The sequence below is a fragment of the Gouania willdenowi genome, chromosome 6 (genome assembly GCF_900634775.1).
Source record: "Gouania willdenowi chromosome 6, fGouWil2.1, whole genome shotgun sequence".
Taxonomy (NCBI): domain Eukaryota; kingdom Metazoa; phylum Chordata; class Actinopteri; order Blenniiformes; family Gobiesocidae; genus Gouania; species Gouania willdenowi.
The window spans coordinates 52259182-52403360 of record NC_041049.1 but is presented as its reverse complement, the minus strand read 5'-3'; the positions used below and the strand labels follow the sequence as shown (position 1 = coordinate 52403360).

General features: G+C 38.1%; 4 protein-coding genes across 5 annotated transcripts; 2 read left to right on the top strand and 2 right to left on the bottom strand.

Moving 5' to 3' along the window:
- Positions 1-7199: 7199 nt before the first annotated feature.
- mlycd (malonyl-CoA decarboxylase) lies at positions 7200-24390 on the bottom strand. Its single transcript, XM_028449993.1, has 5 exons — positions 23782-24390; positions 16050-16162; positions 14301-14457; positions 13971-14123; positions 7200-9259 (listed from the first exon to the last, which is right to left on the bottom strand). The coding sequence occupies exons 1-5, from the start codon at positions 24316-24318 to the stop codon at positions 8714-8716; spliced, it is 1506 nt and encodes a 501-aa protein (XP_028305794.1). The 5' UTR covers positions 24319-24390; the 3' UTR covers positions 7200-8713.
- Positions 24391-27031: 2641 nt separating this feature from the next.
- LOC114465459 (DNA topoisomerase I, mitochondrial) lies at positions 27032-50589 on the top strand. Its single transcript, XM_028450477.1, has 20 exons — positions 27032-27166; positions 27398-27519; positions 31326-31380; positions 31937-31977; positions 32926-33027; positions 33217-33301; positions 33425-33552; positions 33652-33767; positions 35310-35431; positions 36907-37029; positions 37115-37302; positions 37574-37718; positions 41014-41157; positions 41528-41713; positions 44595-44663; positions 48527-48641; positions 48845-48972; positions 49077-49177; positions 49814-49963; positions 50288-50589. The coding sequence occupies exons 2-20, from the start codon at positions 27401-27403 to the stop codon at positions 50388-50390; spliced, it is 2220 nt and encodes a 739-aa protein (XP_028306278.1). The 5' UTR covers positions 27032-27166; positions 27398-27400; the 3' UTR covers positions 50391-50589.
- Positions 50590-50593: 4 nt separating this feature from the next.
- On the bottom strand, positions 50594-54447 carry hsbp1b (heat shock factor binding protein 1b). Its single transcript, XM_028450479.1, has 4 exons — positions 54285-54447; positions 51724-51790; positions 51310-51436; positions 50594-51218 (listed from the first exon to the last, which is right to left on the bottom strand). The coding sequence occupies exons 1-3, from the start codon at positions 54327-54329 to the stop codon at positions 51315-51317; spliced, it is 234 nt and encodes a 77-aa protein (XP_028306280.1). The 5' UTR covers positions 54330-54447; the 3' UTR covers positions 50594-51218; positions 51310-51314.
- Positions 54448-54527: 80 nt separating this feature from the next.
- On the top strand, positions 54528-119728 carry LOC114465381 (PQ-loop repeat-containing protein 1). Of its 2 annotated transcripts, none has more exons than XM_028450365.1 (5): positions 54528-54851; positions 60875-61097; positions 62535-62668; positions 100497-100713; positions 118933-119728. In XM_028450365.1, exons 2-5 carry the CDS (start codon positions 60889-60891, stop codon positions 119105-119107), a joined length of 735 nt encoding a protein of 244 aa, XP_028306166.1. In that variant the 5' UTR covers positions 54528-54851; positions 60875-60888; the 3' UTR covers positions 119108-119728. The 2 variants fall into 2 exon arrangements, with proteins under 2 accessions (XP_028306166.1, XP_028306165.1); XM_028450364.1 differs by having other exon boundaries at positions 60851-61097.
- The last annotated feature ends 24451 nt before the right edge of the window (positions 119729-144179 follow it).

The following is a 144179-nucleotide window of genomic DNA, read 5'->3' as shown; positions in this document are numbered from 1 at the left end:
TCCAGAATACATCAGTGACATGTTAGTCAGGTATGAACCCAGCAGGTCTCTCAGATCTATGGACACAGGTCAGATAGTGGAGCCCAGAGCTCACAGTAAACATGGTGATGCTGCTTTTAGTTGTTATGCTGCAAAGAAGTGGAACAAACTGCCAGCAAAGCTGAAGTCAGCATCTAATGTGAACATTTTTAAATCAAAGTTAAAGGCACTTTTTTTCTCTACTGCGTATGATTGAGAGAGAGATTTTTGGTCATGTTGTTGATGTAATGTGTTTGTTGATGATTTTAATTGATTTTACTGACGATTTTAAATGTTCTTATTGATTTTAAACAAATTGAATGTTTTATCATGTAAAGCACATTGAGTTGCCTTGTGTATGAAATGCGCTACACAAATAAATTTGCCTTGCCTTGCCTTTTTTTCCGCTGGGTGAAAAAAAAAGAGTAATGCTAAAATATCCTTCATTCAGTTCCTGCCCAAGAGGGATAAGTATAGAAACTGGGAACATTAGTGACATTTATGTCCCATTTTCCAATCTTAAAATATACAACTTTACATTTTAGTTGAAATTTTAACATTTAAAACTAAACAAAAGTTTTACAAAAATAATGAATTTATACTCATTGAGCGACTTATTAGGATATATACGTGAATAAGCAAAACTAGGAGACAGAGAAAATCTGTTGATAATAAAGTTCTTTATCGGGTTGTATTCATAAGCTGTTTAAACTTTTATGTAGTGCACTCAGGCACAGTTTGTGTGATTTAGATTGATGGATAAACTTGGAGAGTCTTCGATGACATCATTGTGTGAGTAACCTCTAGTCCTCGAAAGATCGAAGCAATCAAAGAAAATAAACTAGAGGGCCGTGTGATCGATATTATATTGATAGAAAAAACATAAGAGTATATTTTGGTCTTGTGTGAGAATGCACAGAGAACCATTGTGCGGTAAACGACCTATCGCGGCCATCACCCAGGGGGGACGCCACCTGTTTATCTCTATTTCATTCAATAACCCAACCTGATACAAGTTGTCAGGTCAACTAATATTGACTAATTGGTAGGAATAGGAAAAGCAGAAAAGGCTATCAGCAAGCCAAATGAGTTTTAATTACAGCTCCTAACCAGATCTAGCAGATCTGTCAATCTCAAACACTTCGACTGGGACGATACTGGGGAGGGGAGAACAACCTCACAGACCCAAAGGGAGGACAGGAGGGGGGAAAATAATGATGTGCACAATAAAGAAAGACTGTGAAACTGGGAGAATCAGAAGGAATAAAGAAGTTTGGCCAAACAAAACAATAAAGAGGTGGAAAGAGCACAGATGTTGCATGGTGAAACGTTGCTGCCCTCTATGGGTTACATCTCAAAGCATGGACAGGTTTAAAAGGTAGTGTGTGCAAGGAAGTGGATATTGTGTGTGTGCATGTGTGTGTGTGTTTGTGTCCTGATTGCTCACAAAACCGTGAAGCCCTTTGAAGACAGACCAAGGGATTGGATGGACTGGGAGTGCAGGGTGGGGTTACCATGGGGTGGAGAAGGAAGAGAATAGTGATGATGTGAGGTGAGAGGCATGAAGGAGGGCCAGGGACAGCAAGCAGAAAGAATGGATTAACTCACTTGAACAAATCCTTCCATCACACATTCTCGCACACACACACACACACACACACACAAGAGTCAGTGGCCTGCAGGTGAAGCCTGCACGGTATCAAGTGAGAATCTCACTTTTTCCTCACATCAACGCTTATACCTGCGAATGCTGCAGTGAATAGACCACACAATGACATTTAGAGCATGTGTGCAAAAAAAAAAAACTCCATCACAGGATGGAGCCCCGATCCAAAAAGTAGGTTTCATTGATTTCCTTCAAATGTCAAGAGTGGGTGTTAGAACAACAAGGCACACCCTGTGAAATTTCATTGAGCAGCATTTTATTTTTGAACTCAGCTAAATCCCTACATTTAAGAGAAGTAAAGGTCTTTTCAAAACAAACACAAATATGGTCTGATTTACACTTAAATGCATGATCAATACTTCTTGTTTTTATCAATATGGCTTTGTTTTCAGGGCTTTCATACTCACGTTTCCTCAAACATGTATTCAACCTTCATTGGACTTCAAAAATGACTATAGGAATTAATAATTGAATGGAATCAAAACCTCAGTAAATCAGATCCTGGGTACTTAGACATGGGCGAGAGCAGGAGTCTGCAACCTGCGGCTCTGGAGCCTCATGTGGCTCTCTGACTCTTTTGCAATGGCTCCTCGTAGCTTTAAAAAAAAATTAAAACAATGAATTGTCATTTCTTACAGAGGGTGTCGATGATTTATGACATTAACTTCAAATAAAATTATGATAAAACAATTTGTTTACCTAAAAATAAATCACATTGAGCAATAACTCTGCCACCTTCCTACTTTAACTCCTGCAGCATCTACAGACCATCAACTTTCCTGCATCTGTGGCTAACCTTAAGTTTTAAATCCCTTGTAAGATAACTAAACTAACAAAAAGATGATTCTGGAAGAAAATAGAGATTGTATTTGTGTGGGGAAAGATTCATTTAATTGCCAACATGAGGCCTTAGCATGCATGCTTGATATGTTGCAAGAAATTAGCAATTAGCATGACTTGTCCGACATGATCAGTGTTATCAACCTCAAGTTATTTTTTGTAGCCCTTCCATCCATTAACTCATAAGATTATACAATAATATTTTAACTGTATGACATTTTATACACTGTATTGTCTTCATTGAGATTGTATTTTTTTCGGCTCCGGGAGGACTTTAATCCAGACGAGATTAGGCAAAATGGCTCCTTTGAGAGTAATCTGAACACTTTTTGCTCAACCAGCAAATTAAAGCTGCCAGAGACAACAAAGTTTTTTTTTATTTATTTATTTATTGTTTTATCAGATAAAAACATTGTAGTGTAGTAGTGTAGTGTAGGCCTCATAGATCAATAAATCAAAGATCATTTGTTTTGTAAGAATCAAGTAATAACACTTCTCTACATCCACATCCCACAATGCAATGCGCGAAACTCTTCCCACAAGATCAAAACAAACTTTCAAGCAACATTTTTAACATTTTAACATTTTACACCTTTTTTTTCTCTTGATCAAATTATCTTTGATGTATTGATCTATGAAGCCTACACTGTCTAAATCTGATTAAAAAAAGCATTCATCTCCAGCAGCTTTAAAAGATACGCAAGTTACACTTTTTCCAGAATACGTGCACTGATATTTTCTTTAACATGCATCCTTAGTTTTGTACTGTTAATGTCGATGACTCAGTTTATCAGTTGGCCATTACTTTTTCAGTCTCACTTGACACATATTACGTTTTTCTCTGTCCCTTTTTACCCACTTCATGACCAAATATTTGTCACATTACATTTTTTATTGGTTTACATTTCTAATTTTGTAAAATAGTGACTCCTGATGAAGTTGAATCTTATATTGTCTGGATTATAATTTGTTTGGTTAGTAAGAGAGGAGCTTAGTCATGCTTTTGTTTGAATATTTGTGATGGAGAAATAAATGTGGGATAGTAAAGGTAAGACGTTTTCTCTTGCGGCGTTATATTGAGATATCCAAATGTGAAAAGATTGTGGTATCGCACAAGGGGGTGAGGAGAGGGGGTATGTGGTGTCATACCTTTCCATCCCTCCAACATCTGTCCAATTGTCCAAAGCTCACTTGTCTTTTCAATAGCAGAAGACATGCCAGAAATTGTAGACTTTTTTGAAAAATATCTTAAATCTGGGCTGTGTTGACTGTTCTTGTTATGCAAAGATAGAAATACTCATTTGAAGAACGTTGTGATGACATAATTTGGTTTTAAATTAAACCGGCATGAAATGTCGGTTTATGCACTTTAAGTAGGAAAAATAGGCCCTACTTATGTTATTGATTATTTAACTTGTTTTATTTCCCTGTTGACTTGAAAATACTTGACCAAGTTGTGTTAAAGTGCACGATGCATGCTATCATTCTCTCCTTTAAGTGAGTGCAGGTGCAGACAAAAAGCTTTCAAGTAAATGACCTTATCAGAATAATGAATTAAATTGTAAAAATTGCACAGCTACCACTTACTGGCTTCTCTAGTCAATGTGCGCTGTAAAAAAAATGGATTAGTTTCATTTGTAAGGCAATTTCTTTCAAACGCAAGACATGAAATTAAATGTGCCATTGCCACGCACTCATACACTTACTGTGTGTGGGGGGGGGGAAAAACCCAGAAGAAACGTGTGATTTGGTGGATTAGTTTTAGATGAGGCGTGAGATTGTACTGCAGACAGTGAGTAATCAATTGTAATTAGGTCTGCTTTTTTTCTGGAAGTATTGGCGCTCAGACGTGTCAAGCAATGAACCAGGACAATATTGAACTTGGCTGTGAATTCTTTATCAACATGTACAGAGAACTGAAAAAAGGACAAAGCTCTGATCTGATTAGATAAAGATGAAGACCAATGAAACCACACGGCGCAAACGTGCAAATTATCTGTGAACAGAATCCTTGCTGCTACATTTTTCAAACAAAAGTCAAACAAAAGCCTTTTGATCATAAATCTTTAACACTATCAACGGCTGCCTTTGAGGTTATAATAATTTAATGTTCACTCTACAATCTGATATCCTTTCAACCCTGGACATTTTCTTTTAAATGCATTTCAGATCCAGCATGATTTACAAGACCAAGCTTGTATTATAGTAATTTGTCAAGAGTTGAGATTAAAATGGGCATCATACATATAAAAGTTACAATTTTTTCTTATCTATCCTGTCTCATTCGTGTCTTTATCTTTACACTGCTTTTAATCCACCTTTGGTCACAGTGGTGGTATTGATTGGATCCATTTCTTCGAGCTCATCCCTGTCCTGGTTGGTCATGCCTGCACTGTCATAGAGAGGCATCCATTAAACAAAGGAAATATATCAGTAATACTGCTAATATGTGTCCATATGTACATTTTCATAACAATTATGGAGAAAGTGCAAACCTCCATTAAGCTCCAAATCTCCTATTATGTCAGATATTAGCAGTTATCTTGATCAGTGATCCTGTTCATGGTACCATGATTAGGATCACTTTAAAGGCTTGGAGACATACAGTAGGTCCAATATGGGCACCTCCATTTTTTTTTTTTTAGAAAACCGTGATGAAATGCTCATTCCAGATCTGATCTGGATGAAACTCGATGCAGTACTCAAGAAACCAACCAACATGACTGGGTCAAATATCACAAAGGTCGGACAATTACGAACCAATATATGACCTATTTAAAGGTGCATTCACACTGACAGATCCTAGCAGATAAAACACTCTAATATTAGTTTGCTCTGATAGTCCTCCTACTTTGGGTGGTGTGAACATGCCAACAAAGTCTAGAGCGGATCAAACGGGCAAATTGTAGTGTGGTTGTCAAAGCCTAGAACGATTCGGAGTACCGTGAATACAACCACTCTGAGCGGATCAAGCACAGGAGGTATCGGACATGACATAGAGCGCACAAGCAGGCGACGGCGCAGAACAGGGCTTTAAAACCACCAAAAGCACAGTTTTTGCTCCATTGTTGAATGTTGTGAAAGAACAAACAAGAAGGCAGAAGTTTCTGCACACTCTTAGGCGCTCGCTTTGACCCATTGTTGAGAACCTCTTCTTCTGGTTTCTGTTTTTCTGCCTCGAGAAGTCTCTACTCTAGTACTGTCCCCCTCAAGCAGTTAGCTCATGCAACTGCACCAGAGGCTGTTTGGAGCAGATCAGAACCAGCACTTTGAATGGAAAACCAGGCCAAAAATAAGCTAATAAAATTATCACCTGACCTTCGCCCATTCGGACTAAATCCGAGACTAAACCGGTCTGAAAGCATCCTAAATTTCACCAATGATGAGAAAAGAGATTTTCCTTATTTTAAAACAGATCCAGAATCAGTATATTGATCTGGATCCCCTCCAAAATGTAATGGAATCTTCCATTTCGTAAACAAACAAATGAAAGCACTCGTTCAACGCAGACTTTTGAAAACGCCCAATTTTGCATGTGTCATAAGCTGCAGATGGACTTTTGATGGAGGTTAATGTTGGAACTCTATCTCAAACCAGATTTGACAGCCATTAATCCACAAACGACAGTAGAATTGACTTTCAAAGATGGCGGACATTCAACATGGTTTTTTGCTCTCTAACCTGGATCAGAATCCAGATCTTAACCAAACTGTATCTCGTGATAGACTTTAGTGAAATGAAGATATCCTGGCGATATCTACAAACTTCAACCTTCTGCCAAATCCACACTTTGGATCGGATCCGTACGAAACTCGACATTTTGATAGAGGTCACAACCCGACATCAATCCACCAAATTTGAATGAAATTAACACTTATTTAAACCGTATAGGAATTTTTGAATATCGTAAAAGGGCTTTCCAATGTTAAATTTAAAAAAAACGCTGAGTCAGCCATCGCGATCGAATTTGGATCATGTTTGGTCAGATGTTGCATGTCATAGCCTTACAACATCCTGCAAAATTGAACAAATCGATGAAGAGCAAACGGGAATAGGGAATTTTACAATTTTTGATATTTTTTGTGACCTTGATCTTGAAGCTACGTCCTTTAAATGGTCTCATCTGTGCCCTAAAATCAATTCACAGATAAACCGTATTCGAAAGTAATAAATACGGGTAACAATAGCTGTGAAAAGCTTTACCTGAAGATACATGTCGAGCTCTGACCTACTCATCCATTCCAAATCTTCCTGTCAGTACATCCAGGCCGACCCAATGAGTAAAATGTCAGCGCTTCACTGCTCAATGTAGGAGCAATTTGTCTTTCAGTTCAAGGGGAAACACCCGACTACTTAAAAATGTATACGACAAGCAGTTTATAATTAACAGCTTGGAAACTTTTGACCCAAATTGATTTATGATCAAGTACATCAATCATTGCCAGAGAAAGGAGGCACAACCCAAGCCCTTTTCCACCGAGAGCAGGGATAAAATGCATCATATTTGTTGCCACGGAGACCCTGCATTTGTCCATCCGCCTCCGTTGAGAGATTGCTTGATAGTGCTGCGTTCCACACACACACACACAAGCTCGAGAGCTACTCCTGTCAGTGATATCTCAAGAGACACTCACACCGTCTCTCAAGGGCATTCTAAAAAAAAAAAAAACTCTTCTCATTTTTATGCTGCTTTATTCTCCTCCTTGTTCTTCTACAACTGAACACCATCAATCTAACCATTTGCTTTAACTTTATTTCTCACTCCATTAGTTTCTAGGACACATAGCGGCTCAAAGAGAGGAAAAAGGGCAGAGATACAGATACAGGGTGAGGAGAAAAAAAAAGAGAAAGTCTGCCTCCTTGGAGAGATAAAAAGTAATTTCACAGTCAACTTGCTGTGATATATTGTTTCACAACAACAGGATTTGAGCAGATATGAGCCCTGTTTGGCATGTGCACTGAGCAGTTAGAGCATCAGCACTGGCTCTTTGAAAAAAATGATCATCATGTAGAATGAAGCAAAGGATATTTCATACATGTAGCCATCATATATATATAGCCAAACCATAAAAGAACTGAATAGCAGGGCAATAATTACAGTACTGGGCAGTAACTGGAAAATGGAAATAATGGTAACTGTGAAACATGTAGACGAAAAATGTAATTAGTGAGGATGTCAATTAGCAATAGTCCACATTTAGTCAGATTCTACCAACCAGAAGACCCCAGCGTTTATTGTAGCATTTTTGTAAGTTTAACGATTGTAATTGGCAAAAAATAAACCAAAAATTACCCATTCCAACCTATTGGAACAGTGACATTATACTGATTCCGAGGGGTATACTGACTGTAAGGCATTATATTATTTTTCAGTTTGAGAGTTCATACTGTGAATTTCTTCTTTTTTTTCCCTTCTCTTTTTTATACAAGACAATGACAAAGACAACAGTGTAAGACGCCAAAAAGACACTCAAAACAATATACTAAAAATAAATAACTACATTGGAATAATAATAAAATTTAATTAAATTAAAAAAGAAATCATTGACGACAGAAAGAAAAAAAAAAAGCAGATAAAGATAAATAAATTAATTTAGGAGGGAATTCTGACTTTGAGGCGTTATAACCCCAAATTAGTTTTAATTTGGGATTATTTAATACAAGAGGATGTTTCTTTGCCTTCACGTGATTGATGGTGAAGAGAAATAAGCAAAATAGCTGCAGCTCAAACAAAAGGAAAATAATGCCTTCATCTAATTCTACTCCATTGCTCGCATTCTTCATCCAATAACAAAATGCCAAGCATCTCTTATTCAAGTGGTAGCACACGCTCATTACTCTTGCCTCATCATTACACACACTGTTATCCAAGAACATGCCATGGCATTGATAGATGCCTTGTGCTTCATTAGCTGCAGTCTGTCCTGGGAATCACTTACACAATATCAATCAGCTCTGGCCAGAAAATTAATGAGGCAAATAGCAGATGGGATTTGTGACGTCATGTGAGAACTGATCTAAATCCAGTCAGAATAATTCATTTTGGCAATGCATTAGAAACTAAAGCTTTTTTAATAAACAAAAATTAATTATTCAGAAAAAACAGACCAAAGAAGACTCCTAATTAAGTGCAAACCAAACAGTAGACGGTGAGATGAGTTTGGGTATGAATGAATAGTTGTCATTTCTTCACAATTTGCTGTTCCTCTGAAACTGGGACACGTATCCCAGGACTTGCTCTGATGCTTTGATGACCTTGTTCTGAAGATAAAGAGCACTGTTTATAGAAGTCTCATTCAGAAAATAGCGATAGTTCACCATGATGCCGCAGGAGTTAGCGAACCCCCGCGGGCTGGTGTCGGCCTGCCAGTTCAACCTCCACATGGTTGCACCGTTTTGTAAGTGGAAGTTAGCCACAGGGTTTAGAGCGTAGCCCCTCCTCTTCTCCCCATACAGGTACCAGGCACAAAGACGCATTAGAACTGGTTCTAAGACGTTGGGCAGCTTCTCTGAGTGCATCCACTCACTGGTGCTGATCAGCTTGCGGAGGGAATCCATGGCCTGCATTCCTGGGCTAGAGTCTGTAGCCTGTTCCACTTCCTTCCACTCCTGCTCTGAGAGCAGGTCAGAGCCCCGACCTTCTTTTCTGTACTGGCTGAGGAGACCCTGGAGCCAGGACGAAAAGCCAGGAATCGGTGACAGGCTGGAAAACTGAGCCATGTGAGGGAACTCACTCTGGAGGAGAAAAGGAGAGAAAATGTTTAGTTCTGTCCTATGAATGCACTGGGGCTTTAAACAGTTTGATATCATAAACTAAGACAGATATTGAACTGTTCAAGATATGTATCTTTATTAGAGCTACAGTAGTTGTAAACATGGATTAGGCTACCTTTGAGTTATGTCATATAACTGGCAAATATAAACACGATAGAGTGAGAACAAAAGTTCATTATGATCTTATTAGCGTCTTATTAGCGTAGTTTGCAGAATTATGTGAAAAGTAGGGGTGTCCTGATCCGATATTGATATCGAATATTGGTCCGATATCAGCCAGAAAACAAATTTTCGGATTTTAACAGACAGCATCTAAAATTTCCCATGTATATTTTTATCATATTTATTCAATTGTAAAATACTGTAGATATTATGTTAAAGGTTAAAATTCATGTAACCAATTGGTTAATAATAAATGGGTCAATTTTCTCACACCTGTTGCTGACTATTGTTCTCTGTTTGAGTAACATCACTTGATCAAGTCTTTTCTAACATTTCACACTACAAAATAAGTAATAAAAGTATGTATGATTCATGCTGGCATCGCATCGGATTGATATCGGTATCAGCCAATACCTAAGGCTGCAATATGGGTATCGTATCCGAAGTGGAAAAAGTTGTATTGGGACATCCCTAGTGAAAAGTACTTTAAGAGTAACTAAACCCGGAAACCACTTTTTTCTTCTCAATACAAATGTATTTGGTTATGAAGTATTTCAATTTGGCATATTTTGTTGTAAAATGTCAGTGTTACTGCCCTCTATGGGTTGAAACCCGACTATTACATCAGATTTTTGCTATTGGCTGAGAACAAGATCAAGTGACAATGTGGGACCATCTTACACCACAAACAAGCACTGTTAGCCACACCCCTTTTTATAAAAACTAGCACCTGTGGGCTCTATGATCTGTGGTGAGTATGTTAGATTGAGAGAATAGTGAATAGAGATGTATATTGAGTAATGAGTAGCTAGCTAACATAGCATAGATTGTTCATTTGAGATTTTATAATACAGACTGGGCGTGTCTTAACTGCTCCAGGAGCCCCGCCCATAATCAAGGCATTTTTTTTAAATTCCCTCCTAGTGGCAGGTCAGGAGAAAGCAGGGGTTTAGTTACTATTTAAAGGACGTGGACTAAATTATATGCAAAGATAGACCTTGGGCCATGGAAAATTCCATTAAATTTTGGAGGTGGTCTGGATAATTTAACTGGCATTTTGAGGTAACTAGGGAAAACACTGCATAATAATATTCTACGCTTCATCCTCGGTTCATCTCTGTGCGTGGAAAGCAAGTAATTTTCTGAGTGGAGTTTGCGTGCGCTGCTGTTTGTGCTGATTACTCATGGGCAATATATCGAAATTCAAGCTATATCGAGATTTCTATTTTAGCAATATAGAAAATTTGAATATTGCCGTAATTATATGTTTTTAATTTTATAGGTCATTTTGAATTAAAATGCTGGTTTAATGAGTCGCTGCTTTCACTACAGCATGAAAAGCTCAGTTAGATGTATTTCTGAGTGCGTCCTAACCCAGACCTTACCCTGAACATCCACACTACATAACTCACTCACATGTGCTGTCAAAAGTGCACAATGTGTGCCAAAAGTGGCGCACATTGTGCAGCTGTTTGTTAATTAATGTACTTGTGTGGCATTTTGCATCAGCAAATTTAACCCTGGTCAAAATTTATTGAGTTAAAAATATTGACATGTATATCGCATATCGCCATTTTGAGAAACAAATATCTAGATATGAGTTTTGGTTCATATCGCCCAGTGTTTATTTTGTTTTTGGACTCCGGCTCTTCCCACAGTCTTAAAGACGTATGTCATTAGAATCTCTAGAGAGCCTATAGGAGTTAATGGGTTTGAATATGTTTGTGTTGGATTTATGATAGATCCAGCCTCTGGTACACAATATACCGTGAGTGGTATAGAAGTTGAGTGAGAAATTAAAGAGTAAAATTTACCGTTTACCGTCAAACAAACTACTTTGTTGTGCTGAACTCGTGCGGCAGCATCTGCCTTTAGTTCCTGACAGAAACGGGGATAAAATTTCACGCCATTGCTTTTCAAACTTCCCCCAGTGAGGAAGATTAACTCCGAACCACAGCAATCATTCTGACCTCCTCTAGAGTTTCTTACAGCTGTATCTTTTCTCGCCATCAACAGGACACAGCCACACATAAACTAGCTCCCCATCACCAAGAGTTTCATTCCACTCCTTCACCCGTCGCCCTTGCGCCTAACCCTGTCCAATCCATCCACTTCTGCTTCAGTGTTGATAAGTGTTGGATTAATAAGAAAGTCAAGCATAGAAAGGCAGCTGGTGAAAGCGAAAGTGTCAGACAATCCCTGCAGGGACTTACTGTTGTCTGTTTTACTTGCTCTTTGACACTTTTCCCCACTCTTTCACTCTATTTTATTCTCACTTCTTACTTGGAAATAACATGACACTGCCCTCCTTGCTCCAACCACCTCCTTCAATAACAAACTGGAACAGGTTTTTGCACAAAGAATTAAAGAAAAGAAGAATAAAATAAAAAATAAAACATTGCAGTGAAAAAAATAAAGGAACGCAGCTAGAACTTTGTGTGGGTCCAGATCTACAAAGATAAGCATGTAGTCCTTTCTTCCCTTTAAATCACAGCTGTGACCTTTTCTATTGCACACTATCATCTATCCATCATCAGCGCTGCCTCGCTGTGGCACTGCTATCCCTCTCCTTTCCTTTATATAAGGTAAAGCCCTGTCAAATCCAGGGTCTCTGAGGAACATGAGTCTGGCTCAGTGTGCCATCCAAGGTACAGCAATACATTGACTCTCGGTCAAGGGTGTGACTCCGGGGGTTATTTTTACTAGATAACACAACAAAAACTAATGCAGTTACACATTTTTAATAAAGGGAAAGGCAGGGTCCAATGAAAGGATTTTTGTCACAATTTACGAAATACAAACAGTGCTATCCAAACTGGCTATCTGTCCTGTTTTATTTATTTCATTGTGCTTTTTTCAATCACATGGTACCATTCTATAGCAAACTACAATGATGATGCAACCTTATGTTGGTCAGTAAATACAGTAAATAACTGCCTTGAAATAGGCCTCTGTCGCTTTAAGAAGCTCCTACCCGTTCCGACATACACCTTCAGCTCGTTGTCTGTGGCGTCATCACAACACTACTGTACCTCCTCCTCACGCATTGAAAATATCGATCTTTGGTGCATTTTAATTTGACTATTGGAAAGGAGCTACACAGCTAAATACGTAATTTTGAAGCTACATTTTGCAATTCAGTAATACATAATGAAACTATGTTGCAATGAAATCATAAATATAACATAAAATGCACAATCTTTTTTATCATAAAGGGCAACAGCTAAAAGTTTGATTCATAATTACATTAATAGTTACATTTTGGAGCTGGATGTTTGGCTAAGGACAGTTATGTTACATTATGAAGCTAGATAAACAAATTCAATGTATATTCCACAATATTTGGAGAATCGCAATTTTCCCATGCTTTTTTCTGTAATGACTGTAGTCATTTTAAATGTAAAATTGTTCCAAAAAGTCAATTTTCCTGCAATTATTTAACACAATTTCCCCACATTAAAAATTGGTCACAAAATTAATGAAATTTGAAAGAGCAAACCCTGCAGGGACTGATATGCCATTTATTGCTTGGATATTGTTGGCGTCTTACACACTTTATGTATGATTTATACATTGTGTAAAGTACAAACTTGGGTACATTAATCAATGTTTTTTTTTTTTATTTATTTCTATTCGCGTACCCCCTATGACAATTTGCATACCCCTGGGGATACCCGTACCCCACTTTGGGAACCTAGGCTGTAGATAAGGAGCTGTGTCCCATCTGTTGGATGGAGATATTTTTTATTTTATTTTTGAAGTTCACTTTCATTAACAGTGGGAAATAAAGACAACTACATCAGCTAATTTCTACTTTACAGAATATTTCTACAATCATCGTTATGAAAACGTACTTTTTGAAAATGGCTTTTTTTTTCCTGTTCATTTAAAACTTGCAGGTTTTCATTTCTTAGTGACTAAAAAGAATAAAATTAGAGCTGCAGTCCATTAGCCACATTCTAATATCTTGTATTATTTAAAGAAAAGAAGAAAAAAAAAACTTCCACATTGCGACTTTTTTTTTTGTTTGTTTCATTGTAGACATATCATTTTTACAAACAGCAGTTAGACTAATGGTGTGGTTATGATCTATTCTAAATTCTACATAATTGCCCATTAGATATAAAAAAACATTTTCTTGTGTATTGAGCTTTGATGTCGTTTGTGTACAAAATGTTGGTGAACAGATCATAATGAGGATGCAGGCAGGATTTAACACAAACATTATGAGAGTGGGCGGTAGACTAGTGAAGGACAAACATTGCAGGAGTGGGTGGTAATAGTCAGAAAACCACTTGGAATTAGTTTGAGAAAATAGTTCTGCTTAGGGCACAAGACTGAAGTAACCAGTGAAAACCTTTACCACAAAGAAGAGTGAAGAAATCGTGTTTTCAAATACAACTTCAGTATTAGTTTGTTTCAACCTACCTGTAGTTTCACATTTAAAGCAACTGACAATCGTTTTGGGGTCACCTGTGCTTAGAACCACCTTCATATCCTGCGTACCCACCTGCAGTTCTCGTACCACCCTCTTAATGAGGTAGTTACCCAGCTCCACGCCCTGAAGGCCAGCCTGAGTTGAAGAGATGGAGTAAAAGATGGCTGAATTGATCTTGTTTACGTCTTCCTCTGATTCAAGGGTGGCGAACTCACGAACAATGCTCTGGAGAAAAAGAAAATAACATGAAAATATAAGGATCTTTAAAATAATCATTTTTTTGTACAATTAGGGAGGAAGTTAAGCAAAACAATGAAAAAACTCATCCAATCAAATTATGTTGTGCAACTATATTTTAGGCACGTTAAACAAAAACAGCAATCTGGAGTTTGTGTTTCTAACCTGGATGTTATCAGCGATGTCTTCAGTCAAGGCCACATGAAGCACAACTAAGGGTTCTCCTGGCATGGCGGCGTGGGTGAAGGCATAACAGCGGCGATACGGCCCAACTCTGCGCTTCAGGTCAGTCCAGTTCCTTATAGGATGCACTGCTTCGTACCTAGCACAGGTATGCTACTTTTTATCTTGTTCAAACCAAGTGCATTTCTGAATACCTCTATTGCTTTCGGGCAAAGGTGGGCAACCTTTATCACAGCGGGGATAATCATATTATCAATATTAATGCCATGTTTGATCATCAAAAAGGAGAAAACAAAGGTTTGTGTGTATTTTGTTGTCGGTTGTTGTGTTTCAAAATGTGTTTCATTTTGTCCATTTTTGTTGTAATTTTGTATGTTTTTCTTTCATTTTGCATGTTTTGGTTGATGTTTTGTATATTTTTGGCATCCTTATGTGAATTTTTGTTTTTTGTGTATTTGTTGCTTATAGGTTTATTAATTCAGTGTATATAATCAGTGTGTTTATAATTATTGTCCTTTTGCATATATTTTTTTGTAATTTTATGTTTTTGAGTAATTTTGTGTATTTTTGCTGTTGTTTTTGTGTATGTTGTTGTCATTTTGTATTTTTTTTCTGTCGTTTTGTGCATTCACTTTTGGAAACACAAGGTGATGACAAATACACAGAAAAATATACACAAAAATAACAGAAAATGTACAAAATTACAACAAAAATACACAAAAGACAACTAAAATAGACAAACAAATGGCAACAATGCACAACTGGCGGCCCGGGGATCACGTGCAGCCCAAGGTAAACGCACAAAAATTACTTAAAAATTACATTAAATGAGTACAAAAACATACAAAATTTAAAAACATTAGTCAAAACGACAAACAAGATACACAAAAAAATAAAAAACACTTCAAAATATAAACTGACTAGAGCACTCGGAGAGCACAGACCTCCGCCAAGTACAGCACGAGTACCGGGCGGGACATTCACACAATGCACTTCCCTACCACTACTACATTACCCATAAGCCACCACGCTTAAAGGAGCAGGCTCAGGCACAGGTTCTGTTTTCCTATTTTTTTTTGTATTTTCTCATTTTTGGTAATCTAGAACGTCAAATCATCCAAATCCGTTCATAACCTTCAAGTTATCTTGCCAACAGACAGACAGACAGACAGACAGACAAACGCAGGGTAAAACATTACCTTCCGCTCTGTGCTTCGCACTTGGCGGAGGTAATAAATATACAAAACAACAAAAATATACAAAATTACTCTAAAAACTTAGAACAAAATACACAAAATTATTTATAACACAATGACAACATATACACACAAAATGAAAGAGAAATATACAAAATGATAACAAAAACACACACGATGACAACAAAAATGCACAAAATCACAAGAAAAACACACAAAACTACAACAAACACGCAAAACCCTTAGTTCCTTCCTGTATTAATGCTATGATTGATCATTATTCTAAATGCTGACATGAATGTTGTCGATAGTCTGGCTCTCAGATCAGAAAATCACAATTTTGTGGCCCCACGGTGATAAAAGTTGTTCATCTCTGTTCTAAAACCTTTGTAAACCTCTAATTTCTTCTTGAACATCTTTTGTAATCATTTTCCTGTGTTTACTTTACCCAGACTTGCCAACAACTGGTCAGAAGAGGCTTGGTGAGGTTTTTTTTTTACTGTGCATTAAACAGCAACATTATGAATGATCTTACTGACTGATCTTCTGCAGTATCTCACAGGGAGACTGCCAGGTGATCCTCTCAAGCCGCAGGAGACCGACAGAGAACCATTCAGACAGTAAGCTCTTCAACGTAGCATTCAGGTCCTGTGGGAGAAAAAGACATTTATTAAACAGTAACTTTCATCATGATGATGATCAAAGATTTATGAAAACCCTGGCCCTGAGTAAAACTTATCAGGTGCACGAAGGACACAAACACTATTGTTATCATAACTGCTACTGTTATTCATTTATTCTACTTTTGTGCTTTGCTTGACCCTGAATGGAAGCATGTGAGTGACTGATCGTATTTGGAGAATGGGAATTGTTGTGCTATGAAAATAGTAATAAAACAGGAATAAAAAATTCAGTGAAATGAAAAGCATCGCTCAAGGTACGTAACCACGAGAAAGAATCAACAATAGAAAACATCAATATTTTGTTTTATGACCTCTTGACACCTGTCTTTTGGGAAGTTTCTCTACTAGATTTTATTAAATGGCAAGAAAGTCAGTTACATTTATTTGTAGGCAAAAAAAAATAACAACTATATACCCACATTTCAGTCTGTGTCTCTCCTGTACGTCTCTTATATCGGCCTGAATGTTTTCATTTATTAATGGCATTTTGTTGACGCGGCGGCTCTAAAAGGAGAACCTCAATAAACAACCTTCCATTTCAAAGCAGACCTGTCCTCCAGTACAGCTCAGACTTCATTTAAAGCCAAATCTCTCACAAATAAACAAACAAGAGTAAACTTGCGCTTATGCCGAGGCACACAAATACAGCACATATTGGCTGTTCCGTTTGATGACTCCTCTCCAGGCTCCCTTTATTGCCAGCTTGTCAATCACAATACCTCCTGTAAACAAGCGTGTCTGATCTCCTCTAAAACTATCAATGCTAACTAAAGTATTTCTTAGCATGCAAACATTTATATTCTTCTCAACAATTAAATTTTCAGCATTCTATGTTACCGTTTCACTAATTCAGACAAACGTTCTCTGGGAAATTTACTTTGATCTCCTGACATGTTTCGACTGTCTACTGATCGCTTTGATGTTTCCTTGACTTCCATCGGTTTTTCAGACCCGCTTGTTCCTATTTTTCAGGGTCGCGGGCGTCTGTCTGTCTCTGGCTCATGCTGGGCACAAGGCGGAGGTACACCCTGGACAGGGCGCCAGTCCACGTTGTTTCCCTTACTTCTATGTAATAATTCCAGCAAATTAAAGAATTTAATTCCAAAAAAGTTATGGAATTTGCTCGATATATATATATATACTTTGTTGCAATAATTAAACAAAATATCAAAAATATCATTTTCACAGACAACTGTCATCAAAAGTACAATGCATTTTTTTTTTTACAAAACAGAACAGAACAAACAAGAAACCAACGAACAAAAAAAAAAAAAAAAGGGGGGAGCAATAAAATTTTAATCATGTTTTCCAAGTTATCTCTATTGTTTTATTTTATTTATTCTAAAGTTTGCTCAACTCTTCTCAACCAAAGATTTATTTTGGGTGAATTTTGTTGTTTTCATGTCCTTATCACCTGCTCCATGGCTGTAACACACTAAACATTAAAGAGTGGGATATCCGCCTTGTTTATTATTAATGATTAGTTTATTCCCAAAAGGTTTTCTAATTTCAGGTTTTGATTAAGTTGAAAAATATTTGTCAGTACCTTCTCAAGCTCTTTCCAGAATTTGCTCAGAGTAGGTCATGTAAGAAGCATATTTATATTATATGGAATTATTACGTGGAAGTCAAAGCGATCAGCAGACGCCTCTGAAGAAGACTGGCAGTAGACAGTCGAAACATGTCAGGAGATCAAAATAAATTTCTCTGAATAAATGAAACCTTGTCCTTAACATATTATTCAAAAAGAAGTTGAAGGATCTACTTTCAGCATTCTGTTTGAGAATTTTATTCATAATTTATTTTCTTTAGTAAAAAGCAAATCAGAATTAACAGAGAAATAAAAAAAAGTTGAGTGAAACTTAAGTTGCTATGGTTAAAAAAAACCTTTTGTGTGGTCGATAATCCTATCCAATCACTTCTGACGATAACTCAATATGAACAACAGCACGAGGTTAAAGCAGCTGCTGCCTTTGGTAACCAACTCTCACTCACATAAAAGGAGGTCAAAGTAAAACGTAAGTTCCTTTGACCGAGCGGAAAATAAAAGCCTTTAGAAATGAAGAAATCCAAGCGTTAGAAAGTTTAAATCGTCAAAGAGATGGAGTGGCAGGAAGAGGTTGTAAAAAAGCAAAATCCTGCAATCCATTAGAAAGAAAATGAAACAACACTTTTTGACACAAGAGCAGTATTGCTGCAGTGAGTGAGGCACTGATGCTTAAAGCTGATACAGCCTCTGCCACAATGACCCTCTCTACCTTGAGCTGGATTTATTTTGTGATTAAACAGACGGATTGAGGCTGCAGTCCCTGGACAGTCTCAGTCTATCTACACAAGGCTGAAAGACCACTGATAACTCAAGTGTTCATGGGTCACAGGCACAGGATGCCGATACCTTTCCCCCAGTCGGCTGCGTGACACCAGTCAACCCAGCAGCCAGGAGGTAAAAATAGTCACACGGATACGAAAGCCATGACTGAAATACAAGGTCACACTTAAGGTGGCATCTTTCATCTGATCTGGAGGAAACAGGACCGTAAATTATACAACAAAAAGATGTTGAAATAATTAATTAAACATTAAGTAAAGCTGCTACTCACAATCATTTTTGAAATCTGATAAATAATAATAATGGCTTGGATTTATGTAGTGTTTTTTTTAAAGCGCGTACAGAAATCATTATTCATTCACATCAGTCATACCGGTGGTGGTAAGCTACAATGTAACCACGACCGACAGAAGCGTGGCTGCCATTTCTCGCCGACAGCCCCGTTCTCCTGACCACCGCAAACATTCATGCACAATTCATACCCATTCATATGAGGCAATGTGGGTAAAGTGCCTTGCCCAAGGACACAACGACAATGACTCGGATAGAGTACGATTCAAATCCTAGTACTTCCTTTGCCCGACGACAACATTTTGCTCAGAATAACACTTAAAAAACATATACAGAGCATAATGATGGAATGAATGAGTGATGAACACATTTTAAAGAATCTCATTTTGTAAATAAATGGAAAAAAAAAGATGTATTCCTATAGTTTTTATCATTTCTGGTCCTCTGCCGCTTGGTAATAATGATTATAATCATCATTATTGTGATTATTAGGGATGTAACGATTCACTCAACTCCCGATACGATTCTCTCACAATTTTATTTGACAAAATAAGACCGTAGACTAATGATGACTAAAACTTTTTTTTTTCCTTCGAAATAGAAATAAAAATACTGTACTATTTTCATTTATCTTTCATTGTCAAAAGAATCCCTTGATAAACTATGCAAAACAATGCAATTTAATTAAAAATAAATCCTGAATGAAATAAATAAAGAAATAGTACAAATAAAGAAGAAGCCTATTCATTTAAATTCTGGCTCGACAGTAAACGATGCAAAACTGCATAATGGTTCCTTTTCTTTTTAAAAGTGCAACTGAAAATGTATTTTGTGAATTAACAACTGGACTTTAAAACAAATCCCATATCAAAAAAATAATATAAATAAACAAACTATGGCTTTCATTCTCTCTCTCTCTTGTTTCTCCCTTTCCTCTGTGTGCTCCTCTTACTTTGGATTTCACATGTTCTTTCTTTCTTTCTCACCTGTTCCATTATGTCTTGGGGAAGCCAAAATGCTTCCACACTTCTGATTTAAAACACGGTGGTGCGTCCTGAATTTCAATTTATAAATAGATAGTGCCCTCTGCTGTTCAAAAAATATATAAATAAATTAAAATTAAAATTAAAAAATAAAACTAAATAAAAAAAGTATTTAATTAATTTTTCCATCCCTAATGATTATCATTTTTAACTAAAATTAAACAATTGAAAACCCTTTATTTTTAATGCTTTCATTGGTTTCCACACACTCACTCTCACTCTCTCTCAAGTACCCCCTGTAGTGCCATCAAGTACTGCCATTTGAGAAACACTGGTCTACTATATAATAAAAGGATGATTAGGATGATGACCGTTCCCACTGAAGTATACTTCCACGTTTCCCAAGATGCATTTCAAACCTAGAATGACCAAAACTTGATGCACACTGAGGCTAAATATCTCTGTTGATTCACCACCTTTGATTCTTAAAAAAAAATTAAGTGAGAAAGTGACCAAGTAAAATATCAACATGTGCTCATTTTATCATTTGATCCATAAAACTTGCAGAAAACACATTTCATTCCAATGTTTCTAAGATTTTCGGAGACCCGCCATTATGCTACTTACAAAACTTCTGGTTCACTTCAAAATAAGAGCCCTATTCACAAATTGTTAAAAAAAAATAATGGACGATAAGAAGAGATGCTTTTGTTTTGAAAAGAGGATGTTTGATTTTTCAGCTTGAAGCCGACCCCAGGACCATTTTACATTCTGCTCGCAATGCATCATGGTGCGGTTGAGTATGACTAGTGTGCCCACCATGCATACTTAGGAAATGTCCTGATAATGTATATATTTTTCGCATACTATCGTTCCATACTATCTAATGTGAACGCACTACATACTAATTATGATGTCAAATTTAGTATGAGTAGTATGTCAGTATGGCATTTCGAACACAGCCATAGTGTTTGCTTCACTGACCATGACAAAATCAAACATCATTTGCTCAAAAAAAAGATGAAAAAGGTTAAAATTGCCGCTTGAAAGTTTGTTTTCATTCCCCCGTAAACCATACGTTTGTTGACATTTTAGTGCATTGCATTGTGGGATGTGGACTCAGGGAGAGATGCAGAGAAGTGTTTCAACGCCTTCAAGTTCCCTAACAAGCAGTGTAGGATTAACCAATGAATACTTGGGGATGCATTGATGTCTTTACATGGAACAGCTTATGATGATCATCTCCCAAAAGCTTGTCTGGCCTTCTCTGCAGGGATGGCACTTTAACACAAACACTAAAAGCTTTAGAAGTATTTACCAAGGCCCGTTTCACATTTTCAGCTCAATCGATTTCAGCAACAACAACAAGCAGAGCATGCTGACCAGTACGAGGAGGACCAAAGTGGTCACATAAGTGTAGAAGCCGGTATTTTGTATTCATCGTGGACCTTTTGAAACTGTAAAAGCTTTCAGTGGGCTCGGGTTACTGGGATTAAACATATCTGCACTGACTCCCAGCAGGTTAAAAAACACAGAGATAGAGGAAATGAGAAGCCCTCTGCTGTTAGTGCTAGCAGGTCACCAAAAAAGCCTATTAGGCAGTAGCAGCCAACTCTGGAAAACACTAAACTGTAAGATCAAAAGGAGACAAATACTTTCAGCACTTTTCCACAACAAACAAAAACATCAAAATGAGCAATATTTATCTGGTTTGCTATGCTGCCATCATCTCAACAGGCGGGAGAGAAAAGGCTCATAATGGACTGTCATAACAGAACTTTAAATTGTTGTTGATTTGTGCAATTTAGTGAAACAAGCAGGCTATCAACAGTTTTTTTCCAAGAAATCGGAAAATATGGTGCAACACATCTACAGCCTTATGCTGCGTTCACAACTGATGCCTCATGAAATGTTTGTGTGTCCAAATTACATAGAAAGTCAATGGATAGACGCGGCCCAGAGACGAAATCTTTCCTGTGCGGCGGTGCGGTCCGATCCGAGCGTTGGTCGTGCGAGCGCGCTCCTGATGTTTTGTCATATTTGCAAGAGTTGAAAACATTGAACTCCAGCGACTGTTTTGCAATGACGCGCAGGCACAAAAGTCAATCAGAGTCCTCGTTGACGATGAAGTCAACGAGAAAATTGTTCTTTACTGCCAAAAAACTCTACATAGAAGAAGAAGAAACCATTCATATAGCGTTGGACTAGATTTATGTAGCGCTTTATCCCTACACTTAAGTGGTCCCAAAGCGCTTTACATATCAGCTCATTCACCCTCACACACCAATGGGACAGAGCTGCCATGCAAGGCGCTAGTCGACCACTGGGAGCAATTTAGGGTTCAGTGTCTTGCCCAAGGACACTTCGACACGAAGACAGGTATAGACTGGGATTGAATCCCCCAATCTCTTGATCAGAAGACGACTCCTCGACCCATGGTCGCCTTCATTGTAGCCGTTTGTGACCGACCCGAGCTGTACGATACGGCTCTTCCTTTTCAAAGAAAGGTAAAGAGCAGCGAATTTCCTGGAGTCCCCCCACCTCCTCCATAGTTGAGTGTGAAAACAACTGGTTGCTGCCTTTTTGGGAGTCTGGTGGGCGGTGCTTTGCTTCAAACGCACATATGAAGCAAATTGGGGACATTTTTTGATCCTGCAAAACGTTTTGTGCGGCAGACGCATCCGGTGCTGTAGAAGACGCATTCGGTGTGAACGCAGCATTAGTGGATACAAATGTGCTTTAAATCAGGCCATTTTATCAGTGGTCCTTTGTGTAATGGCCACCCAGCTGACACTGCAGGCTATTTTATCCTTTCCTAAGACAAAAACTAATATAGTAACTAACTGGAGACAATTAAACAACAATAATTCAACTATAAATTAAAAGAAAAGATGATTAAACCTGCAGAAAAAGATTTGGTTGAAGTCTCTCATTGTGGCTCATCTTAATGCAAGCCCTGCTGTGTACTGTACACTATACTATAGAAACTATAGTGATGGGCAAATTTTATCACAAAAATGGGATTGTCTGATCCAAAGGCCACATTATCAAGTCGTCATGTCAGCATTTAGAAGAACTTACAAGTGTGCGTTATATGTCATTCATATTATCTTGGAGAGCACCTTACTTTCATTGTATATGTTGAACATTAATTGCCTTTTTCGAGTAATTTTGACTATATATTTTAAATGTCTTTTGTTTAATTTTTTTGTCATTATGTGTATATTTCTGTAATTACCTAAATATCTTCATTGTTTGCCTGTCAGCAGGATTACCTCAAAAGTACTTAATGGATTTTATCCAAAATTTAACCAAAGATTCCATTACATTTTGCAGGGAATCTGAATCAATATACTCATTCTGGATTAGTTTCAAAAATCAAAAAATCCCTATCTCTCCTCATTAGCAACATTTTAATTCATATCTTTGTTTGTAATCGACTGATGTTCATTAAATTTGACTCAGTTTTCTGACACGTGATTGGTTTACAGTCAATACTCACTGTTGCTATGGGAAGGAAAACATTTCTCAAAGAGTTGATGTAATTTGAAGATATTTAAAGATCTGTAAAAGAAAGATATTTTTTTCTAAGTACAGTGGAAGTCAAAAGTCTAACTGAGATGTTTAAAGAAAAGAAAAAAAAGGTATAACAAAAACAAACAAAACACACGGGAACTCTGAGGTTAAAGTGGTGTATCATTGTAGCTTTTTGTTCGAGCTAGTGGAAATATGCTTCTGACGTCAAGACGTGTAACTATTTATATTTATATTAGTAAGTAAAGGAATCTAGAGCAAAGGTCCTCAGTGTTGTAGACGTAATGAAATGTGATCCACTAAGTGTTAAAAGAGCAGCAGAGGGTGCTGTGTAGTGTTGTGTTCTGTAATGTTCCATGCAATCCTGCAAAAAAAAAAGCGAACATTCTTACTTTTGAGTGACGCGGGCACCCGTAGACAATGTGAATAGCTAGTTTCTTGTTTTACCTTTATATCGGGGCTATCGCTAGCTTTGGATGAGATTATTTCAAAGACGTCGGCTCGGAGATCCACCAGAAACTTCACACCGCCTTCCACTCTGCTTATGTGGCTCAGTAGCTGTTTGTATCGGGGTGTCAAAGTGTACCGTAGTCGGTCCTCTGCTTGTAAAACAGTAGCAAGGTCCCTGAGCTGTGTGTCCAGGAGCTTTACAGAGAGCTCAGAGACACTTTTATGGTCCACCCCGTAGTCTTGAGACAGCTTAGTCAGGAAATACAGTTTGTCCTCTTTGTCCAGAGTTTTGTAAAAGTGCATGAACTCCACACTGTTGGATTCAGGTGGAGGAGGGTGTTTGTCTCTGGTTTCGTATGAGGGCACAGGTGCGACGACCCGGGACAGTATCTCCTCCATGCCCGTGACCGGGGTTGAGTACCCGCGAACAAAGCCGACGCCCGGAGCTTTCAGGGCGGCTTTGAGGACCGTTGGGTGTCGCCAGCCGCGCCTCAAACTGATCCGGAAAGCCCAGATTACAGGGTGGGATATCATAGCCGATAAAGTCTCGGTTTACTGTTTGGAAGTGAACATAGAGCGGATGAGGGAATCATTTCCGGGTTTCTTAAAGGGACAGTACACGTACACTTTCCAGGGCAATGAAATCTACTGTGAGATTCTCAACTGGTGGGGCAAGGCCCAAAAGTGAGCCGTGGACCAGTTTTTGTGAGCTGAGAGCATGTATAAAAACAACTTTTTTTTTTTTTTTTTAATACATAATGTTTTGTTTTTTTTAATCTGAAGTATCAAACATGCATTACATTTTGATTTTAATTTTAAAGTACAATGAACTTATATATAAGTACAATAATGTATTAATGTTTCAATTTGATTATTACTAGTGCAGTGCCAGTAGGAAGCATGTCTAGCTATAGAAAAGTGGGAGGTTAAGTAGTTTTTTTATGAATGGTTTACATGGGAGCTTTAATTCCTCTTTAATTCAGAATAAAAGTTAAATCCTCTTTAAACTGACCTTGTAAACACTCAATTCTTAATGCAAATTTAATTCTGAATTACACGCACAATTTATTATTATTTTTATTGCACGCACACACATGAACAGTAATGATCTTGTTTTATTTTTTCATCTTGAAGTAGCAAACATGCATGCATTCATTCTTAATTTAATTTTAAAGTACAATAAACTTATTTAACAGATAAGTAGAAGAATGTATTCAAGTTTTAATTTGATTATCATTTCATTGTTTAACTTTTTCAGGGGACAATTTTGTCATTTTTTATATTGCTGTGATGCACGTTTTTGGCTTCAAATAAAAAATGGGGAAAAAAAGATTTTTGAAAGTTACATCTTTATTATATCACGTTCAAATGCACCATCTTTTAAAGCAAGGCAAGGCAAGTTTATTTGTATAGTGCATTTCATACAAAAGACAATTCAATGTGCTTTACATGATTAAAAAGTGCAACTAATATTTAACAGTTTAAAAATCAATAAGAACATTAAAATCAGCGACAACAGTATGATTACAAATCTCCCTCTCAATCATACACAGTAGAGAAAAGAGTGCCTTTAACTTAGATTTAAAAATGTTCACATTGGATGCTGACTTCAGCTCTGCTGGCAGTTTGTTCCACTACTTTGCAGCATAACAACTAAAAGCAGCAGCACCATGTGTAATTAAATCATTTTAGAATTTAAACATTTTCTTTGATTCAGGTTCAGGTGGGTATTGAAGCCAGACTAGTTTGGAGTAAATGTCCTACAGGACTCACTCAGGACCTCCATCTGTGAGGTATTGATCTTTCCTCTCCCTAGTCTTTTGGCAGATTTCTAATGTTGTCACTAAGCATTCTTATAAAACTATAGACAATGAGCAGCTTTGTGAGCCCATTTTCTCTCTGAAAGCACCAACAATGGACACGTGCAGCAATACAGACCACAATGAATGTGGCTTTAATGAGTTAATCAATGCAACTTGAACTTCTCAACTAGGTCACATGATGCTAGATTTCACATCAGCATCACGAGGTAGAACACAACCCGAATAGGTCACTAGTCTATTACAGGCAGTAACGCACTTACATTTATATGGTGATATTTAAGATGTAGATTAACCACAGACTCTGCAAGGAAAGGAGATTCATACTTGCTAGCTCAAGCTGAACATGTGAATTTCACTCTAAAAGGACTGGAACTTTCAGGTGGGAGGCGAAAGTACTTCATCTGGCAACCCCAATGAAGAATAGGTTTCTCTTCTACAACAACTCACTGCCATTGTCTGCTTGAGCTTAGCTGATCTATGTCTGGGTGGATGAGTTTTGGAAAAGAGGAATGCAAATCAGAAACACGGGTATTAGATTTATCATTGGGTTTCACCAATAAAAAAAGACTATAGAAATAAAAATGAAAGCATATATATATATATATATTTATAAAAAAAAATTCTATAGTCTCCCATCACTTTTGGTGTCCTTTTCTCTACCCATTTCCTAAAATTACATAAAACACATAAACCAAAAATCAAATAACACTATATAGTGGCGAATTATACGAGGAAGCACACGTGGGAGACCACCAGTGAAAGCATAGATACCACTGGTCATCTGATAAGCTAGCGCTACCAAAAGCTACCAATTAAAACTTTAGTGTCTGTAGGTTTATTTACTGCTTTTTTTTTTTTTTTTTTGCTTCTCTACCATGTTGTTTTTTTTATTATTTCATATTAAAGTGGAGTTTTTTTTTTGTTGTTTTTTAAAAAAATGAAAATACTTTTTTGAATGAAGCAACTTTTTTTGATCGAATAATAAAGACACAAATGTACTCCCATACACCATCCTTTTGGGGAAAAAAATGTATCCTTCAAAATTACACGCAGATATTTTTATTTTATTTGTTTGTATGATTATTATTATTATTATTATTATTATTATTATTATTATTATTATTGTGACGTCTCCTTGATCCTCTGTACCCAGCTATGTGCCATTGCCCTTATTTTAACTCGTGTGTCTGTGTGTGGTGGGCGGGGTTTGTACGGGTGGGTGTATTTTTAACTATGTAAAATCACTTTGAGCTGCAACTATTTGTATGAAAAGCGCTTATTTTAAAATAAATATTGATTGATTGATGCATTATTATTAATATTATTGTTAATAAAAAAAAAGTGAATGAATCAACCAATCAAAAGCGCTATTAAATTCCTCAACCAATCAACGTCACACATATTTTCGTCTCGTAATGAAACCGGCTGACATTTGATTCAGCCAATCAGAGATCAGCACCGGGACACGGCAAAAACCACGCGGTTAACGTCCGAAGGAGATTATTTCAAAGTCAATGTTTTGCTGAAATTCCTCCCAGTATCTGCCAAGAGTGGAAGCGGTAAGAAGGCTTCACGTATTTTATATATATTTTTTTACAATCATTGAATTTAGCAGTAAATAAACCTACGGACACTAAAGTTGTCATTGGCAGCTTTTGCTAGCGCTAGCTTATCAGATGACCGGTGGTATCTATGCTTTCACAGGTGGTCTCCCACGTGTGCTTCCTCGTGTAATTCGCCACTATATAGTGTTATTTGATTTTTGATTTATGTGTTTTATGTAATTTTAGGGAATGGGTCGAGAAAAGGACACCAAAAGTGATGGGAGAGCCAAGCAGAAGGACTCTAAGTTGAAGAGACTGAGTGACAATGAAAGCTTATCTGCTGGAGCAGGAGACTTCATCACCAACAGGTAGATGGATGCGTGTGGGCGGAAAAATGAGTTTGACCATGTTATTATTAATTAAAATGTGATTTTGACTCGTGAATGTGTGGAGTATGACTCAAATTTACTTTATAAGCAGACAAACCAAATAAACAACCCATAACATTACGTTTAATGCGTGACGTAAGCTGGCAGCCACTAAATGAAGTGACATGTATTATTTAGCTTTCTGTGTTTTCATACTTCAGCGAGGTTAGATTTGGGATTATCACCATGTACCCAGCCATGCATATGTGATCCAGTGCAATTTATCATCAGCTTTAGTAATGGATGCAAGTGGAGAGATGACTTTATCACAGGCAGGAGAGCAGGTGTGTGGGTTTGATAGCCATCCACAAAATTAATATATTTTGCTCTAAGCGTTGCCTCCTGCAATGAGGTTGTTTTTGTCAGCCCAAGTCAGGTGTTCAGAAGTTGAGTTTTTTGAAGATTAGGCATTTTTTGGTTATTAATTCCTGTTCAGTTGTGTAGCTGTGATTTCCTAATCATGCAGAAGAAGAAAAAACCCAAAAGTTTGATTCCTTAAGGATATTTTAAAGGAAGTGTCTCCTAGTATGTAATACGTATCTATATACTGGCAGTCTGTAATGTGTCTGTTATCACCGTGTCAGGATCCCACTTTTAACATATATATTTTCCTTTTTACTGCTGCAGTCAATGTGAGCGCGCACTCAGTGACGGACTCATTATGCCTGGCTCCGTTCACGGACCGCGCGCACTCCCAAGGAGCACATTGGTGTTTATACTCTGCGCATTCACCGTTGCATTACCCACAGCCAAGTTGTGTGAGCGCGCACCGTCTCCTCACCCGCAGCGCGGAGCGAGAGAGAGGTGCACTCTGTGGGACGTGACAGAGCGCTCAGCTGCTCCTGTCAAAATAAGGTCACCCATTCGCACTCGCACGGATGTGACCAGATGAAATTTTCACTCGCGCACACTGAAAATATACTTGCATATGCTACCATTTTGGCCATATTCTCAAGCCCTAAAAAGGGTTTGGTTTGGGGCTAAAATAATAGGGTTAGCGCTGAAATAAAAAGGTTAGCGGGATAGCTAACAATAAATATGAGCTAAAATAAAACTGACAGAACTTTAAGTCACGTGGTGCACCTATCACGTGACCTAAACTGGCCAATGAGGGGCGCTGCTTATGTATAGACTGCCGATCTATTGACACGTATTACGTACCGATAGCCACTGCCTGTTTTAAAATACAGCCGTTTGGATTTATGACCATATGTTGTGATCTTAAACCATTCAAAACCCTGAATATTATGAATCAAGTTCTTTGCTGTATTGATAAAACTAATAGGCTGTTTTTTTCACTTTGCATGCTTTCAAAAATATGAAAAATATTCTCCATCCAGTTGAACCTAAGGCGATACACTTTGTTCTGTATGTGGGTTAAATGTGGATGAGCGCACCTATAAGTGTCTTTCTGTGTGTTGCAATGCATTTCACAGCAGTAGTGTTAATCTTTTCCCTGTTGTATTATTGAGTGTGAATATAATATAAAAATGATTTTGTTAGCCAGGTATCTAAACATTTTTCTGCATAATGCTTCCAGTAAACTTGACCAGAGCCTCATAGTTTGTCCATGTCAGAAATAATAAATATGTTGAGAAACTTGTCTGTTTCTGGAAGCGTATCTATTGGTGGGCTGTTTACACCTGATTATACACCTTGTGGCATTGAATCAAAAACACTTAACTGTGATCAAATGTTTGCCAGGAAAAATAGATGCAACTTTAAAATGTATCAATGATGGACAAATGTGGCTGCTGCTTCTTTAAGCATTTTACTTTTCAGGGTTCCAACTAAGGGTGTTTTGATCTGATGATATGATATCAGTCATATCAGCAAAAAAGAGGTTCTGATCAAAGCACTTAAATGATAATTGAGTTTTATTTGATTTATTGAGGTTATTTTTCATGTCTTTTGATGTATTCTTATATTTATTTAATTAAATTATAGAATATTCTTGTTAAGATTAAAATATATGTAACCCATTGGTTAGTAATAAATAAGTCAGTTTTTCTCATACCTACTGTTGCTGATTATTTTGTATTTATTGGTTAATTTAACAGGGACAGTGTACATTAACATAGAAAATGTACTAGGTTTAGCCAGAAGGCTATTTTTCATTTGTAGTCTCTGGACATAATGTTTAAATGTCACCCTAAAATAATACGAATTACAGGAAATATACAATAACATATACACTGAACAGTAAATCTTTTATGACATTCCATTCCAAAAAATAAGCAAAAGTATTTATGATTTGTGCTGATATCGTATTGTATCGATATTGGTATTAGGCAATACACAAGGCTGCAAGATCAGTTTTGTATTGGAAATGAAAAAGTTACATAGAGACACTCAGACTTCCAACAGAGGGCGATCTTCCTCTAATCTGGTCTGTGTGTGTTTTCCTTTCTCACATCAGTAGCCTGGATGTCCTTCCCTCACTGCATCAATGAACCTCCTCACTGGACTTCCTTTTCTCCTCTTGCCTGCAGCTCCATGCTTGGCATCCTTCTGCCTTTATAGTTGGCCTGCTTTTTATGGCTGCTCTTACTCTAGTACTGACCTGTAAATCTTCACTTATAATGTAGCTGGAACCTTTCTGTCACAGATCACTCTCGATCACTAGTCTCCATCTTGTCCTCCCTGCCTGCACTCCTCTTCATCTCTCTCCACAGCTTTGGGCAGTTGACCCCATGTATTAAACTTCTGATTCTTTGCTGCCTCCATTCCTTCTCTCTCACACACACCAAGGCTTGAGACTGTGACCAAAATGGTTGCATATGCGAGTATATTTTCAAATTGTTTTTAACTGTTTTTAAGTTTCCATGTACATGATCTGTATAAATCACATCAAGTTAAATCAAACATTATTCTATATCATTTTAACTGTATAGAATTTAATACTGTATTGTCTTCATTGAGAAGGTATTTTTTTGGCTCCAGGAGGACTTTAATCCAGGTGAGATGAGGTTAAATGGATCGTTGTAGAGTAAAGGTTGCAGACCCCACTATAAGAGCTAGACCATCTGAATTTAATACCATGGGGTGAAGCGATGCAGATGCTAAGTTGGTTATGCTACTGTTAAGTTAATTCAAGTATAGTCTTTCTGCAAAATAAAAAAGCAGAATACATGTAACCTGTTACGCTTTGCTGTTTTTAAAAAAAAAAAAAATGTTGCGTCTTTTAAAATTCTATGAAAGAAATGACCTGTTATTTCAGCTACTGCTTGTAGCAGAAAAACTTAATGTCATTAAAACATTTAGCAAATATATCGCGAGTCATTGTCAATCTTTACTTCATACAAACTACGGTGCGCCAGTTAAGTCAACTATTCATCAGCATGCATGTCTATGCTGTACACTCTCCCCACCCCCGCTTGAAAAAAAGGTGCAACCAAATTCTGTGCTGGTGCGACCAACTGAGAAAGTTAGTTGCACTAGTGCCACCACTGGAAAAATTAGTGTAGAGCCCTGCACACACACATATATCCTCTATTTTTCTACTGTGTCCTTCATTCCTCAGCACTCTGATGCAAACCTCAACTTCATCTTCTCCTCAACCTGCTCACTACATATCACTGTGATCTCTAAAGTACTTTATTCTCTATGGAACCTAATTTTTTAGATTTTTATTCTGTTCTAATCTTGTTAAATTTTAAACTTCATACCTGGTGTTGCTACTGAAATATTAACAACCCATTTTTCCCTTTCATGATGATTTCTGTCCTGATTTTCTTGATGAGCAGCACAAAGAAGATTGAATCTACTGAGATGACACACAATGGAAAACCCCATAAAAAGGTAAATGCAGCAGCTGTTCTGTTGACATGTCTTTATACCAGCTCTGCTTAAATTGTTCCTAGATGCCCCACATGGATAGACCTTCAATTCAATTGTTTCAAAACTGGGGTGGGCTATTTGGGGTGAATGTGGAGGAATTAAAGGGACTTGTGATTTTACTCGTCAAGAGGATGTTCTTTTGTTCTGTGTTTTTATTTTCAGTCTCTTTTTTTGTCTCGTGACATTTGAGCTGTCAGCAAAATCATGATGTACTTTTTAGCCAATGAAGAGATTGTGATAGTGATGAGTCAGTTTGAAACCGGTCTATATTTTGAATTAGAATTCCAAATACAAAAATTGTGAAATTCAACAATCGTGACCCCTGTGTGTAGCAGGCAGTTTTGTTTATTCTAATAATAGCTAAGTATGTTTACAGTCCTTGCTGATGCCTACGTCACAAGTTTTCTTATTTTTTAATCTCTGGGTGTGACAGAAGTGAAGCTTTTTCAACATTTCTTTATTAAGCTGTTTTAATAGATAGAAGGCTATGCTAAACTTAAGTTTGACTTTTCTTTAGGTTAAGACGATAAAAAGGGAAAGTGTTGACTCAAGTGAAAGGTAAGGAAAATTATTTTTGTGACTTGATTTGCATTGTTCCCAATAAAAGACTTACTTAAAAGCACACAGCGGACTTTTTGACCTTAAGAGTTAACCAATATGAGTTATTTTAAACGATTCCTCAGGCCAATATACAGTGCTTTACAGTATCAATGCTTCAAGCGGGGCTTTCCTCTTGAAATACTGACCATGTAAGTTTTTGAGAAACGGACTGTCTTTGACCAGGTCATGTGACCTGGAGCCCTTTTGGCTTTATGGCAGTCACATAGCCACAGGCTCGGATATACATAGTTCCCACATGACGTCACAACATACCGGCTTTTCCCGACCCGGCGTCATTGCTGTGGGCAGCTGAAATGAGTTTAGCCTCTGTTTCCAGTCATAAAAGCATAATATGGTAGTTTCGTATTGGGTTAATGGTGCACTAATCGCCGTGATCAGTTAAATGTGGATTCTTTAGTAAGGGAAGTCGGCAAGTCAGATTTGTAACGTTGGGATAAGGATTGGCTCTAAGGGCTGGGCTTGCGCTGAAGCTACAGTCTATGGGCTAGAGGAGCAGCCGCCACCACCGTGCTCTTCTCCCCACCGCCAGAGACCCGGTGCTCGGCCTGCCTCGCTGCGTCTGTGGTGCTTTCCCCCTACTCCTTGACCTCACCGCCGTTCTTGGGCCCCTTCGCTGGGGGTCAGAGCGGCGTGCGCGGGGTTGCCCGTCCGTAGTGCCGAACCTCCGTGATGGTGGCATGAAGCTTATAAAACCAGGAAAAATCCACAATTTAGCCGTGTCATTGTTTAAGCCGCAGGGTTCAAAGCGTGAGAAAAAAGTAGCGGCTCATAGTCCGGAAATTACGGTATATAATATTGTGGGCAGTACTTTTTTTATGTATACTCGGACTATAAATACAGTGCAACAACTGGAATAATCCAACTTTATTTTTATTTTTCTGTCAGTCATATCAAAAAAGATTTGCAGGCTGAAGACTTCAAGGAAAAGAAAAAGAGCTTGAAAAGGAAAAGGGTTAAAGAGGAGCCGCTGGATGAATCTCCACTTCGGTAAGTCTTTAAGTACCTGGGTCCCCAACACAACAACAAAAAAGCTGACTTTACAAGAGTAATGATATAAATATATTGGGGACCTCTGATGTAAGCCTTTTTGTTTGTTTCATATAATTGGTAGTGTGTAACCAAACCTGCATACTCTGCACTATGTAATTGATCATTATTGTCTTTGAATACTTGCAGCAGAAAGAAGGAAAAGGTGGTTTTCAACAATGATGAAGACACGGAAGGAACCTCTCAGAAGAAGTCTAAGAAAAAAACCAAGAAGGTAAATCCCTGTTTTACAACATAGTATTTCTCCATTGAAGTTGATCCTCAAAGATAAAGGTTAGAATTGCAGTTCACATGTTGGGTTTAAGTGTTTTGAGCCAAGTGCTTTTTCTCTGCTCAGACCATAAAGGAGGAGGAAGCAGAGCAGCCATTGTCAAAAAAACCGAAAAAGACGAAAAAAGAGATTGAAGAGGCAAAACAGTTAAAGATCAAAATAAAAGAGGAAGAAGAGCAGAATCGCTGGAGATGGTGAGAGTTCTGTGCCTTTTATTTTGCACAAATGCTGATGAAACCCATTCAAAAATGTGAATATTTTTTTAAAATCCCATAATCTTTCCTCTTTGTCAGGTGGGAAGAAGAGAAGTATGAAGATGGCGTGAAGTGGAGGATCCTCGAGCACAATGGGCCCTACTTCCCTCCTGAGTACCAGCCTCTACCTGATAATGTTAATTTCTACTATAACGGTAAGTTGAGCCAAGAAAAGTGTCAGAAGAGTTGACTGAGAAACCACACCACACAAAGCCACAAGAAAGCTAGGCTTACATGAGATAAGGAATAAGGCTGCAATGATTAGTTGACTTGATGGATAATGCTGAAAATTTGGAGACGTGTATTTGTTTCTAAAGCTTCAGAACTTTTCACTGAAAACAAAGCAGTGAAACACTTAAAGTGTAAACTCTGAAGTTCAGCTCTCAATCATTAAAGCACAACAAAGCTACAAGGACACCCCCAAACAGAAACAGTGGAGCTCCTGTTTGTACACGGACCAAGAGAAAAGTGATATCACTACCACAAATATTTACCCAATCTGTTATTTCTAATCACATGTAAATGTGTTTGTTAGCAGACAGCCTGCGATTTAAATAGGTATTAATTATTAATAGGTATTACGGCTGTGTGTGTCTGAAAGCAGGTTTATCACTGCACTCATCAGTGAGTTAGTGATGTACCCACTTTAAAATATTAATTTTTTTTGCTGATACGAGTGTTTATTCTGAACAGTAAACCTCTTAAATATATTATCAACTACAGTATGTGATTTGGATACCATTAATTACATTTATTTACTTTTTTTTTCTTACAAGATGTCTTTTATTTTATGAACTTGATTTAAGTAAATGGAATTCTGTGATTGGTTTAAACCTCATTACCTCCACAACCTGCAACCAGTTTAGCTCCTGCTTTTTAAAGTTACTTTTTTACACTTTGTTTACTACTACTACTTTGTTCAAGACTACTTAAACTTTAAGTTTGTGATATTTAATTTATTCATGATTTTATTCTGATTTCAATGATATTTTCTGTTAAATAACTACACTACAAATACATGTTTGGTCATCGTTTGAATTCCTCTCTGTAAAACATGCTGTCAGAGTACAACAGGGATATGTTCACAGGTGGAAGGATTTAAGCAGGTATTAAAATAACAGTCCAAAACATGTGGTTCAAAACAGAAAAATAATCGAAAAAAAAGGATACATTAGTGGACTACAGAAATAATCGTTAGTTGCAGCTGTAATGTGGATTAATTATTTTCAAAACAAAAGTTATCTGAAGCGTCAATGAATGTGCTTTTGAATATGTAACTTTTGGTCTATTAACACAACACAATCTGTTGAAAAGTTAGACTAAAAGGTTGTTAGCGGTACTGGAAACATGATGGTTGCTGCTGCTTTTGTGTTATTAGACACAATAATAATAACAAAAGAGAATTGGATTTGTTTTAGAATATAATTTTTGTCATTGTGCTGTATATGCTTGTGGTCTTGATTGTAGGTCTTTGTTACTGCAAACTGCTTCCCATAAATTGTTGGATTAGTGTCACACAAGCATCTGAAGTGAGTGCTGAGCAGGATTTGTTACACTGACATCTAATCAGGTCCTTGATAGAGAGAAATTACATAAATATCTAATCTAAGCTTTAAAATTGGACCAAAAAATGCATGGTAAACGAGCATGTGATTGTCTGTATTTGAGTAGGTGCCCATTAAAACCACTGTGTGCAGGGGAGAAGGTAAAGCTGAGCCTTGCAGCAGAGGAGCCGGCACTGTTCTTTGCCCAGATGTTGGACCATGAATACACCACCAAGAAAGTGTTCCGGGACAACTTCTTTACAGATTGGAGGGAGGTAAAAAATAACTCCTTCCTACCGGCGAGGTCAAGTGTAAATAGGAATGCAATGACAACCTGTGGCTCTTTTAAGCCCTCTTTGTGTTAACCGGTTTTATAAAAGCTTTTATAATGTCAATTTGTTGTTTGACAATGTTTAATCCTGGCTTTCAAATTAGTGAGCATGTAAAACTAGTGTGGTTAAGTTACTGGTACATGCTTGCTGGTGGCTGTCGAGGTGTACTCGACATGAGGGGAAATTGCTGTGCTAAGCCTCAGGGCATATCATGCAGAATTAATTTTGCGCTGCTTAGTGCTCAATGCACTTGAAAATATGAATTATGTGAAGGCATTGATATGCTAATCCCAATGAGCAGCTCCCCTGCATACGAGCAAATCCAATTAAACTGTTTTATTATAGCTGGAAAAAAACCCTCCGCGCTTCACTGCCCTCATCGCCCGCCCACTGTCGGGTGTCATTCATGCTTAGGCACACAGGCGGTGTTTGTCCACACTGTCTGTGGGTCCGAAATGTGTGTTCAGGTGCTTATCTGGTGAAATGTCTTTGCATTCCCATTGTTTATGATCGAATAAGAAAACGGTAGCAAGTCGGTAACGCCCCCTGACAAGTGTTTTGGATGTGCTCTTTTTGTTTGGTTCTGATATTTGTGTTTAGACTGAATGCCATTTGGTATGTTGAACATTTTATATACCTCACTTTTGTGCTCCATATTCTTATCATTTATTCCTGGCATGTTTTTTCATTCGTCTGTTTTCTTTTTTCTCAAGGATTCGACAGGGGTCAAGACACAAACAGTAATTATTTGTCACACAAAATAAAATTTAATGATAAAACTAGTTCAATTAAATGATTTTACACTTTTAAATATTAATTTCTAAAAAGTGTAAATATGCATTGTATTTTTGTGTGAAACTCCCATTTAATTTTTTTTCTTCTTTGAACATAGTGCATTTGATGCAGGGTTTATTTTTTTTATTAATGAAATATATAGCTATGTTTTGAGGGGGAAGGGAAAATTTTTATTTTTATTTTTCCAAATACAGAGGATTACGTTATGGACTGGTGAAGTTGGCAGGGTTCAGCACCAGAGAGGGAGAGATCACGTTAATAGATTTACCTGGTTTCCCGCTTGCCCATGTTGCCGCTGCCTTATAACAAATGAGTGTATATAACTTTAAATCTTACTTTCTTTTTTGTTTTCTTATTTCTGTTACTATTTACTTTTAAAAGCCTCTTGTGGACAGGTGTTGCTAACACTCAAAACAATACATCTGGGTTATCAATATAATTGTGATGGCCATATAAAATAAAGATTATGTATTCTAAATGCGTACAGTGGCATGTTGTGGTCCTTTAAAAAAAGAATATTCTGCTTTTTGTTGCTCTTTTCTGGCACGCTAATTGTTGGAAAAGTATACGACTTATCTTCCTTCACAGTTTAAAATAACAAACTGAACTTTGTGTCTAATTAGGAAATGTCTCACAAGGAGAGGACTTTGATTAAAGATCTGGATAAGTGTGACTTCACAGAAATCCATGCCATGCATAAAGCCAAGGTGGAGGCCAGAAAAAACCTGAGCAAAGAGGAGAAACTGGTGAAAGTTGGATTTGTTGTTTTTAAAATGTTTTTATTCTTGTTGTACTTTAATGTCCAAAAAAATACCCATTATTGCTTTAAAGGCTCTGAAAGAGGCAAACCAGAAGATAGTGGATGAATATGGTTACTGTTTGCTGGACCGCCACAAAGAACGGATCGGCAACTTTAAGATTGAACCACCGGGGCTTTTTCGAGGTCGGGGCGAGCATCCGAAGCAGGGCATGCTGAAGAAAAGAATCCAACCAGAGGACATCATCATCAACTGTAGCAAGTGAGATTGAGTTGAGACCTACTGTATATTAGCAGCTCAAAACTGATATATGTGGTTGATCTATTACTTGAGTCTGAGTAACAAATTCTCAAACTGTTACTGTTATAAAAACTTAAATCAAGAATAGAAATGACATTTTTCAGTGTGTAAAAAATACTTAAATCAGCAGAAATGCATTGGTATCATTTTTATTTATTTTATTTCCAACACTTTTTTTTTACATTTTGTAAAATACAAAAGCATTGATGCATTTTTTTTTTTACTGTGGCAGAGAATCAAGCATCCCTGTGCCACCTTCTGGACACAAATGGAAGGAAGTTCGACACGATAACACAGTGACATGGTTAGCCAGCTGGACAGAGAACATCCAGGGTTCCATTAAATACATCATGCTCAATGCCAATTCAAAACTCAAGGTGAGTCGTATCCACTGTTAATATATGGTGGGAGATTTAAATGGAATCCAGGTAGGGCTAGACGACACTGAGATTCAAGATGAGTTTTCTATTTTGGCAAAATAGAAAATTACACTATCCCTATATATTATCTATCTATATGTATATTATAGGTTTTTTTTTATTTATTTATTTTTTTTTTTTAAATACTTGTTTTAGGAGTCGCTGCTTTTGCTATTTTTCAGAACAGCATGAAAAGCTGTAAATAAGCCACACTACAGAACTCAGAAAAGACCAAAGTGGTTTTTGTGTGACTGTTGGTTAATAAACGTGCCTGTGTGGCATTTTACATCAGCAAATTTAACACAGAATTGTCTTTCTGGTCAATAACTTAAATTCAAATGAAGTCTGAGATTTATATTGTATATTGCCATTTTGAGAAAAATTATCGATGAGTTTAGGTCCATATCGCCCAGCCCTAAATCCAGGCTTTGATGACCTTTGCACTTCTATAAGCCTCACATGTTGTGTTGTGTGGTTGGTACAGTGTACTGAGTTCTCCTCTGTGCCCTGGTAGTAATAAACGTCTTTATTCTTCAAAGGGTTTTTGTTGGTTCTGATAACTTCTCTATTCTCTATGGGCTTCTCGAGTGAGAGACGTCTTCTCTCTCAGACAAGACCTGCCTCTGTCCTTTGTTTATAGTTTGTCCTGTTGGTCACTGTATTGTATTAACGATGGATGAAGTGGTGGAGAGCTCATCTTCTTCTCCAAACAGTAGATTAGTGCCTTGTATGGCAGCTCTGTCCCATTAGTGTGGGAGTGTGTGAATTTAGCTGATATTGTAAAGCACTTTTGGACATCTTTGTTTTAATTCAAACAATGAGACGGGTGTGAAAATGCAGTAGCTGAGCACAGCTCGGGCAGTTTCCCAGCATCACCACTAAGGTATACAACAGCATCAATAGCTTTAGAATAGTGTACACAGTAGGGCTGAAAGATTTTGGAAAATAATCTAATTGCAATTTTTTTTCCTCAATATTGCGGTTTAAAATGGGCTTATTTTTTCAAGGGCCTCTTGTCATGTATTTTTCAAAGAACACAAGCAATAAATCAATCTGTTTCATAATAAATAATTTCAGATTTATTTGAACTTCAAATAAATGTAAAATGTAAATTATAAAGCACAGATTACAATAAAGCACACACATCTGTGGCTTTACCTCTTCAACATATCTAACTTCACATTTCGTGAAACATGTAATCATGTGGACTGCGCTTCTTAAAATCTCTGAACTTAACACAGGACAGTCTATAAATAAATAATATAAACAGATATATATAAAAAAAAACATCCTTCCTATAATAAAGAATTTCTTACCCTTCCTTAGGGAGGGTTGGTGATGGTCATAATTATGCAATAAAATAAATTCATTTATTTATTGCAAAAACAAAACATGCATTGCTGTCTTAGAAAGAATGCACTTCACGTAGTGTAGACCTTTGACAGCATGTGCAGACAAAACAAAACAAATAAAATTGCAGCCTTTGCAATTAGAAAATCGCATTATGATATCGTGATAATATTGCAAATGCAATTCATCGTTCAGCCTTAGCACACAGTCTTTAAAAGGTGCAGATTTTTCAGCGAAAAGGACCACTGCCGCACTCTTTATTTGTGTTTACGCACCTTTTGTACATGAGGCCACAGGATGCTTCTGCTGGTGCACTTTCCACAAGCAAACTAGTTCTAGAGGGCAGCAATCCTACAGGATTTAGGGCTTGTTTTGAAATTAGCTCCTTCTTGGAATCCAGTGGCTCGGAGCAGAGACTCTTTAGACGTCAAGGACACGAGTCCAATCGCCCTGGTGTCAACGATAGCGTAATTTAATGGATTCCATTTATGCAAATAGGAACACTTGCTATAATATATGAATGCATGCGAGTTGTACTTTTTATGACGCTTGCAGTTTCTGTAATTGCCAGTGAGAGTGATAAGTTGGGTGTATGTGTTGACTTACTTATGCTTGATGTGAGTTAACTACCAAAATAGACTCTGTTGATGGTCCTCGCGCATAAAATATAGTAATTTCTTGTCAAATCTTTAAAAATAATCTTGTCGTATAATTATTTATTGCACTTGTCCTGTTTTGAGCCACCAACAACTTAGACAAGTTAATTTACAGTACCTTGTCCTCCTAATTAAGTTTTTATTTTCACTAAAGGTTGTGGTTCTTAATTTTTGTTAATATCAAAATGTTTCTTATCAGGGATCGACCGATATGGTTTTTTTTAGGGCCACTGCCGATATTTGGAGCCAATACTACTTTTGCTCCCTCAATTTACGTCATAAAAATTACACAATGATGACAACAAATGTTAGAAGTCTCAATAAAAAAAAGTAGCATTTATTGAAATGAGGTAGAACGACACCAAGTATATTTAACAAATAATAAAAAACGGGATGTTGAACAAAAAAACTAAAAAATAAAGTGCGACATCTCATGAAATATTATGACAGAGTTGTTCATCCTTGTAATGAAGATAGCTTTGACAAAAGTTGGCCTGACTGAAGATTTATTTTATTAACAGGATTATTGAGTATAAATATATATATAATTACAGTATTAAACACAAAGAAACCATGAATAATAGTTCATTCTAATGCAACCCCAGAACATAAATTAACAGAGGAGAATAACGTGATGTCAGATGAGTATTAACCAACAAATTGTTTAAGTTTCTGTTCTAAATTGCATCAACATTAACAGGAATAAATATTCAAACGAGTAGTAAACTGTTTCTCAAAGTTAGAAACTTCTCAGCGCAGCACTGAGAGAGAAGCAGAGAGTGAGGGAAAGAAACACACACTCATGCCAAACCTCCAGCCAGCTGCTCGTTAACTACAGCTGTGACCCAACACTTGGACCCACGGAACAACAAACACTGAGTTAAACAGTTACAAAATGCTTTGAAAATTTAAAACCTGCCTGGGATTGAAGAGCTTGCTTCACACTCTGCTAGTGGGGGGAGGGGATCTGCAGCCTCTGTCTCCGGTAACAGGAGCAGCCTGTAGCAGCCGTTCTGTTTATAAAGTTGATCGGCGAACGCAGCAGCGCACATCGGTCGATGCCGATACATGTAAAACACGCAAAAACCGGCCGGCCGATGAATCGGTCGATCACTATTCCTTATCCTTTTAAGATATTTTTTGCTGTAATGTACAATGTACTTTTCTATTGCATTTGTTTAAACTTTTTTTAACCAGGATTGTGTAAATAAACGTTGTTCTTTTTTCCTATGGTTACATAAATCCAGGGGGAAAAGGACTGGGAAAAGTACGAGGTTGCCCGAAAACTGAAAGACTTTGTTGACAACATTCGTAAACAGTACATGACGGATCTTGGGTCTCGAGAAATGAAGAAACGTCAAGGAGCTGTGGCCCTCTACTTTATTGACAAGGTAATGTTTATGGAGCTGAACAAACAGTGAAAATTAATAACTTATCATTTGACTTTGATTTTAGGTGTCATGTCAATGTATTTCAAATCAGTACATGTCTATTTCTTCTTTACTGGGTTGTCTTTACAATGCTAATAGAAATAAATTTAGTGGTGTCAATTTTTTCTTTCTTTGGTCCCCAGGCTAATCATTTATTACCATGTAGAATGAAATAATTAGATTGATGCTTGTAAATGTTGTTCATGTTATATGCTCTAATTAGACGTATGTTGTCTCTCTCTCTGATGTGATGGGTCAGGTTAAGTGTCATAGGTCTGGTTTGGATATTGTGTGTTAATCAGTGGTTTTCTCTTTTTCTGACACAAAAAAGCTGGCTCTGAGAGCTGGTAATGAAAAAGAGGAGGGAGAGTCTGCAGACACGGTGGGTTGCTGCTCACTTCGTATTGAGCACATCACTTTGCATAAGCAGCTGGATGACAAGGAGTATGTCGTGGAGTTTGATTTCCTCGGTAAAGACTCGATTCGCTACTACAACAAGGTCCCTGTGATCAAGAAGGTAAAGAAAGAAAACATGACTCATTATCTACAGCTCTACCGTCACAGATGTTTTTGAAACCCATAATGTATTTTCTTTTAGTCTCCCAATTATTATAATTGAAAGGAAAGAGATGTTACATAAATTAACATGGTTGTTATTTTAGTATTGAAACTTCCCACAGGTAACCCTGGAAGACGGCATCACTTTTTAAGGGGAAAATGTTCCTTTAAAAACAAGAATGCCAACATCTTGACACGTCACTTTGTATGCTAAATAAATTGGATTAAATCTCCCCCCAAAATGTATTAACGAATAACTTGCATAACAAGAAAATAAAGCGACTCATTGTTATCATTGTGCTTCCATTTACCCTGAGGCTACAAAATAAAACTACCAAGATCTACCATATTGTCTTTAAAAAAACAGTAAGGAGAGCCTTGCCCCTGTCATGAACTAAAAATGCATATAGCAACAAAAAACAGGTGGGTATCAGTTCTAAAAAGTTCCCATACAGTGTTGACATTGTGGTGACTCCTAAAGGGACCACTAGAGGATGATGCCAATTAGAGTTGGGCGGTATCCAAATTTTGAAACCGTCAAACCTCCTCCCTATTTTACCGTGGTATACGGTATTACCGTGACTAATTAAAAATTATGACGTATGGCTAAGGGTGCGTTCACGCCTAACGCAACTATAGCGACTGCAGTCACTTCAATTGCCCGTGATGAGTCGCTTGAACATAGTGGTGCTTTTCACTTCATCATTCCAGTGACTTCATGACCAGGGAACAGTGTGTGTGTGTGTGTCTACGGAGCCAGGTGACAGAGGAGAGAGAGGGCTGATCTCTACTTCTTCTCCAGCCGTATGTTAACAGCGCTTATCATTAACAGCGCCGCTTTTACGGTTTAAATGATCAACTTGGAGTTTCTAAAGGATGAGTTCACTCAGAATGTAGGCTTATTCAAGAAGTTAACCGCTCTAATTTTGCCCCGGTAAACTGTGAAGTGTCTAGAGAGTCTCTTGCCTCCGCGCTGTCACGTAACGACAACACATAAGTGCTCCTGGACACATAATTATGTTTAAGTATTAAATAAATTATATTTAATTTTTTAATTCTGCGGTATAAGGTATTACCTCCCAAGCCTAATGGCAATCAATATTTCGGTGGATTACAGCAGACTTGCAACTGGTGTACCTGGGGCCCCATAAATATCTCAAAGAATAAGATTAAAAAATGTGAAAATGAAAAACAAAAATACACACTGAGTGCAGAAATAGTTACTCCCACAACATACAAGATACTGGAACTACAAAAATATGCATAAATAACAGTAAGAAATATGAAACAAACACAAAAATAACTCATAAACGACAAAATACAAAGAATGACTCAAAGACACAAACATAGAAAATACACAATGCCTTTGTTCTTTCCTGTACTAATGCTCAGATTGGTAGTTATTCTAAATGCTGACATGAATTTGATAATGTGGCCCATTTTTGTGGCTCCCACTGTAATAAGAGATGTTTTCTGTGATGTTTAACTTGAGCATTTAAGTTTCCAAGTACATTCTAATTTTGTGTCTTTGCAAAGACTATAATGATTCCAACATTAATATGGGCTATCGCTCTTGTTTTGTCATATTAAGTAAATGATGCGTTCTGTTTAGTTCCAACAATTGGCCTTTTGGGAAATTTGAAAGAAATCACGAATGTGACTGATAACTATTTTTCTATAAAAAGATCTACAGTCTGACAAATGGCTGTTTGTGTGTGTGTGTATGCAAATGTGAATTCCCCCATCTTGTGTTAGTCCATGCTATTCTCTATTCCAGAGATGAGAGAAGAAATATTAGCACCTGACATTAAGTGTTAGATTACTTGGCAGAACACGTCATTATTTAAATTAATGCATTAAAAAGAGACACATTTAGTAGAAGTAATTAGTCTATGCATATTTTTGCATTATCACTACCGTGGCATTGCTGTTAAATGTCACATTGAATAAAATGGATAAAGCGAAGAAAAAAAAAACAAGGATTATTTTTCTTAATTGTGCAGATTCTGTGCCACCACAAGTGCATTCATGCCATGCACTGTATTGTACATTTAGCCTTTCCTTTAATGGAGAAATGATGAGTTTTAAAGTGGAATGAAAGCATGAGCCGGTAAAGAGAGAGGCAAAGAATAAGAAAAAACACTACGCACAGATACATAAATATATCTTTACAATCCTAAGTGTCTGCTCATTTTTCTTTGAAAAAATCTTCACTAAACACAAAGTCCTCTCTTGTGATGAAACGTAATGGATGTATGCTCTGTAAATCTTAGATTATCCTTGTAACAGACAAAATAATCACAAACTTGGTGAACATTTTTGATTTAAAAGCGTCATTAGTCTATTTTTCTAGGAAAATTAGACGCAAATCAACCAGTGAATATCATTGCATGTCAAAGAAGCAGCACATCTGTTGCTATTAATTGGTGTTTAGCATATTGTCCTCGTTTATTTGGGAAATAGATGCAGTTATGAAACCCATTGAATCACTGTAAATGTCAGAAATAATTGTGCCAGTTTTCCTCCTCGTGGAACTAGGTTGTGTTGGAAGACGAATGACGGACACAAAGCTAATTACTCTATACTCGGTTCTTTTCAAATGTATTTTATCCTGAAACAGATTTTTAAACCAATCCTTAAAGGTTGTATAAACTGTAAAGACAGTTTATACAACCTTTATAAACTATACAATCAACTGTAAAGACAGTTTATACAACCTTTAAGGATTGGTTTCAATTTGCAGAGACTAAATCCCCTCATGATAAGGGTGAAACATTTCTGGGTAATATTTTGTTTACATGTGTAACTCTTTTTTTTTTTTTTTTCATCTCTATTCTCAGGTTTTTAAGAATCTCAAACTTTTCATGAAGAACAAGCAAACGGGGGACGAGCTCTTTGACCGCCTCAGTGTGAGTGACAAACTTTGTATTTACTATTTTATTCTGTTAAGTTAAAAGGAAACGGTTTGTTTTTAACTTGGTGTCATGGCACCACATATTGGACACCCCTTTTTATATAGTGTGGAAAATTCCCCCAAGTAAGCATATTCTATGAAGCTAATGCAAAACTAATTCTTAAAAGCTATTTTGAAGTATTGTTTCATATTTTTTTTAGGATAGGCTTCAGCAAAGGAAGAGCTGGGACTTAATGGTAATGTGTAGGTGATGAGATAGGATGAGCACTCGGTGTGTAGAGAGGAATGAAAGTTTTGGGGGGGGGGGGGTGAGGAAGTGATTGTATATTGGAAGCAGAGAAAAGCTTGAAAAGGAGACAGAGGATTGACTTTAGCACATAGAAATACAGGAGGAAAAAATGAGAATAACCATGTGGGAGGAAAAATTTTCACTCAAAAGTTGGGCCTCCTCTCAGCCTTCACTTTCAGCTACAGGCACCAAAACAACGAGAAAAGGTCAACAACAAAAAAGTGGCTGAAACTGCTTGCTTGGTTTGCTGTCATTGAGACAAGACTGCAGAGTAATAGTAAAATGTATGGAAAGAATATGAAAAATGGTTGAATATAATGTAAGGAGCACTGAATTTGAATAGCTTGCAGTCTCTTGTCCTTGTATTAAGTTGTCTGTGATTGGTGAGAAATTAAGGCTACATTCTCACTGAAGAATGCTAGAGCGGTTAAACGCTATAGGAAACAATTGCCCGGATAGTCGGCCTCGTTTGAGCGGTGAGAACATGCAAACGAACTCTAGCGTTTTGTCAGGAATCTGAGCTCTGTCAATCGATGTTTAGAGCGATTCAGGTGAGCTGTGAATCAAAACGCTATCGGCTCAGACTGTTTTTCGACCCACTAGTTCTTTTTCAGGGTCGCGCGGGTCTGCTGGTGCCCATCTGTCATTGGTTGTTAAACGGGGATACACACTAGGCTTTACACAATCAGCGAGTTAAAAAAAATAAACAATCACGAATTTGTTACTTTTGTAGGTACCGAGTGAATTCTTATCTACTATTTGGTACCGATTTACGTCAAATCAAACGGAACCGTTTTTTGGTACCTATAGATGCATCCTTGTGACTGTGAGGGAGTAGAGAAGCAAGCAATTTCTCTCTTCCCAGGTGCATAGCCGAGGTGGGGCACACATACTGTACACCTGTGTCCACCAACCCCCTGAATTGGAAATAAATGTCTGTTATTAAAGAGAAAGTATGAGAAAACGCTTTAGCCCGCTGTCCGCTCTTTAATCACTCTCCCTTCACCCTGTGGCTGCATGGACAGAATAAACAAAACTAGCTCCAGCACACGTGCAAGCAAGTGCGCACTGACTTCCACACACAGACACTCTAACAGCAGATGCAGACTCTGCTTTCAGAGCTGTTAGACCCAAGAAACAGACTGGGTCCAGCCCGCCACTCTGACTGACAAATGCTAGTGAAATACTTAGAGCTGTGTACCACAGAGCAAACATGTCAGTGGTGTGGAACATTTTTGATGTAAATATGATGGATTAAACAATGCAGTGGGAACATCTGCAGAAAGTTTAATCATGACAATGATGTCATTGATTGGTTCGTTGAATTGAGACATTACAGCCAATCACAATAATTACATAAAATGCAAATATCAGCTGATCCGATAAAGCCGATCAGATCGGTGTAAGGCCTAGTACACACTGGACAGGGCTCCAGTCCATCGCAGAGCAACATACACACTGACACAAGCAATCACACTCGTCATTCACTCATATGGACAATCTAGAGACTCCAATCAATCGAACAGTCATGTTTTTGGATTATTGGAAGAAGCCAGAGAAAACTAACACAACCACAGGGAGAACATGCAAACTCCACACAGAAAGGACCCAAGTGTCCACCAGTTCCCATTCTTTTAATGTAAAATTACAATAAATTGACTCTCTTCCTGTGACACACACACACACGGACATTATATATGCACGTGTATATTTTCCCTGTGTTTAAGGACTGACAATATTGTGACTGATGTGAGTCTCAGCCAGTGGAATGAGCACAGTGCTGCTCCTACTCTCTGCCCTGCAGTGTCTCAGAAAAGTTTCAGTGTGTGCTGAAGGTGAAATGGTAATGGCTGCTGGGGGCAGACCTGATTGACAACCACAAAGGCCAGGACACTCGTAATGCAGAGAGAGGAGGCGTGTGGTGAAGTAGATGGAGCAGTGGGGAAGTGACAGCCAGACCAGCAGTGTGGTGTAGGTTAGAAGGAACACAGAGACCAGAGGTGGAAGTGAGAGAAAACGCAACAGTGGAAGTGACAGTGTAGCAAATGTACAATGAAAAGGTTTAGAATAAAAGGAAAGGCACTCAAGAACAGAACTAAACACCTGCATTAAGAGGATTTAAAGCATCTCATGTGGACAAATAGGCGTTTGCTGTTGCAGTCACATTGTTAAAAACCCCACATCAGTGTTCAGTTTCTTTCTATTTACTTGCAATGGATCCCTTAATGGCCTGGAGGCAAAAACAGGAAACGCTGCTGGCTAAAGACTTTAGAGACTAGTAATGTTACAGCTTTAGAATGTTGTCTTGTGTGTTCAGGTGCCAAAATAGGAGGAATAACGGTAGTGGACGTAAATTAAAGTTTTATAGGATTCCAGCGGACACTGCAAGTCTTGTTTTGCGTCCAGGCTAAGCCCCGCCCATCAAAATACATCAGTGTTTACAAACAAAGGGTCTATCAAAGGTGCAAATTAGAGGAAATGCAGGTTAACAAAAAGCTGCAATTTAAATCAAACAAGAAACGCACTCATTCAGATCTTTTGTCCTGGGTGTTTAATTTAAATTCAGTTGAAGGAAGAAAATAGTTTTCTGTCCATAGAAAACCTTAATACTCCTCACATATATAATTTACTTTTCATTATGGCTCATAGCACCAGTGTAAGACAGCAGTGCTTCTTTTTAATACTGAAATTTGTCGTGTCATGTAAAGCAAATTTAAGAATATAGCATTTCAGAATCACATGTGGTCACACAGCTCTTTATCACTATTCTCAGTGAGGGATGTAGGAAAAACCTGCATTATTATTTTTTTAAAGCACCAATCTATTTGCTAGCATCAAAAAGCTAAAAAGCTGTTCTTTCTTAGTCTAAAACTGCAATACTCTGTCAATCTGTGGAAGAGTGTTGACCACAGGAAGAATTACAAAGAGCTTGTCATGGCATGTGTTTTGTGAGCTTGGTAGAAAGTAAGGACACATTGTAACAGTTACTCAATGATTTAATGGGACAATGTACACAAACACCAAACACATTGTATAATCTAACATCCCTCTGCACACAGTCCATTAGTAATGCAGGGGCTCATTAGCAAAGTAGGCAAAGAACAAGTTTGTGCACTGGTACACACCTGTGCATGTGCACATATTCAGTGTAAACGCCATACACATACAAACCTGTGATGTTAAATCATCAGCAGAATTTCACCTTTTTTAAAAAAAATATATATATATAGTACGTAGTGAATTTCTCCATGTTACATCGTGCCACCTGGTAGCTGCTGTGTACACGGTGAGAATGTTTGTTTTTCTCCTTCAGCTTCAGTCCGTTATCAGGTTTTGAGCTGCTCTGTGGCTACTTCTTATCATACTCTCAATCTGTGGGGACAAACCGTGCTGTGATACGTTTAAACCACATAGATCAGTTGGGAGACGATGATGTGGAAAGACTGACCTGTAGAACTCAGCAGTGACAAAATGCAACAGTGTCACCTAGTGGTGAAGTCCTGCTGTTGTCCATGGAACACATTTTTTATTATAGGATTTTTATTCTTCTTTCCTGTTTCTAATTGCAGACAATAAGTTTAAACAAACATTTGAGTTCTCTGATGCCTGGTCTGACTGCAAAGGTGTTCAGGACGTACAACGCCTCCATCACTTTGCAGCAGCAGCTCAAAGAGCTTTCAAACAGTAAGTTTAACACCAAAGTTTGGGCACTTTATAGCAATCAAATGTCTATGTATTGTTTTAAAAGATGCTGTGATGCTGATTAATTGTCTGCACTATAACTTAAGCATTGTTGATATGACTATAGTTTTTTTAATGCCTGCATACTGTTTTGAGTTGATGTTGATGATTTTTTAATGTATTTTGAAACTTTGTCATCCTTAAAGAATCCGATAACGAGGCAGAGAAAATTCTCTCCTACAACAGAGCGAACAGGGCAGTTGCTGTTCTCTGTAACCACCAGCGGGCGCCGCCAAAAACCTTTGAGCAATCTATGGCTAACCTTCAGGCAAAGGTAACATTTGTTGTATTTTAATTTCTTGCTGCATCTGAAAAAAGCTTGAGACACTTGTTTGCAGTGCATGTTTGAACTTTGTGTTTTTCATGTTAAAACCTCAGATTGATGCGAGGAAGGAACAACTAGCCGAGGCCAAGGCACAATTCAAGGAGGCGAAAAAGGAGGTGAAAAGTAGAGGAGATTCTGATCCCAAGCTAAAAGTGTAAGTATCAGTGTTGTGGGGAGTGGGACACCAGGCTATCCAAGCTGCTCTGTTAAAACACATTTTTAGCTGACTAAAGGTGATAACATTTCAAATGTTATGTTTTATTCAATTAATGGAATCACAGTTTCCTAGTTAACTTTTTTTTAAATGATCTAGTTTAGTGTTTTACACTTTTTTTTTTTATCTACTTTTGTCTATCCACAACATTTTGCTCAGAATACCACTAACTACTACTACTAATAAACCACTACTGATGGAATAAATGAGTGATAATAGACATTTTAGATAATCTCCTTTTGTAAATGTGGAAAGAAACAGTATTTAGTGCCTCATGAATAGATTTATTTCTATAATTCTTGTTTCTGGTCATCTCCTGCCTGGTATGGGACCAAGACGGTCCCTTGTATTTTCAGTTTGTTCTAATCAAGATCATTTCTATCATCAGTATTACAATTATCATTTTAAACTAAAAATAAACATTGTAAACCCTCACATTTTTATTGCTTTAGTTTGTTTGCACTTTTTTCTTTCTCAAGTACCCCTGTAGTGCCATCACGTACCCCTATTTGAGAAACACAGATCTAGTACCTACAAATGGGCCTTTCACCCGTTATGGTTTGCTTTATGTCTCAGTGTGTTGGAGAAGAAGCAGGCAGCTGTCGCTCGCTGTAAAGAGCAGCTCCTAAAGATGGAGGTCCAGGCAACTGACAAAGAAGAAAACAAACAGATTGCTTTGGGTACCTCCAAGCTCAACTACCTGGACCCACGCATCAGTGTGGCATGGTGAGTAAACTCTCACACACGATAGCTTTAAATGCACTGGGTAAAACAGTCAAACAGCCCAACTTAGTCTTTAAAAGATTCCAGTATTAATATTCGTAACAGATGAGCCTACAGTACTTCACATTCAACTGAGTTTGCTTTAAAAAAGTTAGAAATTATCAGTGCTTCACACTAAAACTGAATAATTCCAAGACCACAAACATGTCATTTTACATGTAGTTTAAAGTCTTTCAGCTTTTGCTCCTTCCTCTGTATGACTTTGTTTTATAATAAGTGAGAAGTTTGTCAGTTGCACTCTTCATTTTGCCCCCTTCACTAATTCAGGTGTAAAAACATGGAGGTACCTGTAGAAAAAATCTACAATAAAACTCAACGGGACAAGTTTGCCTGGGCCATCGACATGACAGAGGCTGACTTTGTGTTTTGACGTCTCTTCTCTAGAATTGCATTTCATTGGCTCTTTATGTGACCAACCACTTTCCATTACAGACAGGTTTTCAATATTGCATTATGTTGTTTTACTGATGTTTTTGCTAAAAGTCGTTTGCTACTGTTTTTGTTCAGTGGTTATAGCACTTCATGCATGATGTTTCTTCTGTTTACATGACTGAATAAAGGTTCCTACTCCTGAAAAATTGGCTTATCTTTTATTGAACTGCTTTTTCAAACATAGTTAAAAGCTATTTACTAAGAAGTAAGTACAGTACATGAATGGGAACATTTCATGTTCAAGAAGAAAAGAAATCAACAAATCATGCATTATAAAATACAAAAGTGGCCTTGGGGGGAAAAAAAAAAAAAAACATACAGCAATCACCTTAAAGTTAGTTGTGTATATTTAAATGTAATTAGCACCTGGCCAAACATTTATGCCAACATATGAAAACAGCAGTAAATAAAAATGTGTAATGTGGGTAGTGGAATGTATCCCACATGATCAGGTATTCAGTGATGGGCAGGAGTTGTACTGGTCAATGACAAACCATTCTAAAGAAAGTCCAATAATGATTTATGTTGACAATGGAGGCAAAATAACCCTTTAGTGGACCAAATCCACAAGTGAAACTTCTTTAGCTTGTATGGGCATCGTACATTTCTAGTTTACAAAATACGTTCTATTGTTCCAAGTCATTAAATGTAACCATTTCACAAGAATCCATATAGAAAAAAGCATATCACACAAAAACACAAGTCAAAGAAGTTACTTTGAAAGCCTGCAGCTCCTGAACATGGAACCAACTTCAAAATTGAGAACCTGCAAAACAAAGACAAACATTCAATACAACTAAGTGACATTTTTAGACTACACATGGATTATTGAGGGACGATCTGAAGAGGAGTCTGACCTTCATTATGATCCTTGACCCTCTTTGGGTTTTTCTGGTGTTGCTTCATTTTCTTCCACGCCTGCCTGGGTCATCAAGTCTGTAATGTTTTTCTCCAAGTCATCAATGCGTTGGTTCATCTCATCAAGTAGAGAAATGGATTAAGGAAAGTATTTCAATGATTTCTATTAATACATTTAATTAAAAATCACCTTTCTCAGAACTCAGGGACACTTTAGAGTAAATAAAACAAAGTTAATTAAATGAAGACAACACAAAATTAGAATAAACTCAAATTACAGAGAGCGTGCATCTTGGAACAAATACGTTGTCTTGATTTAAATTGAGGTGAAGAATCAATGTTTCTGTTGGTAGTAAAGCCACATGAATCACAACTTAATAATTTTTTTTAAAAAGCAACACGTTCCAGGATATTCCTTCCAATAATCTGGTCAGACATAGTCTGGAACTTGTCCTGCATCTGTTGCAGCAGCGTCTGGACCTGGAAGAAAAATAGCGAAATATGTACATGTTAGAGAAATTTGTTCTGCTGTTGATACAAAATTGTGTCAAAAGACATTACTGATGGTTATGATTCCGCTTACAGTTAATTTAATTTTGGTTTCTTGTGATATCTAAAAGCTGTTACATTAACTTGGTCACTTTCTACATTTTCATTTACATTTATATCACATCTTCATGCAGGACAATGTTTCTGAAGAAGAAATGTTGAATCTAAATATTTAGTTTAAAATTAAAACCTAGATACTTTTGAATGTATACGATCATTACCATTCATGGTTGAAATACTAGTTACAAGCAGACCAAAAATGCTTAAAGGCTGCCTAATCTTTTTTTAAGGGCTGCTGTGATAAACACCTCTACTCGTGAGTCTGAGCTTCTTGCATCAAGAAGCTCTTGGGTCTATGCTACGAATCTAGATAATTATATCCTGGATTAATCTCTGTTAGCAGGCTTCACCTAACCAAACATTCCCTGTCAGAGAGAAGCTGTCCTATGAATCGCGCGCTCAAATATGGGGTGGAGATTGCAGCGTCTGCCCAATGAAGAAACCTGGCAGTAACTTTTTTTTTTTTCTTTAACAATGGACGAACAACTTATGATAAACAAATATAATGAATTTAAAACCATGATGACAGAAAAGAGCAACAGTGTTATGGCACGTTCACGCCAACAGCATCAGCTATACACAGACAATATATGGTGGGCGCGCTTCTGGGGAGCGTCAGAGGTCTCACTGCGCCTCCTGTGCGACGAATTTTTGAAGCTTTTCGCGCAGCGGATGCTGTCTTGAGAATTCAATCTTTTTGCGTCCAGCACCTCCAACGCGGCCGACACTGGAGTTGGGATTGTTGAACTTTTGGGACATATCGCGGTGCATCGACCAATCAGGAGAGTTCTCCAACCGTACGTATTCAGAAAAATTAGGGAAAAAAACACTAATTGGAGGCGGAGACAGGACAGGTGCTCTTCTGCTGGAATAGAGTGCCTGTAGTTGGTGTCCTGGTTGGAGATGCAAGTCAGCAGGTCGCCAAACTGGGCACAGGAGAGACGGAAGTAGCGCTGAAAGCAACTTTCGTCTGAGTCCAGCTCTGGTGAATCTAGAAACGGCATCGAAGCACAAATAAAGCCTCTCTCTCGAAAATGTAGAGCTGATGAACGGGAGTCGGAGGCGGCGTATTCAGCAAGGAACTCTAAACTTTATTCTCCATTCAACCACACGTCTCTATAGCCCTCTGACATCACAGTGAACACACTGAGTCACACCAAAATACATCTGACTCGAAACATCGCCACAATATCATTCATTGTATGAACACCACCGGCAACAGAGAAGCCCCTCCCCTCGACGCGCTCTCTTCCCAACTTGTTTGGACGCACGTCCCGAGCATCTTCAACGCTGGTGACAAGCGTACTGATTCATTGAGCACAAGCGTCCAACTACGGATGTGAGGCACGATTTTGACGCCCGAAACGCATTTGATGTGAACATACAATTAGTATAGCGCATCAGGGCGCGGAGCTTTTATACTCGCTCATGTGATCCACTTCAAAACTTGGTCCTGACCAGGTTTGGTGGTGTTTAACTTGAAAATTAAGAATATTTTAAATCCATAATTCAGACCAAAATAAGAGGAAATCTCGCTACATAACATAGACCTATTATGTTTAAAAAACAAAATAAAACATTTGTATTATTAAGTAGAAAGTGATTGAATTTTCAGATCAATAGTTGGCGAGAAAACAAAACATTCGAGCAACTAGAAAACTACTGACTGAATAAACTGATACAGGAAAGACTAACAAAAGTTGTGGTTAAGCATAATGATCACAGCCAGCCAGTCAAAGCGTATTGGTTACCATAACAACAAAAAACAACGTTTACTTTTTTTCACAATAACCCAAACTTGTTTCAAGTCATTCACGCAGGAGTGTACGTTTCAATTTACTGGTATTGACTACGAGTCCGTCATTTCAGTCTATGATTTATTTAGATGTAATGTTATTCTGGTTACAAGTTATGCTCCAATTCGTCGCCAGTTTATCTGGTGACAGTTCCGACTGCGTGTAACAAATACATGTTTTTAAACAGAATTACCCACTTTTACGATATATATTAGTAATTGCCTAATATAACTTAATAGACAAATAACTAATGAAAGTAACAAGATGATTTTATAATGTGCCAACATCTGGGTGTCCTGCAACAGAGCCGGAAGTTGGTCAACGATTAAAATGGTGACCAGTTGAAACGGCACATCTTATGTAATACAACAATATCCAGACAACCGAGATGTCCTATTGGTGATCATATAAACTCTTTGGATTTTTTTTTTTATATTGTCAAAATTCGCATAACGTAAAGCAAACAGTCTAAAATAAAAGAATTCCGTGCAAATTTGGCAAACACTGCTAGCTAAGGGTAGCTAGCTAGCCATGTTAGCATGTTGGCTGGCATCGCTGTCCAAACTTACCACGTTAGTAAGGTCCTGCACTGACTTGGGATCCGTCTCAGACATGTTATACCTCAAATAGTTTCTAGTTTCGATGTACGGTGATCAAATATACCACTACAATGACACTAACCCTCAGCTGGTCGATAGAAACTAGTGACTGGCACCACCCACTAAACTGTCGGTCAGCTGTTTAAAGAAAAAGATCTCGCGAGAGACGTGGAGACTTGTGGGGAATGTAGTTTTTAAACGGAAAGCGTGTACTACAGTGTCTGAAGGCTACTTTTGTTTACCCTTCCACATGGCCTGTGGGCGACCCTCGCTCTGCAGCCTTTCTTTTGTCATGGAGGCACAATACGAGTCAAGAGCTCTTCACAGCAGACATTTTTTTTTAAAAAAACATTTTGAACATTAGTACGGATAAAGCGGCGCGTGCCCGTGCGTTGATGTGCGCCTCTATGCGCGCACACGTTTCCGCTCTCAGTCCAGATTGAGACTTGGGATATGAGATCTTAAAGTTGGAAAAAAAGCAGGAGGCTGAGTGTGGTTTTTTAACGGAATAACACTCGTTTACACTTTATTTTGAAGGTAAGTGAACAAAGGCGAAGCTTGAAGTTGGCATTAATCTTTACAGGTTTTAAAACATTCAACTTGAGCGCTTTGACAGATTCAAGACCCCAATAAGGACTGATAGATAGGCCTACAGCATACCTTATGTTTTAATGTTCTGCATTATACCAAACCTACCTGTGACAGTTATTCAGCCTCGGGTAATATTTTCTAATATTCTCTCCAGAGGCTGTGTTGTAGTTCCCTTGTGTGATGTGCCTGTAGTAGTAGTAGTTACTAGTTACTAGTAACTCACAGAAGCCAAAAATATGACGTGTGGAGGTTCGGGCATGTTGGCCCTACCCCATGAAACTATTCACACAAGCAGGTTGTGTCACCACAGGGGATATTTTCCTCAGACAGACACAATTAAGTCATTTAACCTCATTTTTTCTTGGATTGTTCACTAACCAGGTTAACATTTATCTCCAGGCAATTTGATTGTGTGTTTCAGAGATGCTGCAGGTAAACACAATAGATTAGTGATGGTCACATTTAAAACATCTTAGCTGTGTGTGTGTGTGTGTGTGTGTGTGTGTGTGTGTGTGTGTGTGTGTGTGTGTGTGTGTGTGTGTGTGTGTGTGTGTGTGTGTGTGTTATAAACTACACTGCGTGATTTGTCAGCTGACACAAGAATGGTGGTTGGAATGGGGCTACTGTTTTTTTTTTTTTTTTTTTTTCAGTTTTCATAATTTAGACATATGAGGATATTGGATTCATTTCCAAACACACAACAGAACTAGTCTCAAAGCAGGAGCACCCTGATAGTCTTTCTTCACTGTAGTGTGTGTGTGTGTGTTTTGCTTTGTTTACACTGTAACATGCTGGTTATACATAAACCAGAGGGTCTACATTCCAATGCCCAGGGAACTGAAGGATTTCTAAAGTAATTGTAAAGAACAACTGATTTCATTGTAGATATAATCTCTTAGAGAAGACAGGGTAAAAAAAAAAATCTAAAGCAGTGGTTCTCAAACTGGGGTCTGAAGACCCCCGGGAGTCCAAGCTTGGGAGTCTGCAATATTTAAATAAATTCATCTTCATGTTGTATCAGAACAGAAGTGTATAACTACATATGGGGACCATTGCACCATTAACATATACATACTTTACATTACAGTAGGCTATACACGATCAGGATTTTTGGGCCGATCACCGATCAGTGAGTTTGAAAAAACGGTCACCGATCTGATCATATGAATTCAGGTTGTGTTTTTAGGTACCGACCAAATTCCTTTGGTACTACCTGATACAGATTCACGGAAAATCCAACGGTACCATTTTTCGGGACCTAAACGCAGCCTTGTGACTGTGAGGAAGTGGAAGAGTTGAAGAATTTCCATGCAGGACTTGAACATAACATTTGTTGTCAGTGGGTGTGTGGCCCTTTAACTGCAAATGAATGTGCTGGTCGCTCGACCAGTGTGCAGAGTGAGGGAGCGTGTGAGACCGAAGCAGATTGATTATAAGCTATATGCCGTTTTTGAGTGATTGGCAAAATAAACGTTGCAGCTGCTGAATTAAACCGGAGTCTTATGTCATACTCAATAGGGAGAGGCCAATATGGATTTTTTTAGGGCCGATGCAGATACCGATTTATTTTCTATCAGCCTTAGTCGATGACGGACTGCCAATCTTCTTGAGCCAATATTTGGAGCCGATACTACTTTTGCTCACTCAATTGACATCATACAAATTACACAAATATAACAAATGGTAAGAGTCTCAATTTTTAAAAAACATTTATTGAAATTAACAACAGTGAGGTAGAATGACAACAAGTAAAAAACATTTAACAAATATTAAAAAAACAGGTGATGTAGAAAAAGAGCAAGTAAAAAATATTCCTGCTCTCTGTAAATAATGCGGATCGTCAAACGCAGCAGCCAAAGCACAATGCCATTCTGTGTACTACAAAGGCAGCATTTCTCATGAATGTGCACTTTGGCTAAAAACAGTGTTATAATTTCCAATATTCATTTGTGACTGAACATTGTTGGATGGATGGATGGAATAAATGAATGAGTGAGTCAGTAAAACCTCTAAGCTTGAACAGGTGGCATATGAAGTGAGACAATCCATCCAATGTTAGCATTTAGCACACAGTAGTTTGGGTTAGGGCTAAACGATTTGGCCTAAAAAAATTTTTAAAGAAAAATTTGAGTTTCGATTCGATTTTTTTTAATGCACTTAAAAATGACTGCAGACATCAGATATATTGTCAAAAGTTCAACTTTATTACTGTTTGTCCTCAAGAGTTAAAATGCATAGAACAATCCCAAATTAAAGAAATAAATGAGGCTCTGTCATTCAACAATTTCAAGCTTTAACCCAGGTTTAAGTAAAAGTGCAAAGCAACTTCACAGTAGCTTAAATTTTCTGATTAAGAAATCAGATAACTACATATTTTATAACATATAACATTACAGTTAAAAAAAGAGTATTTTAAACAAAAATGTCAGGCTTCTGAAAAGTATGTTCATTTCTGTGCACTCATTACTTGGTTGGGACTCTTTTGCATGAATGACTGCATCAATGCGACGTGGCATGGAGGTGATCAACCTGCGGCACTGTTCAGGCGTAATGGAAGCCCAGGTTGCTTTGATAGCAGCCTTCAGGTCATCTGCATTGTTGGGTCTGGTGTCTCTCACCTTCCTCTTGACAACAGCCCATAGATTCTCTATGGGGTTCAGATCAGGCCAGTTTTCTGGCCAATCAAGCACAGTGACACCATGGTCATTGAACCAGCTTTTGGTACCTTTGGCAGTGTGTGCAGGTGCCAGGTCCTGCTGGAAAATGAAATCGTGTATCCTTCTGCTGACAAGCTTTATGGAGATGCTGAAGTGCTCTAAAATGTCCTGGTAGATGGCTGCTTTGACTGTGGACTTCAGAAAACACAGTGGACCGACACCATCAGATGACATGGCAGCCCAAATCATCACAGACTTTGGAAACTTCACACTGGACTTCAAGCAATATGGATTCTGAACCTCTCCACTCTTCCTCCAGACTTTGGGACCTTGATTTCCAAATGATATGCAACATTTACTTTGGACCATTGAGCAACAGTCTCGTTCTTTTTCTTCACAGCCCAGGTTAGACGCTTCTGCCGTTGTCTCTTGTTCAAGAGTACTTCCTTCTGCTGACAAGCTTTATAGAGATACTGATTTCATTTTCCAGCAGGACTTGGCACCTGCACACACTGCCAAAGGTACCAAAAGCTGGTTCAATGACCATGGTGTTACTGTGCTTCATTGGCCAGCAAACTGGTCTGACCTGAACCCCTTAGAGAACCTAAGCGGTATTGTCAAGAGGAAGGTGAGAGACACTAGACCCAACAATGCAGATGACCTGAAGGCTAACACTTTTTCATGATATCCTTATTTTAACATTTTAGTACAGATAAGTTGAAATATTCCAAGAATTGATCACTCCTATGCATAAACATGGCACTAAGTTGTGTTTAATTGATGTGAGGATTAAGAGGGGGCTTCCCCTGTAATTTGTCCCTGGATCTAAGAAGTTTTAGAACCCCTGACTTGAACTAAAGCCCTGCTTGTAAAAAAACACACCAAAAATTAACAGTGTGACACCAAGCAGAAGTTAGTGAGTAGTGACAGTTATGCCTTATCAGCTCAGTGTGTCTGCTGACACTGACACCTCCCATGATGACAACCCTTTCCTTTACACTCTCTGCTCTTGAGTTTTTGTGCATTTGTTGCAGATCTTGAACATAAATTCCCACCTTAAATAATCCTTCTGCACTGCAGTTAATAAACAAAATGTAGAGTAATGTTTATATTCTGCCACTTGTTAAAAGTATATAATGTTTACCGTTCTATTTCAATTAAGCAATTTATTCAATTTGTATTATATATAACGTCACATTTCCAGAATGCAGTGCCTCGTTTGTTAGTCATAGCATGAATATTTAAAGTGTTGTTAAATAATAAACATTCTTCCAATTCGTGTGTGGGCCATGTTGTGCACAAAGTTAAAATTAAATGCTAAATATCTAATATTTCTCACAGTTTTGCTGAATATTGCTAAACTTATGTATCCCAATTTATTCTCAGTGTTTAGAAAGCACAATGCCATTCTGTGTACTACAAAGGCAGGATTTCTCATGAATGTGCATTTTGGCTAAAAACAGTGTTATAATTTACAATATTCATTTGTGACTGAACATTGTTTAATACATTGGTCTTTCCAGTATTTTAGTATTTACATGCAGACAAGCATTATTAGTATATGTCAACTCAATATTATTTAATGAATAAAGTAAATGTTCCATGTAATTGCTAAGTAATAAGCTAGCAGCCTTTTATGTGCTGCAGTCCTCATTAAGCTGAATTAAAATAAATGAATGAGTGAGTCAGTAAAACTTCTAAGCTTGAACAGGTGGCACATGAAGTGCGACAATCATCCAATGTTAGCATTTAGCACACAGAAGTTTGGGTTATGGCTGGGCGATTTTGCCTAAAAAAAGAAATCTCCGATATTTTAAAGAAAAATTTGAGTTTCGATTTGATTTTCGATTTTTTTTTTTTTTATCCACTTAAAAAGGACTGCAGACATCAGATATATTGTCAAAAGTACAACTTTATTGCTGTGATTGTCCTAAAAAGTTAAAATGCATAGAACAATTCCAAAATAAAAAGTAAATGAGGTTCTGTCATTCAACAATTTCAAGCTTTAACCCAGGTTTAAGCAAAAGTGTAACAGCTACTTCACAGTAGCTTTAATTTTCTGATTAAGAAATCAGATAACTACATATTTTATAATATATAACATTACAATTAAAAAAAAAAAAAAAAAAAAAAAAACTCTTCCCATAGCATCTCACCATAGTGCGAATAAAAAATTGAACATGCACACATAGCCTACTCAAAGGTAAACACATGTAAACAAAGAGGGGGCTGGCTCACATCAGAACATGAAAAAGTCCAGAAAAAAACTGTAGTGGGGAAAAAAAAAAATTAAACTCGAATTTGCAAAATAAAAATCGTTTTTATCTACAAATTCTATTAATCGATTAAATTGATTTTTTTGCCCAGCCCTAGTTATAGCTACTTTTCACCCATCTCCATTTGTTCTAAGAATCCCAACAACATAGTATTTAGGCCCGAGCACCACGAGCTGGCGAAGGGCCTCTTGCTCTCATAGTGGACACACTCTGAGGGAAGGGGCGGAGCTAATGGGAACGCCACATGCTCGTCAGTGACCAGAGACCCTTGTCATGTTGTAGACATGCCCCCACACTTTCCGAAAATGTATAGTTCATGGCACTCAAAAAGGTGGAATTTCTTTCTTTCTTTCTTTCCCAGTGTCGGAACCAACTCACCTACTTTTTACCCACTGAACCAAAATTCAATTGCACGCTCCACTAATTTCTGGCCATTTCCGATTTTAAAAATGCAAAAATTTGACACCCCAAGTAGGCCAAAATACATTACGAGATAGGAATTGCCAGAAAAATCGTAGAATCCTGAAAATTGACACAATAGACCATGACAATACAAGTAAAAAATATTATTATGACCATGCCAAAAAATACACAGGGAATCCTTTGAACATTAATACCAGAAAGAGTTTTTATAGTTTTTATGTGTGTTTTTCTGTCATTCTGTGTATGTTTGTTGTTGTCTTGCTCGTTGTGAGGCAATTTGCATATTTCTGTAGTCCTTTTGTGTATTTTTCCTGTAAAATATGTTTTTTGGAGTCATATTGTGATTTGTGTATTACTGTTGGCGTTTGGTTTTGTTCAGTTTTGTTTAAGTTTAGTGTGTTTTTGGAATAATTTCTGTGTTTTTCTCTTGTCTTTTACTGTTGTTTCCTGCAATGTTGTAATTCTGTGTATTTTTTATTTCAATGTATTCTTGTTTTTGTTTTGTGTGTTTTGCTGTCATTTTGTACATTTGTTTTGGGGGACAATCATCTTACATTTTAATTTAATTACCTGTATTTCCCTCATGCAGCGACTCTCCTTATAACTCCGACAGTGATTGGTGGTGTGATGGAGGACCATGTGGTGCTGCAGGAGGAGGACGTGGAGGGCTCGTGGACGCTGCTGTCCTGGCTGGCGTCGTTGCTCATGGTGGTTGGTGGAGCTCTGCCTTATGTGCCTCAGTACCAGGAGATCCAGAGGAGCGGCAGCAGCGAGGGCTTCTCCACCAGAGTGTGTCTGCTGCTGCTCATAGCAAACATCCTACGTGTGTTCTTCTGGTGAGACATTTCATTCCAAAGGGATGTAATTATTTCATCTTAAATGCTATTTAATGCTTATAATGTCATCAACATTAAAAATCTTTGTACTCAATTATTTATATAGGTAAAAATTGTAAAAGGTGTTTATCATAATGTCATGCAGTAGGGGTGTGCCAAAATATCGATACGATATATTGCGATATTTCATCTTGCGCTACATTATCGATACACTGAATATCAATTTCTTTCTTTCTTTCTTTCTGTCTTTCTGTCTGTCTGTCTGTCTTTTTTTCTTTTTTTCTTTTTTCTTTCTTTCTTTTTTTCTTTCTTTTTTTTCTTTCTTTCTTTTTCTTTTTTTTTCTTTTTTCTTTTTTTTTCTTTCTTTCTTTTTCTTTTTTTCTTTCTTTCTTTTTTCTTTTTTCTTTTTCTTTTTTTCTTTTTTCTTTCTTTCTTTTTTTCTTTCTTTCTTTTTCTTCTTTTTTTCTTTCTTTTTCTTTCTTTCTTTCTTTCTTTCTTTCTTTCTTTCTTTCTTTCTTTCTTTCTTTCTTTCTTTCTTTCTTTCTTTCTTTCTTTCTTTCTTTCTTTCTTTCTTTCTTTCTTTCTTTCTTTTCCAGTTTTCATAAAACAAGTTCACTCTGCTTGTTAAGCAACACTGATATTACAGTGTGACGATATCTCGATACCGTGATATGTCGCAATATTTTTTCGCACAATCGATTAATTATCGATTTTTATTTATTTATTTTTTCAAAACCTTTTCTGTTTTTTCACTAAAATGCGCAGGTACGTCTTCACAGAAATTTTTCTCACTGTTTGTTGAAGGAACCAATATATTGTTTACTGGAATATCGCACTATAATGGTGTCACTGGTAAGAAAGACCCTATTTTTTGTTAACAGAAAGCACTATTGGAGATACTTATTTGTTTCTTTAATTTGCGCAAACATTATTAACAATATTTTGGTGAAGCAATATTTTGTGTCAGTCTTCCTTTAAAGACTTGAACATGTGACTAGTTGTGGTCAGTGTGTTAAGAAGAGCCACTTTGTTTGACTTGGCTGTCATTCATGTGAACTTGATTAACAATGTTTTGTAATTCCTGTGAAATAGATATCGTAATGTATCGTGGATGAAATTTCCTGCGATATATACACAAAATTACTGAAAAAACACAAAGACAATAATAATAAACAAAAGGAAAACAAAAATACATAAAATGACAAAAGAAATGCACAAAATTACTCCATGAACACACAAGACGACTACAATAGAAACACTGTAAAATATAGAAAACAACAAAAATTAATACTGTACATATATTGGGAACAAGTGAAAACTCCTGAAGACAGAAAGCTGTACATCCCTACTTCCCATGCTGTTGCCATGGGAACTCAAATTACCTGAGTAATATTTTAATATGTTGCTGCTGTTGTGTGTTTTTTTTTTTTTTTGTAGGATTGGGAAGCAGTTTGAGTTGACTCTGCTGCTTCAGAGTGTGGTGATGATCCTCACCATGTTTGCCATGCTCCACCTCTGCTGCACAGTTCAGAACACCAACCGTGTCAGCACCAAGCAGCACAGGCTCTCAGGTAACCACGCTGACTAACTGACCCAGCACAGTATATAGGCCTTGTTCAGCCTTTTAACGCCTGTTTCTTGCCAAAAGAGGGAGCTATTGGAAAAGAAAAAGCTACTGTGGCCAACATGTCTCTACTATTATTGTCTTCTGCTTTGTTCCTTTCATTCAGATTTAAAAAATAATAATAATAATAATAATGTAGTCAGAAAAAAGCTGTTTAAGGTATTTTGTATGTTGACCTCACATGACTCATCCATTAGTAGTGAAAATACCAGGCAAAGCTGAGCTGTCCCATGGATATCATTACTGGTGCACTGTCACACATGGAGATGAGTCTATTTTCAGCCTGTGTGTGTGTGTGTGCGTGTGTGCGTGCGCGTGCGTGCGTGCAACAGCATAAATCCTCACGTGGTTCCAAAGTAAAAATCCAGCCATTTGGATTCACTTATGAAATAACATCACCTTGATTCAAAATGCTGGAAAACAATGTAGTGTTCTCACATTACACAACTGTATGTGTGTGATTGTGTGCTTTCGTGTGTGTGTGTGCAAGCTGATGCATGAGAGTGGGAAATAAATGAGACGGCTGTTTCCTTTATAGGTAAATGTTGTTTTTATTAAAGCAGAACAAAGAAACTTTCTCACCTTAATAAATCCTTCTCCTAGTCCCTCTGAGGGTCATACAAGTGTTTGTGGGGTGATTGGGGGGTCTTGTCTTTCATCCCCCCTGCTGTCAAAAAACTTTCTCTGCCTCCGACCCGGTGGCAGTCTAGCAGTTCTGTTCTCGCAACAACACATACTGCTTTACGACAGCCCAATGTACACTAAAGGTGCGTTCACACCTAGCGCGACTGTAGCGACTGCAGTCATCGCCCGTGATGAGTCGCTTGAACATAGTGGTGCTTTTTGGTCACTTCATCGTTCCAGTGACGTCATTCCCAGGGAACATGTGTGTGTGTGCGCGTGTGTGCAGCAGGGTGACAGGGGAGACAACTGGCTGATCACTTCCCTTAACATAAACATTGCTGTTTTTATGGTATAAATGATGAACTTACTGAGTTGCTAAAGGATGAGTTCGCTCAGAATGTATAGGCTTATTCAATATTAACCTCTTTAATTTTGCCCCGGTACGTTTAGGAAGCTTCCCACTGCCCGTCTCACTGTAGCAGGAGGGAGGAGCTGCTGCCACGGGGGGTGCGGAGTGTTTACGACAGTGACATAACCGAAAAGGGAGCACTAAGCGCAACTTAGTTAGTTCTGTTTTAACAAACACTCAAGTTGATTCATTTTGCAAATCAGCTCAGAGAGACTTAATCTGAGTACACGTTTGTATATTCGATAATGAATTTGCAGGTCACATCATGTTACTGAAGACATAAATGATGGTAACCAAACCGTTTAGTGGGAATGTTATGGAAAAGCAGAGTTTACCTGTCATTAGTAAAGCCTTTCAAAATATTTCGTTTTTTGGAAAATAGAAAGTGTTTGTATAAGTAAATTAATGTATCTCCTGTTGGTTAAATACTAATTGTTAGTGCACATATTCCTAGGAATGGTGATGGGTTATTTATGGGTTTTTGTTCAGTTTTAGTACAAATTATGAAATATTTCTCAAGTGTGAGTGAAACTACACTAACAGTTGTGTTAAGTTATGAATCATATACATTTGGGCAGAGGTAGGCAACTTTTTTCACAGTGGGGATCTGAGGGCCACATTATCAATATTCACGCCAGCATGTAGAATAATGACTAATCTGAGAATGAATACAGGGAAGAACAATAAGTTTGTGTTGCGTTTCATGTGTTTTTGGTGTAACTTATTGTTTTGTTTTGTTTTTGTGGTCGTTTTGTGTAATTTCCTTCTCATTTTGAGCTTTCTGTTGTTGTCTTTTGTGTTTTTATTGTCGTTTTATGTGTGTTTTTGAAGTCTGTAAGTTTGTATTATGTTGTTTTGTTTTTTATGAGCCAATTTGTGTATTTTTGTCATCATTCTGTGATTTTGGAGACATTTTTGTGTATTAGGTTTCTTTGTCTTTGTTTTGAAATTTTATCATTCTTCTCTCATTTGGTGTTGTTTTTGTTTTTTTGTTGCCGTTGTGTGTTTTTGGAGTCATGTTGTGTATTTATGTTGTCTAGTCTATATTTTTGTAATTTTGTATGTGTTTTTAAATCATTTTGTGCATTTAAATGGTAAACGGACTTCAGGAGCCGCTCAAATTTAGTGCGAGGGCCGCATGTGGCCCCCAGGCCACCAGTTGTCCATGTCTGCATTAAGGCGTTTGTAAATGAGTGATCGACACAGTTGTCCTTTCTTCCACTCCAGTCCGTAGAGACATTCTTTCAAAGGGCAACCCAGAGGTTTGGTTTCTCATCTCAGGCATGATGGTCACGGCAGGGGTCAGGACAGGAATAGTACAGAACAGGGTCACGTCTCAACCACTGGCTCCGCCCCCTTCACCTCCAGTTTCTCTTCTAAATATCCTTTTATTCTGCCTTAAAACCGGTGTTGATTGTGTCAACTTAAAATCTTTGTCATAGTTTTCATCTACTACATTTCATTAAGTGACTAATAAACGTGACTAATACTTCTTTTAAAATAATTTTGTCACATCTGACAAAATCTAATCAGAACTCATTTGATCACATGGTCTTACGCATTGATTACATCAAATCTGTCTGTGTGTATTTACAAACATTAATACTATCCAATATCAGGTTGATCAATGGAAATTAAATCTTTTTTTTTTTTCAATGCATAAAATCCTATCCTGTATAATTTAGTCGACTGTATCTATAACAGATAAATTCTTAATGTCATTTAGTTGTCTCAAACTAGAACTAGACCATAACAGAAGAAGTCTTAAATCATATTTTAGTCAAAGTCAGAAAATTTAAACTAAATGACAAAAACTGACTTACTGCCGGCAATGCGAACCAGGCTCCTGCTGCGGTCATACAGGGAACGGACAGCCCTTAGCAAAGGGCCCCGGACCCCATACTCTCAGAGCACCACCCACAGGGCACCACGAGGGACACGGTCGAATGCCTTCTCCAGATCCACAAAGCACATGTGAACTCCCACGAACCCTCGAGCACCCGATGAAGGGTATAGAGCTGGTCCAGTGTGCCGCGACCGGCAGTAAGTCAGACCTGTTTCCAGTGCATGTTGGTCTGCGCCAGGGCTGCCCTTTGTCACCGGTTCTGTTCATTACTTTTATGGACAGGATTTTTAGGTGCAGCCAGGGACCGAAGGGAGTCTGATTTGGGAACCTCAGGATTTCATTTCTGCTGTTTGCAGATGATGTTGTTCTGTTGGCTTCATCAAATCAGGACCTTCAGCGTGCACTGGGGCGGTTTGCAGCTGAGTGTGAAGCGGCCGGGATGAGGATCAGCACCTCCAAATCTGAGGCCATGCTTCTCCACCAAAAAAGGTGGCTTCCCCTCTCTGGGTCGGTGGAGAGTCCTTGCCTCAATTGGAGGAGTTCAAGTATCTCGGGGTCTTGTTCACGAGTGAGGGTTGGATGGAGCGTGAGATCGATATACGGATCGGTGCGGCATCAGCAGTGCTGCGGTCGCTGTATCGGACTGTTGTGGTGAAGAGGGAGCTGAGCCGGGGGGCAAAGCTCTCAATTTACCGATCTACGTTCCTACCCTCACCTATGGTCATGAGATTTGGGTAATGACCGAAAGGACAAGATCGCGGATACAGGCGGCCGAAATGAGTTTCCTTCGCAGGGTGGCTGGGCGCACCCCTCGAGATAGGGTGAGAAGCTCAGTCAACCGGGAGGAGCTCGGAGTAGAGTCGCTGCTCCTTCACGTCGAAAGGAGCCAGCTGAGGTGGCTCGGGGGATCTGTTTCGGATACCTCCTGGTCGCCTCCCTCAGGACGTGTTTCAGGCATGTCCTATTGGGAAGAGGCCTCGTGGAAGGCCCAGGGCACGCTGGAGGGACTATGTCTCTGAGCTGGTCTTGGTGCCATTAGTGTGCGTGGATCGGGAGATCTGGGCATCTCTGCTGAGGCTGCTGCCTCTACGACCCGGTCCCGGATAAAAGCGGAAGAAAATGGATGGACTAAAACTAAATCAAAATGTACCGTCAAAATTAACAAAATGTTCTTCTTCTCACCTTGTTTTTATTTATTCCCTTCAGTGTTTTGCTTTTCTGTAATTTCTCTGCTTGCAGTTGTGCTTTAACATCTGTATGACACCACCTGGTCCTGCTCTTCCTCATACCTATTACAGCGGTTACTGGCTTGTGAAATTAACTCAGTTAAATTAACCCGTATAAACTCATTAGGTCAATAAATGTGCCATCTTTAATCCTGGTGTGCCATCATGTGCACTGTCACATCTGCTGACTAGCCTGGTTTTCTGCATTCTGATGATCAAAGTTACTCTTCTTTTTTATTTTGATTACATTGTCGTGTTTACAATTTGCTGGTATAGCTGCCACCTATTTGGATTATTACAATTTTGTCTTCTTATCTTTGGCGTTTGCATAGAATATAATTGGTTCTTTTAAAAATACTGGCTCTTCTTTCTAATGTCTCTAATGAATCGTGTAATTAGAGTTCCATGCAGCAATAATCAGGTTACCAATCAAAGATGAAAATGGCAAAGGTTCTCTTCCTCCATTCCTCACACTTTTCTTATCTTGTTTTGCATCAGTTTTATCCCCGCCACAAAGTTTGGAAAGGGGATATAGGTTTGAGCTCCGTCCGTGCGTTTGTCCTTCCGAGTTAAAGTGGACAGCTTTTTCTCAGAAACCGTTTAAGATAGGATAACCCATTGGTGTGTGGTTTCAGGGTACCAATACCTTGATGGAGTTTGAAAATAAGAAACGCACAATTATTTTTTCCCGAGTTATTGCCCTTGTTCTGTTTTTTTTAATTCTGTTTGAGGTATCTTCAAAGGGGACAGCTTTTCTTAGAACCCGTTTAAGAGAATTAGTCATTTTATATTTTAATGTGACAATATTTTCTTATGTATACATCTAAGTTCTTAGATTTAGGACATTTAAAGATGCAGTCTGCAACTCTAATAAAAGTGACTTTTTGTCATATTTGCTAAAGTTGTCACTATGTAAGGAAAGGTTTTCATGAAACTAGTAGTTTGTGTGAAAAAAACAGGCTCATTGAGTAACCCCTGCTGCTCCTGCTGCCTTTGGCAGATTGCCAGAATGCACCGCCTCCGTGTGGCTGCTTAAGTGATGGTGAGTTGTTGCTGCTGCTGAGGTGTGTGTACATTGAGAGAGAGAAGCGCTGCATTAATATGCTTTTAACAGTGCATGTTATATTAATGTGATGTTGCTGTCGGACTAGCATTAGCTTGTTAGCTCCTCTGAGGGAGGGACTTTGGAAAGTTTGGAGGCAGGGCAAGAGAGCAACGGGGAGGGAGGGGGAGAGAGGGATTTGGAAGTTGCGGACTGCACCTTTAATAAAAGGTTGTGAGTTAGAATGACAACCAATCTGGCGGGGGATGTTGATGACTGTCTTCTTGTTCTTTCTTTTTTTTTTTGCTGCTTATGTTTTAGTCTTTTAATTCTATCGTGTTTTGTGTCATGTTTTTGATCTGATGATCTCAGGTCGTGTTTTTTTTTTTAGTGTGCACCTGAGATATTAAGATTAATTCTTTACTTAAAATAACGTTTTCTTTTTACCTAAAATAAATAAATACATCATTTTAAATAACAAAAACAAACTTAAATAGTGAAAATCAATCATCAAAGTGATATTTAGGCATGCACCTTTTCAATAAATAAACTAAAAATCTTTTATTTCTGTTTTTAATCAAGTTGCCCCAAATAAACCGACCGAAGCTTAAACTTTTCCTACCTTTTTAAGTTACTGCTAGCTTCATTATTTCTATTACTTATTATCTTAGCCTCTAATTAAAGTGAAACTCTAAAAATGTAGTATTTAAGAAGTGTTTTTCTAACTGATAGACGATACAGAACTTATGAAGTAGCTCACAGATTCAGAAATGATGGTGACCCCTGTACTAGCCTATATAAATGTAGAAGTTCTAATGTAAGTTGTTAAAAATAGGGTTTAAAGCAGTGGTCCCATTCTCGCGGCCCGCTGGCCGGACGATAATTTGTGGCCCGCAGGACAATGTGAAAATGTAATGTTAGTGCGGCCCATGTGTTTTATACTGTATTGTAATGACATGACTTGAGCCGTTATCAAATCTTTATCAGCCTTTAATGGAAGTCTTTAAAACATTATGTACCACTCATTCTCCGCTTAAGCCCGCCCTTCCCCAGCCTCCCAGCCAATCAACACGCAGAACACATGTAAACAAAGACGAACATTGGCAGAGAAAGCTGCACGTAACGATGCTTCAAATACCATGGGAAACCACAACACCTGTTAAACATTGAATAAACAAGACGTGGAACAAAACTCAGTTAAATAGGACCTAGTCTGTTACATTATGAATGGCGCTTTACAGCATTGTGCGTTGACGATGTCACCAAGGGCAGCAAAACCTCCGATGGAGCCACCCACCCAGCCAGCTTGCACCCGCCGTCCCGCTTCCAAGACTGGGGGCTCATAGGGGACCTACCAGCCTCGGTTATAGTCAACAAAACATCGGTGTTGGCTGGAACGTACGGCTGATTCCATGGAGTTATTATATAAAATAAAAGCCAGTAAATAACGCCTCTGTAGCTGCGTCCCTTGGTTTTTATCGGCTATAATCGGCTAATGTCCCAAGTTCTTTTCTGAGTATGTCACCATGGTAACAACCCTGGGTTTCTACCTGGCTCCGCCCACTTGAACACCGCTTCTCAAGGAACACTTAATTTACCTCGACACTCTTCTCTGACACACATTAGTAACATCAAACACCACAGGCGTGCTCACATCATTACAAATGCTGTGCCGATTTATGTTTTTTTTTTTTTTTTTTTTTTTTGCAAATGATAATTTTCTTTATATCATTGTGGATGCAGAGCATTTAGGGAAAACACTGAGAGGTTGATCTGCATTAAAACGCCTACTGACGTTTTTTGTAAAGTTCTCTAAATACAAACCTGTGGCAAATGTTAAGGGGAAAATGTCAATTTGTACTGCTTTGAAATATGACAGAATTTTCCATTTCATCTTGACTAAATATTCTGTCTGCTCTGTGTGAAATAAAATGGTTATTGTTATTAATAATGAGTGAGTGACCTGCAGGGATGTGTAATGTATCAATGAGACGAGGGCCATGATTATCATCACCAAAGGGTGCATTTGTTAGAACATCCGGTTGTTTTAAATGTTTTCATTTCCAGGCCTCGCTTCTTTTTCTCCTATGGTAAATAATGACTTACTGTTAAATAAATGCTTAAATATCTACTTATCACTCAAAAAGTACAGGACATCACTTGTCACTTTGTAAACAAAATGTATGGAAGTATTTTTTTTAGGGAAAAACTTAAAAGAAAATATGGCAACTGTTGATGACTGTAAATACAAAATTAAAAAATAAAATTATTTTTTATTTGATGACTAAAATTTTCCGTCATAGTTTACTACATCATTCGTGACAATAACCAGCCGATGACTGATTAAAACATACTTGTAATGAACAGTTTTACTGTATAAATGAAAACAAAATAAGTTGTCACACAATCAAATGTACTTCTTTACATATTCATGCAAGTATTTTTTTTATGTATTTAACAAAAACTGTATTAAAATATATTTACATTTTTGTCAACTTATTAAGATGAAACTATAATTTTGTTACATGGGACAAAATCTAATCAGAACTCATTATGTGTTCTGATCACATCAAATCTGTCTGTGTGTATCCAAAGATTAATTTTACCCATTCTCTCTATATTTACAAACTGACGAGACAGGGGGTGTTGAAAACAAGAGGGGACAATATGACCCACACACTGGCACACACATACAAAAAAAAAATACTTTATCCAGATACTAACAAAATAACTAGGGATTCACCGAATATATTCGGCCAAATATATGCAAAAAAAGCCACATTCAGCCTTCGGTGGAGTGAGTTAAAAGCAAGGCCGTATAGCAACGTGTGACGCAATGACGCGATCAAACAACGTGCAGTGACGCGGTGTCCGACGCACAGATTTTTTGAGCATTTTTTGGGGGCTTGACATACAGGCACATCCGCGTTAATCACGGAATCGACCAATGAAAACGATTAAATGCGGAAATGGACAGAATCGGCATTTAACGTCGTCACCGTGGGACAAAGAACGTTTTTTTATGGGGAAATGTTTCCCACCAGTGCCCGTTTAACTTTGCTGTGCCTGTAAAGCTCCGTCCTTTTTTTGTGTAACATCTGATACTGTCAAATATTCTGACCCCTAGTGGTGAAATAACTGATGCTTCCTTGTGTCCATTTAGTCTGGAATGATGTCATCAGGATAATTTAAATTTGGTTTGTTTAAACTAAATTTTATCAAAACTTAATCAATAAACCTGATCAGATTCACTAAATCATTGATCCCTGAGTTGAAATCAGGTGATATTAATGCTGTTCTCATACATCTTTATACGACATATGAATAATTAAAAAAGGAGCAGTGAGAATAATCTGTCACTACAATTTATCTACTTTTGAATTGTATCTTTCTTTATTTTTGACAAACATTTTTGTTCAATTATGTTTTTTTTAATTTATTAGTATTTATTTTGTTTCCTCACAGGAGTTAAAAACTAATATTTTCATGAAAAATATTTCCAAAAAAAAAAAAAACGGAATTTAAAAAATTAAAGTGGAAAACACAGAATTTGGGAAAAAAATTTAATTGATTTTTTAGGTCCCTAGGTTTACATTATTAGCTTATCTACTGTGGTACTTTGGAATTCATGTTTAATATAAATGAAAAACTTTGTTGTGCTTTTTTTGAAAAGCAGAGGCTACTGGAATATTTAAAAAATGTCAGAATATTCAATAAACATTTACTTTCTTTAAAAAACATGTCTAAAAAATATTCTCGGCTATTTATGCACTCTAAATAAAAAGTGAAAAACTTAACAACCGCATTTGATATTTGGTATACGGTATTCGGCCACGTGTTTATATTTTTTTCGGCTTCGGCCACACATTTTCATTTCGGTGCGTCCCTAAAAAATAACCATAAACAAAACAAGACCCACAGAAGCAAAAATATACCAAATCACATCAGGATGTGAACTCATGTCTGCATAATCTCACTGACAGTGACTGAACTAGGTTCGCCACTAAACCAAAAATAACTAAAAACACAGAAGTTATAGCTGTTAAACACGATGTTTTTTTTTGCTATTTATTATGTATTAGCCTTATGTCCTGAATGTTAATAGGATCAGTAATAGTAATGAAATAACTTTTTAGTAAATGTAAATACTTGTTAATGAAAAAGTAATAAACTATGGTAATTGTTTGCTACAATTTACTGTCAAACACAGTCTCACTGTTTGAGTTTGTTTAATTTCTGACCATTTACTTGGTTGGATTTGGACAAAATGACTTTGTGTGAGTAAAATGGTGATCAGGGTCAGTTTGACACTACGTAGAGCAAAAAGTATTAAATTATTTCAGTAGCGTAAGCACTTAATCACGTAATGCATGACAACTGTGCACCTTGACAGCTTATCTCACTCACCCATGTGACCAAACTTCTGCAGCACAAACACCAGCCTGTGCATTATAATACACACACACAAACGCTTATTTTACAAAATTAACTGTTTTTTAATTAAACTCCTGATAACGGCCATGTTTAATTAGCAAATGAAGCCAGAGGATGAGAGGTGATTTATTAACCGTGGAGCATATTGGATTACTTTGGATTGGATATTTACAAACTGGAACCAAAAAGAAATACCTCAGGGCAGATTTTTCAATTTATTTTTTAATCCACTAAGTCTCAGTTTTTACGCATGGTGAAATAGTTGTTAGTAATAGTTCCAAACAGCTTAAGGTTGTTTGTTTATGCCATGCTGGTTCAAAAACGTGTTTGTTGTTAGTGATGTAGAGAGAATAGTTCATTTAAATGACAACTTGTAAGTATGCAGTGGTTAGGCAGTCATAGTACAAAAACACAGGTGCAGCATTGTTCTCTAACCGCGTTGTTCTTTGTTCGCAACAACATGCCAGTTCTTTTCTGGCCGAAAATAAAAGATGGCATGTGTAGACAATTCAGTCTGCAGGGACTGCTTGTTGTTCGCCTGAACTGTCATTCATTTCAAGTGTGCAGCTTGTATTGTTTTATACAATGTGTGTGTGCACGACATATATAAAAAACGTGCACTTGGTTTCCGAGCACAGTAGATTGTTTACCGAAAGGGCACATTGTGAAGAAGAATGGAGCTCAATACAGGGAAGTACAAAAACATCCAATAATCTTAAAAAAAAAAATTCTTCTTTTTTTTTAACTTTGTCTGCACATGCTGTCAAAGGTCAACACTACAAGAAGTGCAATCTTTTAAAGATAGCAATGCATGTTTTGTTATTGCAACTAAATAAATGAATTTATTTTATTGCATAATTGTGTCCATCACCAGCCCTCCCCAAGGAAGGGTAAGAAACACTTTATTATAGGGAGGATGTAAAAACAGAGGGCAGTGTTACATCTAGGTGGGGTGGGAAGGGAACAGGGAAGAGGGAGTCAGGGTAGGAAATGGAAAGCGTGGGGAAGAGTTGACTGCTTTAAAGTGAGAGTGAAATGTGATGTTATAGTTGTGCTTATTGTGTTGTGTAATCCGTTTAGCCAGTCTGGTGGCAAGGTTGGAGCTCAAGTATAATGGTGGTGGCCGTGAACAGAAGGAAGGAGTGAGTGGTAATACCTAAAACTGGTATTTGGGATCAAGGTACCTAAGGTTAAGCCCAGTACGAGTTTATCCCACAGCCCAAGACATGCTAGTGCATCCAAGACCAATGTTTGTGTAAGAACCACTTCTGTGAACCCAAGCGCCAAGACCCCAAGCAGGAGGCAGACACCGCCCCCCACATACACACCCGAGAAAGCCCCAAGGAGCCGAGGACCCAACGCACCCCGCCACCGACCCCAACCCCCATCTTCAAGGCCCCCCACCAACACCCACCCCCATTCCCACTCACACTCCAGCACCACATTCCTTGAGGGGAGGGCCCAGAGTACCTCACCCGAGATTCCAGCGAAGGAGCAAGGACCCACGCCCAGTAGACGGCCAGAGCCGCGCCGAACAGGAAGCCAGCGGCAAGCTCAGAGCCAGCAGAGACTGGACCCCATGCCAGAAGGAACCGAAACAGACGCAGCACTGGCAGCAGCTTGCCAAAGACGACGGACACATCCCTAGCCGCCTGGGGCACCAAGGGGATGCTGCAAGTTGCCCCACCGGCCCCCAGGCGCACCAGCCGAGCCCCCCAGAGTGCCCTAGATCACCCCTCTTCGATGCCACCAGCGCCATGAGCTTTTGTTATTGTTAAATTCAGGACCCCCCAAGAGCCCCAGCCAGACCGCCATACCGGTATGCGGCGCGCACAGCCCCGAGGCGGCAGAGCCGCAGACCCTGGCCCCGCAGGGCATCGCCCAAGGCATGCAAGGGTCCGCCCCGGAAAACCCCCGCCATGAACGGCCCAGCCATCAGGCCAAGCCCGCTGGACCCCAAGGGCAACCCCCCAGGACTGGGAGCCCCCAAGAGCGAGCCTCTGGGCAAAGCCCCTTGGGGAGGGCAGGTGGCGGTCGTACCCTGTGTGTTGAGCAGTGATTCAAATTGGAGGGATTGATAGGGCAATTCAATTAATTTAAACTTATTAAAACAAAACACTTAACTTTCGAAGGCTTTTATATAGTGAATGTATCGATGGAAGGGGTTGGATTCTGATTCTGAATCATGTTCAAGAGTAACTAAAATCCAAAAAACAGTTTTTTTTTTGCTCAAAACAAATACTGGTAGTATTGTTGTTAAATGATTCTTGTCCAACTATTGACATATTAGTCCAAGTATTTTAATTTGGTGTATATTCTGGAGTGAAAATGTAAGCGTGACTGCCCTCTATGGGTCGAAACATGGCTATTACAATAAAATTTTGTTATTGGCTCAGAATGGTGGTTTGTGACATTTTGGTGGCTTCTTACGTGATGAACCATCAAGGTTGGCCCCGCCCCCTCCTTTAAAGAAGAGCACCTGTGGATTCTGCAATCTGTGGTGATTAGGTCGGATTGAGAGATTTATGAATAGAGAGGTATTGTAGTATTGAGTAGGTAGTTAGCATACGTAGATTGTTCTTTGGAGGTTTTATAGTATAAACTGGGTGTGTCTGCTCCAGAAGCCCCGCCCATAATCAAGATATTTTTGTGAATTTCCAACCTTGGCGCACATTAGCAGAAACCTGTGGGTTTGTTACTCTTTAAGTTATCCAGTCTGGTTGGTTAAGCAGCCAAAACAGGTTTAGTGACGACCTCTTATAGTTTGCCTTTGTTACTTCATTCTTGACCATTTCTTTTTTTATTTCAAACCTTGTTTACAATAACGTTTGCACCAGGTCATTAAAATGTTATTTTTTTTTAAAGCATAGTTTCATTTAAAACCTTTAAAATGGTACACATATTTCTTTCTGCTCCTCAGTGACCTACTTGGGTTAAGTTGAAATTTAAATAAATCTAATAGCTGTCAGGTATTTGACGTTAAACACATTTTCACTGGGTGGTGTGTAGCTCAGTGGGTTGAGCACCCGCCCCATGTACGAAGGCTGTAGTTCCTCACCTGCAGCCGGTCCAGGTTCGATTCCCGGTGTGTCATTCCCTGCTCTCTCTGATCCCTTTCCTGTCAAGCAACTGTCATATAAAGGCCACTAGAGCCCAAAAAATCCTTTAAAAAAAAAAAACACATTTTCACTGTCATTCTCTGTGCCCCCAATACCCTGGTGGTATTTATAGATTGGCTAGTACTTAGTACTTCATTATCTTGTTTTTGACCCTGTTTGAACTAATTGTGTCAGTCAAAGCGCTGTGTTGGCTCATTGAGACAAGAAATGACAATAGATGCCATCCATCACCATCCATCTTTGCCATATAAAATGGTGTGTGTGTGTGTGTGTGAAGAGAGGGTGTTGTAGATGAACCCATCTGCTTTATGACGTACTCTGTTATAGTGCATGTAAGGAACAGTTGCACGTTGCTCTTCAGTGTGTGTGTGTGTGTGTTTGCCTTCTTAATTAACAAGAAGTCAATACTCACTGAGTGATTGTTAGTCGAGTTAAATCTTTCTACATTTTTTGCAGGTTGTTTTTTGTCATATTTACTTGATTAGTAACAAATTCTAAATGTGCAAAAGTGTAAAGTCAAACCAGAAAATGCATATATTTGTACCTAGACTGCAGATATCTCCATCTTTTTATCATCTTCTCTGTGCATGCTTGGTTTACTGATCTGGACATTGCTTGTTTAATTGTGTCTGTAAAATGAGGCACAAAAGTAATTTATTGCTCTTTAGGTAATGTTTCTCATTTCACAATACAATGTTATCTTGTTTTGACAGCTTTTATGCTCGGCCTTGCATTAGCCTATAATATACCCCGTGTGTGTATTCACTGTGTCGACAGGTTTGATAATGACAAATGAGATCAGCCCTGTCCTGGTTCGTCCTCGACTTGAGTAATAGTAATAATTTGCAATTGGGATTTTTCATTTGCTTCCAAAATGCTGTAAAAGCTGCATACCATCCTTATTTTTGCTTTATCAACATTGTTGAACCTATTCTATCAGTTTTCCATGAACCAGGAAACAATTACCACTTATAATTTTTTTAATTTGGTGATCAAGTTTTGTGGAAAGTACCGGTAGATATTGAAATATATCGATTTATTGTTGCAATGATTTCTACAACAATTAGGTTATCAGTTTGTGTCTGATTCATTTTTAACATATTATCCGATTCCCATCCCACATCCATTGATTTATTTCGGTCATCATGGCACGCTAACATGTAGCTAGAAACCAATCTTAGCTCGGCAAACACAATCAAGCTAATCAATTAGCAACTGACTGAAACACATCAAACAATTTTCTGCTGAATGTCTTGATTGCTGGTAGTTTGGCACCATAATTCCCTCTGCTCTGATGCAGGGGATGTGAATAATGAGAGTGAAATGGTCCGGTGGTTTTAGCGATTCTCCCAGAAACGAATGCAGCCGTCCTTGGAATCACAAGGTCAAGGAGGCGGCACGATAAACACTGATTGGCGTGAGGTTTAAGCTCATTATTCCCCCACTGGGTTGAAGTACAATGAGCTTGGTCTCAGACATTTTGCCCTCTCTATATGAGGGCTGTGTTTCTCAGCATGTTGTGCTCTGATTAGACCTGATCCTGATCAGAAGGAATATCAAAGACTGTAAAAACCCACAGGGTTGCTCATTAGTAGGATACCTTCAGTCTCATTTTGTTACACAGTGAGCAATAGACATAGATTTGCCAGTGCTGTAGAGAAAACATACATTTCAAAGTGTTTTTTTTTTTTTTTTTTGGTAAAGATATTGCATAAAAAATGAGAAAATGATGGTGATGATCTTGAATCGGGGTTCCTGCAGATACTTAAAAAGTCTTAAAAGGCATTCAGTTCATAAATCTTCAAGGGATCCTCCACTGTTTTTACAAATGTGGCCTAAAACCTTTGAAATGTCCTTATTAGTAGATCTCTGCCAAACAAAACGCCCCATATTTGTTTAATTAACTTATAAAAATGGGACTACTTTACCGTTTGAGAGTCTGTGCGCCGCCATGTTGAAATGACTTCACTGATGAAGAAAATTGCCCCTTTTAGTCCATTGAGTTCTATAGGATAGCATACAGGATCATTTAGCAGCTTTTTCAGTCAAAATCACAACTTGCGCTGCTTTGGGTTGCTCTAAAAATCAGTAATAGTTAAAAAAGTTGATGTCCTTGGGCAAGACACTGAACCCTAAGTTGCTCCCAATGGTTGACTAGTGCCTTGCATGGCGGCTCAGTCCCATTGATGGGTGAATGAGCTGATATTGTAAAGCACTTTGAGACTACTTCAGTGTGGGGATAAAGTGCTATATAAATCAAGTCCATTTACCATGTTCACATTTTGCAGCTCACATCTCAGTCAGATCCATTTACTTTGCTGAGACACTCACTAGGAGTGTGTCTTGGCTTTTCATATAATTGGACTGCACTGACAGGTGTGTTCACCAGCTTCTTTACACTGATGCTCCTGTTGTAAGTTTTCCTGTCAGGTTATCTTGTTAGCGGCACAAACTCCTTGACATATGCTCAGCCCTTTTCTAGCCCTTGTAACTTGTATTGCAACTGCACACAAGTCTTACTAAATACATTTGTTTCTACAGACGAAAGCTTTGGTTCTATAATTGGATGTAATCCTCACATCTTGCTATGGTATTATTATTTATAGTTTTTTTCACTGTCCTATTGGGTTTGATCCTAATTAGGGCTGGGCAATATGGACCAAAATTCATATCTCAATATTTTTTCACAAAATGATGATATACAATATAAATCTATTTTTTAACTCAAAGTTTTACCAGAAAAATAATTCTGGGTTAAATTTGCTGATGCAAAATGCCACACAGGCACATATTAACAAACAGCTGCGCTTTAGTTCGAGTGAGTTCTGTAGTGTGGCTTGTTTAGTGTTAGATCTGTGTTAGGACAATCAGAAATCCAAACTGTTGTTTTCATGCTGTTCTGAAAAAGTAAAGAAAGCAGTGACTGGTAAACAGGTATTTTAAAACAGAATAAGAATAAAAAAAAAATAAATAAATAAATAAATAAATATATATATATATATATATAATCGGCAATATTGTAATTTTTAATATCCCCAAAATAGAAAACTTGATATAACTTATATGATGTCCCGAAAAGAAAAGTAGTAGGCTAAAAAAAAAGTAGGCTAAAAATCGCGACGGAATATCACTGCGGCAACACCGCCGCTGCGCGCCGCTAGCACGTGACCACTACATGGTGGCTTTTGGTGCATTATATTAGTGTAATTGTGGCTTTTCTTCTGTCTATTTTGTAGCACTTCTCTTAGCATGATGTATTTTCTCACCTAGTTTTTGTTTGCATGATGCATTTACAAGTTGAAATCAGGTATTCATGATATTGATGACAAAGAATTGAGAATCATCAGTTTACTTCTTTCCAGTTGAAAATGTACCAACTTATTAGTAGTATGGGCTCTTGGTCTCTTAGTAGTCCTCTGTAGAATGCTGTCTGGTACTGTAACATATCTGCATGATTAACATAATTTTTGTGTGGTTTGCTTGTAGTTGCTTTTGGTAGTATATTAAGTTGTGTCAATGCACATTAATATTCATAATATATCTAACACAAGCACATTCATTTATTTAACACAAGCTTATTTTAATGAAGCACAAAAGTCGATCATAGATGTTTAAAGTATGTATAAAGCAGATTACAAATATGTGGTTTGTTTTCGGCTAGGGGCCGAATTGCGCCCACTGGAGGCCGCAGAAGTTTGCTGTGCTTCAGCAGCAGGGTCGGGTGTATGCTAATGATGGCTGAATGGAGAGGCGTGTCAAGCTGCTACTTGGTAGCCTTATCTAATTGTATATTTCGGCGATTAGTCTGGAAGCCCTAAATGGGCGTTTGAGTTCTGGTGGCTTAGCGGGGCGGGACAAACACGCACCAATCAAACGATGAGCGGACCTGGCCACAATAACGCGACAAGCGTAGTTCTTTTTCCCTGTAGTACGGTACAGACTTACGGTTTTAAAGCCTCTTCTTGTTGTGTTTCAACAAAATATCCAGGTCTTTTAAAACAGAGCAGAGCTCAGGAATATTTATACTTATCTTACAGTGAACAGTTTCGAACGTCTTCTCTGTGTCAGCCGCCATGTTTGTTTTGATACTGCTTGGCGCATGGGATATGACGTTTTTTCCTGTTTGGCTCCAGAAACGGCGGTATCACCAGACCCACTTCCTTACAACAAGTCCTTCCTTACAACAAATAAGGAAGTGCTCGTGGCTTCGCCAGGCTAACTGCTTGGTGGAGCGTGAGATAAACTCTCATGAGACTTTGCGCAAGATTTAGAAAATGGCCACCAAAGCAGGGTTGCAAAAGTTGCTCAAAGTGTGGAAAACTTCAGTCTTTCACGGATTTTAACGATTCTTCCGGTGCGAAAGTGGTACAGAATCATTAATGAACATGTTTAAGAGTAGAAGGTGGCCAGATGGAGAGTAGAAGGCGATTCCACCCGCTGCCTACGCTTGTGGACATCCCTGTATCTTGAATCTCGATATATCCTCCAGCTCTAATCTTAATGTCTCAAGAAACACTTTAGTTTGTAATGTGTGTTGTTTCTTTATTTTTTCGTTCAAAATTTTTCTTTAATAAAATTAGATTGAGATTAGATTGGTCCGTCTCCATCTAAAGATGACTTGAAATGAGGGAAAGTAAACTACAGACCTGGTTCTGTGAAAAAACCCTGGAACCAAACATAACCCTGGATCAATCTGACACTGAGAATGTTCATGTACATACCTTTAATTTAATTGTTCTCCTGCACTACTTATCAATGCTCTACTGCACTATTTTCCTTTTATTATTATTATATTTTATTATTATCTTTCTTTTCTATTATTTTCCTTCTGTTTATCTTATTTTTTTATTTTATTTTTTTATTTATTTTTTTATACTATTATTATTATTATTATTATTATTATTATTATTATTATTATTATTATTATTATTATCTTGTTATTTTATCGAGTTTGCACATTCTAGTCTAACTACTGTTTATATTTATACTTATGTTTATACTTATTATCATCTTTTCTAGTTGATTGTTTATTATTAAATGTTTTCACTATTGGAGAGAGCACAGTTGACCGAGTCAAATTCCTCGTGTGTACAACATACACTTGGCGAATAAAGATGATTCTGATTCTGATTCTGATTCTGAAATAGACGCTACAGAGAACTTCTAAATGAGAGCTGCAGCATTTTGTGTTGCAACAATTGAATGTGCTCGACTCCAGTGTTGATTGTGCTGCTCCAATGGTCTGAAGTTCTGAAGAGTCTGTTAAACCTTACAACTGTTAGGCAGACTTCTCAGTTGGTCTGAAAGTGTGTAACTGGAGCTTGTGTGACACAGGTGATAAAGGTGATATGAACCTGCTGTCCTGCTGTCCTCATTAGAAAGGTGATGCTGTGCTTTGGGCAGAGCTGTCACACAGAACCTCTCTGACTTCCCTCCAACATGTCACCCTGTCACCTGTGATTGTCAGGGCCTTTGGGATTGCCCAAGCCTAAACGAGCACACATACCCAAGTTGCTTGACAGAATAAATTGTCAAACTCAGGATTTTAGGAAAAACTGTCCTAATCAGAACTAAAAAGCAGCTGTGGGAAGGAATCAGAGTGCCTCAAACACAGTTTAAAGATGTAACAGATCCATCGTCTGCTTTAATCCACATTGATCCCTGATGGTGACAGTCAATAAAGTCCAGACAATGCGTATTATTAGCTTATTGTGATAGATGCAATGACAATCTCAGATAAACCGACATATAATGTCCTTCCTCTTGAACAGACCTTGACTTTCAGTTTAACTCATTCAGTGCCATCCATTTTCAGAATTTCTACCCCCTTAGAGCCAGCCATTTTAGAGCATTTTGACTGATTTTTAAAGACCCACAGAATTTTTTGTACGATGACAATCTGAAATCTGAGTCTCTACTTTCATCAGAAAAAAATGTTCGTAGCTTGTTTCGTTCTTCCGTAATCAGCAGTTAAATAGCGCAAGTTTCATGCAAATCACCAGTTTCAGAGCAAAAAGCTGAGATAACAGGCTTTTTCTAAAAAAAAAATGTCAGTGATTTTTAAGCATTTTTTTCTTTTTGCTTTATTGAAAACTATAAGATCTAGGGATGTAACGATTCACTCAACTCCCGATACGATTCGATTCACGATACTGGGTTCACGATACGATTCTCTCACGATTCATTTTACAAAATGGGACTGTACTTAAATGACTGAAAAATATTCCTTTATTTTTTGGGGGGAAAAAAAAACTAGAAAATACTGTACTATTTTCCTTTTATTTTTCATTGTCAAAAGAATCCTTTGATAAACTATTCAAACAATGCAATTTAACTAAAAATAAATCTTGAATGAAATAAATAAAGGAATAATACAAATGAAGAAGCCTATTCATTTAAATTCTGGTTCCATAGTAAACAATAAAAAACTGCATAATAGTTATTTTTCTTTTTAAAAGTGCAACTGAAAATGTATTTTGTGCCTTAACAATTGGACCTTAAAAAAAAAAAGTCTGCACTGTATTTGCGTCAGATATTTGTTTGAACCAGCAGAGGGCGATGGTAACCCAGTGGTCGGTTGGGATGCAGCTAAGTGTAGTGAAGAAGAGATGCTATGCTAGCAGACAAAGCTAATAGAAAAACGTGACTTTTACAGATATTCAAGTAATATTACAGATATTCTTTTGGTGCTTAAGGGATAATGAATCATTTATTAACATATTTAAGAGTAGAAGGCGGCCAGAAAGAAAGTATTAGCAGATTTCGCCCGCCGCCATGACTTCTGGATAGCGCCCTCTGCTGGTTAAAAAAGTACTGCGATTCAATTTTCACAGCATCGATATGAATCTTGATACCTATGAATCGATTTTTAACTGCCTTACGATTAATCGTTACATCACTAATAAGATCTGAACATTGGTTTCCTTCTTAAAACAACAACAAGACAAGGCTTTTGATGGCAAAATTATTATTATTTTTCTATTTGGCTCACAGTTGAATGTTTTGCTTACTGTATTTTGTATCTAAGTAACTATAGTTACCAAGAACTATAGTGTTTGGTAAGGGTGTCCTTCTTACCTTGCTTCTTGTGGCTGATGTGGAGGTTTCTAATTCTTTCCAATCCTAAAAGATCTAGCCAACAGAAAATCTTGTTGCTTCAGACAAATTCTTCAGGAAAGAAAAAACAACATTATTATTAGACCTGATAGAGTTAGTGATTGTATTAAAGATGGTAAAACTCTCACATGTTGTTTTAAAGCTGCATAAAGAGCAACCGCGCAAACACTCAGCAGTAACAGAGAAACATAGACGTGCGCATGTTGAAGGTCAATGGACATTCTATCTAAATAATGACTCCTAATGAGTTGCAGCTGTGCTAATTACTGTCGACTGTAGGTGCTAAAGTAATTGTACCCTTAGGTAGGTGGTTATGTTCTAAGTGCTGTGTGTGTGTCTTTGTGTATTTTGTTCCCATGTCTGTTACCTTACACTTGTCTCTCCTGTAGAAGAATTGAAGATGATAACTTGCATTACTTGCTACTTTAAATAAAAATCAAATGACAGTTTATAGTTTTACTTTGTTGTAAATTCAATGATTTACAGAAAAGTGATTGTTTGCTGTTTCACAGTTCGTCAATCAAATGAGCTTATGGAAGTGTACAATCAGCAGTTGCAGCAATGCCTGATTTGAAAAAATAAAAAATAAAAATTACAGTCATTGAAGGATTTTTGATCATTACACAGCTTGTAAATTCTCTTTTGCTCCAGAATGTTTCTACTCATCCTACAGCAAATCAAACAATACAAATATAATGTCAGTTGTGCAGGTCACTGACTCACTACATATGCTGTGTCCTTGCTCTGTGCTACTCTACACATGCTGACCATCTACCCAACGACATAAAAACACTGATGTTTGTGAAAGCCACCTCAGCAATGATGAAAATAATGTAGATGTTAAAGCAACCAAAACACTTTTTTGCTCTTTATTTTAGAACATAGACACTGGACCTAGTACTGGAGGCTTTATAGTAGCTTTGTTTTACTGAAGGAAAGCAAGTTGGATAAATACATATTCTATAGAAATATGAAAATAGAAATTCACAAAACTGAAAACAGTGCAAAGAAAAACTGCATTTGAAATAGCTGACTATGATTTGATCTATAATAAACAAAGTAAATTTAGATATAGATCAGTCTGAATAACCTATATCTATGTAAATATGGAGCAAAGCACACATCAATGTGGAATACATTGATGTGTTTGAAATCACATGTTAACATACTAAACACTACTCACTTAATGAGTATGTACTGTCTACTATATACAAAGTATGAATAGAATGATGACCGTTCCCACTGAAGTACACTTCCAAGTTTCCCAGAATGCATTTCAAACCTACCATGACAAAAAGCGGGTGCACACTGAGGCTAAATATCTCAGTTTTAAATGAAAACGTGACCAAGTAGAATATCAACATGTGCTCATTTGATCCATAAAACTTACGCATACACAATTCATACCGACATTTCAGAGATTTTTGGAGAACCGCCATTGTGCAGCTGACTAAATTTCTGGTTAACTTCAAAACAAGAGCCTTATTTACAAAAGCGTTAAAAACTAATGGAAGACAAGAGGAGATGCTTTTGTTTTGAAATGGGGATGTTTGATTTTTTTAGCTTGAAGTCGGTCCCAGAACGATTTTACGTTCTGCTTTCAATGCATCATGGGGCGGATGAGTATGACTAGTGTGCCCACCATGCATACATAATAAATGTCCCGCTATAGTATACATCTCGGTATTTCTTGCATACTCAATCTTTCCATACTATCTATTTGGAACGCACTATGTACAAATTTTGCCGTCAGACTTAGTATTAGTAGTACGCTAATATGCCATTTCAAACACAGCCAATGACTCTAAACTCTGCCTCAATCCCATTTAAATCTGCGAGGAAGGCTAATTGATTCGGAGACCAATATCTGCAGCTGTTAATCACTGTTTCCTTCTCCCTTTTGTTTCCTCGTCTAATTATGTTTGATTTACACCTGTTTTTGATTACAGGCGGAACCATCAATGATAATGTGTCTGTCCTCAGAGATACTAACACGTAAATTTTTTGTTCTCCATGTTACTGTACCCTTATCTCGACCTCCAGGCTTTCCATCTGGCCAGCGAGTGATTATTATCAGACCCAATCACCTTCACACACACACACACACTGGCAAGCTTAACTTTGACTCCATACGTGAGTGTATTTTCGTCCCTTTTACTGACCTGCTGCATGCTGTGCTCAGTACATGCAAACTCATTGTCTGTTTGTGAGAGATTGTGATTTTGTTTGTGTCTCAGAGTGCATTAGGAAAGGGGAACTAATATAGAACCAAAGTGTGTCTAATTTGATCTCCTATACAGTCGGACCCTTTCTTTGTTATATCCTCCGATTCTCGCCACGTGTTAAAGGAATGGATAGAGCACTTCTCCTCACTACTTCCATCCACTCTCCTTCATTCTGCAGTCAAGGTCACTGCGTCTCAGCACTTCGGCTTCAGCACTCTGTTCAGTTATATTCCATCAGTCGGCGAGTGCAGTGCTTGACTGCACTTTGTGCTTTTAAATCATTCATTCTTCTAAAAAATAAACAAAAAAAAAAAACTATTTTAATTTGCATACATTTTGTCATTTTATAATTTTGGACTCAGCTATGAAACCATAAGTTGTTTCTAAAAAGCTAGTGTTGGAGTTTTTCAGTGGTGTGAAGGATACAAAGCTACTCCTCTAAATCCGAGTCCATTGCTTATTCACAAAATAAATTGTCAGATGGAGGATTTTATCCAGCTCAAGGTGTTTTTCAGGTATAAATGGATCGGATGGATTGCTTCACTTAGTTGCACAGACAAGGCTACAGTATCCAACAATTTTCAAATCTTTTATGTAGCATCCAATATAGAAAATGATTAGAAATAAAAATCTATAGAGTGAACAACAGCCTTCATTTAACAGAGAAAAAAAACAGCTATTTCTAGTGTAGCCTGGCCACTGGTCAGGTTGGCAGCACTAAAAATAGTTACAACTCGTACAAACTGTCATACAACAAAAGGAAGAAATCACAAACTATTAAGTGCCTAAAGCTCATTGAATGGCTAAATGAAGGTTTTCTGCATAGTCATCAATTTTTGTACAAAGGAGGATGTTAAAAGGATGTCAAACTTTCATCTTGCTGCAGACAGCAAATCCTAAATAAGCAACAAACATCAAAGACAGAGTGAGCACAAAAGGTTTTTCTTTCTTTTTTTAGGCCAAACTGCTCACAGCCACACCTGAACATGTAATATATTTATATAAGTATTTCCTGATTTAAATAGCATGCAAGTCAAGATATATAGACTAATGTTATGTGGCGGCAATAAGAACAAATTAACGACAATCCACAACATAGGCTTTTATCTGATGTTTTTGCTACCTAATGAAACTTGAAGTGCCAGAATAGTATAGAAAAAGGCTGTTGGATAAAAGGAGCGAGCTGCATTAATTTCAGCACATGAAGAAATATAATTTAAAAGCACTGGAGGAGGTGGTAGAGGTCTTCAGGGAGAGCTGATGTAAGTAGGAAAAAAAGGGCAAAGCTTTGACGACTGTTTTCAAAGCTTTGTTGGTACATAATGTGTCGTAACAACTGCCTGGTGAAAAGCAAATGAACATCCCTTTATATGTGTGATCACCATGTGTCTCTTCAAATTTAAAATTCACAAGGCCTAATAACTTTTGTGATTTCACTGTTGCAGGACAGTGCATTGGCAGAAATTGCAGTAATCTTCTTCTGCTTAGATGAAATTGTGTGTGATGTATGAGGGAATGAGCGCCATGTTCTTCAAGCTGCAGCTGCAAATCAAATGTAGATTTATCCATTTTTTCAGTTATATTCCTTAAAGGTGCAGTCCGCAACTTTCAGATCCCTCTCAGCCCCCCCAAAGGCAGCAAGAGCAGCAGGGGGCGCTCAATGAGCCTGTTTTTTTCACACTACTAGTTTGATGTATAGCTGTCCTTACATAGTGACAGTTATAGCAAATATGACTAAAAGTCAATTTTATAAGAGTTGCAGACTGCACCTTTAATATTGATACTTTTTTGCTTTGCATGTCTTTTTTTTGTTTGGTCTATTGGCCATTGCCTTCAATAAAGATTACAAAACATTAAAATAAACAAACAACTTTCATCATATAATAAATACATTAAATATTTCTAAAGCAATTTATTGTTGAATGTTGCCCATACCTATAACAAAACAAATTTCTAAATGACAAAAAAATGTATAAAAACAAAACAAGAGCACTCAGAGAGCACAAATATAGTCATTTTTTTAAATTTTCAAACTGATCCAGAATCAGTTTGTTAATTCAGATCTTTTCCAAAATTTTATGTAATCTTCCATGTTGTAAGGTCTATCTGTCAAAATCTTCTAGCTACAGTACTTTTTATGTAATCTGGCTTATAGACAAACAAAGGAATTAATGAATACAGGTGAAAATATCACCTACTTGGTGGAGGTAATTCCCGTACGTAACTAAAAGGTATTCAGACTGAGTATTCAGAGAATATTTACCATCTCTACAAATATCTGGTTGGTTATATTGAGGCTAGATGTTGGAGGTAGTAACTGCATAAATCACTATGAAGAACATGTATCAGTGAAGATATATGACACAGATGGATGTAGGTTTCCTCAAACACATTGACAAGAATAACTGAGGGCTGAAAGTGGACACAATCACTGCACTGACCTGTCTGTAACAGTAGATTGACTCATGCAGGATGAGTGAGTTTGACTGTGAGCTGGAACTGTCAAGAGACCTGAAGCTAATATAAATGTTTTCAGCCTGATGCGACGACCGCATTGATTGATGTATGATACATCCTCAGGAGGGATTCAAACAAGCTGGGCAGTTGGTCATCAATCTTTGTTTGCATTTTATTCCTTGTTGTTGAGACTGACCTGTCACATTCTGTCCCTGGTTGTATTCCTGGAAGGAGGTTCAACAAACTCTGAGTCTATCCCTAAACTCTGCATCAACATACCCCACGATGGGAAACTCTGAGTATCTTTTTTGTTTATTTATTTATTTGACAGGGACAATGCAGTCAGACATAATTACAGCAACTGATGCGATGCATACAGAGTGTATAGCTAATGCTAATTCTCAACTACTGTCCCTGGTTGAGCTTTTCCCTAGATACAAAATAAAAGCACAATCTTAAACACATATTAACTTATTTACCACAGTTATTCAGCATTTATACATTCCCACATTCAGCTCACACCGATACACACACTAACTCATCACACCGCACTATTAAAAACATTATTTACAAGTGATTCCATTATAGCTGGTATGAAGTGAGTCAATCAACCCTGAGTATGTAAATCTTAAAGGGGACATATCATGCTAAATCCACTTTTTTAGCCCTTAAATGCATTTTGTTGTATATTTAGAGTGCTTAGAAGTACAGAAAAAATCAAATTAGTCTCTTCAGGTGCTTTGTTGATATCTTTATATTCTGTTTTGCTCATATTTTTCAATCTGTTTCGATTTTTCTATTCTCTATTACGTTTTTTGAACTATTACATCACAGTATTTGCAGCGGAACTGCCAAATTAGTCCATCAACTCCAGGTCTAACACTTCGAGCAATTCGCCATTTTTATTTTTCGCCTTTATTTTGTAGTCCAAGCTCAAGGATGCAGAAGTTACGAGAGGATAAGTCAAAATGTTCGGTTGTTGGATGTAGTAACCCACACGCTTCATTACACCGTCTCCCAGCATCAGAACCTTTTCAAAGTGCCTGGTTGAGTGTTATTTTTCACGGAAAGGTCATTTTTGTGTTGGCGAAGCACTTCAAGGATGACTGCTTCTGCAACCTACGCCAGTATAAAGAAGTATTTACAGAAAGACTTTGTCTGATTGAGGGTTCAATTCCTTCTATCTTTGGAGACGACGAACAGAGCACTTCGGTAAGCTGTAAATAACGCTAAAAAGTGTAATGATAAGACGTCCCTGTCATTGTTTTGTTAGCATTAGCAGTTGCACCGTCTTCAGACTTCATATGTTAGCGCTGTGTGCTCATTTTAGATCCTTGATGATATGGCCTACGTGATTTAATTTAAGTCTAAAGTTTTCATTAGTCATTTCATTTTGCCATTTTTGTCTTTGAAAAGACTGTATTAAAATACATTTTGTGATGTTAGCTTTGAGCTAGCGTTAGCTCGGTGCTTGTGTTAGCTCACTTGTTAGGGTTCTGCAGGTTCATCATCTTCATTTTCATCTCGCTCCGCCGGGTCAGACTCTGGCTTTAACATGTAAGGCTGGATGGACAAGTCTTCTGTTGTTGACATTTTGTAAATAACCTCTGAATAAAAAGTTTTTGCGCCGCTACATAGCCGTATCTCTTCTATCAAACTACAAAAATGGCCGAGCAGGGTGGAGTTCAACCGAGTGTCACCTGAAGAGGGGGCGGGGAATGGAGTGTCTCATTTGCATTTAAAGAAACCGCACCAAAACGAGTTGCTCTCAGACGGACATCAGAAAAGGGGTAGAAAAGGGGCCTGTTGAGCTATAATAATGAGGAATTCAGACCCAAGCATTGCAGTTCTCCTTTATATAGACCATAACTGTATGATTTATATGTAAAAAGAAAGGATTTAAAACCATGATATGTCCCCTTTAAGTTACTTACATACATGAGCAAGCTAAAAAGCCACCATTAATGGAGCAAAGACACGAGTTACCACGGCAACCACCCGGAAGAGAGCAATTTATTCACCTCCATGGGTGAAATAAGCCGGCGTTTGTGGAATATGAGCCTGTTCTAAAGGTGCGTTCACACAGAACGCCACTTCAGCGACTATAGTCGCTTAAATCGTCAGTGATTAGTCGCGCTTTTTGGTCGCTTCATCACTTCATCGCTCCAGTGACGTAACGGCCGGGGAATAATATTAAAAAAAATGTGTCTGAGGAGCCGCGGTAGAAGCAGAGGAATGCTGCATAGAGAGCCCTCCCGCTACAGTGGCGGGAAGTGGCTATAAAGACAGTGACGGCCGCTTGACGTTGCATCATTTTTTTGCATCATGTTTTTTAATGTAATATAGTTACCAGAGTCATCTCGACGTCCAAAAAAGACGTTTCTTAACTCGCTGTGCCACCGTAAGTTTCAAACTATGATGTCTATACATCTAACTGAATTACAGTATGAAACAATGTAAAGTCATTGTCGGGCCTTAAATGTGTGATTATTTAAATTAACATTTTCCTTTTTACATTTGCCACAGGTTTGTATCCAGGGATACAATGCAGATCAACCTCTCAGTGTATTTCCTTAAATGCTCTGCATCCACAATGTTATAAAGAAAACTACTGTTTGAAATAAAATTATTAAAAAAATAAAGCAGCACAACATTTGTAATGAGGTGAGCCATGTGTGTGGTGTGTAATGTTAAATGTGTGGTCAGATAAGAGTGTCAAGGTACATTAAAGTGTGCCTTGAGAAGTGATGTTCAGGTGGGCGGAGCCAGGTACAAACCCAGGGTTTCTTAGACAAAACCTGCCAGCGAGCAGGTTCAGTTCATGGAGAATGTTACCATGGTGACATACTCAGAGAAGAGCATACCTCGCTATCAGGAATGGGACACTCAGAGTTTCCCTCATTTGAGCCCGAACATACTCAGAGTTTGAACATAACCCGCTTTCTGGAATACCCCTCCTAGCTGTTAACAACAGATTGACACCTTTTCACGATTAGTGCTAATGTTTCCTAACCTCTGTCAGGGAATAAGTGTGTGCTTCAGGATGTTTATTCACTGAAAAGATAATTAATGTTGAACGCGTTAGTAAATAACAGCATCCAAACCGTCCACAGAATGTTGCTGATCCTAATAGAGCTCATTAGTTGTATATGTCTCGGTCAAAGGGCTACAAAGTACACACGTACACCGAGGAAGGAAGCAATCACTGGTGGAAAAACACCGTCACGGTTCACTAGCAAGGTCATAGAAACTCACTTTCAGAAGTGCAACTGCCGCAGAAATTCAAGAACCAAAGTCCCCCAGAGAAGAAAAAGAATAGCTTCTGAAAACAGAGAAGAAAAACATCTTTCTCTAGGTTTGCTTTCTTGATGCTGGTCTGCTCGTTGAGTTTACCTTTTATCAACTGTGAATAATGGAATACGAAGAAAGAAATACAATAAATATGCCAATATGGTGCTGGCACAAAAGCCACATTCATGTTTTCTGAATGACTAATTATGGAGTAATCCTCCTCAGCTGCAGTTTCAAAGTGAACTTTCAACCATGCACGTTATTGTTGAGCACTTTTAGGCTGACTTTCCATTTCATTTGCACTGTCAACTATTGACTTCCAAATGCCTTGGTGGGGCATTTCAGCATGAATGACTTTTGCAGCTTACAAAATAGTATATGCAAATTATTATGCCAGTTGTCCTTGTTATGAATTCTATGCAAAAGAGAATGCATGCAGGCAAATGTGACTGAATGTAGAGAGAAGGCTTGTGGAAACACAAAATCACTATGGTATTCAGTCCGGTTTGCTACTATATTTATTGTGTGGATTAGATACAGAAGCTAAAAGAAAAGGCTGAAACAGAAAGCAGACTAATGTTAGGGTATAGTTTCAAGTTTTTCATCTGAGCCTGTGTTTCTTTTATTTTCAAAGTAACAAACTGACCCATTTCTGTACAATATTGGCATTTTTCATTTAGCTGTCTAGAGAAAATAGAGAATCTACAAACCCTTCCACAGAGACCTGAAACAAGTTGCACCTATTTTCCTTCCTAATTTGTCCATTTCAGTCAGAAACAGGCAGTTGGGAATGGTCCAGTGGTTTTCTGCCTGTCCGAGTGATTCCAGAGCGCCTGTGGTGGTGTTGCTTTTACAGCCTGTATTAGACGCTCTCTTTTCATCTCTGTTCATCAACACTGTGAAGCTTTGGACATTAGGATAGGATATGGTACAGGATCACATTTTGGACATTGTCCAATCAAAGTGTTCCTTCTAAATTGGAAAAATATCTTGAAAAACAAATGAACCGGGCAAGCTCAGCAGTGCCACTGAATAGCTTTTCCTATTACATTGTTCCTTAGCCGACTCCACCAAGGTCTGACATTCTTCTTGCAGACTGTTAACGCTGAGTCGGCACATCTTATGGATGTCGCTGCCTATTCTCATCCCTCTTCTTGAGATCCACACTGCACTGTCTGCATTCGCGATAGGAGTTGCCTTGGCTTCTATTTTGTGTAGATTGTTGTTGTTACAGACCATAAAACAAAAAAATACAATAAAATTTAGCCGTATCTTGCCATTTATTTTTACAATTTCAGGTAAATAAAACTTATTTTTAAGGCGAAGTTTTTGATGTGATTTATCTATTTAAACATCTGAAATGTAAGGAAGAAAACTTCTGCACTTACCTCATTATCTAATGTATTTAGATCCCGGACAAGCCCCCAACTGTTATGGCGGTTTTGATGAATGAGACGGAGTCAAGCTTTAGGGTTGCTGGTCAGATGCAGACACATGGTTTTTTTTATATCAAAGGGTTTGGGGGGAACAGACCGGTCTGAGATTCTTGGCGTGTGCTATCAGTGTACGATGGTGTCTGGCCTGCTTTGGGTAGTTTGACCATAACTAACCAGGAGAATATTCTGTAATTACATATAATTTATTTGTTAATGTTTTCCTTATTTCTTTATCTTTCTATTGTCCTTTGGGAAAGAACAAAACACACTTTCCTTTCTTGGTTGCTACGTGGCTAAAAGTTTAATTAGATAAACTTTCTTTCTAAAGTAGATAATAGAAAACATTTTGAAACATTAGTTAGCATGAGGGCAGGACAAATAAGAGTGATGACTATGAATGATGCAGGGCTTTATCTCCTCATTATCCTCTGCAGGCAATTTTGATTATGGAGGTAAACATACAGGCTGTATAAGTGGAAGATGGAATTATAGACAGAAGGAGCTGAGTGGAGGAGGACTTGGTGTGTTGTTTTATGTACTAGTACAGTAAGTGGATTGGATTGCACTGTCAGATGACAAGAGAAGAAATGTATTTTTAGTTTCTGAGTGTGTTTGTGCATTTACGGAGAAGTGAAAGAAAGGAAGGAAAAGTTTTGTGACTTAAAGACACAAAGGGCTCCAAAGCACTAAAAAGTTGACACAAACACTGAAAAGGCTTCATTTTGATTATTGCAAATGCCTGCATGTTTTGATTTCTTCATCTTATTCAAAAACGAAATGAAAAAGCTTTTATTTTGATTATACAAGACACCTCTTCAGGCTCTTTGGTCTTTCTTTTCAATCAAAAATGCCTGCAGTGAACTACATTTGATGCAACTTTGCTGTAATAGGAGTACCATGCGGGAGTGAGTTTTTTTTTTTTTTTTTTTTACATATAATTCATATTTTTTTCATTTATCTTTTGTCCATGTTGTAGTTTTAAACAACAGACGCACAACACGTGTTAAGTTCCACTTTTTTCTCCCTTTCACCTTCCTATTCTCGCCTGAAGGCAGCGTGTCTTTTGTGCCTCTCAGTAATAAACCCATTAATCACGTTTACCGTTTGCCACAAACACGGCAGACTGCACACACAGCGAGACGTCTCACTTTGTCCATCCTAAGATGCAACAGCAGATACAGCTCAGTGGAGTGGAAACCATCCTGTCGAGTGTTTGATGTGTTTGAGTGCACATTTTTCATGACAACACATATTATCTCAAGTAATGATATAAATGAATAAGTCCCTGTGGTGACAAAATGACACTTTTATTTCCTTAGCGAAAGAGGTAACTATGCTGTGTTTCTGAGATTCTCTGCACAGAAAGAAAATAGAGCCTCTCGACAGTGGGTCATTCTCTGAGTTTGTCGTTACTAAAATTGTGACTTTGAGCATGTGTTCATTTTGATATTTTGACAATGATTTGTTGTCTGAGTGAAGTTTGCATGTTCTCGACTGGCTTGCAGAGGTTTTTTTCAGGTTACTTCAGCTTCTTCACAACATCAAATAACATGTTGTCACCTTGCGTCTGATATGACGTGAAGATTACGCTAAACCCCAATTTCCACTGGATGCGGCCCCGCTGCGTTACATCTCACCCTGCACTACCAGAGCTGATAGCTTTCCACTTTAGTCTATGTGTTCATTTCCACCAGGTCCGCTGCGCTGCGTGTCTGCTCCTTCCCAGCTGCGGCATTCCAGTGCCCTCCGCCAGACACCGAAGCATCAATCAGCACAGAGCAAATGAAGCTAAACAGGAAATTAAGAATTCCACAATAAAATATCCGGTTACTTTTCAAAATAAAACACTTCAGATTACATTTCAAGTAACTACATCACCAAAACATCATAATGTGTAAAAACAAAATCACATTCACGGTATTGTTTCTTCTCATACTGTAACTGTACTGTAAACTGCAGCAACTTTGATTTAGTTCATGTTTTACTGGTGCAGTTTTATCTCTTCTTCTAAAAAATGTGTCTATGACAAATCCAGAGAGTCTAACCTTCTTGTTCTCCATCGTTAGGAACACTGACCTGTTTATCTGTTTATTGTTGCGTTTATAACACGTACCTTTAACTGCGTTCTAGTGCGATTATATAAATATCGTGAGAACTCCTCTGTCTCGTGACATCACAGTCGTCCAAACGGAGTGAACCGTGGTGCACTCAAAACGCAACTGGTGGGGATTACTGGATGGCGGACAGCGGGGCAAAACCAGATCGGTGCCGTGGCGCAGCGGAGACGTATCCAATGGAAACCCCCGTGTCCCTGAGAGAAGGTATAAGCAGATAGGAAATGGAAATAGATGAATAGTCTTCACAATTGTATTTAGTTTTAATCTAAAAATATTTAATAAAATCTAATGAAACTATTTTATTAGAATTCTCAAGGATTGTGTAGGAAAAATATGTATTGCACATTTTCCCACTCAACAGTATCATAAGAGTTAAAACATGTGCGTCAGTTCTAATACGCCAAGCAGCCTATCTTTAGAAGACTGTGGCACCACCAGCAGCTCATTAAACCAGTCTCCTTTACCACCTCTTCCCTGTTCCCAGCCTCTCAAAGAAAAAAAAGAAACAGTGCCATTTAAACTTCATTCTTTGAGACAATTTTCTAAAAAAAAAATAAAGTAACTTTAACTTTGATAAAAGTTTTTCCACACAATTAGGCCAGGTGAAAATTAGGGTTGGGCACCGAGAAACGGTTCCAAATAGGAACCGGTTCCTAACGTCCGGTTCCAGAACCGTTATGAAAATGTTTGCATTTCGTGTGTGTGTGTGTGTGTGTGTGTGTGTGTGTGTGTGTGTGTGTGTGTCTGTGTGTGTTGATATTGCCTTCTCCCATTGACCGAGGTTACCCCTGGTACAGGATGACACCACCCACTTGAGACTGAAGAGGGGGTAGTTTAAGAGCAAAAAATAAAGAAAAACTTCAAACAAACAACATCCACTGAAACCCAAAATGCCCGGATCTGGAGATGCGAGGGGCGTCAGCGGAAAGTTCTGGTTCTGCTGAGTCCATACAAGGGCGTCACTCCCGGGCGGAAAAAAAGTGGCAGAGACGGATGCCTTTCAAGCCCCCGAGTCCCACTATGTGGTTTTCTTTCGGCTCTGGGCCGCAGAGCGCCGGCTGGAGGCAGCGGAAGTTTGGTGTTCTCCCGCACCAGGGGTAACCTCAGCCGAAGGGAGCGAGTGGTGTGAGCAAACGCAGCGACATGGATACTGCCATCTCCCACTGACCGAGGTTATCCCTGGTGCAGGATCACACCACCCGCTCGAGCTTGAGAGGAGGTAATTTCAGAGCAAAAATCTTGTGAAAAAGTTGGCAAAACACAAATACTTTGCTCTCTTGCCTGGTTGACCGGACTACGTGGCCTGCCATCGGAGGGCCCCCGCCGGCCGATCTCGGGCCGATCTCGGGCGGACGGTTCCTCCGGCCTGCAGGCTCGCTCTCACTCCTCCGCCATGGCCGTGAGACGGTGTGTGTGTGTGCGTGCGCGCGCGTGTGTGTGGTGGGTCTCGCGACCCGACCCGGCCCGCCCCTCGCTCACGCCCGCCTTCCCACGGTGCCGCGGAGAGAGGACGCCTCGAGCGGCGAGACCGAGAAGGCCCGTCTGACCCAGATGTCCTCTGCACGGGCCTAAGGGATGGGCGAACGCCGTTCGGAAGCGCGGGGTGATGGCCTACGTCGCCCCCGGCCGATTGAAAGGGAGTCGGGTTCAGATCCCCGAACCTGGAGAGGCGGAGTCAGGCGCTGTGCGGCGACGCAAGTGAACCCGGAGAAGTTGGCGGGAGTCCCGGGGAGAGTTCTCTTTTCTTTGTGAAGGGCAGGGTGCCCTGAGAGAGGGGCCTGCGCCCTGGTAAGCGTTGTAGCGTCCGGTGAGCTCTCGCCACCCCTTGAAAATCCGGGGGAGAAGGTGTACATCTCGCGCCAGGCCGTACCCATATCCGCAGCAGGTCTCCAAGGTGAACAGCCTCTGGCATGTTAGAACAAGGCGGGTAAGGGAAGTTGGCAAGTCAGATTTGTAACTTCGGGATAAGGATTGGCTCTAAGGGTTGGGTTGGTCGTGTTGGGGTGTGAAGTGGGGCTGGGCTTGCCCGGCCTGCCCGGGGGCCACTGTGCTGCCAATGTGGCCAGCCTGGGGGCCTGGTCCCAGGTGATTAACCCTAACCCTAACATTAGGGTTAGGGTTAACTTTAACCCCAACCTTGACCTTAACCAAGCCCGGGGGCATTGTCCCATCCAGGGCACCAGGAGTGCTCCTTGCTGCCACTAAGGCCTGCTTGGGGGCCTGGTCCCTGGGGGTGAACCTTAACTCTAACATTAGGGTTAGGATTAACCATAACCCCAACCCTAATTCAGCCCGGCGGCCTTGTCCCATCCAGGGCATCAGGAGTGCTCTTTGCTACCACTTGAGAAGAAAAATGCCATTGTCCAATCATTATGTCCACATTTTGTGATATTTTTGTTTTCAAGCGTCAGGTAAACAGAGATAGAGAAAAAAAGGGTGAGTTGAGAGATTTGAGAAAATAGTGATTATTACTGTGATTTGACTGTTTAGTTAGTGTGTAGTGAGTGATATTGGAGTGTATAGTCTAGTATATTTGTTTATTGTTCTATATCAACACAATGAGGCACAGATAATATGCCTTTCCCTATATTTGTGATTCATACATTTTTTGAAAACAGTTGTACAAAATCACCTGAGACACTGCTTCCATTTCACTGTAAATAGCTATATATAACTGCGTGTGCGTGCGTATGTGTGTGTGGACCGAGGAGCGAAAGGGAAAATGAACTAATCTAATGAATTATCTAATGAACTATAAAGCCCAGTGAAACTGTGAATATTTATATAACACAGAAGTCCACACATGAGAATTGTTTTCTCCTTTATTTCGATTGTAGTTTTGAAGCAGCAGCTCGACAATAACACACGATTTCAGTTTGGACTTCGAGCGGAAGAGAGATAGTAACTAATCACTGGTAAAAAGCCCAGTAAACCTCTGGAAAACAATCACCAGGAATAAAAAAGTTGCTCCTTGGTAAAGACAGTAGCTTTAACAACTGTTAAAATGATAAACTGGTGATAGTACAGCCTGTACATGCAGTACGGGGAAGCATTTACTCCGCCTCCGGGTCCTATTGCCTGCAGCCTGGTGAAGCCTGTTCCCTTTACCGAGGTCCGTGTGTGTTTAATTAGTCCGTGTGTGTCTGTGTGAAAGTCTGCATGTTTATGCCTCTGTCCATCCACTGTTTTCATTATATCCATGTCTTTTAAGGCACTTATTACATAGTGTCGGCTGTAGTCCGGGCTGCCGCCATCTTGGATTATGTCGTCACCAGTGTGTCATCGCCGCAAGTCGCGCAAGCGCAGAATGACTCAAATAACTGTAAAGAGGTCTGTTTTCTTTTTAAAGTGGTGTTTTTTTGTGGCTTGAGACTCCAATTACAGTTCATTTATGTATATAATATGTTCCCCTACAAAATAAAAAGGTTCACAATATAGTTTTTTTTATAGTTTGTGTTTCCACTGTATCCAAAATAATAATAATCTTTCTCAACAAGAACTGTTGATTGATTTGTCACATGACTGTTCCAGGGTTTGAGTTTGTTTTGTTTTGTTTAGTGTCACATCTACCAGTAGCTCTTTGTTTTTTAGACTGCTGCCAACTTGTTTGTAGTTTTATTTTATTAAGTATTTCCTTATCTGCAACTGTTAGATGGAATAAAAATAAGGTATTTTTCAATAATTTTTCATTTTAAATAATGCTTTTCGTCCTACTTTTTCAATAGATACAAGGATAGATGGAAATTTTGTTCGCAATTAGTCGCAGCTCCATTTCCATGCAAATGTTCATGTCTCTATGACTCATACAGGTGCAGCCTGTGTAGTTTGAATGTGTAGCAGCAGCACATGGAGAGGACAGATGCTTTCCAGCATGCCGAGTCATGCCTGAGTCACCTCACTAACTAATGTGCGTTATTTAGCTATCAATCTCCTTTAGCTGATCTAAGCTAGTTTCCTGCAGCTCAATGGTCATGCATAGTCAATGAGAGTGTGCTGATCATCTACCAATATGGCCTATTGAGAATATGACTGACGGATCAATGTCGGAGTCCTAATGCTTCTGCTCATTTGTTTCCCTTGGCAGCCACTCAACCATCGTCAGTCTAAAAAGTCCTTTAGCTAAAGGTTGTTGAGGGTATAAGTGTAGCTATTCATGCCTGGATTATTTCCTATCATTTTACTGTAGATGTTGACTTTTTTTCTAATCTCAGGTGCACTGAAGTTCTGACATCTGCGTTTTCTTATTTAAAAGTAGAGTCATGCACAGGGGCATAGCACCACATTTTGGCCCCTAAGTACAAACCATCTTGTTGGGCCCTTACTGTAAGTTATGTACACTTTTGTTTTCACCTGGAAACTATACTAGTATTCTTTCAATCTTATGCAAGCTTTCTTTTTTCTTTATAATTACCTAATGTCTCCCTATCCATCGCTTGCATTTATAAATCTGTTCTATCATGTTTTAGTGGTCTATTGGATATTGTGTTTTTACTAAACTTTAGTTGTGGCTGGTAAAAAAAGAAATGTCTTTCTTTTGGGTGGGTAGGGGGCTGCTGCTGTGCCTGAAACTGAAATCCATTGGCTTGCTGATAGATCCTATATTTTTACTGTGCGGCTAGTAAAAGCATAATAATCATTTATCTGTTTAATACAAAGTAAATATAGAATTATAGTCATGGGGACACTCTGGCTACCTACTTAATACTTGTTGGCAGAAAAACTTTGTCTACGAAATATTTTTTTAAAATAATTTTACAAGTAGTTAGCAGTTGCTTTCCCTCATTTCACCTTCTCTCCCTCTCCTTTCTTTCCTTGTGTTTTTGGCAACCTCATTTCTTGAGGAAAGACATGGTTTCCTGCTGCTGCCTATATCTCCCGCTCCTTTTCCACAGTTCAGACTACCTGCCACAGCAGATGCACATGTGGATCGTACCATTTGCACTGTTTTAAAGGGGGTGGTAGCCAGGGCCCTGATGCAGCATAAATAATAAATAAATGTTTTCAGTGCAAAACTGTGCTTAACATTAATTAAGATTATTCACACAGGGCCCTTTTCATTCCAATATCAATAATCTTAAAAAGTTTAAAATGCATTTACATATATATATAACAGACTCTGACACCCCCTTCCGGGGGGGGGGGGGGGGGGGGGGGGGGGGGAGAGAGGGAGAGGGGGTGTGTCAGAGGCCCCCACCACCTTGGGCCCCTTAGTCCGGTGTCCATGGTCACACATGAACTATGTGTAATATGCTTTAAATCTGAGGTTATTAACCTAAAAGTGTGGTCCTGCCAAATGCCAAGGTTATTCCAGAAGTAATAGGACTGCAAAAACATATTTCATTTATCCTTGTTTTATATTTAGTTATGTTTCAGCAAGCTGTTGATTTATTTATTTTTTTATTTATTCAGTTTATTTCCGATATGGTTACATTCACAAAGGAGACAAGAGAAGCAGTTTGCTTATCCGGGTCCCGTCCCCTGTTTTACCATCGCAAATTTACATGGGTTTACATGTCTCTCTGGTCAAACATTCTTGAGTTGTTCTAAACCGTCCTTTTTTGTGTATTCTCATCTGTGTTGTCCTCCTCCTCTCTATCGTTGTTCGTGTTGGCCTTGTTCCCTGCCAGATGTTGTTAGCATTCCTCCAGTTCAAGAACAGTTCCTCTTTCCATCCTCTTCTTCCAGGATATAAATCCTGCAGTTTTTTGACCACGTCTTCACAATCTTTCCTCCTTTTTTTATTTTGCGTGCCTTCCATGCAATGCTTGCATTTAGAAATGCTGCTGTGCAGAACTTCCATGCATTCTAAATTAAATCGAATCCTTTTCATTTCTGCATTTTTTCCCTGTTTTTTCTATTAAAGCATTCTCTTTACACAACTCTAAAATTCATTATATAAACAAGGAAATCATTGTAAAGTCTGGTTTCAACTGCTTGACAGAAATCTTATCTTATGTGTGTGTGTGTGTGTGTGTGTGAGAGCACCTGAACATTAAGCCAATAGTGCAGCAACCTTTCAATGCTTAGCAGCCACTCTCACTTACAAGAAGCAAGTATCTGTGTTATGTATCCTTGACTGGGATCTTACAACATGTCATTTTTGCACAATAACACATCATTAGTGCATTGTCTATAATGATTTTTAAAGTTGTGTGAGGCTTCACTCACATAAAGTCAGTAATAATCTCTATCTTGTCTTTCCCTGGATTTTCCCTCTCCTGTTTCTGTGTTAAACTGGGACAGGAATCTTTCTATTTCCTGTACTAACAGTAGAATATAACCCAAACAATTGAATCTAAACACAATCACTAAAAGGTGTGTATGAAGCATCAAATAAACACGAGTAATTCTAACTGGTGGTGATTATTTATTTATATTATGTATCTGTCTGATAGCTAAAAACCTTGTGTTGGGTTGTTCTTCCCTTGTTTAGATTTGGACCTGCATTATTTCTGGAGATGGAGTTTCTTTGAGGACTACGTGCTCTTCTGTTTTGGCTTCACCGTCCTGTGTGCACTCGTCACTCTGCTGCTGCTGGACTCTCACGTGTTCGTTGAGATGTTGGGCTCCTTGGCTGTGATGTTTGAGGCAATGCTTGGTCTCCCACAGCTCCTGCAAAACTTCCAAAACAGCTCCACTAAGGGCATGAGGTAGGCTACAGCACTATTCTCAAACACTTTCAGTGTCTTCCCATTTGCAATTGAAAACCACATCTGAATAAAGGATAGGCAATACGCTCAAGTGCACAGTTAAATACAGACACAATACCCCTGAAATACATCTGAAAGACACACATGAAACATAAACACTTTGATGAAAACAATAAAAGTTAGTGGGGAAAAGCTCTCGACATGGCGTGGAGAAGTATCATTTAACATCATGTAATTACAATTTAATAACAATAATTTCATTACCAGAGAAAGAAGTCTCACCCATTCTAGCAATTTCTCAATTACCCCTGCAAAGCCATTTGGTGGCACATGCATTCATATTGATTCATATTGCACCAAACGTCAAAATGCAGTGACTCCAGATTGTGAAATTCCATTTGAATTACGCACAGACATTTTATTGAGGGTGTCTCAATCTGATAATGATGAGCAAAAAACGAATATTGGATTATATCGGTGTTAGGGTTGTGTATTGCCTGGCATCTGGTGATACGATTCGTATCCTAATACATAGGTCACGATACGATACAATACGATACGATATATCCCGATAATAAAGTATAAGGCGATTATTGCAATTATTTAATTTTTTTTTATGTATGTCTTGAGAAACAATTATTCTGTAAATGTGCACACCTTCATGAGAACATTATGTATGAAATATATTTTATTGGCATTTTTTACTTTTTTAAACTGACTTTGACTTTAGTGGAACTTAACTGAGGTATATGCCAAGAATAACACATAAATGCAGAAAGTTTGTACTTTCTTTTTAGATTTTATTGAATAAACACAAGCTGGTCAACATGCCCAGGTTTCAGCACTTCTTTGTGCAGTTACAATGTCTCCTGCAGTGGAAAAGACTTTCCTGGTTAAATAAAGGTTAAAAAACAAACAAATTTAAATAAAGAAAAAAAAATGGATGCATTTAGAATCGATCTGAGAATCGCGCAATGTAATATTGCGATATGTCGCCGAATCGAATTTTTTCAACACCCCTAATCGGCATACATTGAACATCTTCAATATAATATATTTTGGGTTTTTCATTTATTAAATTTATTCTTGCCATTTTTTTCATCATTTGTTTTTTTTTTATTTATTCTTTTATTATTTTATGTTTAAGGTTAAAATGTCTATAACCCATTGGTTAGTGGTTTTATTCATACCTACCTACCTGTTGCTACTGTTGTTCTCTGTTTAAATAATATCACATGATCAAGCCTTTTCTAATGTTCCACAGTACAAAATAATGACTAAAGCTATGGCTCATTCGTGATGTTATTGTATCAGTATCGGCCAATACTAAAGGACCCAATACTGGTATTGTATCAGACGTGTATCGGGACACCTATACATTTTATGACACAACTTGTGTTCTCTTCTTCTCATTATAAATGTAGTACTGTTTTAGTTTTGCACATTTTATTAACAGTGGGATTTAGTCTATTGTCATTGCTGCCTGAGTCTAGGTTCTCCTACTAATAGGATATGAGCTTAGAAGGCATACGTTAAGAGTATAATGTGAATTTAAAAAATATATTATTGGTTCTTCAGTGTTTCCTTTTTATGGCAGAAGTGATAACTAGTTTAGAACAGCTTCCTCTGTAAATTGGATGATTAAAACCAAGACATACGACGTAGGCAGTGTTTACAGAGCCTGAGTTCTTTGTTGTTTTATTCCTCTGTTTAATCGTCTCAATACTTTAGTGTCGATTCACTGTGAGTCCCACCTTTAGGCAGAGAAGTGGTCTTTTCTGTTCTATGCAGCAGAGTTTGAGGTTTCACACCAGCCCAGATGAATCCAACTAACAGAGGCAACCGACCGTGATTTATTTAAAGGCCACTTTGCCATGCTTTCAGTGAGATGACTGTGAAATCAGTTGCACTCTTATTGGCACAGCTAGGCCTTCATGCCAATTAGGATGATTACCTAATCATTACATCTACCGTCTTATATCAGCACAACGTGTTATATTATTGGGTTTATTTCAGCGTGCTGGGGATGCTATTATTTAAAAACCGATAATCAATATTTCAACCAAAAATGTCAATACTCAAATGTGCATGTGCATGTGCATGTGCATGTGCATGCCAGTGGGCTGAGAAAATTAAAGGAGTTTGAGGAAGATTTTAAAGTGATGTCAGTTGGGTTCCATTACCGATACTAGATATATAAGTACTGGTAATGACTTAACTTAATTTATAAATATTTTTTTTTAACTTACAGTAATCTCTTAAAGTCCGGGTTGGTGTTAATGCATTAAAAAGGTATTGACTTTTTTGCAGTCTCAGACTGCTGTAATAGATATTCCACATTTGTTTCAGATGCAGGATGGCTGAAGTTCCTGGAAACAACAGTTCATAATTTATGGATTAATTACCTACTCTTATGTTTCATCCCATTTGTGCCTCTGTGATCTCTGGAGTTTTTACTTTATGTTGACTCACCATAAACAAAGAGCAAGCAGTCAACACGAGATTAAAATAAGACTTGTTCCACTGGTTTCCATTGGAAAGGGAGAAGTTTGATCTCCAACATTGCTTTTAGACAAACTTCAATCTTCATAATGTGCCTTGGATTGCTCTGATCCCTTATTCTTAAATCCATTCAAAGAACCATACACACCGCATGACATTTGTACACCGCACTGTTGGTATGTAACAGTAAAAGGTGAAATATAGAACACACCCTTAAAAGGTCTAGCAGACTGTACACACCCACACACACCAAAGAAAGAGTTTACCCTTTTTATAACTATGACTAGACACCAAGAGAAAGGCATAATGTTGGCCTCATAGCTCAATAAATCAAAGATTATTTGCATGAAAATTTTGTTTCATATCTTATTAACATCAATGGGAAAGTGGAGTCCCATAGACAGACACATAGAAGTGTTTTTTTTAGCTGATTCTGACTGTAAATAAATGAAATACAAATTACTACTTTTGACGGAATTATGCTCCATAAAAACACATAGTGTAAATTCAAACTGAATCTCACAGTCTTGTAAATCTATTCACACTAATGAGTAATGACCATACTGGAGGTAAACTGCCTCATCAGCACATCGTATAATGTTGAGTCCAAGGTCTCAAGGAGTTATTTTTTCTTTGCTTAGTAAAGTTTGAACAAACTGGTTCGTATCGATATGAAGCAGTTGAACATAGTCAGCAGTTTCTCTCCCATGTGAATGTGTCACTCGGTGTGTAGTTTGAATTCCCCTGAGCCTCATTACTGAGGTGTGGCGCTGACCGCATAGGTTGTTTCATCATGGACTCACACATTTTTTTTAGGGCATCCAATTTTTACACGTTTGTGTGTTGAGAGAGAGAGAGAGAGAGAGAGACGGAGAGAGAGACGGAGAGAGAGACGGAGAGAGAGGGAAGGACATGGACGCTCAATCACACTCAGTGTAATTACGCTGCCTGAACACTATCGACATTTTCCTCATTCACCTCCATAGCTCTACTCCAGGGAAATTTAGAGAGAGGCGCGCTGATGATGAGAAGATAAAGCATACGCATGGTGGATTTAATGAGATGATAAACAAATTAAAGTACTAATTTGAATTAGAGTTTTTACAAACAATTTGACCACAACATTTTTTGTCTATTAATCAAATGTGATCAGTTTGGTAGATATGTTATGAGAGTATGTGAAGTAACGGACTCGTCGTCACACATCAGTGAACTAAAGTAGCTTAAAGGCAGGGGAAATTGTTTAGTTTTTTCTATAAATCAGGGTGAACACAAAACATACTCTTTTGCTCATTACCTTCAAATATTTTTTACCGGCGTTTATTTGTTTGTTTGTCTTTTGGCAGGATTACATCATCATATTTTGACAATATTGTAACCATATATACAGTATACCTTCTTATGCCATGGAAGATTTTATGGATTTTTGTAGGGAATATGGATTAATAAACTGACTCTGGATCAGTTTTAAAAATCTAAAAATCCCTATCTGTCATTGGCGAAATTTAAAAAAAATTCACATTTTGGTTCACAATTGACTGATCTTTATTAAATTTAACTCAGTTATCTTGAGTTGGTTCCTCAATTATCCCACCTAGTTTCATTCGAATTGGATCCAGATTGCACTTTTAATTTCGATTTTTGGAAAAAATTAGCGGGACATACACTTTGACCTACTTTTAGTTACTAACAGGAATAGACATTTGACAATTGTTCTAATGACATTGAAGTAAAAAAATATATATATATATATTGCTTCTTAACTCTGCAGAAATGATCATATTACACTATGTCATATTACCATTGCTGCATAACCACAGAAGAAGTTCCATAAACTGCTAATGCTTCAGCTCTTTCAAAGCCTGGAATTGGCCAGGTTTAAGGGTGCTAATTTCATCTGGATCAGTTTTAACCCCTCGCTCCAAAACAATATGACCAAGGTATCGGACTGACAACTGGAAAAAACGTACATTTTTCCAGAGATAGTTTGAGACTATTTTCCTTCAAAGCGGTTTAACACACTAAGCAGGTGACGTTCATGCTTCTTTATACTATCGGAGAAGACAACAAAAGTACTTCTTTTATGTTTAGGTTGCCCATTCATCTTTCCATTAGTCTCTGAAATGTGCTTGGTGCGATAGTTTTACCCTGCAGCATACGATTAAACTCCCAAAGTACTAGGAATGGGTGATATATATATATATATATATATATATATATATATATATATATATATATATATATATATATATATATATATATATATATATATATATATATACTGGTAGAGGAACCATGAGACAGCTTTTCCTCTACTAGCCAAGTTAGCTAAACACTACCTATTCATCCCTGATACTAGTGTTGCAGCAGAAAGAGTATTCTCCACCAAAGAAGATATTGTGACAGCACAGCGAAACAATCTCAGTCCAGAACACGTAGCTCTGCATCTTTTTCTGCAAAAGAACCAAATGTTGCTGATGGACAGTAATCCCACATGGACAATTATGTGATTTGTTGAGAAATCACATAAAATAGCAGTTAAAGTTTGCAAATTAAAAAAATTGTTGTGTAATTTGAAATGGGCACCTTATGAGAGAAAAAAGGCAGCCAGCCTTAGCTTTTATTTAGGCAACTTTATTTATTAACAGAAGCTTTATTTTTTTGTATGCTTTAACTTATTCTTGTAGTCACTGAGAATTGATACTAAAAAAAGTTTTGATTTTGAAAAATCACACAAAACTCCAATTTGTGTTATTTGTGTACAGTTTATTTTGTAACTTCTTGGATAAAAATGCAGCTAGTCTAAGCTTTGATTTAGGCAATTTTTAGGTAATTAGCATGAATCAATGTTACATTTTGTCTTTAAGTTTGCCTTTGTGTAATTACATCATTGGAATCAGTTTATTTAAAATTATCTTATACAAGCTGTATTGTTTTGATGCCATTATTTGCCTTAACACACTATGCATTGTATCAATTTTTGAATCGAGAATTGTTTGAATCAAGAATCGGTTAAAACGATAATCGATTTTGAATTGAATCGTGACCCTAAGAATCGGAATCGAATCGTGAGACACCCAAAGATTCCCATTCCTACAAAATACCACGAGAATTCAACAGTAGCGTTGGCGCTCATGTCTACTGGGGTTACACGTTTCTGCGTGCTCTTGTTTTCAATTGTTTTGGATCAGTTCAAAGTCTCAAAAATGACAGTGATGTATGTTGACACTCTCTCCTGGAGGACCCTTTAAAGTTTTTCCCTCAACCAGTCTTTGTTTTCTCTTTTGCTTGCATTTCACTCCATTCTGTCACACACTATAGGAAACATTATGTTTAAGTATCTATTGTAAGTAAATACTGTATACCTTTGTTAACTCTGTCCTCTGTCTCCAGCCAGTTGATAGTTTTCTACTGTAAGTGCAGAGTGACACTTGGTGACAAACCTCAATGCCAGTCTCTTTGAGGGCGACCTAATGGTACTTTCACATTTGTCTCGAGGTGCCCATTACCGTGAGGCTTTTTCAGCAGGACCTTCAGAGTGAGACTCAGGAGGATTTGATTCACTCTGACCTTAGAACCATTTATGACCCAGGTGACAAAGCCCTTTTTCAGAGGAACTGACCTGACAAAGGTGAACTATGACAGAGAATTAGAAAGTGAAACTGTTTGATGTCCGTCATTCAGGTCATGAGTTCAATGGTTTTCCATTTCTCGCTCTGTAAAACTTGAACCATTGCGTTAATGTCCCTTTGGATTCCAAAATCTATTCATATTGTGTGAGTAAGCTTTTTTACTTAGTTGCCTTCACTTCGTTTCTTTTTCAGTTCCTAAATCCACTCATTGGTGAAGACTGTTTTGCTATTAAATGTAACGAATGTTAAGACATTAGGTAACAAAGCTATGACTAATAAAGGGCTCCATGACTTTCTACTGTACATTCTTCTGTTTTGTACACACAGTGGAAAAATATCCAACATGTCCTCAGGCAAACTCTCTGTAATACTCCTTTGCTTTTTCCCCGCCTCATTTGGTGAAGTAGAATCCATCTTTTTCTGGCAGGTTGGGAACTTTTTAGTGTTTGCCTGTGTGCAATCGATCAACATGCATAATTCATAGTTAGTGGGTTAAGACCAGCGCAGCGTCAACCTCACTGGGCCCTTTGATTTCTGTTTCTCTATCTGCCCCCCTCCACACCCCACCCCATCCTTTTGGGAGAGAAGCATCATTGCTGATAAATCACCTCACGCAAACTGTTATGTGTGGGCGCACACAAGTGTGTACACATACAAACTAGCAGGTGTGGACACACACATTGCCTCGGAGCAAACACGCATGGTTGTGCTGAAAAGGGGATAAAGAGGAAGCATCAGCCCATGCTGTTCATGAATAGCTCCTAGTGAAGACTAATGTTGGAGCGATGGGAATCAGACTGGGAATAGCTGCCCTCCCTCTGGAGAGCCTTTAGAACTGACGTACAGAAAGTGAACCCCCACTGAAAGACTACTTTGACTCTTAGTTGTGATATAATCCACCCCTTTACTGTATCTGGACAGCTGCAGGGAAAAGTGCTCTGTCCTCTGAGAGACAAAATCACATTATTTGAAGAAAATTTATCAGTCGATTATGTTCAAACCCACTTATTAAGGAATCACATTTAGAGACGAGCACTCAGAGAGGGCAAACCTCTGCCAAACGCCAAATATTCTCTTTGCCAGATATTGGCAGTTAACTGGACCAGTGATCCTGATTATGGTACCGTGATCATTCACACTTTAGAGGCTTGGAAGACATCTATATCCTCATTAATAATGATACAGTAGGTCCAAATGTATTGGCACCAGCTTTGTTGTGCAAAATTGCGTAAAAATGCGCAATCCAGATCTGATCCAGCTAAAGCTCGATAGAGTAATTGAGGAACCAACTAACCTTACCTAACTGAGACAAGTTTGTCAAATACAAACCGAGATATGGATTTTTGAAATTTCGTCAATGACGAGAGATAGTGATGTTTCAATTTTTCATAATCACTATATTGATCTGGATCCCCTCCAAGATTTAATGGAATCTTCTACTGCGTGAGTTCTATCTTTGCTTAAAATTTTGTCCAAATCCATTTTGTAGTTTTGACATAATTGTGCTAAAAGTCAAACCAATAAATAAAGACAGTTGATATTAACTCTTTAGCGGAGGTAAATATGATTGATACATTTAGTGCGGTTTTGACATGATAATATGGTCACTTTGTTTTAATATTTGAAAAGTAGGGTTTAGTTGTTAGTTTTTAAAACTGTGCAGGACCTTCTTGTTAACTTCAGTCCCTCTCACTGTACTCTGGACTGAAAAGAAAAAAAAGAAGCTCTCCTTCAAATCTCTTTCTAAATGTCACTCAGCCCTGTATCCTACACTGGTGTTCCCACTTGTGCATTCCAGCCGCTTAGAAAAGCTAATAGCTGGCCTGACAGCCCCCGTTCAATACACGGCACAATTACTGCCAGGCTCACATATAGGCCAGCCATCAGACAGTGCAATCAGGGCACTTTCTCACCACTTTCCCCGTCACTTTTTCCTTGTCCTGTCACGCTCCAACTTTCGAGGTGTCTTCCACCTTCCACCCGTTATAGATTTATTATCCGCCTGCCCGCTTACATCGCCATCCATCCCTTTTCGTTATTTTTTATCACCATCCTTCTCGTTTTGATGATCCTGTATTTTTCCATCTTTTGCTGAAACACCCATTTCGCACATCCCTCTCTTCCCTAACCTCTCAGCTTAGATGAAGGTGTCCGGTCAGAAGTAAGCAATGAGAGACTTGCCTGGTCTAAAGAATGCACAAGTACAGTATGTATTAGAAATGGAAGCGAGTCAGGACTTTTAGTCAATACCATAATCACTTCTTCTCCCCATGGACTATCAAAGCCTTTTTACTCATGACCAAGTTCAGCTGATTGTTCTGTGGCTCTTTCATCAGCTGTCAACTGACCACAAACTCAAGCTTAATATTCACCCTAGCACATAGCTGGATGTGGGACCATTGGATGACCTCAAACTGATGTGTGAAAGACTTCATTTGTGGAGATGACCTCTGCTTCCTGTTTACATACTTAATTGTGCGTTCACATTAACTATGTGGGTTCTGTCCTGACCAGAATTACAAATTATACACAACGTGCAGAGACAGGATAGCAAAGAAAAGGAATGTGAAACTAAAGGCAAGGCAAATGTGTTTGTATAGTGCATTTCATACACAAGGCAACTCAATGTGCTTTACATGATCAAAAACAGAAAGCATTCAACAGCTTAAATTAATTAATAAGAACATTTAAAATCATCAGTTAAAACATTTGAAATCATCCGTAAAAACATTTAAAATCAAACAAAGCTGAAACATGGGTAAAGTCAAAGTAAATGTCCACTGACCACAGAGAAATAAAGATTAAAACAATTGTTTAAAATTTATTCAAGCTGCAGGATATGAATAGTTTCTTGTCAGATAAAGACATAGTGTCGCCTCATCAATAAATAGTAGATAATTTGTTAAAAAAAAAAGGTAAAAAGGTTAAAATTGCCTCACTGTAAACACTCGAAGTGATTTTAATGGTGTTGCTTATAGACGAGGAGGACAGTGATCCACTTCATGCCATTTTTGACATTCAATTTTGGCCTGATTCAGATGTGTCCATATAAACCCCAAAACAAATATCTGCCATTATTTTTGCCACAACTTTCAGTGCATGAAAACACCAGAAATGTGTTGAGAAGTAACTTTGGCCGAGTTTTCAGGGGCAAACACAAAAAAATAAGGTTAAAAATGAAGTAAATACACTTAAATGAATCTGTCCATAGGACTCCACATCCCACAATGCAATGCAAAAACTTTACTGTCTACAGTGGAGATGAAAACAAACTTTTGAGTGGCAATTTCAATAATTTACTTTTTTTTTTTTTTGAGCAAACAATGCCAATGTCAATGATATATTGATCAATGAAGCCTACACTATGTTTATATCTGATGATAAAATATCATATCCAATAGCTTTAAGTATGTATGCTGTTAAACATGCAATCAGTAACGCTTTACTGTTTAATTTCTTCTTCCAGTCTTTTTCCTGTTCTTCTATTTCTTGTTCACTTTCACTATAACCCATGGGTGTTTATTTTCATTTCTGAATACACTGCACAATTTAACTTCTGAACCTTTAATCTCCAGTATTTTAGTTTAATATCTAGCCTGCTGAAATTTACAATAACAACATTTTAATTGGTTTTCATGAGCTTTTTTTAAAAAGATGCCCCAGTGTTACAATACTGTTATCACTTAAGTCGTCTATGCTCATTACTGTCAGTAATTATCAAAGCTGACCAACTCCTTCCAGAGCTGTCTTGGGCCCAAGGCTTAAACATTATCCTGCAAGCTCAGACTTAGCAAAGATTTTTATATTTTCCAGGGATTACTTAGACTTCCCTTGTGTGGCTGTTGAAGCCATAGCGGGGAAATCTGTCTAATTAAGGAATATAGACCTTTAACTCGGCTACACTAAACTTCATAGGAGAATAAGTTCCTGTTCTTACAGGGTTTAAAAAACTTTAACATTGTCTTACAGCAGCAACGTGAAAAAAAAACAGATTTAAGAGGTGTAATAGGGTTTTTCGTCAGCACAAGTTGGAGCGCTGATATGAGCATCTGCCTTCCAAGCTTTAACATAATTACTGAATTAATTTGGACTTTAGCTACTAAAAAAAAGTTGACAGTGTTTTTACATCTTTTCAAAAAGTAGAAACTTCCCATCTGATTTTACAATATATTAATGTGTGAAATGGCTTACATGGCAGTTTTAAAAAAATCCTTAAATGCTCTTTTTAAAATCTTTTCCTTTGGAAGGAGAGCACAGAATCTAGGCCAGGGAAGAGGCAAAAGAAGTGAAATATGACAGTTGAGCATGACCACAGCAAAAGCAAAAAGAGAAGAGAGATAGAGAGAGAAAGGCGAGAAGGGAAATGAAATTAGAAATCTGGAGTTCTGCTTCGCTCTCTGAAGTATAAAAAACTTAAGTGTAACAAAAAAGAAAAAATGTCCCAGAGGAACATTGGATGCCAAAAGACATGGAAAGAGATAAAGAAAAGTAAAGGCATCGTGATATTAAATTCTCTAGTGTCTTTTTTTTTATGGAGCAGTTCAATAAAAAAACAACTGCTGTTTTAAATGTTTTAGGGAAAAAGGAGCTAAGAGGGAGTGGAAGAAATGATCCAGTGTTAAAACCAAACCCAGAGGATTTTTAGTTGATATGTTGAGATATGCTGGAACTAATGGTGAAGTTGTGTGTTTTGGTTTTGTTTTTTTTAGTCTTACTTTAAAGTTCAACGCTGTAGTGATATAAAAAAAAAATAACACCTTGTAACTTTAGCTAACAGTACAACAGTGTTGCCATAGTTACCTTGAAAAACAAATCCATTACTACTAATTACTGTTTACTCCTATAAAAAGTTACTAAGTTACTTCACTGATTACTTGATTCTAAAAATAGATTAGTTAAATTCCAAGTTCATCTTTTAATTACATTCAGGAGCTGCCGACAACACCCCCGACCCCCCCACCGCCTCAACATAAAAATGACAACTGGTTTTGCCAAAACTAACTTTAATGGAAGTTCATTTTTAAGAGTGACATGTTAAAGAAAATAGGACTTGTCACGTACATAAAAAGTAACTGTAGCATCATCACTGGTTTGGAAAGAGCATAGATTACTCGGTACTGAAAGAAGTGGTCATAGTAGAGTAATTCATTACAAAGTAACTAAGTTACTGTCATCTTTGCAGTAAAAGAGGGTATTAGCATGTGTCAAAATGTCATAGATTTTTCTTTTCAGGATTGATTTATGCTGCGTTCACACCAAACACGTTTCTGGCGTCAAAATCGTGCCTCACGCACGTAGTCGGACGCTTGTGCTCATTGAATCAATATGTTTGTCACCAGCGTGGAAGATGTTTGGGATGTGCGTCGAGGGGAGGGGCTTCCTTGTTGCCGGTGGTGTTCATACAATGGATGATATTGTGGCGATCAGTTACGTTCATAATTCACCCAGTGACTGTGATGTGGTGGGGAATATTATTGTGTTGAGAAGGCAGTGTTTCCTGTCGGATGTATTTTGGTGTGACTCAGTGTGTGGACTGTGATGTCAGAGGGCTATAGAGAGGTGTGGATGAATGAAGAATAAAGTTTAGAGTTCCTTGCTGAACACGCCGCCTCCGACTCCCGTTCATTGGCTCTACATTATCCAGAGAGTGGCTTGGCTTTATTTGTGCCTCGGCGCCGTTTCTGGATTCACCAGAGCTACGTCTCTCCCGTGCCCAGTTTGACGACCTGCTGACCCGCATCAGCGCTCGCATCTCCTACCAGGACATCAACTACAGGCTCTCTATTCCAGCTGGAGAGCCTATCCATCTGTCTACGACTCCGGTTAGTGTTTTTTTTTTTTCTTGTCATTATTCTGAATACAACACGGTTAGGGAATGCTCCTGATTGGTCGACGCGCCGCGACATGCCCCAAAAGTTCAACAATCCCAACTCCACCGTCGGCCGCGTTGGAAGTGCTGGACGTACGTCAAAAGCGTCCGCCACGCAAAAAGCTTTAAAAACGCGTGGAGGCGTGGAACGCGCAGCGGGACCTCTGATGCTCCCGAGTCCACCATATATTGTGAATGTACACCTGCCGCTATTGACGCTTTTGATGTGTTTGGTGTGAACGCACCATTGGAGACATTTCTTGCCTTGTGTCAAGTGTTTAAACACTGAACCACAACTAGAAGTTCGTTCAGTGTTTTGCTTAAAGATTACAATTGTGATCCTAGAACTATAGAGTCAATAAATCACATCCCAATCGTGATTGTATATTTGCTAATAAATGTCTTTTTCTGTTTCTCTAGGAGTAAAATATAGACTCCCTCACATTTCCACTGCTTGTGGGGAGTGTTGTGCAAAAGCAGAATTCTGTCTAACAGAGATATTTCTCTCTTGATTTAAAAAAACTACTAATCACTTTTACTTTTTTACACAGTACAGAATTTCAGGGGCCTTTTATCTGCTTCTCTTCTAATAACTAAGCCACTTTGGATACTGCCTAACATCCTTTATATGATGTTTGTTTGCTTGCTTGGATGGACTGGCCTATTTTGGCCATTGAAGGCTGTTTTTATTAACAAGGCATGTGTAGAGCTACTGCCTGAGAACATTAGTGTCCTGATTGCACAGAAAATGTTTGTTCCATGTTTTTATTTGTTCTTTGATTTGTTGTTTATGCCTTTTCAACAGAACACTATGCAGAATAACTTCAATCAGATTAATGTGTATTTGAAAGAACACTGGCGATTATGATTTAAAGGAAGGTCGTTGTGTTACTATGTCATACATACAAATCAGTCGCTTTTCGGCATTTTGAACTCAAAATAGGTCATTTATGTGAATCGTCTAAATCCGGTGAGTTTTTTCATCATCATAGTCGTCTGTTTCCCACTCTTTGCAAGCTGGAAACGAGATCCATTCCACACATAGCCACCATCCACGTACAAAAGTCATTTATACTCTGCGTCGGACTATATAAGAGCGCCTGAGGTTCCACTTGTGCACTCGCGTTACGGACTTACTTTGAACATGTGGACTATGAGTTTCAGACGCTTATTAGGTAAGTCTCGTTAATGTTTGCCAGTTATTTCACCCTATGATGGAATGCTAATAATTCTGGCAAGGTTATCGCCACTGCATCCAAATTCTTAGTTAATATTAATGCATATCAAATGGAGCAATCGATCGAATAAACTACACAAGACACCTGCTCTACCTACCTAGTGGCTAAGCCTAAGCTAGCGTGAGTAAATACCGTGAAAAGGATAGACATTCCATACTGCTACTTTTAGATTAAAGCAGCATTTTTGCTCATCAGATCAGCCAGTGCAGATGAGGATAGACATGTTCAGGTGGAAAGATGTTTAGTTTGGGGCAGTGGACAGGAGGCTGTGTGAAAACCTAAGATATGCTGCTACAAGGGACAAATTGCCCAGAGACGGCAAAAGATGCTGAAAATGGAGGAGAGGAGAAGGGCTTTTAACTACCAGCCATCCACTAGTGCAGCTTACAACAAGGCAAAAGCAGTGGAGAAAGAAAGGGTGGCTCGGTAAAAGCATATGAATCAACAAAGAAAGCTCGCTCTTGTCTTGAGAGGCTTGTCCAAGCCAAAAGCGTCAAAAAATAAGGCAAATAATGGTAACTCTCAATGGTAACTGCTTAGGAGCAGTGGTGTTCACAAAGTGAAAAATAGGTATTTTTATATCATATATATTGTAATTTTTCCACAAACCACAACTTAAGTGGTGTAAATAAATGTTTTTGGGCTTGAATAAATAGTGTATTTTGCCTTATTGTACTATTTAGAGTGTTCCAGATTGCCTAATTTGTGTGTTAAAATCAAAAAAATTGTATGTGTAGGTCATTGGCTTAAGACAGCATGGGCAACTGGCGGCCCGGGGGCCACGTGAGGCCCTTGCTCCAATTTTGAGCAGCCCTCGAAGTAAATGCACAAAATGAGTTAAAAACACATACAACATTACAGATATATACACGAGATAACATAAACACAAAATGACTCCAAAAACCCACAACGCAGCAACAACAAAAAACACCAAAACGAGAGAAAGACAACAAAAACACAGAAAACGGATAAACAAAACATGTCTCCAAAATCACAAATAGACGACAAAAATAACACAGGAAACAAAAAACAAACAAAATGAGATAAAAATACACTAAATGACTTTAAAAAAAACAAAAAAAAAAAACAGTAAAAACACACAGGACAACAACAGAAAGCGCAAAATTAGACAAAAAACTTCCACAAAACTTCCACAACAAAAACGAAATAAAACAATAAACTACACATGAAATGACAACAAAAACGTATTGTTCTTCTCTGTATTAATGCTCAGATTGGCCATTATTCTAAATGTTGACGTGAATGTTGATAACGTGGCCTTCAGATCGGTGTTCTCTGGTTTTCCTCCATTGTCCTTGTAAGTCAAACTTTAGACCATGCAGATTTGAGACGTTGGTAGTTTGGTATCTTGTTGATGTTTGTCAAGATAAACTCCTAAATTATTTGTCTTTTCTACAGTGCAGATAACTTATTTTCTGCCACTAATGTTTTGGTAGCTCATGAGGCTCTGAGGAAAGCCCAAGGGAAGGTTTGGACTGCAAGGACAGCCGAAGGATAGCGGCTCACTGTCCCTGCAGTCATTATGGCTGCCTCGCTCCCATTAGACACTCATCATCGCCTGCCATCACAGCAATGGCTTCTCCTCATCCAGAGGTCCCCTTTCCTTTTCCTCTGGAGGTTTTGATGTCCTCGCTGTGTCTCTGTAACTGAATGCCTGATAAATGCTGTCCTCAGCAGGCTCTCTGTCTCTGTCTTTTTCCTTTCCACTTCACCTCGGCCTGGCCCATACAGTATGTCTCACTGATGACTGATTGTCCCACTCTGTCCCCAGGCCTTTTTAGCTCTAATATGAAAAATAAACTAATTTTAAATTCAAGCCTTTGGGACTTGGTTTCTCTGAGAGCAAATATAAAGCACATGCAGAGAGAGGCGTAGGAGGGAGCTAAGAGTAAAGAGTGTGAAGGGTAAAAGTTAAAAAAACATGTCAGTAAATGAGTCAGGACTGCAGATGCTAGAAACGACCAAATTGGAAGTAAACTGTGTGATACATGAGTGCACAAATGATGAGTTTGAGATGTGGGAAAAAAAACAAGAAGCATCAAATAAGAGACTGTTATGTCTTCAGGGTATAGTTGTGGTACAACAACTTCCCTCTCTGTAACTCAGCCTTTATGTTTGGGTGTCCATCTTTCCTTTTATTAGTCACATATGACTTAGGGCCAGAAATAACTTCCCTTTTCACCAACCTTATTTTCTTTTTCCTAGATGTCAAAAAAATTTAGACCCAAGAAATAATTCAGGCAAATGTCAGTTTAGAAGTAAGCCTAGTGGCTGTAAGAGAAAGGTATTGATATTCAATATAAGTCGAATGTTTTAAGTCGCAGTTTTAAACATTAAGGGGCAGATTCACTAAGATCTGAAATAAAGAATGGTAATTCAATTGCTTCCCTAAAGTTTCCTCACCTGCTGCACGGAATTCACTAAGATTGCAGCAATAATTAGTGCACGAGCAGAACTGGTGCAGACCGCCCCTATTGAAATGAGCATTTTGCTCGTTTAATGTGGCGACGTCAGTGCACACAAGCACACTGACATTTGAGGAAGTTAAATTTGAGGCAGATGGACTTCTCTGTCTGCTGCACAAACATTTCATAATGTAGAAAACTAAATAAATAAATAAAAAGTATAATTAAGTTTAAAACCTAATGATATTTTTCCCCCTAATCTAATGTGGGTGCTCCGTCAGACCTGTAACTTTGCTCTGATCATCAGTCCATGAAAAATAGGCAGATTTGGACTGAAACCGTCCTATTGATCTGCCATTGATCTGAGTTAATGCAGCAAATCTGTCAATCAGTCTGCATTATTTCTACTACCATAATCCAGTAGGCCTGAGCAGTGCTGTGTCAAGCACACTCTCATACGTGAACATTGTGCCATCAGTGACCACCACTGCGTAAATTACGGATCTGATCCGCTGATTCAGGCCTGACATCAACACAACACAACACATTGACGGTCAAAACATGGAGAGAAAGACACAGACTGGAGCAGTGCGTCTGAAGCTACATCGATCCATGGTCATATCCATACCTTATATTCATCTCTGCACACAGCAACTATCTGCGCCGGGGCCGCACGTCCAGCTTTTTTTTCTCTCTCTCTCTCTCTCTCTCACACACACACACACAACTGGAGCCTTTTTTCCATCTCTGCTGTGTTTTCTGTCTACATTTACAGCAGCGATGATCTCTGCGTGTGTGTTTGCATCTGCTTCTGAGTTGTACTATCACTATCACTGCAAATAGTTCCAGATTTCATGAATTGCATTGCTCCCCCTGCATAAATGTATTTGAATTTCCTCCTCCCATATTTTTGCTCCCCTTGGGAGATCCGCCTACTTTGCATATTCATCAGAGGGAAACGCGCTAATTGAAATGAGGGCGCATTCTGACGCCCTGAAGACGCACAGGCCTGATTCCTTGGAGTTTGTACTCCTTATTAGCTTGGAGTGACGTTTGCACACATTTTAATACCACTAAACCTTTAGTGAATCAACCCCTAAGTGGGATTTACACATAAAGATAATCTGGATCTGAAGAACTTTTGTATCTGTTTCAGACCCCAATCGTGAAGAGAAAAAAGAATCAGGAATTGAACAGTTTTGAACGTACTGTGTGTGCGTGCATGTGTGCTCCAATATTCTCAACATCGTACACCACACATATAGTAATTATGTCCCATCACCGATCTTTCTCCAAACCAGAACTCTTGCATGATCAAAATGAGATCTAACGACCTGATCTAATGCTGCATTTCATGCAACTCAGAACTCAATATTTCTCGACCTCCGACTTCATAAAGTGACTTGGAACGCCACTTTGAAGTTGGAGCTCCTATTCAGTAACGTCGGGTGAAATATTTTTATTTTTATAGCGATTAGCCATGTTTGAGATATTTCAACGTACTGCCGGTACTGTCGGAAATGTCAAGTTCCGAGTTTCCTGTAAAGCAGCATTACGTGTTTCTCAGTCAGCTCGCTTCTTGATTGGCTTCCTTCCATTTCACGTCACAAGTCACAAAGTCATGAGTTGGGAGTCGTCGACTTTCCCCACACACGAGGAGTTTTGGTCGTAAATATTGAACAAGTTAATATTTAAGATTGTCGCCCTGTCCCGTTTCAGAGACGATTATTGTGACATATTCCCTCTTAACACTCCTCAGACCACAGGATAATCTTATACGACAGTGTTTCTCAAACTGTATTGTCCCATGCACCCCTTAGCCTTTATTTCTTATCACAAGTACCACTTAGATCATGTTATACATTATGTATTTGTGTCTACAGGCTTGTCTAAACTCTTTCCTGTGTCTTGTTGAACATTAACCTTGAATTTGGGCCTTTTTATTCATTTATTTCTGATTTTTTGCTCGTTTTAGAATTTTAACTTCACCTTTTGGTGTATTTCAAAGAGTTGTGCAACAAATTATTATTGATGGATGAGAAAAAAGCAAGAGAGGTGTTCAACTACCCATAGGAATACATGTATCCCAGTTTGGGAACTACTGGGATCATCTTTAAAAATGTGAAATAATCTGGCATTTGCCGTCCTTGGTCGGTATCGGCAAAAATTGAGACAAAAAAATGCCTCATTATCTTTATGTGTGTATACCGCTGGTTGAGCTAATTTATGCTGAGCTCATTGCTGCATATTGCATCACAGTTTACCTTAAGCAGATTGTTGTAGAAGCAACTGACAGAGACACCCACTGTTACACACATCCATTCACTACATTGATGAGTTTAGCTCCAGTGAACCTAACTCACAGGTGAAAATCACTGCATGTTCAGGTAGAAACTTTACCAGAAAGACCCACACAGATAGGGCAACAATGTTGTCCACCATTCCAGTGAGCAGCATGTAGTGATTTATTTATTTTTTTAAATCCAGTGGGTTTGTTACTCTTCTCTAATTCATCTTTTTTTTATTCTGTGTGTGTGTGTGTGTCACAACAGTGTGAAGATGGTGCTGCTTTGGACTGCAGGCGACCTCTTTAAAACCACCTACTTTGTGATGAATGAAAGCCCGGCTCAGTTCTGGGTGTGCGGTTCAGTCCAGATCCTGATCGACGTGGCCATCCTGCTCCAAGTGCTGGTTTACAGTGAAGACACACGAGTCAAGCTGGGCTGAGCAGGCTGAGTGACACTTAAACAACATTTCAGAATCCCCCAAATAACATCCTCAGAGAGGAAGAGTTTAGTGTCAGAGCTTTGGCAAATATTGATAAAGATAATGTTTTTACTGTTGATTCAGACTACGAATGTCTTAGAACAAACATCTCTAATCATGCTTTAAAGGACACTTGGCTAAAGTTTTCATAGCTGCTTTAAGTTACTTTTTCAGGATTATTTTTTAACCATTTGTTTTCTATTTGTGGAGCATCATGTGAACTATTTGGACTCCTAAGGAGTTGTGGACAGAAACTGAGATGAAAAACCTTATTCACACAGGCAGCTCACTCACAGCACATCCTCACTGCTGTAATGGCAACTGTTGCTCTCGGTGCTTTGAACATCACTGGAATCCACTGTCTGACAGATGATTCTCCCACTTCACAGTCCTCATTTCACAGGACACTGCTCGTAATGATTCTGTATGTGTTTGTATTGGCGTTCGGAGTGATACGTCAATGTTGCTACAATTGATTCTTGCCATCGGCATCCTGCAATCCTTAGATTGACTTAGGTTGCTTTTATTTTGACAGTATTACTAAATACTTGGAGTATTGATTTTTTTTCTTATATATATACATACGCTTTTTGCATTATTTATTATTTTTTTGGTTTTGTACTTTTTTTCTCATTTAGGAAGTGTTTTTTTTTTTTTTTTTATGGGCATGAGCAACGATCAACAATCCGTTCCATTTTCATTATTTAAAGTATTTAATATTCAATGAATGTTTATTGTTTTATTTAAATCAACAGTAAAATATTTTACTTTTTTACACTACATATAATGAATCATATCTATTACTGTGTTTACAAAACAAAATATACAAGTTTGACTTGATAAGTGTTAAAATGACTCTTCAGGACTGTAGGTGAATTCTCTCTGTAAGTCACATAAGATTTATTTTCACTATCATCTATCAAGGTCATTGACTGTGGGACTTTCCCAAAACGTTGACTAAACATTTTCAAAATGTGCACTTTTAAAAAAAAAAAAAAAAAGAAGAAAACAATCTTGCATTTCATTTGTAACCTCCTGGTAGAATATGGTATGGAGCAAGTGCTTACATTTTGCTATCTCAAATAAGAAAAAAAGTTACTTGTGATTCATTATGAATCCCAGTAGTTCCCAAACTGGAGGGTGTGACAGTTTGTTCTATTTAGATCCCAATTAGTTATACTGCAAAAGCAGTTGCTATTCTTCCTATACATGCATGACAGTCAAAGAAATACAGAAATGAAAGTAAACTAATAATTGATTAAAAAAAAAAAAAAATACCTTTTTGCAAAATATTCAGGTATAAAATCAAGCCATACATTACATATCAAGATTCAGCACACAATAAGTATTTTAATTATATAATAATTCTTATTCTTGACGTGGGGTGGGGGGGATAATGTGGGGTGCTATAATGCACCTTGAGCGTGAACAATATACTGTATATTAGGGATGTAACGATTAATCGTAAGGCAGGTAAAAATCGATTCATAGGTATCACTGTTCACATTGATACTTTGAAAATTGAATCGCAGTACTTTTTTTAGACATCAGAGGGTGCTATCCAGAAGTGTTGGCGGCGGGCGGAATCTGCTACTACTTTCTTTTTGGCCGCCTTCTACTCTTAAACATATTCATAAATGATTCCTTACCCCTTTAGCACCGAAAGAATATCTGTAATATTACGTGACTATCTGTAAAAGTCATGTTTTTCTATTAGCTCTGTCTGTTAGCATAGCTTCTCTTCTTACACTGCAAGATTTATGCCAACCGACCACTGGGTTAGCAGCGCCCTCTGCTGGTCCAAACAAATATCTGACCTAAATACAGTGCCATGACTGTCCAATTGTTAAGGCACAAAATACATTTTCAGTTGCACTTTTAAAAAGAAAAAGAACTATTATGCAATTTTGCATTGTTTACTATAGAACCAGAATTTAAATTAAAAGGCTTCTTTTTCATTTGTATTATTCCTTTATTTATTTCATTCAAGATGTATTTTAGTTAAATTGCATTGTTTTGAATAGTTTATCAAGGGATTATTTTGACAATGAAAAATAAAAAGGAAAACAGTACAGTTTTTTATATTTTTGAACCCCCCCCCAAAAAAGGAATATTTTTCAGTCATCATATGTCTACAGTCCCATTTTGTAAAATAAATCGTGAGAGAATCGTATCGTGAACCCAGTATCGTGAACAGAATCGTATCGGAAGTTGAGTGAATCGTTACATCCCTACTGTATATAATTTGTAATATTTGCACTTTATTAATCAAGAGCATTATTGCTGTTCAAAAATACAATGTGAGTTAAAATGTGATTTTATATTTATAAGATTTAAAGAAAAATAGTCCAAATAATTTCCCCAAAAATTTTTAGAAAATTTTGTTGCATTGACAGTTTTTCATTCATCAAACGGGGCGCAGCAGAAAAGGTTTGGGAACCACTGATGTAACTGAAAATAGTCTGCCCTGTGCCCCTGTAGGCAGCAACACAAAAAAAGAAAAAAAAAAGAGTTGTGCTCATTCAACATCAGCACAAATATTACCTCTGCATATGTTCCAAAGCTAGACGAAATAATGTTTGAACTTTAACGGACTCCAAGCTCCTGTTAAGGCCTGTGACACACAGGACCCAGTCATACATACACAATAATGAAAGGTTTGTCTAAGTGTCCCTGATAATGTACACAGAACTTTTATCTTCTTCCTGATCAAAACCATCTTTGTCGAGGTTCAACCTGTTTGCCAAAAACAATGTGTTGGAGTTGGTAAAATAAGTTTTGTTAAATTAAAAATATATATATAATAAAAACATATTTTAGTTAGCTGAAAATGTAAAATTCAAAATATTTTTAACATAAATATATGTATTAAAACATTTTGATCATAACTGAATTTTACAGCTCAAAGCCATTCATTGAGTTTTATATATGTTTAACACAGGTCAGCTAAGGTCATTTCGGATATGATGCCAGGGTATGGAATCAGAACAGTATCATAATAAGCGTATGCATTTCAGAATTGATTTTACAAGTTTGCATAAAATATATATTTGCGAAACAGATGGTGTGCATTTGTGAATCTGAAATACAACTGTGAAACAAAGCATGTGCATTCGTGAAAAACCCTGCAAGAGTTCATTATGATACTGTTCTGGTTCCATAGTAGGGAGCTTTTAATGTTTTAACAGAATGGAAAGTAAAAACATATGTTGTTCACACACAAATACATGCAAATGAACTTTTCTGTTTGTTACTGAAAAAACGAAGAGAAGCGTTTAAATCTGTGCGAGTCCAATGTTGTTATGGAGGCGTTGTATTGATTCTATAAACGTTAAGCATTTCTTTCAGTTTTTTTTTTGTGTTGTTTGTTGGTCATGACTGTTGCTGATTTATTCCCTCAGGTGCTGCATTTATGCCTGAATTTAAAGGCTTTACAGAGTCTTCAGTTCTAAATAGAGACCTCCAACATTAAAAGGAAACTTTTCATGGTCATTCAGGCTTAAAGATATATAAAGAAGTTGAATGTAACATCCTGACCTCAAAGTATACCAAACGTTCCCCGAATTGAGAGTTTTTGTATTCCTGCAATTGTGATTCATCCGTCAGCTGTCGCAGTTTGATTTATTCTTCTTGAGTGTTGAATGTGGTTTGAGGCTGAAGCTACAGCTATTACAAACACGCTGAAACTTTATTAATCTTGCCTAGTTTCCCACAAGGCCCAAAAGGTCCATACATGTTTAATTTAGAGGTTCTCTCTTTAATTGAAACACTAATTTAATTGCGTGTCCCTTAGACACACATTGCTCTCTTTCTCTTTCTCTTCTCTTATTTGATTGGTTGGTCTGGCAGCAGAAGAAGCACTACAGGGAGGTACAAACAGAGCTGATCATCAGTCAGTGCATGCATCAGTTTTCCTCCCCTCTGCGTGATTTAATCAGCTAATAAAGCTGTGGGCCTATTAAGACTTCTAGACACCTTTTTACCACCCCAGCTTGTGTCCATCTGTTAATCTATTACCTGTCCACTCTCTCTCAGTAAACATCGTACCTAATTTACACTGGGTAGAATTTGCATTACTGAGACGATCCATGCCTGTAGATTTAGAAGGTAATGTAAAGTCAGGGGCATCTGAGGACACGGTGGGCTTTTGTGGGAGTCATTTTAAATGTGTCAAGATTTTAATGCACTACAAGCTGTGGTTTGTATTTATTATTCATCATATCACTGTGTACTCACCAGTACACTTCATAAAATAAACAATATGCATACAATACATCCAACCAGAGTTTGGGCCAATCGCATTTTCAAATTACAATTACATCTTCAATTATTCTTGTTCAATTACATCTCACGATGACCAGCATTTTTTCAAATTACAATCATTATTTTCCCCCTGAAATTCATTTTCAATTAATCCCAACTACTGGGCCTTTGATCGGGGGAAAAAAGCCCATAAAACGTAACCTTCCTCTTGTCTCAGCTTTCTGCTAGCATCTCTTATATCACGTCGGTTTTGACCCATGTCTTAAATTAGCTGTAAAATACACTTAAAATACTATCCATCATCTAATTTGTTTCTAATCTTTTGGTTACCTTGTTTGGATTCCTAATCAATGAAAATATTGGCATTAATATTTTTGGTGTAGGCATCTGAGCCTCTTTCTGTCATTATACCCCTTGATTTCAACTTTTTTTTAAAAAATGGTTTAATGACCTAACCTGGCCAGATTGATGTGTAGCCCCTCCCTCTAACTCTAGTTCTCCACATCGATCTGTGTCTGGCGAATCCTTTCAGAACCAGGGAGGGACATAAACAGAATGCTTGAAGCTGATTGGACGAAGCGCCTGTCCACCATGATTTGTTTTAGCTAATCACACAGTAACAAATGATGATGTCGTCATTGGCATGCGCCGCAGAGACGCTGCTAACAACAAGGCTCCGCTGGTGAAATCTTTCTTTTGGGATAGTAATGCTGCGGTCATTATGTCGTTGAGTGACTTTTGCCGTTATGCGAGTTTAGGGCACGTTAACCATCCTCCTGCGTCGACATCTTTCTATTTTGATTCGGAGCTACTGTATGCTAATAGCGGTAGCCCAGCTAGTTCCTCTCCCTGCAGCTGTGCATGCGCTAGTTTTACTTTGGCGCTTCTGCCTTCGTCAGATCGTGATATCCCGCCCTAAACCACAACACTGCCTCATGATTGGTTCAAACCATTTTGGTTCGGATTCGAAAGCAAGGCTGGAGCAGCACAAGATGGATTCTGGCGTTTGTGAACACCAGGAGAATCCATCTTGCAGGCAAGGTTAATATTGACCTTCAAGAGAACTAATGGGTAAACCTGATATGAAACCTTTTAGTACTGGTTTATGACATAGGTCTATGTGTATACCATAGAACGCAAGTCCCCAGTTTTGCATTAGATGACAGTTTGTATAAAATATTCCTGCCAATTACAATTACAAAGTCAATTATTGGAACTCAATTACAATTCAATTACGATAACAACAGTAACATATTTTTTCAAATATGATTTCAATAGAATTACATCATAATTGTAATTAATAACCAATTACGCGATTACAATTATAATTGACCCCAACCCTGGCTTACATCCAATCTTCCATCTCTAAGCCTATAATCTGCAGTTGCATTATTTCAATCACCAATGTGTATCTTTTTATTATTATTGTTTTCTCCCGTAGCCTCATCTACACAGGCTTCAGTTAAACAATCAGACGCTCTGTGGCCTTTTCTTCCCAAGGGCAGCGAGAGCGATCCACACATGTGTAGACCGGCTGGGATAATCCTTTCACTTCAAACCATTTTTATCTTTCTGCTGCAGCGATGATAAGAAAAAGGCTCGGACTGTCCTTCCTCTGTGAGATGCCAAATAAATGATCTATTACACACATAGTGTGCATTGTTTTCTTGTTTTTTTCACGGACATCTCAATTAAACTGAAAGGGTTTTGCGAACGCTGGAAAAACAATATAATTGTTGTTTTTTTATGCATACAGATATGCAAATAGACTTTTTAGTGTCAATGCAGATTTTATTCCGTATTCTCTACATGTCACAAGTTGAAATAATAGGTAACACTTTACTTGAATTTTTATCAGGCTGACATTACGCTGTCATTAGCATGAATAAGGTGTCATTAAGGCTGTCATTAAGTGTTGTTTGTTACCCTAACCCCTAACCATAACGTCTAAACCTCACCCCAACCTTAATCCCTGACCCTACCTAAACCCACTAGACGTAATGACAGCCTTCATGACACCTTATTCATGCTAATGACAGCGTAATGTCAGCCTTATGTAGAAAACTTCAAGTAAAGTGTTACCTTACAATAAGATTACCAGATTTGTTGGTTTACCAGAGTACTGGTAGTTGTTTTGAATTGGCCCATCATGACAAAAATACATACCATGTAGTGCTTTGCATCAGAAGGGCAAAGTTATTCTGAGGTCACAAAGTACATGCACGTGGCTGCTGTTCTACAGGGTCACAATCAAACAAGTGTACACAAATAATTTATCAGACAAGATGCAGAAGCCTGACATTGCCCAACTGCAATAGCAAACTTTCAACAGACAAGCTAACAATGTGTTAACAGAAACAATAGTTTGCTTACTTCTATAGTTCCTCCTTGGTCATGATCATTCACACCTTAAAGGCTTGTAAGACATTTCAGCAACAAATTTATTACCCTAACCCAGGGGTCTGCTACCTCTATTCTCAAAGGAGCCATTTTGCTTAATCTCACCTGGATTAAAATCCTTTATACAGTTAAAATGCTATCAAACAATTTTACGAGTTAATGGATTTGATGGGCTACAAAAAATAACTTGAATTTGACAACACATGATCATATCAAGCATGCATAACTAGCCAGCACGTTAAATATATATTTCCCCACATAAATAAAATCTCTATTTTCTTCCACAATAGTATTTTTTTTAGTTTAGTTAACTTACACTATAGGGAGCCATTGCACAAGAGTCAAAGAGCCACATGAGGCTCCAGAGCCGCAGGTTGCAGACCCCTGCCCTAACCCTACCAAACCCCACTAGATCCCTCCACCTAACCCACAAAACGCCAACATAGCTCCAGGGGTGTCATCATTTTTAATTCATGCTAATGACAGCGTAATGTCACTTTACAGAATTAAGGGATTATTCTTTGACTCCAAACTTAGTGGTGGTAGGCTACTATTGTAGCCAAAGCTGCCCTTGGGCGGACTAACGGAAGCGAGGCCACCATAGTGCACCATCGGCCACTCCGACCACCATTCATACTAGGCAATGTGGGTAAAGTGTCTTGCCCAAAGACACAATAACAGATACCTCTGGAGTGACAGTGCCCCACTCAAGTAAAGTGTTACTGAACCTTCCAAATGTATGGGCACCCCCATTTTTAAAAAAATTGATTGCGATTAAATGCAAAATTTGTATCCGATCCAAATGAAATTTGGTGAGTTAATTGAGAAACAAATCTGACATAGCTGAGTCAAATTTTATAAAGTGAATTATGAATTGAAATGTTGCCAATTATGAGATATAGGGATTTTTCTATTTTTCAAACTGATCCAAAATCAGTATATTGATCTGGATCCCCTCCAAAATGTAATGGATTCTTCCATGGCATATGGTCTATCTTTGATTAAAGTTTTGTCAAAATCTATTTAGTACTTTTGACATAATCCTGCTAACAGACAAACAAACAAATATATAAAGTATTACCTCCTTGGCAATAAAGAGCTCTGAGCATTGTGTTTAAAAGTTTCCTTGAATGTCAAAAGAAGGCATTAGGTTAAATTAAATAATTTCAATCAATAAGATAACTGTAGTTTTTCCTACATCTGTCTTAATATTTACATGTAAAAGTGGTATCTGACCTCTATTAAGCAGCAAGCATCCTCCAGTTGTGAATTTATATAATCTGATTACAGCTGTGGAATATTGTGTGATGTCATATTTATGTGACATCACATCTATTTAATGTTTAAGCTGGTGGTAAAACATGAAGACATTGACATTGAAAATGGAAAACCTAAAAAAAAAAGAAACAAATGGAAGATTTCATGCAGTATGCCCATAATATGGAATGATAACTCACAGCCACTACCTGAAACCTGGCCTTAACCTTGGCATGTGTGCCAGCGAGGATTGAGGTTTTATTTGAAAGAATGAGCCAATTCATAAACCGTGGGCAAAAAAATAAATTAAAAAAATCTGGCAAGGAGATGAGATGAAATGAGGTGTGATTCAAACATAACCTGCAGAGGGACCGCTATAGTATGGACGCTCAAAAATAAATCTGGGTTCAGGAGATAATTGGATGCTGAATGTTTTATGGATGAGTTGGAAAAGAAGCGAGTGTGTGCTGCTCACCTGTTGGTTCCTCATCTGCTGACATGGCTCTAACATTCATTAGCCCACCACATAGGAAGGTTCCTCTCACTGTATCACGTTGAGCTGTGTCCTCTAACGTTTAGCTAATAGAAATATCTCATCTAACTCTACCTTTGATGTACTTCACATATTTCCCTGTAAATCTTCATCCTAATGGACTTGTGTGGCTGCCTACCATCATCTTCCTCCCCGTGGTTCTGTCCACTCATCCATCACAAAGCTTGTTCCACATGTCTCGCTATACAGTGGCTTGTTTTAATGATGGATTAGGCAGGCTAAAATAAGTCCACCTGGACTCCATGTGTGATGCAGTGCATGGGCCTGGCCTCCATTTATTAATGATGGCATGCTGTTTAAAAAGAGCCCTGTGCACCTCTGCCTCCTGCTAACAGCGCCAAACCTTTATTTGAGTTCAACTCATTAACAAAGGCTTTCCTAAGTGAATTTCAGTGAAATAGAAATAATATTTTTTGTGCTTCTTTAGTGCTTTTAGCCACCTGCACACGTTTGTCCACAGACTGCCACACAAACACTTAACTGTAGTATGTCGTTTTTTTTTCCAACACGTCAAAATAGTTCATTTAGAATCTTTGGTCCTTGTTTTTTCATCAGGTAAAAAGTGAACGTTTACAACTTTTTGGTAATATGCATTTCTAGTTCCATGAATGTTTCAGGTTTTAATGGGATATACAGTACATGAATGTGGCATTAATGTCAAATATAGAACAAAGATGCAAAATGTTTTTTCAGTTTAGCCATGAATCTGACGGGTAGATTCCATCAGCCAGAAAAATGTACTTTGATTTTAAAAAAAAAAGTCTCATAATCCTGCTTGTTTTGCTTGCTAAGGACCTTTTTGAGTCTACATGTTCTTATTTAAGCTGGGGCAGGTTTCACCCATCAAGTTATGGACATTGGTTAAGGGTAGACTTGCAGCAAATCAAAATTAAATTCTGACTTGAACTTTTATGTTAAATTTCTTGTACAATAACAGTAAAGCTCATTTAGTATTGAAAACTCCAAATGTGGCATGTCATTTTGGTGCAAAAAAGTGTCTATAAAACATTGTATTTAAGAGAAATAATTGTGATTTCTGCAGCTTATATGAAGAATTTAGAAACGTACAAAAAACTGTAAGATGCCTTTACAAGATACACTGGCTGTGATGGACTGGAGTTTGATGTCAAGGAATATTAATAAAGCTAAAGTTTTGGTCCCATTAGATTTACATTTTAATTCAGGACATGTAAAGGTTGTAACTTTTAATAAGTGACAATTTGATTTTTGTGTTATCTGTATATTGTATAATCACAACCCCTTAAAGAACAGTGATTTATAAAAACTCAAGTAAAGCAAAACTAAGAAAACTATGCATAATATAATATGCATTTATAAAGATTCAGACCCAAAAGAAGCAGATGGTGTTGTTGGAAGGAAGCTCAGACACAAATACTCAGACTGTTCTTCAGCCGGTCCATATGAGAGTAAAGAACCCTTTTAAAAGCAGTTTACTGCTCATTTCTAGAGAAAACCACTTCAAAAATCGACCTTTATATTGTTGGTGCTCAAAAATCGAACAAAGTGCTGAGAGAAGATGAAAAAAGGCTATAATAGGAGACGTATGGGAGAAGAAAAAGGGAAAAGTCTGATTGAATTTGAGAAATTGAACCAGATGGAACATAGAGCTGCATTCATTTTGCAGCCCAAAAGTTTCCAACAAATGAAGACACAACAGCAAGGTAAACACACAGAAAAGCACATTTTACTGTTAACTTTATAACTTGGTCTGCACAAAGGAGAAGAATGCATTTAAAAAAAAAAATGCACAACAAAGCAGAAAAACAAAGTACAATTAATTGTTGGTGCTTTTGGAAATCTCTATCCAGATGTCCTCCAGTCCAGCAGTCAACCCCCTTTGGCAAGCAATGACATCCCCAGGTACCCAGTATGGGTTCAGAACCTCATAATGGATGAAGGTTTTTCTACATCAGAGACTGTGGATGACAGAGGGAAGGGAGAAAACAACCTGCACTTTTAGGTAAGTTTTAAAATGCTGTTGTTTTCATGGTTTCAGGTGTCGTGAAGCTGATGATGGCAGTTCCTGATCTGTGGTTCATAACTCAACTAGTCTGAGACACTCTGATGTTCTATCTCTCTATCCTGTTCTGTTGGTCCTTCTGTCTACTAACCCCAACCAGTCGACGCAGATGGCTGCAACCTCTGAACCTGGTTCTACTTGTTGGGTTTTTTCTTTCTTATTATGAATTTTATATTTTGATAAGCACATTGAGATGACTTTGTTGTAAATTGCGCTATACAAATAAAGTTGAATTGAATTCAATTGAATGTTTAGCAAAGCATTTAATTTCAAATTGGCATCATTTCATCTTCAGAGTGGCTTTGTCTCATTGAACAGAACTAAGTAACTTGTTGGGGGATGGATTGGAGTACTATACCTGTGTTCTTGGGCAAGACTGAATCCTAAGCAGCTCCAATGGTTGACAAGCATTGCATGGCAGCTCGGTTCCATTGGTGAGTAAATGTGAGTGTGAATGGGTGACATTGTAAAGCACTTTGAAACTTCCATGTTGGGGATACCACACTACATAAATCAAGTCCATTTACGATCAGCGATATATACTAGAACTCAAATTTGCGGTATATTTGCTTATTTTTACCATACTAGTGCACGGGTATACTTAAGTGTTGTGTGCTAATGAGAGGGCAAGGAAAGCAAATTCATTCATTGGTTTTTGAAATAATTACAACAAATCAGGGGCTGGATTTGGTAATAATCCCTCCTACTTAATTTGCATCACAAGATTCCAATGTCATTTAGCAGACGCTTTTATCCTAAGCGACGTACAACATGAGCAGTTAGGGTTAAGGGACTTGCTCAACTTCCCACAGTGATGACTCAGGTTGGATTAGAACCGATGACCCTCCGATTACAAGCCAACTTCCTTAAACGTTACCCCACCATTACCAACTGTATTGGGTCTAAAAGCACCACTAGTGACGCCTTTGGCTTTACTAGTCCTACTAGTAGAGTAAATACAGTTTACTAGGACTACTAGTAGAGTAAATACAGTTTACTAGGACTACTAGTAGAGTAAATACAGTTTACTAGTCCTACTAGTAGAGTAAATACAGTTTACTAGGACTACTAGGGAGATTTTCATACTGGTAAAAAAAAATTTTGTTTTATTCATCGAGGTTTTTGGTGCACTACTGCGTGAGTGGACCTGTGTAGTGAAGCAAAATTGTCTACTCTAGTTGGTAATTTTGTGTTATTAGTAGACTTGAAATATGTTAGTAGTACAACTCAAAGCTTTACTAATCTATTCTTGTCCAAGTTATTATGCTTCACTTTGTATAAATCGTGTACATTGCCATTGTTGCTACTTCCCTTGTTGCAATAATAACTTTTGCACCACATTATAAAAAGGAATTATTCCAAGGCATATGTTATCTGTCACCAAACATATACACTGCTTGGAAGCTCCAAAACAATCATTTAACTTATAAAATAATGCTTGATTTACTCTGTAAGGACATAGAGGCAATAAAGTCCTGAGACAGCCAAGCAAGTTTTAAGTGGTACAGATGAAAAATATCTTCTTTTTACAAATTGACACTGCAGTGAAGTCGTGATTTTAATCCACTGAAAGCAGTGCTTGACCAGAAAAGGAGAAATAAACCAGATGGTATGTACAGCCTGTACCAGCTTCCCACAGCGTGAAAAGAAGGAATTGACCCATCAGGGGATGGGATCAAATTCTTTTCCCTGGCTCATCTGGTTTGCTACTCCACCCAGGAAGTCATAACCCCATACTGATCAAAGCAAAGCAGTACGTTGCTGAATGTAAAGAGGTTTAGTTCAGACTGACTTTGAAGTCATTCTATAGATGGGGAAGAATATGCTCTTGATTTAGTGAAACATTGCACATATTTTTCATGCTACTGACAGGATAAATAAACTTAGCTGCCCTCACCAACAGCTCGTCTGACATGTCTCCATCTGAAGATCAAGTCCACAGATGGTAAAAGCTATTTTGGGGATTTATTTTTGCATCATTAGCTGAGTTCAGGGGACAAGATATTCCGTTTCCAGAATATTTCAGGCTTTAAAGTTCATTCTATGTGTTTGAGTTTTTGTGTCTGCAAGCTGCTCGTCTTGTTAGTGAACATGTGTGGGCGTGTACATGATGTTGATCAGTATAAAACAGGAGTGCCCAATACGTTGACCAAGATGGACCAGCCGATCGCGCTCGGCTTCGTACACAGACCACACATATAGAACAATCATATTCTCACCACATGGTAAGGTGGCGCCAATAAACAGAAGAAGACCCTCCACCAGCCCAGCAGACCTGGGCTGTGTTCAAAATTGTCTGCTACAACCCCTGGCAAAAAAGATGGAATCACCAGTCTTGGAGGATGTTCATTCAGTTGTTTCATTTTATAGAGAATAAGTAGATCATTTAAAAATGGCAACGTTCTGGCTTTAAGAAACACTAAAAAAAAAAAATCAAGAAAAAAAAATTGTGGTAGTCTGTTGTGGTAGTCAACAGCAATCAGAGAAAGTTAGAGCACGTACGACGGCTGTACCAATATATCATCAGAATGATTGACAATTGGAGGACCAATGGTTAAGATGATCCACCTGGAAGTTGAAGCCAAAATAACATCGTCCACAATACCTTTAACTTCAAAACAAGAGTCCTATTTACAAAAAGGTTAAAAACTAATGGAAGACAAGAAGAGATGCTTTTGTTTTGAAAAGGTCCATGGACAATCTTACATTTCGCTCGCAATGCATCATGGGGCGGTTTAGTATGACTCGTGTTCCCACCGTGCATACTTAGGAAATGTCTCAATATAGTATACATCAGGGTATTTTTCACATACTCAATCTTTCCATATTATCTAATGTGAATTCACTACATACTCATTTTGACGTAAGACTTAGTATGAGTAATACGTTAGTATACAATTTTGAACAGCTAGTGTCCTACTGAACCATCTTCATAGCCTGTTGAGTTCTTCTAATGAAACACTCTGTGTGGTGCACCGTGAAATGTGCTTTAAAGCTGGCTGTTAGACAGACATAGTGATCTGGTTCATTTTTGTCATATGAACCCCTGCATGCTCACCAACTTTATAGTCTCGCAATAACCTGCAATTCTGCAGGTGAGTCCTGATTCAGTGTAAATATTCTACTTTAACCCAGGTTTTTCATGAACTGATCATCTTTGTTTGGTGATGTCAGTTTAATCGACAGAAGCACCAAACAGAGAGAGAGAGAGAGAGAGAGAGAGAAGAGAGAGAGAGAGAGAGAGAGAGAAGAGAAGAGAGAGAGAGAAGAAGAGATCTGAGGAAATAAATAAGTGGTGGAATGGAAAAACCTTCCTCTGAGTGACAGATCAACTGTCATTGACAAATGGCATTTGGTTCTGTTTAAACTTCATTGATGTCAGGACAATTGCTTTCGCTGCAATCTCCACTGTCACAACTTGACAAATTTAGAAGTTAACATAGTGAAAACTGTTGTGAAACAGGTCAAATCTCAAAAAAAGAGGCTTTTAAGACTGTTTTTTCTATACTGAAAGAGAAGATTGCTGTAGTTTAGTTGTTTGGGATGTTTTTTGCCTCTAGCCCTGTGTGGGTTCATATTTCAGGTGTTTCTGCTGGTGTCTGCACTCCCAGTCTCGTCAATGTGTTTGTGCTGTGAGGGATTAGGCTTCCGACTATTTGTCACTCAGGTGTGCTGCATTATCTGATTAGCATCCCTCACTATTCAAAGTAGTGAGTGAGCTGAAAACTTGTGGGCAACCCTGAATAAAGCACTCAGCACAGTATGTGTCATGTTACGTGGGCTAAAGCCATTTCATTGTTGAAGACAGACGACTTGATGACTGGCCATGTAACAATAAGCAATGATATAAAACTCATTTATTACTATTATTGGTCTTCTACACAGAATCCCATATATTTATAGAAGAGATGAGAACAATGCAGATTGTAAGGTGGAGAGGTGTCTTTCACAGTTAAATTTTAGCACTGACATTAAACTGTTTCACTCAGTGTTTTTGAGATTTCACACATCCCACAGTTTGGTGATTCAGGGACCAAACCAGAAAAGTTGTTACTCAAAAAAGAAACTATTAATTAAAAGCATAGAACAGGCTGAAGTGAGCGTGATTAGAAATTCATAGCAGCAGGGGCAACAACAAGAAACTAGAGAGAGGGAAATAAGTTGTGACGCTTCCAGGAAGTTGTTTTTAGTTGCCAATTTTAATTTAGTCATTTGCACAGCCATTAGAGCGGGATGCCTAAATATATCATGGGAAATATCACAACTCTTTCTCAATTTCATCCGTCAATAAGTCTTTCAATAGAGATTTTGAAGGAAACAAGAAAAACTTATCTTTCTTTTAAATAAATTTGATATAACCATGGTCACATGGCTGCAATTGACCAAAATGACATTTCAACTACACATGCACAAGAATTTTGAACTCAAAGCTCACAGTAAATAACTCATCTTTCAGTGCCGTACTTACGTTGGTTTCAATTAGTGAACTGTGAAGCTGTTTTTAGTATTTAAAATACCTTAAGTCAATTTGCACGTCCCACGTTCTGCCATTAAGGTCTACTGAAACCACATTTGCGATCTCTTGAAATCAAAACATGAGAAATGTGATGTACATGCTTGTAATTATGGTGGTTTTAGATACATGTCAATGACCATTTTTTGTTTTATATGTTCCCCCGAAAAAAACATTAAATGTGGATGAAAATTGTAATTAAGTGTTTGATGGAGTGATGTATGTGCATGTGATAGAGGGATATTGGACTTTGGACAGATTCATCTAAAAACGCTAAATTTGTAACTTAAGTGGTTTGAATAATTTCAACCCTATTTGGTGGTTGGTTTATCAGTGGAATTAGGCATTTCAAAAAATATTTGAAACACTAAAAATATGAAAACTATTGAGCTTTTTCAACCACATGTCTATTGAATGACAAATGTCAAAATACCGGTAACTTCACCACGGTTTGGTTTCTGTGTCCTTGCATTCTTTCAGTGTTAACATGTCACTTCCTCCCACTCATCCTCCAGGAAGATCCCAAAGTGGATTGGTTCTTTCAGGCTGTTGTATTCCTGTTCAGCAGCTGACATTTGCAATTCTTTTGACGAAACAATTGGACACTTTTAATTTCAGACTCCTACCCCTTTCCAAAAACTGTAAACCCTCATTGTTGTCATGCCCTGCCCTTCATGTACTTTAGAGCTTAAAGTTTGTGTTATGTAACATCTCCATTCTAACTGCCGTTCCCTGTTTGGTGTCTTTTATGGGATCTATGTCTGTCTGTCTAGTTCATTAAACCCAGATACCACCCATTCATCCTCTAAAGCTGCTCCATCAACATCAGGGTCAGGTTTAACAGCTAAGGATGAAAGTCAGATTACACTGATTTGTTGGAGTTCAGACTCTCAAGACTTTGTTCCACATAAATTCATTTTACGTATCATAGTACTATATAATAAATACTATGCTAAGAAACATGTTCGTTAATTATTGTAATGTTAACACAACATAAAAGATTTTAAGAGAGATTGAAGTCAACAGTAAACAACCTATAAAAATGGACGTTTTGAAAGCATGTATCACTCACTGCTGTGAGGACAGTAAGAGCTGCTCACAGCTGCTCCTCCAACACAAGCAGCCGAGCGCAGCAGATCCCAGCTGATCACAGCAGACACACTCCACACTGCAGATTAATTGGGTCTGTACTTTCCACCTTCGATCATTTTTAATAGGCTATTTAATCCGTCTGTTATCACTGTCTCTCTCAGACTGCGCTGACTGAAAACGCAGACTACGTTGACTCTGTTCCTCCTGAACACAATTGTGACTTTATTCTGTTGCTTCTCCACCTCGGTCTTCCTTTTTCCTCTTGATTTGCTCTGTAACCGCTGTGCCAAAAGCTGTATTAGAGACTTCATCTGCAAGACATGCCATGGGACTTTCACTACCCTCAGATTGAAGAGCAGCTTGAGCAGCCAATAGTAATGCTTCAAACAGCTCATGGGTTCGCCCTGTTAGTAGAAGACCTCTGATTGGCTGAAATCCAGCGTCACACTCCTGTATTTCTAAAGCTCATTTACAGGGTCAGGAGAAGGAGCAGAGATTCACTGTCCACTTAGAACACTTTGGATTACAATATGCAATACAATATAAAAAGGTGATTCTGGATTTTTGACCAAATAAAACAAAAGCAAAAAATTACTTACTGCAGCTTTACGCAATTGGAGAAATACAGTAGGTGTAAAACGAGTTATTACCTGATGGATTTGCAGCCTTTACTGGAGGTCATTCCTCTCCTTGGTCAATACCTTTAACACAATTTTGAGGTCTCCATTACTATGATCTTAAAGATAAACTATCTTCAATAATCCAATCAACATACAATCAATGTATGAAAACTTTTCACGAAATAAATAGTACGTTTTTAAAAATAAAAAAAAAGAAGATGGTCAGAGTTTCTGAAACCACTGAAAATGATGAAGGTAAGCCATAAGAATTCAATAAAATAAAAGTGTCTGTGCGTCACTTTTCCACATCTGACCCTTTGAAATCTGAGAATCATGAACCAGCGTTTTGTGTTGCCATATGTTCTGTAGCTCTGAGAAATACATGGGTGTGCGTGTGCGGTACTGCACGATTCTCTCAGCGACTCTCTGCTGCTTTCTTTCACTAGTTAGCATGTAAGGTCACGCATGCACTATGCATCTACTCATCCTCAGATGCACACAAACACACACTCCAGCTGTTTACCCTCTTACTAAGGTGAAATACTGGGGCAGGGGAGGAAGCTGTGTTTTATATAAAATATATTATAAGCATCAAAAGCCACGTACGATTGCACGGTGCTCAGGGTAAGATGGAGACTTTGGGGCTTTAGCACAATCCTCCTCACATTCCCATTCCCTCCGCAATTAGCTCCGGATTATAGAAAGGTCAACATCTTCATGCACCTTTACCATACTCCCACTTGCTTGACATTGAATTCATTCGAGCTCTCCAAACTAGTTTAAATTCAACATAATTTCTTATGTTTTATGTAAAATAGATTAACATAGATAGAAATAAGTTTTAAACCAAAGACTGGATCACATGTGTGGCCTTCTGTGCTGTTGTGTAAGCCCTCACCTCCTGTCAAGGTGATTAATTATCATGTATCTGTGTAGAAAAAAGATTTATGACACAAAGAGGCTACATGTACTACACCACTGAACCCTATCACTAGCAATGGAGCTGCTGATTGGACGGATGATTCAAAGGGGAGGAGATAATTATACTGATACCGAAGACAATGATAGACATGGAAATGATGAAGATCATGAAATGGGTCATAAACAACAGTGTCACGAGTTCTCTACAATCTCTTTCAACCGTCACCTGAGAAGAAAGCAGAGGAGGAGCTTGCAATAATTCACGGCTCACAGACTTTATGCATCAGTGCTGACAGTCACTGTTGAAGTGAGAGTAATTTACATGTTATAGTACAGCATGAGCTTGATGACCTCGGGCTTCACGGAGTCTGCAGCTCACAGGGATTTAGCCAAAGGTCATCTGTGTGTTGTGCACATCAAGATACAATCTACTTATGCACAGCTTCTAGGTATTATGTTTCTCATCAGTGGTTGAGTCCAAGTAGATAAAAAAAAAACAAAAAACAAACAAGTCCATAACTATAAGCTAGAATTACAGGGTTCACTTGGTCTAATGTGAAATGGTTCTTCAAAGCTAGTAATGGTAGACTTTAAATCCTTTCATGAAGATTTGTTACTTTTAAAAGCTTTTATTTACAGAAAGACTGATCTTAATTTAAAGGGAAAAACTATATAATCAAATGTGCTGTAAACTGTACATAAACTCTTCACTACGTACAGTTCCTTTGATTACTGCACCCATAGAAAACGAGATTTGTTTATTTGTTCATTAGATTCCACCATGGTGGTTGCTAATCTTCCTGGGGTCCATAAAATAATCAAGATTCTAGTACATGCAGCAACAGAAAAAAATTAAAGACACTTAAAAATATACAGGAACATTACATAAAAAGATACATCAAGACACTTTTTCATTAGACCAACAAAAAAACAAAAAAAAAGAACATGATATGTACATATTATGCACATACAACATGGATCGTTACAGTGCAGTGCTGTGTTTATTTAATTCTGTCTGACACCACACCAAAACTTCACACACTGAAAACAACAAAATGATACAATAAGAAGATCAGACACAGGGTCATGTAATGTGCCCCATAATAAACACAACAAAAACAACAACAAAGAAACCTTGTAATGGTAATTTTCTACATAACAATTCACCTAAATGGACTCATCTTTACTCAGCTGAAAAGATTTTTCACTCTGCTTTGATTTTAGATATTTATCCACTAGTACCAGGGACTTTTCTCTGTACTTACTCAGCTGAGGCTCAAAGCAGGCTCAGTCAAGGTAAAAATGTGAGATATCAGCTAACAGGTTATATTGGGCCAGTACTACGAAACTGGGTTTCCTCTGATAGCGCTACAACTTCAATGATTTATCCTGTGTGTGCTCGACTATGATGCTGGTTAACTTCTTACCAGGGTAAATCTCCATGGTAACTTACACTGAAAGGCTAGTTTTATGTATTAACCATCTTTAAATGTTTGTTTTCATTGAAACATTGTGACAAATGTTTTTACATGTTGCAGATCTGGTGTCATGGTCAGTGGTATGTTATATATAATATAATATATGTAAGAATTTATTTTAAAAACGCAAGGTGGATTTTCCATAAAATGTAATGAAAATGAAACAATTGCATAAATGAAGAGAAATGAAGTGTTTCATGTTTAGCTTGTTAAGTTACTGCTAGCCTTGTTTATTATCTTACCCTCTAGTTAACGTGAAACCATGAGAATGTAATATTTAAGAAGGTGTTTTCTCACTGGTAGCCCTTCGGTCTATACAATACCTATGAAGTAGCTCACAGTTTCAGAAAGGTTGGTGACCCCTGAATTTGACTCAGTTATGCCAGGTTTGTTGCTCAGTTACCTTACCAAGTTTCACCTGGATTTGATTCCAATTGCGCATTTTCTTGTGATTTAAGAAAAAAAAAATGGTGGTGTCCATACATTTGGAATTGCCGTTTCATTAACAATGGAGATATCATTTCTTCCAATCCTTTAAACTGTGAATGATCATAATACCATGATCAGGATCACTGATCCAGATAACTGCCAATAACTGGGAAAGAGCAGATGTGGAGCTTGGAGGAGGTTTGAATGTTCTTGTCTTCATGTGTTTCACAGGGCATCGAGTTCTCTGTCACCTTCACAGATGTTGGCAGCACTTCACCCCCAGGGATGACTGTAGGGTGAGCAGAGTGTATGTGTGCGTGCGTGCCTGTGTGTGGTGTTTATTTCCTTAGTTTTATTTATATGTTGCAAACTGTTGCATATACCTCATAAAGTTTTACAGTTTCTGCTGACAATGACAAAGTTCTTGTCTATCTGTATATGCATTGGGAATCTCTTCAGTGTTCCTTAGGGAGAGCTCGAATATAAAATAAAGTTTTACATTTCTGATAGGCAGCGCATAATGCAAAAGTATATTTTGGTACAAGGGAATACCTGTGCATTTGCATCTCATTGCTATTGCCATGAGTGACAGTGAATGCAAATGCAGCAGCTATACTGTGTGTTTATTATTATTATTATCTTTCCAGTCTTTAATATTTCAGATATAAAGTAAATGCTATATTTGTGTGACCTCTTTTTTTCTGTAGAAAACTTAGTATAACACATGCAGTGTGTTTTTGTAAGGCACAGCTTTGTGTCCCCAGATACAATTAGCTGTGTAACAGAAAAATATGTTTTGAATATGTTTTGTGCAATGTCAGTTGCTCCCTTGCCTGACCTTTGGAATGATGCAAAGGAGCTGCATGGTTACTTCAAGGGTAAAGAGGAGAAAACTGCTACGAAAACATGATGGGAGAATAGTTTGCGGTTGTATTTCAACATGCTGTGAAAAGGTGTGACATGAACAATAGAATACATTGGTGGATTGGTGAATGAAAATTCAAAGCAACAGAAGCAGAATCATCTTTCCATCTGCTGGGCATTGAACTACTGTTATTTCAAACCCCAGGAGATGTCGGCTGTTGCAAAGATTCCCAATCGAGCCCATAACCACAGAATGTTAAAGGCAGTCAAGCATAGTGTACAAAGAGTCACTGAGGTGCTGGCATAGTGTGCAGGAACAAGTGTGAGAAGTATAGGTTAGAGGTGAGCACAGAGTGAAAAGAAACACCTACAAAGGTGGTTTAAAATGAGAGGAAAAATATCTGTTGCTCTTTCAAAACGCACAAACAAAAATGGATAGAAGTTGCCTCTGGAAAAAAATGGATGATGAAACAACACAAATCCTATGACGTGGGACTCTTTCAGCTACATTGTCACTGGTTGGATGTTGTACACTTGTCAACTAATGAATTACTATGGGATACTATAAATTTCAGCTGTGATACTGGAAGACAGTGTTTGTGTCTCAGTGATTAAATATCAACAACAAGCTGTGGTGTCATTATGCAGAGCTGCTGCCATCAGTTACACACCAGGATGTGCTTGAACGTATAATTGCGTTGTTTGCTTTTTTTGTCATTTCTAAAAAACAAAAAAAAAACAAAACAAAAAAAAAATGCAGCTGAAGAAAATTCTGACTGTTGATTATGTGTATTCATGTGCATCATGTGTTGCTGTCTAAAACCCTGATTTAATAGTAATTGTACTGTTGTTTAAACAAATCAGCTTTTAAATTGCTTATCATGTGGCCTGAAAAAGTCATTGTTTTCATGTCCTTAGATTAGATTAGAGAGCTAGTAAACTACAGCTGTAGACCAACAAATGTGATTAAATATGAATGTATTTAGCAGAGTTTAAAAACCAACACTGACTCATGGAAGAGAAGGAAGTGATTTGTTTGCAGGTTAATTTACAAAGTCATGATGCAAAAAAAAGTTCAACATTGCTTATGGAAATGAGGATGGATTGTGTTTGAGTCTATTAATGAACTAAAGTTTTTTGTGAGTAAAGCGAAATAAATGAGTGGAATTGATGTTTTTTCCTGTTGGAAAAGTCATTAGATGTGATTTGAATAACCTTGTCAAATTGTTTTTTTTGTCTGCATAATATTGGTTGTTTTTTATACTGTGGGAAAACAATGATAAAATGTGGGTGTGATTTGATTGGCAAGACAACACTAAATATGGATTAGAATAATACATTGTGTTCCACTGAGGAGTGAAAAGAAAAATAAAGAATACCAAAAATGGTGCGTACAAAAAAAGTTGGAAAAACATTACTTCAACCATTGGACGGTGCATTCTTAGCCTACATCTAACCTAGAAACCATTATTGATCTTCCGGATGTCTTTTTGTCACATTTCTGGTATTGGTGCGTTTCACTCCATGCACTGAATGCACAGCCAAACATTAACCCTACTGCTTTAGTACAATACACCCCCTCTATCATTTTAATCTTTACACATTGTAATCACTTATTAGCTGTCCTGCAGATATGTACACACAACAATAAATGAGAAGGTAAGATGATAATGGTGCTATATGAAACTGCAACATGAGTTGGATGAGAAGTCTTCTTAAAGAGTGGAGAGAATGACGCAATGGCAGTCAATCAATCAATCAATCAAGTTTTATTTCTAAAGTGCTTTCCAACCACCAAAGTTGACCAAAGTGCTGTACAAATTAAAAATGCCATTTAAAAAAAGGCGTAATATATAATTAAAAACAGACCATTATCACATTTACGACAAGTGCCACAGAACTATGTGTCAAATGCCTTTCTGAACAGGTGAGTCTTTAGTTTTTCTTTGAAAAGAGGCAGGTCTGTGAATGCACGTAACTCAAGCTGCAACGAGTTACAGAGTTTTGGACCTGCCACAGCAAAAGCACAATCACCCCACTATTTGTAACGTGACCGGGGTACCTCGAGCAGGTGGTGTTGGGCAGAACGTAGGGCTCTGCTGGGCTGGTAAGGGGTCTCATAAATGCGCAGGTGCGAGGCCTTGGATGGAACTGAAAATGAAAAGCTAAAATTTAGACTGGATTCTGAAAAGGACCGGGACAAAATGCAGGGAGTAAAGGACAGGTGTAATATGGTCATGTTTGTGAGAGATGGTGAGGAGCCGGGCAGCAGCATTTTGCACAAGCTGTGATCTGTGTATGGAGGTGTGATTGAGTCCAAAATACCGTGCATTGCAGTACAATCGTGAGCTCAGGAGGGTTACAGATTATTGGTGGATGGAGGATAGAGAAACAAAAGATGGAAAGGAAACATAATGAAAACTACAGTATATAGAAAACTACACCACAAAGCCTGAAATGCATATTTGAAGGGAGAACATTAGGACTCCACATAGAGACTGTTTCATGACCAATGAGAATGTGTACACTGTTAAAATTGATACATAAAAAGGCAATCGTTTATTCTTAATTGCTCATATACTCTGTGGGGCGGATCACTAAGATCTGAAATAAAGGGTGGTAAACCAGTTGCACCCCTAAATCCTGCAGTTTCCGCACCTGCTGCAAGGAATTCACTAAGATTGCAGCAATGAGTAGCGCACTTGCAGAAGTGGTGAAGACCGCCCTATTTAAATGAGCATTTTGCTCGTTCAATGTGGAGACGTGATTGCACAGAAGCACACAATAACATTTGTGGAAGTTAAATTGGAGGCAGATGGACTTCTGTGTCTGCTGCACAAACATTTAATGATGTGGAATACTAAATAAACAAATACAAATATTTGTTTTTTTTCCCCTTTTTTTTAAAAAAAAAAAAAAAAAAACAACATTAAAACGTAATGCTATTTTTTCCCCCTAATTTAATGTGGCTGCTCCTCGTCAGGCTCCTGTAATTTTGCTCTGATCATCAGTCCATGAAAGCCGGGCAGATTTAGACAGAAACCGTCCTATTGAGTTAATGCAGCAACATAGTCTGTCAATCAGACTGCACCAGTTGAAGATGATCTACTGACCATCATCCAACAGGTCTGACCTCCTGAGTACCGCTGTGACACCACACTCTCATATGTGAACATTGTGCCATCACTGCGTAAATTACAAATCTGGTCAGGTGATTCTGGCCTGATGCTCCTTCCATCAAGAAGACTCACTGGAGCGGTGCGTACATAGCGCCCACTGCATCCTCTCTCCACCACAGCCACACCAGACTCCACACACCGCCGCTCATGTGCAGCTTTTTCTCTCCCTCATACACACTTTACTCGGCATTTTCTTTTTCGGTGGCTGTTAAATATTGACTATTGTTTTATTTAAATTATTTTCTTATACTAGAAAAGTTAACTAGAGAATTTTTTCCATCTCCGCTGTGTTTTGTGTCAACATTTACTACAGCGGATCTCTGCGTGTGTGTTTGCAACAGTTAGTTAGTTGCATTGCGCCCACTGCATTCATTTATTAGCCATTCCCTCTTCCATTTTTTTGCGCCGCTTATGAGATCCGCCTATTTTACATATTCGTCAGAGGGAAATGCGCTACATGGATTCAGGGTGCTTTGTTATGCGCAGAAGACGTGCAGTCCTGATTCCCTGAGGTTTGTCTGTCTTATTAGTGCGTGGAGGTGACATTGCTCATGTTTTAATACCCCTATACCTTCAGTGAATTTGCCCCTATATGAATCAGTTTTAGGCCATCAGGGACCATGATGCAATGGAATAAGAGAAACTGTCAACAGGCAGAAGAGAAAAGCTATTAGCAAAGCCTTGTCGCCCATCGACTAACCTATTATCGTGATAAACTAAGTGATAGTAGCTATGCTATCCTGGATGTTCTCTGGAGTTCAAACAAAGACGCTAAAAGCATCTGACAGAAGAAAGGCACTCATGTCAAGGAGTTTAAGGAGATAACGTATGACTACAACATGTATTGATGTGTCCTTTCGTTCTCCATCAGCTGGGAGGGGCTTCAGATTCTTTGGAACTTACAGTATAGAGAGAAGATGTGATCAGTCTGGATTCCAACGACAATACACAGTGAAAGCAGTGATTAATGTAATTATTCAGAATTAAGACTAAAGAGAACATCTTTTGTGGGTGTGTAATGCATACAAAGATTTGTCCAGTAAAGAGAAATCACAATACTACATAGATACTATACATCATTTACCAGTATTTCTCTTTGTTGACTACATATTTTCAAGGTGAACGGACTGAGATTTTTCTGTTTTAAAGCTCTTACAAGGACATTTCATATGTTGACTCCTTCCACAGCAAGTTATCTGCCTCCCTTTCTTCTGTTACTTGTATTATCAATGAAAACTAAAAATCACGAGTACAGGTCTTCACAGTTGCCCACTCTTTTCCTTTTGCCGAGCAGTTTCCACCAGCAACATCCTTCCAAATAGAATGGATTACTGAATTTACTTGTCTTGTCTTGTCTTGTCTTGTCTTGTCTTGTCTTGTCTTGTCTTGTCTTGTCTTGTCTTGTCTTGTCTTGTCCTGTCTT

Excerpts from the sequence above, each read along its gene's own strand:
- mlycd (XM_028449993.1), bottom strand. The coding sequence starts at position 24,318 with ATGATATCCCACCCTGTAATCTGGGCTTTCCGGATCAGTTTGAGGCGC. Across the intron at positions 16,163-23,781 it reads GCGATAGCCCCGATATAAAG|GACCTGAATGCTACGTTGAA; the intron begins GTAAAACAAGAA and ends TTTCTCCCACAG. Across the intron at positions 9,260-13,970 it reads GGGTGGTACGAGAACTGCAG|AGTGAGTTCCCTCACATGGC; the intron begins GTGGGTACGCAG and ends TTTCTCCTCCAG.
- LOC114465459 (XM_028450477.1), top strand. The coding sequence starts at position 27,401 with ATGGGTCGAGAAAAGGACACCAAAAGTGATGGGAGAGCCAAGCAGAAG. Across the intron at positions 33,553-33,651 it reads GAGCAGAATCGCTGGAGATG|GTGGGAAGAAGAGAAGTATG; the intron begins GTGAGAGTTCTG and ends CCTCTTTGTCAG. Across the intron at positions 33,768-35,309 it reads TGTTAATTTCTACTATAACG|GGGAGAAGGTAAAGCTGAGC; the intron begins GTAAGTTGAGCC and ends CACTGTGTGCAG.
- hsbp1b (XM_028450479.1), bottom strand. The coding sequence starts at position 54,329 with ATGTCTGAGACGGATCCCAAGTCAGTGCAGGACCTTACTAACGTG. Across the intron at positions 51,791-54,284 it reads TGCAGGACCTTACTAACGTG|GTCCAGACGCTGCTGCAACA; the intron begins GTAAGTTTGGAC and ends TTTTTCTTCCAG. Across the intron at positions 51,437-51,723 it reads TGACCAGATTATTGGAAGGA|TTGATGAGATGAACCAACGC; the intron begins ATATCCTGGAAC and ends CCATTTCTCTAC.
- LOC114465381 (XM_028450365.1), top strand. The coding sequence starts at position 60,889 with ATGGAGGACCATGTGGTGCTGCAGGAGGAGGACGTGGAGGGCTCGTGG. Across the intron at positions 61,098-62,534 it reads ATCCTACGTGTGTTCTTCTG|GATTGGGAAGCAGTTTGAGT; the intron begins GTGAGACATTTC and ends TTTTTTTTGTAG. Across the intron at positions 100,714-118,932 it reads AGCTCCACTAAGGGCATGAG|TGTGAAGATGGTGCTGCTTT; the intron begins GTAGGCTACAGC and ends GTGTCACAACAG.